The sequence below is a fragment of the Panthera onca genome, chromosome B2 (assembly GCF_046562875.1).
Source record: "Panthera onca isolate mPanOnc1 chromosome B2, mPanOnc1 haplotype 2, whole genome shotgun sequence".
NCBI lineage: Eukaryota > Metazoa > Chordata > Mammalia > Carnivora > Felidae > Panthera > Panthera onca.
Window position 1 is genome coordinate 141,484,075 of NC_138343.1, and position 118,245 is coordinate 141,602,319.

A 118,245-nucleotide genomic window follows, 5' to 3' on the forward strand; every position below is an offset into this window, starting at 1 on the left:
AAATTTACTCTTAAATTTTGCTTCATCCTACAGTTAGTTTTGAAAAGTCCAGTGAAATTTCGGATCATTACATGGTCATTCCTTTTTGGGTAAAATTAATTTAGTTAAATCTTGCAGTAATGGTGTATTGGGGCCAGTGTATCCGAGATACTTTGGAATGCTTCGGCTGGAAGCAACAGAAAACTCCACTATCAAAATCTGAAACAAGGACTCTCAAGGTAGGTCATCTAGAGCTGGGGGAACAGCTCAGATTCTTTCTGTACCATAATTCTTAGTGAGGTAGGGAGACTGGAGGGACCCCATTTTAGAAACACTCCATCTCTGTTTTCCTGCAAGGCCCTCATGATGTTCCCACTGTAAGAGGGAAGCAAGAAAGTTCATCGTTCTCTGAGTTTTCGTCCTAGGCTCCCAAACACCTGATCACATCTAGGAAGAGTCAGATCCCAAATGTGTTCCAGAACATTGGCTTCAAACAAACCTCGGCCTACCCTGGCATCAGCAGCCCCTACCTTCAATGATCCATTAAAAAACACCTATTATTCAGCCGCTCACCTTTGATCAGACCTTACCCTGGATCCCTGCAGGAACACATATCCTGGACTCCTCTTCCAATATGAACCCCTAGCTCCAAATGATGAAGACTCATTCGCCCTTCCCTTCGGAGTCTCCCAGACACTCCAGCTGCTCTTTACCTAGCACTTTCGCTATTCAGTAAACTCTGCTTTCACTTTCTCAGCTTGCATTTGATTTCTATCCTGCACAAAGCCGATTTGCCGGGCCCCTACTGTCCTTGGACTAACCTACCTGCAACATTAGCATGTTGACCTGTTGTCTCATGATCACAAAATGGCTGCTTTAGCTCCAGAAACATGTTTAATTCCACTACAGATTTATGTTTTGAAATTTTTCAAACGTGCAGAGAAACACAAGCATAAAGAATGTTTTTCCTCTCTCACACACCCACAGGAGGGGCCACTGCTCAGCCTCTACCTGTGTCCCTCCAGAGATGGGGAACTTACAAGGCAGTCTTTTCTTTTCTTTTTTTTTTTTTTAACTTTTAATTGCTAGAAAAATCTTTTGAACCTTGAACTAACACTTACCCCCTGTAATATTTTTCCCTGCTCTCTAGAGTGACAGTGTATAGGCCTTGTTATAAAAGCCCGAGGGGCATTTTCTCTATCTATGGATCTTGGAGCCCACTCAGAAGAGGGGTATTTCAGGGGAGGGTCACAGATAGAAAGGAAACAGGCCTGTCCATCTGCTGAAGTGCGAGCACATTCCAGAGGCCAGAGCCTCCTCTTGAGCAGGAATGTGGAGAGGAGGACTGGTGTGCCCTCCCCCCTTCCTCCCACCCACCATCTATTTGCCTGGCTGTCAGGCTGGGGCAGAGGAGGGGTACAGGACAGAGACTTCTGTGGTCAGAACTCCAGTCGACAATGACTGAGCAGTCAGAATCCAGTCCAGACAATCACTCTGCTACCGGTAGGTTCTCCCCGAGTGTGGCATTGAGCTGAAGAGTCCGCAAGCAGCTCCTAGCCGTTCTCGGCATCTGAAAGGCCCCACAGCCCGACCCGGGGCAGGTGTGCTTTGGGTTGTTTCTCCAGCTGTGATGATGCTGGGTTCAGGCCCAAGGCCCGACTGGCAGCTGGTACACCTGTGGGCGGAGCTTGGTCTCAGCCACAAGAGTGAAGAAATTTCCCCTGGTCCCCAGAGCCCATAGGTGCCCACACAAACAGTCTCTGTTTCGACCCATGTAAGCAGCAGGTATTGTTGTCTTACCGTAGTAGACCAGGAGGGAAGACGCCCAGGACCTGGGGGCGGAAAGGGCACAAACACGTGTGTCTCTGAATCACCGGGGCATCCGGTGATCTTGCTGAGCTCACCACCGCCTGCGATGGGGGGGTGGGGGCTGGCTGCCAGGCACGCTCTCCGGGAGAGGTTTAATTGTGGCTGGCGGGCTCTGGGATCATCCTCAGAGAGGCCGCAGCCCAGAGGTTCTGCTGCTGGAGGTGCGTTATGAAAAAAGTTAAGAAAGCTCATACCCAGTTACCTTGACCTGAGGTCATAAGCACAGTCACATGTGAGCATGTGTGTGTAGATAGATGTCGTGTCTCATATTCCTTTGTCACAGAAATAATAATGAAATGACCTTTCAACCGCCCTCCTGTTAAGGCTGCCCAACACGGAACCCACAGCGTAAAGGCCAAAGGAACCCGTCCAGCTCTCCCAGGCAGCTGAGCCACGGGACTTGAGAGCCCACCAGGGTCTCCCTAACCCCAGAGGGGTGGGAGTGGGGGATGGCGGCCAAGATCCACTGCTGTTTCTGCCACGAGCAACGGCAGAGAGCTAGACAGGAATTCACCTGATTTCCTCGCAGCTAGTAAATATCAGCTCAATCCGATGGGTTGCCCAGTTTTCCTGGGCTACGGGCAGGAATACAGAACCACCCTCCCACTGCTCCGATGACTGTGCCAACTCAATATTTCTCCCGTGCCTCCCGTGTTACCAGGACTTTGTGCATCAGTATTTCGATTCTGGACTCTGGGAATGAAAGATAAAGACAGGTGCCATCTGAGCTGCTCAGTGTCTACTTAGGAGGCTCAGTTTCCCAGCCAGTTCCAAGCAAGTGTTCGTGGGTCTTGCATTCCTTCATGCAACAGGGACTCCTTGAACACCAGGTTCCAGGTGTCCAACAGTAACCCTACAGACACAGCCTTGGCTCTGCAGAGCCAGCGGGACAGTGGGGGATGTGCATTGATGGCTAGCACCTCCCCAGCGTCCACTCTGGCCCAGCACTGTCCTTGCCCCCTACGTGCAGCTTCCTTCTCATGAATCCACACAAAAGATGAGGAATCTGAGGCACCAGGAGGTTAAGTAAATTACTCAAGATTGCCCATCGGGGAAAGGGTAGATCCAGGTTCCAAACCCACAGGAACAGGCTGCATAGTTCTTGCATTTGACTCCTATGTGATTCTGCCCATGTGAAGGCAACCCCGAAGACCACAGATGCATGAAGGATTCAGAGAGTGAATTGCCTCCAAGGGCAAGAGCAGGGACACGTGGTGGGGAAATGGCCTGGTCAGAGCTCTCTGAAGGGTCACGTGTAGGCTGAAGAAGGAGCGCCGGCCAAGGAGGGAACTTTTGGAGCATCGGTGAGGACAAAACCACAGTGGATGGGGACAAGGAAAGTGGAAAGACAAACTCACTGGTCACCACTGGAGGATGTTAATGGACCAATTCACTGAGTTCAAAATAAGTCTTTATTTTGAATGCTAGTAAATAAAGGAAAAGAATCCCATTCTGCTTGTTTTGTTTGTGTGGCCACGGGGTAAACATACAGTAGATGGGAATTTTCTGCTTACAGAAGAATTCTGGCTACAAACGAAGAAGCGATGAGAGAATAGAACATAACTGTTGGCAAGGATTGCAGCATCGGTGGTCAATAGTCGCTACATCACAAAGAGGAACAAGCAGACGTATGCTTCCTGATGGGAAGAGCACACCAGCCCCCCGAGACAGGATCTGCTCCATGTTCCCCATCCGCTACCCCCTGCCCCCCTTGAGCTACGGCTAATACAGAGGGCAAAGAGACCTGCTGAATGACGCCACAGGGCTACACTCAGCAAAGTCTGGTCTGTGGAGGACTGCTGGGCACGTGTCATGCATCCCAGTTTCTTCAACAAATAAACTGCAATGGGGAAAAAAAGAAATGGAAGGTAAACACGCATTAAAAGGGGATTTAAGGGGTGCCTGGGTGGCTCAGTCGGTTGAGCATCTGACTTCGGCTCAGGTCAGGATCTCGCAGTTTTGTGAGTTCGGGCCCCGCGTCGGGCTCTGTGCCGACAGCTCGGAGCCTGGAGCCTGTTTCAGATTCTGTGCCTCCCTCTCTCTGCCCTTTCCCCGCTCATGCTCTGTCTCTCTCTGTCTCTCAAAAAATGAATAAACGTTAAAAACAATTGTTTTTAAAAAAAAGGGGGATTTAAGGGACACATCAGTCACACCATGTAAGCATTATTTGTGTGATTCATACAAACGACCAGCAGCAACTGACAACATTCAGGAGACAACTGGAAAAATGGATACTGACTGTGTATCTAGGAACATTTAATATTGTTTGGAAAAAGGACACCAATCTGCAAGGTTATGCAATTTCTCCAGCCACTATGAAGGATTTAGAGTTAAGGGAGGGAATGTCTATTAAACAAGCTCCTGGCAGGTTGAGGATGGGCGAATGAATGAGTCGGCTCATCCATGAGTTGAGAATATTGGGGTTTTGCCTTAAATATTCACAGTATTGTTAAATATCTAATGAGATATTGTATATAAAAAAGTACTTCGAGGGGCGCCTGGGTGGCTCTGTCTGTTAAGCATCCAACTCTTGATTTTGGCTCAGGTCATGATCCCAGGGTCGTGGGATCCAGCCCCTCACTGGGCTCCATGCTGACATCTTGGAGCCTGCTTGGGATTCTCTCTCTCCCTCTCTCTCTGCTCCTCCCCTGCTTGCACGCACTCCCTCTCAGTCTCTCTCAAAACAAATCAATAAAAAAAAAAAGTACTTGAAAACTTTGAAGTTTGATTTAAGATTAGGGCTCGAAATCTTTGAAAGCCAGTCAGTGCATATAGAGTCTCAATAAATACATTCATTATTTGCCGATAGGTTGGTTTGTTTTTCCAGCATACTTACAGTGATCATAGTGTTCCGAACCCCAGAATGGGGCGTGTGGTCTGACAACAGGGTATTTTCTCATTTGTGAGTGTATTTAGATGAAAGCTCCTATTCAGGTGTAACATTTAAGTCATAATTAGTCGTATGTTTCATGAATCCCTTTTAGGGAAAGTACAAAGGTACACGAAATGGAAGGGAATCCAGAAAACCGTATGTGGCATCCCCTCAATTATGCCCCACACGAGTCAGAGCCTCGTCAGAGGACCGTGTCGGGCGTGTTCACCAGGCTTTCAGAAGTGGGGGAACTGGAAGACAGCCCGAGAAAGCGATGAGTATAACATGAGTGATGGAGACCAGGAGGCACAGGGAGCAGTCACGGGAGCCTAGAGTGTTTCACCAGGGAAATCGAGGGGGTTCAGAGTCACGGCCTCCAAGTTTACTGTGTGCCTTTAATCACCTGAAGTCGATAACTAGATCCGTGAGCATACACAGGGTGAAACCAGAAGAAACGCACCGTAAAAAAGAACCCGTGTGTCCCCACCCATCTTCTGCAAATGCTTCCATAGGGACAGCCGTGACCGGCACCTGGCCGAACCCCAGTGTTCGTCCTACCGGACCTGCCGCAGCCTTTGCCATCAGTTCCTTGAGAGGCTTCCTTCCCTTGGATTCCAGGACACCGAAACTGTCGGGTGTCCTACCTCACGAGCCTGCCCCCGCTCGGCCAAAAACATGGGGTCGTCCAGACTCCTGTGTCTTTCTCATATTCTTACCTGCTCTGACAGCACAGCTCACCGGCTCGCCCTTCAAAAGCCTACCCAGAGTAGGACCGTTTCTCTCCGTCCCCCTCCATCCTCCTTGTTGGCTGCCCGCAACCCCCCAGGGTGCGGCAATGGCCTCCCCTCTACCCTCCCGGCTCTCTCTCCCTCTGCCCTACCCTCAGGTTTCAACTCAGCAGTCAGGATGGTCTGATGAAACCAGCATCGGAGCATGTCACTGCTCTGCTCCCGTCTCTCAGAGCACAAGCCAGTGTCAGAGTGACCCACGTCCCCTCTGCCACCCCCTGTCCGGGCTCCTCCCTCCTCAAGGACTTGCACTGGCTCTTCCTGGTGCCAGGAATGCCCTTCTCTGCGATATCAATAGGGCTCATTCCCTCGATTACTTCAGTTCCTAACTCTGATGTCTTTTCTCAACAAAGCCCTCCGGGACCCCTGTTTAAAATTGCACCCCCCGCCCCCCCGCCCCAGCACTTTCTTGTCTCCACGGCACTATCGCCAGCTGGCATCTTATGCATTTTGTTCGTTTGATGTCCCCTGTGGGGCAAGGACTTTTCTCCGTTTTTTGTGGTGCTACCTCCTCAGCGTCTAGAACAATCCTTGGCACAGAGTAGGTGCTCGGTAAATACTTGTTCAATAAATTCATCAGTCAGGGTAAGAATCGCTGTCACGAAACAACCACAGAAGCTGCGAATCCTCACAAGACGAGGTGGTGCTAAGAGGGGCCTGGCCCCTCTGGATCCCTCTACCTATCGGGCACTGTCCTAGGACTGGGGATATGCCAGTGACACATCAGACGACACAAGAGCCTCCCTGCTCAGGGAGCTTGTGACATAGTGAGAGGAGGGTGACACACGATCAATAAGTAAACAAATAAACGATTTCTTATGTTAGAGAGTGATGCCTGCAAAGGAGAAAATTGAAGCAGGGAAGAAGATACAAAATTCAGAGTGTATCCGTCTGCTTGGCCACCTGAACAAAGTTCCACAGACCGTGGGCTTAAACAACAAAAGTTTATTTCTGTTCATCCCTGAGAAATCAGAGATCAGTGTTGGTAAGTGTGGGCCTTCTAAGGCCTCTCCCCTTGGTCTAGAGACGGCCATCTTCTCCCCGTGTCTTCTTACGGTCCTCCCTCTGTGTGTCTGTGTCCTAACCTAAGGACGTAGGCAGGTTGGATTTGGACCCCCTCATGTGACCTCGTTTTAGCCGAGGCGCTGTCTCCAAATACAGTCACATGCTGAACGTGAATTTGAAGCGACACAGTTCAGCCCATAACGGGGTTCGGTGGGTGGAGGAAATTTAGATGGCGCGCTCAGGAAGGCCCCGCTAAGAAGACAATCTTTTAGCAGATCTGAAAGAGGAAGGGCACCAGCCGCAGGGATATGTAGGGGAGCAGCATTCCAAGTGCAAAGGCCCGGCACATCTGAGGAAGAGCAGGAGAGCGAGGTTAGGTGTGTTGGCTGAACAAAGCGGAGCCCGGAGCAGATGGTCCGGGAGCGAAAAGGGTCCTGAGTCACAGGGGACGTGGGCTTCTGGGAACACGGCTGCTGATGGGGGCCAGCGGGGAGGGTGGTGAGTTCCAGGCTCATGATCCTGGGCCAGGAGGGGGCAGGGGTGATGCAGTGGAGGGACGCAGTCATTCTCCCAGTGCTGGAATGCTGTTCCTGGCTGGCAGGAGCCGCCTGGCCTTGGAGGCAAAGACTGGTCGATCAGGGGCCGCCCCACTCCGGAGGTCCCCAGGGGTCAGTGGGGCCCAGGGCAGTTCACCTTCATTTCCCCTTCCCTCAGCTCCTCCCCAGTTCACCTCTTGCTGGCAGATCCCCAGCTCAGAGTGTATGTCACAGGGAACCCAACTTGAATCGAGGGGGAGGCAAACAGTGGTCAGACCCTGTTTTTTTAAGGTAGAGCGGACAGAATTGAGACTTTCGCCTCCATTGGCCAAGAATCCTGGGGGATTCAGCTGAGGTTGTCCCCAGCTTTAGGGTCTCAGTATCTCCTCAGGCCCAAGGGATTTGGAACACACCTTCTGGATACCCTAAGCCACAGCAAATGTTCTGGGCCTTTCCCACTCTCCTCAGCTCCTATTCTCACCCCCTTTTTGCTTATTGGGGGTTCAGCCAGGGCCCGGCCTTTGGAAGGACGGTGCCTCCTATCCTTCTCCACCCTGCCCTCTCGCTGTCCTTTCCCTCCCTCCCTCCGGAGAGCCCATCCTTCCCTCTGCACGGAGGGCCTCCCTTCTTATGTCTAGAGGGGACGCGTCCTTTCCATGAAGTGTCTTTAACGCCCCCTCTCCCTCCCGTGCGGTCTCCCCTCTGACATGCCAAGGCCCAGCCCGTCTCAGGAAGCCTCTACCGTCCCCTCCGCCTGCATCGTATCTGTGTTCCTCCCACCCAGGCCCCTAGAGCCAGCAGACTACACTTGCTGCCTGCATTTCTTCCTCAATTCTTTGCAAGCTTTCTGCACAACCCTCTAATAAAACTAACCACTCAAAGGCCACCCAAACCAAGGGGCTCTTCTGAGTCCTCATTCTTACAGACCCTGCTGAGGTTGACAAACCACTGACCACTCCCTGCTTCCCGTGGCTTCTCTAATCTCTCAGGCTACTTCTTTCTGGTCTTTCCCCCCTGCCCCTCCGAGGCTCAGACGCCTGTCTCCAGGCCCCTGCAGACACAGCCTCCTCAGAGCCTCCACCATTCATCTCTGGCTTTTTCCACTGGATGACCCTCCTTATCTTAAACTCCGCTCAACCCCAACCACACCCACCAGCCTGCTCCCTACCTCTCCTGTCCCCGTCGATGGTGCCACACTGTCCCCTTCTCTGAACACTGGGCTCCTTTCTGACTCCTTGCTGTCCTTTTGGCCTCTCATGCAATCGGGCCCCAGACACAGCCTCTCATTTATGTCAAAGACCCTATTTCTCTCTCTTCTTTGATAGTGCTGGGCTCTAGGCTCCCCGGGGCCTGCCTGCCTCCCCACAGCGAAGCCAAGTTGAATTTCCCGCGGTGGCCTACTCCGGGGGCTGATGGAGGTGACTTTTCATTCCTTCCTTACCTCCTCCCCTTCCACTCATGGGACCTCCAGGAGCGCTACATCTCAGGACCCGAATACCCCCAAACTTTCCCCCTCGGATGGGCCCGGCCTCCTTGTCTTCCATGTTGCACTCACCACTTAGGTATCAGAGCCGAGCTTTTTCTTGAATGTCTCCAGCTCTGTTACTTTCTCTATCTGCTAAATGTGCCAGTGCCGGGGTGACCCTTGACCCATCAAGGCAGAGGGCATGTCAGGCCAGTGCTTTGCCCCCATGTTGACCGTTCACTCCAAACCAGAGGGCAGTGACCTGAAAACCCAGCAGGCTCTGGGATCATTCAGCCAATTATCAAAGAGAGGGGAGCAGCCACTATAGTTCACGGAGTCTAAGATGTACATCATACTATTGCTGAAATCAGGGTACGGCCAACGATCTAATTACACAGTTCAGCGGGCAGCATTTTTTCTTTCTCAGTGGTACACAAAAGAGTGGTTCATCTTCCAACTGGTTGTGTCTTAGATTCTATAAGCTGTAACGCTCAAGTGCTGGTCTTCGCTGTAGGGAAATTTCTACAATATACACAGCATGTACTAGGCAGAGCTTTCACTTATGTGATGCTACGGAAGGCACCAAAGAGGGAGAGAGTTAAAAAGTCTACGGCCCTCCCTGAGATCTTAGTCCTAATTTGGGAAACAGAGCTAAAAGAAAAGAAGTATAGAAACACTTCTCAAGCAACACGTGAGCAAATGAGAGCTGAAGTGTACCTCTGTGAATCTGAGTGCATACAAACGGTATCTCCTGGGACCTCGTTATTTCGGGAGGTCTTCCTGGAAGAAGTGAGCTTCAAGTCTAAAAGGAAAGGAGGGGCTCCTGGGTGGCTCAGTTGGTTAAGAGTCCGACTCTGGATTTCGGCTCAGGCCATGATCTCAAGGTTCATGGGTTCAAGCCCTGAGTGGGGCTCTGCAATGACAGAGCGGAGCCTACTGGGGATTCTCGCTTTCTCCCTCTCTCTCTGCCCCTCCCCCACTCATACTCTCCCTCTCCCTCTCTCGTGCAAAATGAATACACTTAAAAACATAAATAAAAGGAAAGAAAAAGTGGGCCAAAGGCTAGTCTGTGTCATTTCATGGGAACCCTGTTCTCAAGAGGATAAAAATTTCCATCTTATAGAGGATGAAAGTGTTTGGACAGCTTATGAGCATCATTCCTGGGATATCCACTGTTTTGTAAGTGAATTTGTGAGTAACAGGACAGAAGGCTGAGGAATGACTTGAATCTGTGCCACGTGTTCACATTTATTTTATTCCCCAAATCATCACCTGGGAGGTTGTCCACAGAGGATTGAATGTCTGTCGTTCCTGGTCATTCCCGAATTTCTGCAAGGGCACCACAGCGTCCTGCTTGGCACTGGGGGCTCTGTTCCTTCTGGAACATGCACCAGAGACAAACAGCTTGACCCACAGTGTGAGTAGGTTGGGGCGAGAGGGGCTCGGCTGTTTTGGGAGGAACACCCCGATGGAGAGATCTCTGGGGCTGTCCATACATACCCATCACAGCAGAGGGAGATAAAACCTCTAAACCCACCCCAAGAGCCATTTTAGGTAATCCCCTGCCCTTCTCTCCTCCCCTGAAGACAAGTCCTACATCTGGCTAGAACCCAGTGCCCAGAGGGACCCTGCCTTCCTGGACTGAGCTGGGAGGTCATACACCGAGAGGCAGCATACAATAATGGATGATGCACGGGTATGTGCAGGGGTCCATATGCTTCGAGTACAAACGGGCTGGTAACAGCCGGCCCTGAAGTCAAGGACTATACCCAACAGAGTGGGAGGAGGGACTGAACGATGGAGGGGGAAAGGCATCCGCAGGGAGAGGGAAGACACCCCTCTCTCCGCATCTCGCAGCTGCCCAGCTGGTTACTTCCTAAGCATTCGGTCCTGACCTCCTCTGACTCCGCACCCAACAGATTAGCCTTTGGACAGATACTGCCGCCATCCGACAGGCGAGGAAAGCGGACCCAGAGAAGTCAAAGTCACATAAGCGGCACGCCTAGAGATCACGGTCTCCGTTCTCTCTGAGCCCACACGCCTTTGATCTCCCCAAATTCTGCCTGGTGTGCCAGTGGACCACAATATCCTCACGTATAGAAAGCTACTAAAAGGCGACATTTGTTGAACACTCGGCACTCGCCGGGCACTCGCTCGGCCCCTTCTGGGAGTCAACCCTTACTCCTCACCCCAACCCCAAACCTGCTTTCCCCGCAGGGCAGCGGAGGCACCTAGCTCTGAAGTGACCGGCCCAGGGTCTCTCGGGCTGGGCCTGGCGAGGGCCGGCCTCCGCCCCGGACTCCAGCGTCGCGGCCCCGCGGGCCAGGCCCCGGGCTGCCCACAGAAGGCCGCGGCGTCCAGCGGCGTTTTCAGGCTCCCCGGGGCGCCCCGCGTCCTCCCGCGCGCCCAGGAACGTGTGGAATCTTCCTCTTCGGCCGCCGCCCACCGCAGGGAGGACGTCCCCTCCGGCCCCGGCCCCGGGATCAACCCCCAGAGCGAGGCCCGGGGGCGCGGGGAGCCGCCGCCAGGCCCGCCCGGCCGCCCGCGGCTGCCTCGCCGCTGGGGGGAGCGCGGCGCCCCGGCGGAGCGGGAGCCGGAGGCGGCCAGGCGGCCGGGCGCCCTCACCTGCCCCGGGCGGCGCGGCGAGGGCGGAGAGGGGGAAGGGGGCGGGAGAGAAGGCCGGGGAGGAGGCCGGGGAGGAGCCTGCGCGGGGCCGGGAGCCGGCGCAAAGTGAAACTCCCGGCACTTGCGGGAGCGCGGGGAGCGGAGACGGGCTGCGCGCCCTCGGGCCGGACGCGCCCCGGCGCCCATGGCGCTGAGCAAGGGGCTGCGGCTGCTCGGGCGGCTGGACCCCGCGGGGGAGAGCAGCGTCCTGCTGGAGGCGCGAGGCCGCGGGGACTGCCTGCTCTTCGAGGCCGGCACCGTGGCCACGCTCGGTGAGTGCGACCCCACGGCGCCCCCGGGGAGTGGCGCCCGAGGCGAGGGCGCCTGCCGTGCCGAGACTTCGAGAAACGGGCACCTCCCTTCCCCGAGGTGACCGTGGCCGGGAGGCGTGGAGACAGCCGGGGTGCGGGGTTGGGGGGGAGGGAGTTGCGCGAAGGCTGGGGGGCGCCCTTGTTGGAATGAGGCGACGCCGGGGACGCCCGAGTGCCCCTCTGGCGGGGCCCGGGACGCGGTGGCCCGCAGCACCTCCTGGGGGTCTGCCCTCACCGCGCCCGCCTGACGGTCGCGTTCTTGGAGAGCCGGTTGTGGCCTTTTATGCCCCGCGCTCCGCCGGGACATGTTACAGATTCAGAGAGATCCCAGGGGATTGACTTAGAAGCCGCCCCGCCCCTGTGCCTGGCGCTGGTTTTCTTTTGCACCTGTTGATGAAATCCGTGAGTGCCCGTTGGTGTGCGTGGGCTAGCCTCACTCCCGGAGGGGATGGGGACGCAAGCGCCGGTACACGGGCGCCGGAGAAACCCCTCTCTGATGGCACCTCTGCCCTACGTAAATACTTGGCCGAGAAGCATCAGTTCTGCAAAGTTGAGAAAGAACTTGGAAGCAGATGTACTGCTTGGTGACTCGACCTCTGTGCTTGGATGTATTTGAAGTTGGGTGCCCAGCCAGTGTATTTCATGTCTGTGCTTCAGGAAGTCTTGAGACCGGCACGGTGCCAAGGGCTTTAGTGATGATCTCATGTTAACTTTCACAATTCCACAAAAGAGCTACTATTATCCCCAGATTGTAGATGAGTAAACTGAGGCCTGAAGAGGCTATGAAACTTGCTTGCCTGAGGTGACACACCTCTACCTGAGTCCTGTGTGGCTGTGTTTATAACGTAATACAGCGCATGGTTTCCGGGTATCACCAGCCACCCCGTCTCTTGTTTGGTGGCCAACTTCATGAGGATGGCCAAAGCAAGCCAAACCAGGTAGGACTGTTAGAACTTTATGGACACTGGAGAGTAGCCTTCCTGTTGGTGTCCAGCTGGACCATATTACCTTGTTGGTAGCTAAACGCAGCTCAGAGGAAGGTCACTGTCCAGGTTGTGGACAACTGGTACACTCACTGGTGGAACAAACACTTTATCAATGTGTCTAGTCTTTTTTCCCTGCATTGTATGCGTGCATCCTTCAGTTAGGATATAGGGCTTGGAAGAATCATCTCTTCTATCTCAGTTTCCCTCAGCATGTCATTAGCCTATAGTCATCTGGCTTGTTTTCAGTCACTTGGTTACTGAAACAATGTCTCCAGTATTGTCAGTGTCATAGTGTGCATCGAATCGTCGGTGAAATTATTATCAGATTATTCCAGTTTGTGCTCTGTCCCCCCCCCCCCCCCCAATCCAAGTTTGGTCATTTGCTGAGGTCTTGGAAAGAAAAACCGCAGAAATTTCCATTCCATTTCAGATGTCTACTTCATACCACATTTATCAGAGCTGAGAGATTAATTTCATGGTGCAAAAATCCTACTTCATCAAAAAGATTGAAACGTCCTTCAGTTGGATTACAGCAGCGTTAAGCAAGGTTCATGCCTATTTAAGAGTTCCTTTGAAGCCACTTGGACAAAAAGGCTTTATTTTTTTTTCAAAAGCGAAGACTTTAAAAATGATTAATGAAAGTAGTATAATGCATATTTTCCATTTGGAAATGAAGTTTGGGCTGTGATGCATGTACATTACTTTCGGAATTACAGTATGCTGGATTCTAGTACAGAGGATGTAATGAAAGGAACTGGCATGTCCTGAAGTCCACATTTGTCACTTAACCTAGCGGTCATTTTTCAGTAGAACTTGGGTTGAGTACTTAATTTGTAAAGTCTGTTTTTCTTAAGTGAAACTATTTTTATTATTTTTTAAAATTTTTAATGTTTCTTTATTTTGAAGAGAGAGACAGAGTGCGAACGGGGAGGGGCAGAGAGAGAGGGAGACAGAATCAATCCGCAGCAGGCTCCAGGCTCCAAGCTGTCAGCACAGAGCCCGACGCGGGGCTTGAACTCGCGGACCGGGAGATCATGACCTCAACCCAAGTCGGACGCTAAGTGAAACTATTTTTAAAAAGCAGCTGTAGTGCTTGGTGGTATTGCTCGTCCAGAGGAGGATTCTGATAGCCTTCTGTTACTAGAAAGTTGTTGTTTCAAACTTTTCAAGTATCCTAAACGCGCCACAATTTGATAGAATGGCTCTGAACTTGAAATTCCCATCTGGATTTCAAAGGGCTAGCTTTTGCGCTTTCCTTTCCTTGAGGAGGAAAAGAGTACTTTCGTTTTTTCCCCAGAAGCTTTCAATGTCTGCTTTTGCGTGGGACCGTGCATCTGCGGAAGCCGGCATAGCTGGTGTTGGAATCCTGACCGGTTGCCCTTTCTAGGAGGTTCAAGGTTGTGGGCAGCTTCCTCTGAATTCAGCTGTGATTTCCTGTGATGGGTCTCCCCAGGGAGGAATCTGAGGCCAGGAAGATCTAAGCGAACGGTTTATTAGCATGTGGGTGGTGGTTTCTCCCCAGCCAGTGAGAGTTCCTAAATTCTGCCCAGCCCTGTGGCAGAGGCATGCTGCTTTTATAGGGAGCAGCTGGAGATCCCGCAGCTCTTCAAGGCACTTTTTATCCCATGAGGACCCACACTTGAAAAGGCGTTTCACCACCGGGTAGGGGCTCACAACTGCTTAGCATTTCCAGGCAGTGCTCAGGGGCTTGAACTGGGCCGTGAGTTTAGGAAAAAAGCTGATGATCTTCGGTTGGTCTGTTGCTGGGCAAAGTCCTTCTCTTCCACTGTGACTCTGCAGACGGTCCCCACGCCAGGCCATCTAGCCTGCTAGCAGGAAGGGTGCTGAGGGAATACTTCTAAATTCCTGCTTCTAAAAGAGTTAGGTTGAGAATCTAACTTAAATGTAGATCAGTGGGAACAGGAATTCGGAACCAGAAAAGCTAAACGGATGGCACCAATTTTCAAAGTTGTTACTAAGTTTTCTTGGTGAGCTGATTTAGTAGTGGGGGGCTTCTCAAGTATAGGTGAAAAGCCATAGCACGTAACAATTCCCTGTGGTCTGCAATCCAGAGTTAGCATGCACATGTTCCTTTGTTGGCACATTGGGACAAAAGGTAGTTGCCGTCTTTCCCTTTGTCTCTGTTAGACTTAGTGTGGACCACACAAAGGGGAGTGTGACTATTGTTCATAGATTTCATTGTCAGAATGAACACTGATACTCCAAAGGTCAGTGTTCTCCAAACAGCCCCTAGGAAGGGTGGCCTGTGAGTGTCGGTGTGTTTACACATGTGTTTGTGAGCCAGTGGGACTGGGTCTTCCCCGCCCCACCCCGCAGCCACGCCTACTGTTGAACAGTCAGCAGCAGGGATGGGGGTAGGAAGGAGGCCTGGGAGACTTAATTAAGTTAATTAGTAAGTGCCCCTAAATTACTTTGAGCTTCTGGGGGAAAAGTTTCTGTGTAAACACCAGGCCTGGGTTTTCCCAGCTGCTGTGTTTATATAGAGGCCACAATATCCTGCTTTGTTTGAATTGGTGAAATGGCAAGGCTTCTTCTGAACTGTTGCCTTGCCCACTTTCCCTGGCTTTGTGGCTTGGGGTTATAGGTCAGTGCCTTAAAGTCCGACCTGCTTAAGAGCACCTGAGAGAATCAGTAAGTGGCCATATCATCAGCACTCCGGGGTGAAGACTGAAGCGCGGGTAGGACCCGATGGGGGGCCCCAGGCTCCTAACTTGGGAAGCGCCCCACCCCCCCTCCCCACCCCCGCTGGGCCACATGGCCTGTTGGCCTCCAAGGCTCATGCCCGGGTCTTTTTTTCCTACTGGTAGGTCTGCTCAGCATAACATTTACAAATACACAAACTGGGTTAGTGTGTGCTTCTACCTGTCGTTTTCATAACTCACCCGTAGGAATGTGATTTCAGATCTTGCCAGCCTCCCTTTTAGGGCCATGTGGCTCAAAAACATTTCCCTTGACCTTTTTCTTTAAAAAAAAATTTTTTTAGGGGCACCTGGGTGGCTCAGTGGGTTAAGCGTCCGACTTCGGCTCAGGTCATGATCTCGCAGTCCGTGAGTTCGAGCCCCGCGTCGGGCTCTGTGCTGACAGCTCAGAGCCTGGAGCCTGTTTCAGATTCTGTGTCTCCCTCTCTCTCGGACCCTCCCCCGTTCATGCTCTGTCTCTCCCTGTCTCAAAAATAAATAAATGTTAAAAAAAAATTAAAAAAAATTTTTTTTAAATGTTTATTTTTTGAGAGAGAGAGAAAGAGAGAGAGAGAGAGAGAGAGAGAGAGAGAGAGACAGAGCATGAGCAGCTTAGGGGCAGAGAGAGGAAGACACAGAATCTCAAGCAGGCTCCAGGCTCTGAGCTGTTAGCCCAGAGCCCGACGTGGGGCTCAAACTCACGAACCTCGAGATCATGACCTGTGCCGAAGTCAGATGCTTAACCGACTGAGCCACCCAGGCGTCCCTCCCTTAACCTTTAATTGTGAACATTTGAAGTGAACAAATGTAGAAGGAAAAATGAATCCCCTGTACCTGTCACCCAGCATTGATATGTCAGTATATTTCAGTTCTGTGTCACACGTCCCTGTATTTTTTATGAAAAATGAATCTCCTAACATTTTATTGATTCGATTTCAAATAAGATTTTAATTTATTTGGCTTGGCTTTTCTTTTTTCTTGACTTGCATCCGTGTGTATCTGTGTAAGTTCAAAGTTTGCGGGACAGATTGAGATGTGGGCAAGAACAGAGATGGTGGTGTGAATTGATTCTGAGACTCTGGCCAGGATACATTTTGAAAAACCAAAGTGATCCCATGGGAAGAGTAAACCATCAGCTGGAAGAGCAGAGTGTCCCCACCCTGGGATGGCACTGATGGGCTCACAAGGACACCTTTGGGGGCTTGCCCTGTGCCTCTCACTGAAACGAGGAGTCGGGCCATTTGCACCCGCCTCCCTGGACCTCAGTCCAGATACATAGGACTCTGGAGGCTCCTACCCAGGTGGTGCCCAGTCTGTTTCCAACATGCTTGTGCCTTTTCCCGGGGTCGGTGACAGACTGCACAGTGCACGTGTCCACTCCAGACCCCAACGAAGGGAGTGTGGCAGGGGTGCCCGGAGGGGTGGAGGTGGACCCATGCCACCCTGGCTGGGGTGTCCTCAGGTGTGTGCATGAGGCCCCTGGTGGAGGGGTATGAAGCCCAGAAGCAGGAGTGGGGACGGTGTCAGTGGAAAGAGAAGGGGCTCAGGCTAGGGGCACCTGCCCCCACTGGCCACATGCTGAACCTGATCTTCCAGTTAGCAACAGGGGTGAACTTCTCAAGCTAAGAGGGTAGAACATATTTTGTTAAACAGAACTCTGGCAAGTGTTCTGGGTATCTGTGTAAGTCTGGGTATCACTTCTGGGATGTTCCTTGGGTACCCAGGTCCCACTGCGTGATTTTTGGCCGCTCAGCTTCTATTGTGGGACTGGGTCAGCCTTTCCACCTGCGATGAGGAATATGTTCTGTTGTTGTTGGGTTTTTTGTCCCCCCCCCCCCCACTTGAAGTGTCCTTAACACCTTGGGGAACTGCCCCAGGCTCAGACTTGGGAATAAGATGGGGGGGGGGGGGAGTCCCTAAGCATTTCCAGGCAGGGCTAGGTGGTGTGGTGGCCAGCTCACCTCAAGGAGAAAATCCGATCCAGCTTGCGAGGGTGTCTGCACCTGACCAAGCTGAGGGTTTGCAAGCAAAGCCCCCCCGAGCTGCACTAGCATTTCCAGGCAGCTTTTGCAGTGGCTGGTGCTTCTGTTGTCCACACTGGTGGCTGTTGTGCACACACTGGTAGGTGTCGTCCCCACACGGGTAGGCGTCATCTGCACTCTGGTAGACATTGCCCATGCACGGGTAGGTGTCGTCCATACACTGTTAGATAAGGGGCTGTCAGTGGGCACGCCAGGGTCTACCTTCAAGGTCAACACAAAAGAGCCGAGTTATGGGCACTTTCTGTTTCTAAGGAATGCTGGAAGGAGCCCTGGGGTACTGCTGTGTGAATGTGAGTCATTTTTGAGGACAATTTAATGAAAACCTTAAGAAATATGTATGACCTTGATCTAGTATCAAGGGTAGATACTATCCTGGTATCAATGGACAGATATTAATTTCGGGATATACTCATACATCATGAGCCCATTTTGCTTTAAGGATGTTCATTGCAAGCTGCTTTGAATTTTTAGCTGACAACATAAACTTTGGTCCAACTTGATAATAATAGCTAATATTTATGGAAAAAAATAGCTAACATTTGGGGCGCCTGGGTGGTTCAGTCAGTTGAGCGTCCGACTTCAGCTCAGATCATGATCTCGTGGTTTGTGAGTTCAAACCCTGCATCGGGCTCTGTGCCGATAGCACGGAGCCTGGAGCCTACTTTGGATTCTGTGTTTCCCTCTCTCTCTGCTCTCCACCCCCCCGCCAACTCTCTCAAAAAATAAATAAACATTAAAAAAATAGCTAACATTTATGGAGCACTTACTGTGTACCAGGTGCTATTCTAAGGGGTTGACATGTATTGATTTATTTAATCCTCACAATGAGGCAGGTACGAATTAGATTCCATTTAACACTTGGAGAAAGTGAGGCACAGACAAGCATAAGAACTCGTATGAGGTTCTACCTCTAGTTAGTGGTGGAGCCATGATTTGAACGACGCCCGGAGGCTCTAGAGAACAGCATGTTTAGTAAAAATCTCCTCCCTAGAAAAAAAGAAGATTCAATGTGTGTATGAAAAAGACTAGCTGCGTCCCATCGTCTGTGTGCTTATTTTGGGTTTCAAAACACACGTGTGGTCGGTGGAGATCAGGGGTGCTGGTGAGTGTAAGCATCAGTACAGCATCCCCGTCGTGACTGGAGCTTTGTCCGATGCTTGCGTAAACAGGAGTGTCCAGGCTTGGGGAAGCAGCTACCCACTGAGAGGTGCATGTGATCTCACAAAGGGGACATCTTCAAGACAAGTGTGTGGGCTTCAGTCCTGCCTTCCAGCAGGGCCGAGGCTTGCGCCTGGTATCCTTCCATATGGATGTCCCCAGCACCTAGAACAGAGCCTGATTAGGACTCGAAGCTCTGAAGAAAGTCCTAGGTTTCTTAGCCTGGAGGCTTCTAAACATGGCCAGGCTCCCCCAGGACATGCTTCCGAGTGTGAGGACCATCAAACAGATAACATGTCGGACTGGTGTCTTCCTGAAGAGCCCCTCAATTTGGAGTGGGGGGGAAATGCCTGAGGGAGTGAACGTATCTTCCTGCCCTACCTTTGCTTGTGTTGGAGAACTCGGGCGCTGTGCCGACTGGGGGGACAGAATTGTGGTTTGCACCCAAGGTGGGCACTGGGCGACTGTCGTGGGCACGGCGCTTGGCAAAGGGCCTGTCCCGGACAGCCGGATGCCTCTGGCCAGGTCCTGGGGCGGTGGCAGTCTGCACTCATGACACACGAAGCTGGAGGGTTGCCATTTGCTTGTAAAGCTTCCGGGTTCGGAAAAGGGCTCCAGGCGGGAGGGTTCACCTGGAGCATGGTAGCGAAGGAGGGCAGGCAGGGTAGCTCCTTCTGGAGAACCAATTCCTGGGAGCAGTTCCAAAGTATGAACGCGAAAGTCTGAGCTTAATCTTATGGCAGTTTTTGCAGGATAAGGAACTCTCCCGGAGAGCCTTTTGTAGTATCATGGGAGCTAGTATTGAATTCTGTTCCCGCATCGCTGTGCGTTTCTGCCCCACCTCCTCCCTTCTCTGAGGCCGAGCCCGATGGAGCCGACCCTCCCTGACCTCCTGGAGCCCCTGACCACAAGCTGCTGTGCTGCATTTGTCCACTCCCCCAGAACAGGCCTCATCTTTTTTTTTTTTTTTAATTTTTTTTAATGTTTATTTTTGAGAGAGAGAGAGAGAGAAAGACAGAGCCAGAGCATGACCGGGGGGAGGGGCAGAGAGAGAGGGAGACCCAGAATCCGAAGCGGGCTCCAGGCTCCGAGCTGTCAGCACAGAGCCTGACGCGGGCCTCGAACTCACAGAGCGCGAGATCATGATCTGAGCAGGAGCCGGACGCTCAACCGACTGAGCCCACTCAGGTGCCCCAACAGTCCTCATCTTCTGCCATTGCTGCCCCCTGACAAGATCTGAGGAGATGCTGAGGGCAAACCAGGTGCTAAGAAATGAAGAAGGACGTTCCTTTGTTCTTGAAAGCAGTGTGAGGTCCGAAGCAGAACTTGGCCACCGAAAACATTCCTAGTTTTGGAATTGATGTGGGATTGGGGGCTGTGGGGTGGGGAGAGGGCAGGGAGTTAACATCTGATGCTCAGACCCGGCATAGGACTCGGGTGGCCTGGACACCCATCAAGATCTTGGAAAATGGCCGATTTAAGGCGAACAGTGCGTGACGTACGGTTTCTTCTCTCTACTGGCCAGCTGCCTTTTTGTCTTCAACTTGTATTGACTTATTACCCATTGGTGGTGGTAATCTCTACTCAGAAAAAGCAAACTACTTCCCTTTCCTTGGGTCTGACTCTAGAATGTTCTGGTGAGGCCTACTGGTAGGAGAGGGAAGACCTGAATTCTATCTAGCCCTGGCTCCTTATCTGAGGGAATTGAGTTAATCCACATTTGAATCTTGGGAGAAATTATCTGGCCAGGTAAAATCTAAGGTGGTTCTGATCTAAGTCTGAGCTAAGAATGTATGCTATACATTTTGTATTAGAGACTTATGAATTAATTAAAATGCATGAGATGATCTCTCCTTGATTCTGCCCTTTTCCGATAACCAGCAGAAAAAATTTAAAAAGCAGTAACAATTTAGCTTAAATTAGGGCCACAGAGTAAGGTATTTATTAAAATAGCATAAAGTGTGCTAAAGTAAATAGCTCCTTTAGTTGGTCCTTATTAATTTCCATCAACGTTCTGAAAATCCTGTCCTTCAACATAAACATAGCTTTGTTTTTTTAACAGTCTGCTCTGGAGGGGGAGTTTGTGTGCCTGGGAATGTGTGGTCTAGTTCCAGCTGCTTCACTGACTGTGTGTTGCAGAAGTTAAGCTTCACCATGAATCTTATTCATGGCTGATAAATCCTTTATGTTGGAGAAACTCTTTAAGGAGAGGAGGCCGTTTTCGGCGGCTCCTGCTTCCCGATTAAGCAGAACTGAGGTCCGGAGCCAAGCTGGATCCCGCTGGCAGAAAGAGTGACTGATAGAATGCAGTCCGATCGATCAATGTGCTCTGGTTCAACAGAACTGTGACACTCGCATCACAGCCTGCTTCAATAATGGACTTGTTTTTATTTAAATGCTATGGGTAAAGAAAGGAATATTGGAAAACCTGGGCCGGAAATAACTTGCCACCAGCCCGGGCCTGAGCCAGGCCCTCGTGACAAGGTCCAACATAGTGGTATCTGCTTATCTTTTACGCAGACCACCAGGAGGGGAGAGGGGAGCAGGAGCCTTGGAGCAGAGGGGAGGAGCCTGTGGCTCAGGAGGGGAGGGGCCTGTGGCTCAAGAGGGGAGGGCCCTGTGGCTCTGGAAGGGAGGAGCCGTGGGGCAGAGGGGAAGAGAGAGCCAGTACTGTCCTCCATTTCCTCCACCACGTCCCTTGCTTTCCAAGCTGATCTGTCTAGAGGGGGCACTTTTCTCTAATTCACAGAAAGGCACCGTGTGGGCCGTAGGCCGCCTTGGAGAAGGTAGTCCTCTAAAGGCCTTTTTCGAACTTTTATGGCAGTGATAAAATTTGAATCCCACTGTGGAACTGGGATTTGTAGCTTACCCCTGCAACGTAGGGGCGCGCGTCACATAAGATCACACAGGCGAAGTGAGGCATTGTCATGACATGCCATTGCCTGCAGACCGATGGCTCCAGACTTGGGGGGTTTCAGGCATGTGTCCGACTTCAGCACTCTCGGCCTCAGGTTTCTGGTTTCGTTTGCTGTCAGGAAATTTATGTAGCTGAGAGCTTATTAGAATTTTGTCTTCAGGGGCGCCTGGGTGCTTCGGTCGGTTAAGTGTCCGACTTCGGCTCAGGTCATGATCGCGCGGTTCTTGAGTTCAAGCCCCGCGTCAGGCTCTGTGCTGACAGCTCGGAGCCTGGAGCCTGTTTCCGATTCTGTGTCTCCCTGTCTCTCTGTGACCCTCCCCCGTTCATGCTCTGTCTCTTTCTGTCTCAAAAATAAATAAACATTTAAAAAAAAAAAAAAGAATTTTGCCTTCAAAGAGAAAATGGACCCAGATGGAAGACTGGGCGTGTGATCCTGTAAGAAAAGTTTACAGGTTGAACTTTGTGACTCCAGTTAGCTCACTCACTGGCTTCCCCCTGGGCTTTCTAGGAGAAGCCTCAGCCCTGTGGCCTGTGTGTGCTCCCCTCCTGAGCACTGTCAACCCTTTTGGGTGCAGGTGATAAGACTGTGCACCTAGAACAGCCAGGAGACACATCCTGAAGTATCTGGCAGTGAAACGATATCAGGTCTGGGATTTGTTTGGCAATACTGTGGGAAGCAGATGGATGGACACATATGTATGCACACACACACGCACACACACACACACACACACACACACACACATGGCGGGGGGGGGGGGGAGGAAGCAAGTGAAATGAGCCTGGAGAAATGCTGATAACTCTTGGAGCCAGGTGACAGGTACGTGGCGGATTGTGAGACGTAGAGAATTAATAAGCTGGCTGCTTTTCAAGCTCAGCAGAGAAAAATTGATGACTTTCCAAGACACCATGATTAGTCAATTAGAAATTAGAGTATCAAATAGGAAAAAAAAAAAAAAAGATTCTACCCCCAGCGACAATAGTTTCCGAGAATAAACATAATAAAATATGTGAGGTCTAAAAGGAGAAGACTACAAAACTTCACTAAAGCATCAAATAATTGGAAAGGTATACTGTATCCTTTGATAGGAACACTGACAATGTGAAGATGTTCTTCTCCAGTTAATCTATAAATGCAAGTATCTATGTGTAAAATCCAATGAAATTCCAATAGCAGTGTGATATAAAACATAACGGGCCGACTGGAGTATGTCTGGGACCCCCCTGCCCCCTCCCCCCCCACACACTTAAACTAAATGGCAGCACCATATGGGTGGGGCAGAGACTCAGGACAAAAACGACTGAGTCATCCTGGTCCTACTGTTTTCCTCCACTCCACCCAATCCCCTGGCAAGTCCAGACTTCTCTACCTGCATATATACCTGGATGCCACCAGCGCCCCGCTGCGTAGGTACAGCACTAGTCCAGTCACTTGGACTGGCCTCCTAACTAGTGTTCCAGCCACCACTCCCAAGGCTTCCCCAGCCCCCATGCAGGGGCCTGCTCAAGCCTGCACCGCCTACGTCCTCTGCCCTGGCTCCTTCTCCAGTCTCCTCTCTTGCCATTTCCCGAGCTTAAGCCACTTGAGCAGCCCTGACTGGCTCCTGCCTCATCTTTGTATTTGCGGTGCCTCCTGCCTGCAGTGCTCTCCCCCCAGACCTCTGCTCGGCTGCGGCCTCCTCATTCAGGGCTAACTCGATGATTTGGGCAAGACTTTCCTGGGCACCCTCGCGCAACTAACCTGTGCACTCCACGCTCCCCACGCCCCCGTTGTCTCCCTTCTGTCACCTGCTTTCTTGTCTTCCTACCACTAGTCACCAAAAGCAACTTCTGTGTTTGCTTTTGCATACGTTACGTGACGTTGTTCACCATGAGAGTGCAGGCTCTATGGGAGCAGGGTGGTGCGGGTTGCGTTGTGTCCCCCAAAAAGATAATGTTCAAGTCCTAACCCACGGTGACTGAATGTGACCTTACCTGGAAATCAGGTCTTTGCAGCCATAATTAAGATGTAAATTCAGGTGAAGTCATACCGGCATAGGGTGGGCCCTTAATCCAGTAGGATTGGTGTCTTTATAAAAAAAAGGAGACACAGAAATAGACATACACAGAGGGAAGATGGTCATGCGACAGAGGCAGAGATTGGAGTGACATCTTGGCCACCAGCCTAGGACCACCCAGAGCCTCCAGAAGCCAGAAGAGCCGAGGAATGAGCCTCCTCTAGAGGCTTCAGAGGGAGCAGGGTCCTGCCAATACCTGATCTTGGACTTCTGGCCCCTAAAACCGTGAGAGCATAAACTGCAGTTAGTTTAAGTGCCCCAGTTTGTGCTACTTTGTTCCAGCAGCCCCAGGAAACCCCTACAAAGGGCATCGTCTGTTGTTCGGGACTGTCTTCTCAGCCCTGTCTGGTGCGCGGAGCAGCCCCAGAAACACTGCTGAGTGACGAAGGAATGACAAAAATAGCCAAGAAGAGTTTGAAAAAGATCAGTGAGGACGGATTTGATCCCCCAGATAGTAAAGCACACCACAAAACCAGAAGAACGGTATAATGGACAAGAATCAATAGAATAGAAGAGAGGGCTCACAGTCTTATGTAAATAGATTAGTTTATTATAACTTAGGTGATGATTTAATCAGCCAGGGAAAAGGTGGATATTCAACGAATGGTGTTGGTTGGTGTCGTCAACCAGTGCTGTGCCCCGTGGGGCTCTTCGTTTATTCAGCCAGATATTCAGATCGGGTTCCCCTTGGATTTTCTAGTCTGAAAGGAGGAGGGCAGAAACCTCGGCTTGCCCGCAGGACAGCGCTGGCTCTCCCTCTCCTGGGCAGTGAGTGGTCTCTCCGGGAGCTCCTGCAGGTGACTGCTTCACACAGCCATCCATCGGGTCACTAGCTCCTCCCATCATTAAGCCTTGCACCCTGTAGGAGCCATATCCTTTATAAAACCCCGACAGGTATAGATTCCAGGCTTCCCCCAAGCCCTGAGCCTGGTGTCCTCGTCGGCAGGTATAATTCATGTATGGCTCTTCCCTGTCCGGGAGCCATTGGCCGATTAAGGTCATTTTTACCAAAAGCAATGTTATCTAGTAACGTAGTTGATGGTTTACCTTTATGGGGTTCCTAGGTTTTGTTGAGCCTATGTGGATGTTAATTAAGTTAGAGCCCTATAGTATATCAGACTTTAAAAGAAATTACAGAGGTCATTAAGGTTAAATATAAAGAGGGGCACCTGGGTGGCTCAGTCAGTTGAGCATCCGACTTCGGCTCAGGTTATGATCTCATGGTTTGTGAGTGCGAGCCCCGTGTCGGGCTCTGGGTTGACAGCTCGGAGCCTGGAGCCTGCTTGGGATTCTGTGTCTCCCCCCTCTCTCTCTGCCCCTCCCTGCTCATGCTTTGTCTCTCAAAAATAAATAAACATTAAAAATTAAATATATATATATATATATATACATAAAGAGCTCAACTTTTAAAGTATTAAAAGAACTTATAGGAGGAGCATGCACAGTTTCATAGTGTGAAAGGCTTTCTAAACAAAGCATAACACTCAGAAGTCATAAAAGAAAAAAAAACCTGACAGATTTAAGAAATATATATAAATGAGCAAGTCCTAAGTGTACAGCTCCATGAATTTTCACCAAGTGAACTCACCCATATCACCAGGGTGAGATCTAGAAACAGAGCGTTGGGGGCACCCAAGGACCCCTGCTCAGGCTTCACCCTGTGTCAGACTGATAGACTGACTACATAAATATTTAAAACTCCAGGATATAAAAAGATACCATAAAGGTAGTTTAAAAACGAGCAGCAGCCTGGAAGGAAACTGTGTATAACTATTTGCAATATATAAAAGGGTCAAAGACTGATAATCATTGGATATAAAAGAGCTCCCGTAGATCACAAAGAACAGTTTACCAGAAAAGATGGCAAAGGATATCTAAGTCCTCCTCAAAAGGAAGAAGTCAAATGGCCCAAGGCATGGAGCCAGCACTGGCCACTCCGTCTTGGGCTGTCAGCAGTGCCCGACGAGGGAGTGCTGGTTCCGTTCTCCATTCTTCCATGGAGGCTCCTGTGACAGACACTGCATTCCACCCGGTGTCACCCCTCCCTCCTGGCCCTGCAGCTGTGCCCTCACACCTGTCTCTCCCCTTAGGCCTTTACCCCTCTCCCAGGAGACATTTGCTTCTCTCATGCACTGGCTCCCAGGTCATCCCCCACAGGCGTCTAGACAAGCCCAGATTTGACTTGTCCTCCAGGGGACACCCCTGCTCAGGTTCAGGCAAAGCTCAGCACGAGGAACATCAGGGCCGGGCTCAGGCGCTTGAGGCGCGAACAGCAGTTGTGGTATCACCGGGAGTGGCAGAAGGTAGAAAGGGGGCCACCATTGCCAGGGGTTGGGGCAGGCGGTAGGTGTGGCGTCCATTCAAAAAGGGGAGTTGAGGAGGACAAAGTAGGCCCCCAGAAAGGAGTGCGGGACAGGCAAAGTGTTCATTCTGTAAAGGCGAACTTCCCCAGAGAGAGGCTGCTGAACAGAAGGATTTCACAGGTAAATGACAGGGGGGTCCAGACATGGCTCCCACCCCCTGGAGATGTGCACTCAGGTTAGCATGGAAAAGATTGCCAGGCCGGGTGGTAAATCCGGCTGCTCAGCTAGCCCAGGGATTCCCAAGCACGTGTGACCTTCTGTTCACGGAGCACACGTAACATCTCAGGGCACGCCGGGGTCTCCTGGAGTGGCGTTGGGGAATGCTGTGCTGTGAAGTGGTTGAGATTGAAAGGTCGGGTTCTGACTCAGCCACAGACTTTTCTGTTACCAAGGCTGGGCGGAGCGAATTCCAGGTATAGAAAGCCTTTGGGGGGCGCCTGGGTGGCTCAGTTGGTTAAGCGGCCGACTTCGGCTCAGGTCACGATCTCGCGGTCCGTGAGTTCGAGCCCCACGTCCGGCTCTGTGCTGACAGCTCAGAGACTGGAGCCTGTTTCAGATTCTGTGTCTCCCTCTCTCTGACCCTCCCCTGTTCATGCTCTGTCTCTCCCTGTCTCAAAAATAAATAAAACGTTAAAAAAAAAATTAAAAAACAAAAAAAGAAAGCCTTTGGCCGGCTGGTAAATTAGAGGAGGCGGTTCCCAAATCAATGAAATGTGGTTAAGAGGGTCATTTGAGAAGGTGTCTTCTGCCTTTTTGTAAAAATAGCGTGACCGTCTTCCCCCGATGTTGTGAGGGGTCTCTGTGAAGGAGCAGGCATGTTTAATTAACAGACGCGTATGGAAGGAGAGGCCAAAGTAGTCGCAGTAGATGCCCCCAAATACTGTGTGTGGGGATGCGGATAACACAGCACAGTTAATGCGTCTGCTCACAGTTGAACTTGCTTCATGTTTCCTGGGTCTCTGTGCACAGTGTTTGCCCCCCGCGAGGCTGCAGCTCTGTGTCTTTGCGGTGCATCTAATCGAGGTAAGCGGACTGGTGTTCCAGTCACGTCTCTAATGCTAGTTTTCTCCTAAACAATAACAACAACAACAACAACAACAACAATTTTTTAAAAATCAGAGAAGCCTGAGAAATGAAATTATAGTCTGTTTTCTGGATTCTGGATTAAAACATAGAATAGGAATTGGCCTTTTGTAGACGGATGAAGCTTTCATCTTCCTGGAACTGTGACCTGTGCTCAACAGATCCTCACCCGCCAGCCTCTTGGAACACTGCCTCCACCTGCACGCACTCCCCCAGATGGAGCCTTGCTGGCGGCGGGCAGGCACCCTTGTCGCTTACTGCCACTCTCAGGCCAGGGTTCCTCCTCCTCCCCTAGAAAGACGGCTCTTGTGGACTCTTGTGGACGCACACGCCTCCTTATTGAGGTCTCCCTTCCTCCGGGCCACGCTGTCATTCGCAGAGGAGCTGGGCTCCTGGCTTCCTGGGTTCTCCCACCGCAACTCCTGTCCCCATCCCCGGTGAGCTCACGCCTCTTAGCATGATGCCCCTGCTTCTGGCCTCTCTCTGGCCTCACCTCCTCACGACCGAGCCCTCCCTTCCCCTCACTTCACACCGCTAGACCTTCCCGGCACCAAGTACCATGCCACCTGCAAGTTCAGCTTCAGGCATCCTTCTCTAAGACCCGCTGTCCGCCTCGCACCCCAGACAGTTCTGCAGCCGCCAGCCCTTAGTGTCCCGGCCCCGCAACCTTCCCACCGCCCTCCCCTCCCCTCCCCTCCCCCGCCCTTCTCTTGCTTACGGTGCGCCTCGTGGCCGTGACCACTCCTGCACGCACTCTCCGCTCTCTTGCACACACTCCTCCCTTGGGTGCGTGCGGAGCAGCCCCGCCCCGCAAGCCTGGGGTGAGGCCACGCCCCTTCCACCCCACGCATGCGCCCTTGTGGCTGAGCGTGGCTGGAGGAAACTACGACGGCGCCGGCTTGTCGCAGTTTCACATGGGGTCTTCGGCGCTGGTCAGTCATCTTACCGGATTTTCCTACCCAGGTTGCTCTTCCGTGCCGCACGATGGCTATTTCACATCTTCTCGAGCCTTCGACACCTTGGCCCTCTCAGCTAGTGTTTTGCTTCCTATATCACTGAGAAAATAAAAGGAATTAAGAGGAGAACTTTCGCAAGCCCCACCACTTAACGTGTTTGCTGGCACCCGCCACCTTCCCTCTGTTACAGCGCTGACCCCTGCCCCTGTTCTCTATCTTTCCGCCTCGTCCCCTACCCCCTTTAAACACTTTGTTTCCACTATTTCCCCCTTCCCTTCCTAGCCAGGTGATTTCCATCATTAAACCGACAGTCATATCCCAGGTCATATCCCAGGTTAATAAGCCTTCTCTTGGCCCCAACCCCCCACCCCCACCCCGGGTCCATTACCATTACCGCACATGAAGAGGTCGTCCTCCCTTGCTATCTCCACTCACCCCACATCCTCCTGTGACACACTTAAGCCCGGCTTTGGTACCTGCCACGCCTCTGAGCCTCCTTAAGATCCCCATGACTTCCACCTTATGGGTCTGCCCTCCAACCAGCGGCACCACCCAGGTGATCACGCCCCTTTTGTGAAGCAGTGCTCCTTCGAGTTCCTGCCTCGCTGCTGCTGCCATTCTCCCCGGTGCTCAGAGCAACATCTGGCACAGAGTGGGCATCTGGAGTCCTTGCTGAGTGACGGAAGGAAGGGGAAAGTCACACCTTCGTCCCCGCATGTCCTACAGCATAAGAAGGGGCATGCATGGAAATAGTGCTTCTCTGCAAGGGAGGAGGCTCTGAGGTGGGGTCTTAGCAGGGCTGGGAGGGTCTTTCAGATGAAGGGATAACTGGGGAAGGAAGAAGAGAGAGAGAGATGTCCCGAGGAACTGGTTTGGCTAGTCAGAGAGGAAACTGAAAAGATAGCTGTAAATAGAACCTCCAGTGCCAGGGGGCCGGTGGACCTAATTTGTTAGTCATAGGAAGCAAAGTGAAGGGCTTGTTATATGAGGGAGTGGTGACACATGAGGACTTGCTCCAGGAGGAGAGCCGGGGGCGGTGGGGCGTGGGTGGGGAATGAAGGCCCAGGAATGAGATCTGTGGTCAGGCGGTGAACACTGCCCCCAAGGATCTGGGCTACGGGATCAGCCCCTATGTACCCAGCAAACACGCACATGTTTCTAGAGAAACAGGTATTGTTATGCTGGCCTCCTCCTCTGGCCTGGTCACAGCCACAGCTGACCTCAGTGCAGGGAGGGGAGTGTGGAGGGGCCCACCCCTGTCACACAGATGTTTTCCCAGCTGTGGCTGCAGGCGATGATAAATTTCCCTTTTATTTTCTCTGGTTGGTTTATACAGGCGAACACAGCCTCGATGGGAGGCAGTACATTTGCTCATGTGTTTTTCAGTGCCCTCCCTCCTCCCCCTCCCCACCCTGGCTCTTTTGTGTGGCCTGGACTTTTTTGGTGAGAAAGAGAAGCAGTGGCCAGTACAGGAAAGTTTCTTATTGGGGCTGACGTGTGTCTCCCGGGTTGGCTTTCATCTTGGCTCTCAAGCTTCCAGTACAGACTGATGTTTTGATTTGCACTTTGCTTAGCAACCCTCCTGCGCCTCCATCCGCCCGCCTGAGAAAATCCATTGTCTTTCTGAAGAGCTGCTTTAGCTCTAAACTGATAACTCTGGAAGGAACAGTCACAAGCCAGTCTGAACTGAGCTCATGGAGGAGACACTGACCTTGATCTGGATGCTGCTATCCTCTTGGGACCCTGAAATACAAGAAGATGGTTTAAAATCATGCACAAGAATGCAGCCACAAATGGTACCTCGGTCTTGGGCTCTCGGCATTGTTAAATTGACCTACTTATTTTTGTGACATGTGGGCTGGGCTTCACTGGAGTTTCCTTATGGTGTGTTATCGTGGAATTTATTATGAAAGAAAGAAAACACGCGTGGCTGGTTTGATTATTGATCTGGACTGGCTATCTGCAGACCAGGAATATGGTCTGTGTGGCCCGGGTCTTAAGGAGCAGAGAACATTCTGGCTGCCTCAGTCACTCCTGCTCCTGGTGACACCAGCCCCAGCCTCGGGACATCAGGCCAAGTCTGTCTTGCTTTGGGGCAAGCCCACCCCTTCCCCGGTAGGCCTAGGTGGTGGCTGTTTCTCTTCTACTCCCTTGGCCCATTGGCCCCGGGGGTGCGATGTGTGCCCCCTAGTCCCCTCCTGCCACCTCCAGACACTCTGCTTCCCTCCTCCCTAAAAGCACTTAACTTGCAATCTCAATGTACAGTGCCTACTGGAGGACTTCCAAGCCTCGTCCAAACACCAAGTCTGTCAGGACCCCGCTGGGGATTTAGGACAGGAACCACACCTTGCTGGCAGGGCAGGGGGGCACGCTCCTTCTCTGGAGTATTCCTCCTAGTGACCCTGTACATTCACACGGCCATCCGGAGACCCTAGGCATACCTCACTCACTAGATGTGCGTGCCAGGGCTGTTTGCAGAGAAGTCTAACTCCCCACAGAGTCCAGTGTCGGGTGGCAGAGCTTCCAAGAACAGGCTCGTTCATTCCATGAGTGTCCACATGGCCCCATTACAGTTATGATGGGTCACCTGTGGTTCCTTTCAGCCCGGATGCCTTCTACCAGTCAGGACTATTTTCAGTCCTAAGCCATGCTGTCTAGTAACACAGATAACTTTTATCAGGTTACCAGGGAAACAGGACTAGAATGGTAATCTAAGGTCAGTTCTCTTGGAGGCTGTGTTAACCCTTTGCCACACACATCAAGGAACCCCATTGCCCATCGCCCTGCGTTGGAATTGCCTGCTTCCTGGGGATTTTACCCTGTTCTCTGTCGGTCTCTCTGAGGCTGAGTCTTGCCCTCATGTTTGGTACCTCTAGTCACCACGGGGATCCTTCTGAAGACCTTGGCCTTGGGCTCCCTGACCTCCCCCCACCACCAGTGTGTCCTCCACCCTGGCTCGGCCACTCTCTCCCACGGCCATGCTCTGGTGCCCCCACCATCTATGTCAGAACGTGCACTCTGCACCTACTGCCCCCATCTTTTCAACTCAGCCCTTAGTTCTCCAGCTCAGCGATTTTTGACCCTTGCTGGGATTGCGGTCCCAGACCTGCCACCCCGCCACAGTCCCGCGCCGGCCCCCTTTGGCTTCACGAGTCGCAGCCGCTAGCTCTGCCTTGCACATCCCCCCACCCCCCGCCCTGTGTGCCCTTGCCCCCCTCCCGCTTCATCCTGCTTAGTTGGTGATACCACCAGTGACATCCTCTTCCCCTCACCAGAAGCTGCCCATGTGTAGCTGCAAGTTTCTGGAGACCCACTACCCTGCAGACAGATGCCATTGCCACCTCACAGCTCCCCCTCTCCTACTACATCAGTTTTTACTGTCCCAGAGCATTTCCAGCAGTGCATGCACGCAGGCACACACATATGCTCACACACGCGTACCTATGTGCACGTAAATGCGTGTATACACACATGCACACACATGCATGCACGAGACACATATAGACACATACCCATACATGCACATACATGCATGCACATAAACATACATACACACACATAGACACATAGACCCATAGGCACGTGCACACACACACACACACACACACACACACACAGTTCCTCAAAGAATTGTCTCTACACACAACCTCCATTTCCCTCTCCCTCTCCATTTAGGTTCTTGCCCCTCAGCTCCCTGTACACTGCTATTTTCTGGCTCATCGGTGCCTAACTGGAAGGACGCTCTGTTGTCATGTTGTGGGACATAGAGCAGCATCTGAACTTGCTGACCACTCCTGTGTCCTTCAAACTCTTTCTTCTCTGACCTCCAGGACACCACGCACTTCCTGTTTCCTTAACATCTTTTTGGACATTTCTCTTGATTCTACTTGACTTTTGAACACACTGTTTCAGACACGCTCACTTCCCGGGTGATCCCCTCCAGTCTCTGGATTTTATTTATTTATTTATTTATTGTTTGTTTATTTATTTATTTATTTATTTATTTTTTGCATATATGTGATTGAGTTTATTATTATAAAAAAGGGGAGAAAAAGTGAGGTTTGAGATAGGAAGGAGACAGCTGGAGAGGGATTTTCATACTGGGCCTACAATCCACAGGCCTCAGCAGCCCTGCCATGGGTCTGCCCGATTCTTTCGCATCAAGAAGTTGATCTTGCGAGCCATTTCCATGTTGTAGATCCGCCGGCAGGTTTCATAGCTTTCCCTCTGTCGTCGGCGACAAGGCTTTTCATAGTACCGCCGTCGCTTAATGTCCTCAATGAGCCCATCCATGGTGAGAATTCTGTTTAGGGTCCTGTATGCACCTTCCACATTTCCTTCCTGTACCACCACAGTCCTGGCAATGAACTTCAGACGTTTTGCCATCACCTTGGGGTTTAAATCCTCACTCTGCAGGATCCCACGCCCTCCAGAACCAGCCTCCCCAGTCTCTGGATTTTAAAGACCTTCTCTTTGCTGGGGCTCCTGTTTGTATCTTCGGCTGGATTCCAGGCCGGTGCAGCTGTGCCCTCCATGTCTGTGCTGGGGCGCCTGGGGGCACAGCAGGCTGACCCATCTGACCTGAGCTCCCGATGTTCCATCCAGGCTTGTCCTGTCAGTCTCCGTCATCCCGGTGACGGCTGCTCCAGCCTTCCCGCTGTCCAGGAGAAAACTTTGGCATCATCGTTGGACCCTCTCTTTCTCTCATAGCCCACGTTCAGTCTGTCCACAAATCCTTTTGGTTCAACCTTCAAAATATATGCAGATATCTGATGATGTTAAGGAATTATGGGTAAAGTTTTTAGATGTGAGGATGGTATTGTGGTTGTGTTTTTAAAAGGAACCCTTATCTTTCAGAGATTCTTACTGAGGTATTTATAGCTGAAGTGACAGGAAGTTTGGGATTTGCTCAGAATAATCTAGGGCAATGATTTTTACCTGAAGGACTCATTAAAACAGATTACTGAGTGTCGAGGCCAGAGTTTCTGACTCTTTGGGGCTGCAGTGGGCCCAATAATTTGTATTTCTAATGCTGATTGATGCCTACTGTCTCAGGTCCACATTATAGGACCCACTGATCTAAGGTACAGGAGAGTGGGGGGGGGGGGTGGGTAGGAGTGAAACAGGGTTGGCCAAGAGCTGATGGCAGGGGAGGTGGTAGGATCATGGTAGTGTGGGTACATAGGGTTGTTACAGTGCTCTGTTTTCTTTGGAAGTGTCCAGAGTGAAAAAGCACGTGTTTGCGTATAGATGTGTGTGTGTGTGTGCGTGCATGTATACGTGCGTGTGTGTCCAGAATTGGGCTGTTTCTCAACACCTCCACTGCTACCACCCTGGTCCAAGCTAGCATCATCTCTTATCTGGATCATTGCAGTGCTTCCTAAGGGGTCTCCTTGCTTTTCCCCTTGCCCCTCTAGGATCTGTTCTCAGCAGAGCAGCCAGAGCAATCCTTCACCCTACAGTGAAACCCCAAGTCTTCTTTTGACCTACAGAGCTCTTTTACAATGGATCCCCAACTCCATTTCCTCTGTCAGACACTGAGCCCCTCGCTGGTCCTCGGATATGTCAGGAATTTGCTTCTGCCCCGGGACCTTTACACACCATCTCCTGGGCCTGTAGTGCCCACCCCCCACCTTCACTCCGCCATCCCTCTCATTCCCTTCGAGCCTGCATTTGAAAGTCACGCTTGCCACGAGGCCTTCTCAGACTACACCATATGAAATCATGCGCACACACACATTTTATGCCCTCTTCCCTGCTCACTTTTTCTCCTTAGCCCACGTCACTGTCTGTGTTGTGCTTACTGAGCCGGCCCGTTCTCCTTGGCAGGAGGCTTGCGCGGTACCTGGTGCCGAGGTGGCCTCGCCCGCCCCGCCTTTGCGGACGTGTGCCGTGGCAACCTGGCTCCCACCCCCTCCCGGGTTGGCCTCCATTGTCATCTCACACCCATTCATGACACACGTTCCTTCTCTGCAACACCGCCAGACGCCTGCCTTGGCCAGCCCTGCTGTAGATGGATTTTGCCCGTTTGGTTTGCTGCTGGATGTGTGTCTCAGCCAGTGCCAGCTGTGGCAGGCTCTCGGTACGCTGGGTGCACGGCTGAGGCCCAGGGGCAAGGGGTGGATGAGGAAGAGGGTGGGAGAGTCAATGAGAGGACTTTCTTTAAGGCCTGGAAATCCGTGGCCAGTGGGAGGGGAAGCAAATTGCATTCTAACGTGGAAAAACCTACGGGAAGTGCAACCAAAGTGTGAAAGACAGGAATAGACTATTTTCGAGACATTAAGAAAGGGAGAACAGGAGTTGCAAATGGGCAGGCCAAATACAGTCTGCAGAGGTGTGTGCGGCCCACACGATGCCTAAAATAAATGTGGATTGGTTGCCAGCATTGAAAAATCAGGAGTGTCCTATTTCTCTCAAAAAACTGGAAGCTCGCCGGCACAGGGCTGGCCTGGAACTGACCATCTGCCCCCTGTTACAGGGGCCGCGTGTCCCCTGGTCACCTGTGGTCCCTCCCACAGCTTCATTCACTCACTACCTGCCTCGTGCTTGTAGACATTGGAGCTGTGAGCTCCCTTTTGAAGAGCAAAATGGATAACGGAGTTCTTCTTCCTTCTAACCTGAGGAAGTATAGTTGTTTGGGACAAGGAGGGGTGTCGGGTGATTTGGGAACAGGCTGCCTGAGAGGCCAGGCCTCTAGGAGTGCTGGCGGGGGGGCATTGAAGGCAGGGCAGGGGTCTGCACTGTGGGAGCAGAACATATCCCCTCATACACGGTGAGGGTCAGAAGGAGCGTTGGAGAAGAAGAAATGAGAAAATACGCTTCCAGGAGAGACAGCCTGCAGGGGGTCTGGACTTTAAAAGGACTGGCTCAGGGGCGCCTGGGTGGCTCAGTCTGTTAAGCGTCTGACCTCAGCTCAGGTCATGATCTCGTAGTTTGTAGGTTTGAGCCCCATGTTGGGTTCTGTGCTGACAGCTTGGAGCCTGGAGCCCGCTTCGGATTCTGTGTCTCCCTCTCTCTCTCTCTCTCTCTCTGCCTCTCCCCTGCTTGGGCTCTGTCTCTTTCTCTCTCTCAAAAATAAATAAAACATTAAAAAATAAGTAATAAGTAAATATGAGGATGAAGAGTCTTTTTTAATTTGGATTAGTTTACTTTTCCTGGTGACGGGGGCTGTGACACACGTGCTTGTCACCTGTGGTCCAGCAGGGCAAGCGGTCAGTTTTATTCCCTCAGCCTGGCCTTGTGGGCGCATCCCCACCTCCGAAGTGTGAATTCGACCACCTCGCTTCGGGGAGCAGATCCCTGATGTTTTGTTTTCTTTGGTCAGGATTGTTTGCAGAGGTAATGCCCGCCATGCACAAAGTCCTCCTCGTTGCTGGTCAGCAAAATGAGAACGCGATGATAGTCAGGCTTAAGGATTCTGTTCGAAGGCTTTGTAAAGCTCTGAGGGTTGAAATGTATATATTTGTGTCCGAATTACTCTCCTGCTTTACCAGCGTGTGTACTGAGATGAGAGCCACGAGCTGCCTGGTTTACCTCTCCTGATTCTGCCCGCAGCACCCGTATGCGGAGTTTGGCCATGCCTGTGGCCCGCAGGAGGGACATTCGTGTCTTCCTGTGAGCCTGGGTTTTCACGGGGTTTACTTGTCCCAGAGCAGGGAGCAGGCCCATTTCAAGGAGGCCTCTGTAGGCACATGACACAGTACTTGGCCCTTAACAGTGGGCTTGTTGGGCGCCTGGGTGGCTCAGTCTGTTAAGCGTCTGACTTTGGCTCAGGTCATGATCTCATGGTCCATGAGTTCGAACCCCATGTCAGGCTCTGTGCTGACAACTCAGAGCCTGGAGCCTGCTTCAGATTCTGTGTCTCCCTCTCTCTCTGCCCCTCCCCTGCTCGTGTTCTGTCTCTCTCCCCCTTAAAAATAAATAAACATTAAAAAATTTTTTTAATAAATAAATAAATAAACTAACTTAAAAAAAAAAATCCAGTGGGCTTGTTGTCACCTCTGGGCAGAGGATGTTGTTCACGTCAGCCAGGAACAGATGCAGGGAGTGGAGAGAACACCTTGTCCCTCTCACCCATCATCCGTGTGGGAGCAGGAGGCCTGTGGCCTCCAGGAAATGGGCTGTGGCCATCTGTGGGCCCCTAAGATGTCAGCATCCTAGTCCTTAGTTCCTGTGCCTGTTACCTTGCATGGCAAAAGGGACTTTGCCGACTTGAGTATGTTAAGGAACTTGTCCTGGGTTACCTGGGTAACTCACAAGGGCCCTTAAAAGAAGGAGGGGGGTAGCAGGAGAGGGAGAGAGAACAAGAAGTAACAGTGGGAGCAGAGCCCCGAGCGATGTAGTCACTGGCTTTGAAGAAGGTGGGCAGGAGCCCAGGAAGGCACACGGCCTCTAGATGCTGGAAAATGCCAGGAAACAGGTTTTCCCCAGAGCTTCTAGGGGAATGCAGTCCTGCCGACACTGATTTTAACCCAGTAAAACCCATTTCAGAGACTTCTGACCTGCACAGGTGTCAACTCATGAATGTGTGTTATTTTGAGCCACTGGGTCTGGTCATTTGTCACCACAGCAGCAGCAGGAGAGTAGTGAATCACCTGCCTCCCGGCCGCCCCTTCTCTGAACCCAGCGGATGGAGGAGGTGGGACCGTGGCCCCCAGTCCTTCTCATAATTAGCTTTAGGTTACTCTCCCCTCCCCCCACCAAAAGCCTAATCAATCAGAAAAGTCCATGTGAATGTTGGGGGGAAATGTAATTGATTACACTGGTTCTTAACCTTTTCAGAGTCACTAAGTCCTTTGAGATTCTGACAAAAACTGTGCCTCCAGCCCCATAAAAATATATACCCAGGGAGCACCTGGGTGGCTCAGTTGGTTGAGTGTCTAACTCTTGATTTCTGCTCAGGTCATGATCTCACAGTTCGTGAGTTTGAGCCCTGCCTTGGGCTCCTCACTGACAGTGTGGAGCCTGCTTGGGATTCTCTCTCTCTCCCTCTCTCTCTGCCCCTGCCCCATGCTTGCTTGCTTGCTCTCTCTCAAAATAAATAAACAAACTTTAAAGAATATATATATGTATGTATGTGTGTGTGTGTGTGTGTGTATATATATATATATATATATATATATGTGCATCCAAATATTTTGCACACTGTTGTAGAGGTTACACAGATCCCGCCAGCGCTATCCTGCAAAGCTGCAGCATCTGCTGGGTTTTCGTCCGTCACCCCAGATTAAGAGTCTGTCTATCACAGTAATTCAGAGGCTGAGTGACTGCTCTCCTAGTAAATCTCCCTAATGGTGTTTGCCAGGCCCTTATTTGAGGATTCATCGAGGTTTTTTCCCCATTCTTTGCATGTGGAAACATTTTTCAGAGAAGGGGTCCAAGGGTCTGCCACTGTAAATGCCAGTGGGTCTGTGGGGCCCTTGTAGGTCGCGGGCTCCCTGCTCCCAATGGTCCTTCTGTCTGTCAGTCTGCTGTCTTGTCTTGCTTTCACCCTGGGCCGTGTCTTGTCCTGAGCACCGGTGGCCACTGCTGAAGACCGGGGGCTCTGCTCATGCGGCTCTCCTTGGGATCCCCTGGGCCCAGGCCTGGGGTGCCTGGGGGCACGTGGGTTTTCTGCTCAGCCTCCCCTGTGTTAGCAGGTCCCTGCAGGGAGGAGGGCGCTCACAGGACGAGCCTCCAGTGGCCAATATTTAGGAAGGAAGGTCCCCCTCATCAGGTAACAATGACTCATTCCTGTTTCAGAGCCTGTGGGCAGGGCTGGGCCTGAGGCACCTGCTCCTGGCTTGCACCCCAGCACCTCTGGCCAGCCGGGGACTCTCCTCACCCTCCCCAGGCCCCAGGGAGCTGTGGGCGCTTCCAGAGACCAAGCTTTTTGTGGGAAGGTCTAAATCTCTGCAGCTTGGTGATTCGCTGATCATAAAACCTCCACACACGTTACTTGAGGCCGAGCTATTGTCTCTGCGTTTTCTTTTTCGAGTGGGTGGGGAGCCAGATTGGAGAAGGCTGCAGTGAAGGAACTTCAACAGGAGACCCAGGCTGATGCTGTCTGTGATGTGTTTCTCCCCTAGCTCCGGAAGAGAAGGAGGTCATTAAAGGCCAGTATGGAAAGATCACCGACGCTTACGGCTGCCTGGGGGAGCTCAGGTTAAAATCTGGTAAGTCCCCGATCAGACAGAACAGCAGCTGTCAGAACGTCTGATGCTACACTTCTAGGGAGCCGGGCAGAGCTTCTCTCGTGCTCGTTTGGAAAGACTGCCGGGTTTAGGCATTTCATTTTAGCTGTTAGGATCTTTTAAAACGTTTCTTTATTTCGCTGCGCCTGTTCCTCCACGCTGGGGAGGAGGTCAAGGTGGATGCAGCCTGGCGCTCACCTGTCTGTGCCGCTGGAGGAGAAGAATTGTGTGCAAAGGAAGCTCACCTTCATTGTTTGCCCTCCAGGACCCGAGTTTTTCCAAAGTCAGGTCTGTGGGGTCTGCCCAGGGGACTGTTTGTCATTTACAAGGGATCTGTACTCGGGAAGGGGTGGATGCGGGACGTCAGAAGCCCCCTGGACTCACGGGGTATCTTGAAGAAGAGCCAGGACTGGGCGTGTTGACCAGGCAGAGGAGCCCAGAGCACCTGCCATGGGACGCCGAGGGTGGGGCGTGAGGGAGAGGAAAGGAAAGTACATGTGAAAAATGGGCCATGTCGTCTGATTTGGAAAAGGCGGAGAACTCACAGGGACAAGTGGGCATCTCAGCGTGAGACCCTTGGGGCTGAGCTGTCAGCTGGACAGCCTTTCCGTGGGGCCGCTGCATTGTCACCTCTGTGCTCCTGGACCTCATGGGAGCCCTGGTGCTCTTCTGGGTCTGCGGCCACCATTTCCTTTCTCCTCTCTCGGCCCCCTGACTTATGTTGGTCCCACCCAGCGTCTCCAGGGACATGTGGGGCCAAGACGAGAGCACAGGTGACATCCCCGATTCTCAGCGCTGCTTCTCAAAATGAGAATTGGCTGTGAGATGACCACATTCGGGCACATGGCTCTCCCTGAGCCGAGCATGTCACGGCTCCATGCCTCCCCCAGCAGCTGTGCTCAGAGGCTGAGGAGTTTCTAAGCCGTTACTTTTCTGGGTCTTTCTTTCATGGGATGGTTTCTCCCGAACTATGATGATTGCACTGATCATTTTTCAAATAGTGTGTAGGAAAAGCATTCAGCACGTCCACGACAAATGCGTTTATTAAATGTGTGTTTTGTGCCAAGGGCTAGAGATACATGAACTTATTTAATCCTAAAAGTAAGCCAATTTGATGTTGCATCTTTTCCGCTGTTTATAGTAACTGAAGCAGCCTCAGAGGGTTAACGTAATTGCTTAAGGTAAGGAGTGTAGTTAGGGTTCAAACGCAGATCTAACTGCCTCCAGACACTTGCTTTTTCCATGAAATGGGGCTGCCTGCCAGGATTTGTCCCCGCAGTGATTTTTCCAAGGTTACAAAAAATGCCTGTGGTCCTAGCCTCGGTGATGATGATGATGTGGGAATGACGGCTAACCTTCCCTTCTTACCCTGTGGTAGACACCGTTTTAAGTGTTTTCATGTATTAACCTGGTTCTCCCAACACCCTGTGAGGCAGGTGCCATTAATGTCCTGCTTTACAGGCAGAGAAAGAGAAGCCGAGAAAACTTAAGTGCTTTATTTTGTCTGTTCTGTGACAGATTTTTTTTTTTTTTTTTTTTTTTTTTTACATTGTAGCATCTTGGCTCTTAGGATGTGTTACAGTTGTTGGCATCTTGCAGTTATAATTGGCAGTGTTTTTCTCCTAAATAAATTAATGATCCACTTTGCACCTGACCGAGCCCCGGATTTAGCACAGTGCTGTCGCTCACCTAAGGTTGGGCAGTCCTCAGGTGGTGACCTGGGTTTTAAGCTTGTGCCTTCTGGTACCTGGGGCTGTTTTCAGCCACTGGGCTGTTCTGTCTTGAAGCTGGGCAGAAACTGGTCAGCTCCCAGAGAAGTATTTGTCAGAGGGGCCAGGGTGTCTGCAGGGTATCCAGCCCAAGGGTCACAGTAGGATGTCGTGGAACCATCCCAGGGCAGGACTCGGAGAGAGGTGACCAGCTCCAAGAGCTGCAAGACCCGCCTCCCTTCTCACAGCCACCCCCTGCCCTTCCCCTGAGGGGTGAGTGTGCACAGCCCCTGGGGGCCGGGCGAGAGCAGGGCCAAGCGCCTGGCACGGACACCTGTTAAGTCCCCAGCGCCCATTTCTTCTGTCCTCTGAATACTCCCAGCCCCACCTGCCAGAGTCACCCTCCGGGGGCTGGGGGGTTGGTGGTCGTGCTGCTAAAGCTGTCTGAGGTGGTGAGGATGCCAGAATTATTTGGCCTGTTTTCGACACGTTCCTGAAAGGGCCCTAGGATATCTGAGGGATGGAAGGATGGGGCCTTATAATCGAGTTTTTCAAATCTCCTTCGGTTCCATGAAGGAGTGCTTGGCTTTAACTTGGTTTTCTTTTCCTGCTGGAAGGCCCCAGCCCAGAACTATAATGTCTTCCTCTCACCTCTTGAGGGTGTTGGGCAGTGCAGAGAGAAATCCCAATTTTTGGTTGCCACAAAGGCAGCCAGCCCCAGTTGGGGACGGGCCTCCCTTTTGACTGTTTTAGGCTGAGGGTCTGTAGACAAAGAAAGACACTTCCCCTCAGGCTTGTGACTTGGGGCAAGTTGTTCAATTTCAGTCTGCCTAAGTAAAAATAGCTTTTTTATGTTAGAAATGAAGAAACATGCACAAAAATTACATAAAAGCTTTATCCCAGGTTCCTAGGTTTTCATGGAGAGCTTAAGTCTCTCCTTCCCTGAAATGCCAGCAGGAAGGGGGTGGAGCCTCCACAGTCAGCCAAAGAGTTGGCTTTCCTGATGCATCTGTAATACAAAGCATAGAAAGTGAGGGTATAGCAGTCAGAAGAATTTATCCCAATGATTACAGGGATTTAACTCCCTTTTAACCTCAGCCTCCTTGGCTCATAGCCTCAAGGGTTGAGTACGTTGAGGTCTGTAATGAATTGTGTCCTCTGGAGTTATGTAGTACCCAGCCTACAAGCCAGCCCTTCTCGACTCTCTTTCCAGCTTCACAACAGACTCACCTTCTGGATTTATTAATCTCCCTAGGGCTGTTTTCCCACCTGTAAAATCAGGAAAACTGCCTCATCTCTATATTACGTAATTCAAAAGAGATTTATAGGGGAGAATGAACATAGTCTGTACTGAGTGGGAGGCCTGGCCTGCAGAGGGGTCTCTCTGGGAGAACTAGGTGTGGGGTAAAGGTCAGGTCACTGACTCCCAGTGGGTGGTTAGTCTGCACACAGGCCAGTGTAGGGCTGATTTCTATGGGCAGTCAATGCAACCTGAAAAGTTGCAGGAACAGGAGATTTAAAAGTGTTCAGGTTTTTTTTTTTTTTAATTTTTTTAACGTTTATTTATTTTCAAGAGAAAGCGCAAGCAGAGGAGGGGCAGAGAGAGAGGGAGACACAGAATCCAAAGCAGGCTCCAGGTTCTGTGCTGTCAGCTCAGAGCCCGGTGCTGGGCTTGAACCCACAGACTATGAGATCATGACCTGAGCCGAAGCTGGAGGCTTAACGGACTGAGCCACCCAGGAGCCCCTGGTAGTCTTTAGTCTTGACATTCAGGGCCTGCAGTATTCTTCAGAAAGTCTTGCAATGGTCTGATGGCCTTCATCAGAGTTAGAATGACTTATTACCTATCTGCAGTGGGGTGCTGGTAAATATTTGACATCCAGCTCTCTGGGGGGAAAGCCCCGATGTGTAGTGTTTGCCAATCTCCACGGTGTAGATAACCCGCCCCTGGCTGATTTCAGGCTGCAGTGCAGAGCTGGGGAAAGATGTGCATGGCTGGCTCCCGTGAACTGGTGGAAGCTGCCAGCACAACGACATCTGCACCACTTTCGTGTTCTAGAAAGGGAAGGTGAAAGAGATCCTTGAAACTGTGCCATGTGGTTACAGGGTATTTAGAATTCTGAGCTTGTTGGCATGGGGGGGAGCCCTTGGGGACCCTTTGGCCAAAGCACCCCACTCCACGGGTGGGAAAGCCCAGAGCTCCTATTTTGTCTGCAGCTTTAAGTGGGAGAGTGTCCTGCACGAGCAGGATAGGTAAGGTGGTCTGTGGGAACCCCGGGCTTGAGACTGGCACGAACCTGGCTAGGGAGTGAGCTCCGAGGCTGAGCAAACAGAGAAATGCCAGCGCAGGGGAAGCCAGAGGCCCAGTGGCAAGAACACACCCAGCATTGTCCCTGCACAAACGGCATTGTGTCTGCGCGTGACTCATGGTGACTCCAGCGCCAGCCCTGCCCAGCCAGATGACAATGGCCACAGCTCGATAAGACACGGACCCCGTTACTTCAGGGGCCAGGGGGTTTGGGGCAGCGGTGCCTTGGCATTGGGTCTTGAAGGCAGCCCTCTCGAGGGAAAGAATTTCTAAAATCAACACTGAGGTCTCCATGGTTTTTTGTGTGTGTGGTAAAATATACAGAAGATGAAATTTCCCATTTGGACTAATCTCAAATGTACAGTCCAGTGGCATGAAGGACGCTCACAATGTTGTGCAGCCGTCACCACCATTTGTCTCTAGAACTTTCTTCGTCTTCCCACACGGAAACCCTGCCTCCCCTTAAACAATATATATTGGGGTCATTGCCTTCCATTTCTCCAGCCTGTTTGCTCAGGCTGTAGGAGTTGTCTGGACTGTGAGCCTGCTGCCCTCTGGAGGGGTGTGTGTGTCCCTGTGTGATCCTTTCTGCCTCGTGTGTCTGTTGGCCTGTGACCTCCCCTGACTGTGGCCAGCAAGCCCTGACCCAGGTGTGCTCTCCCTTTGGCCAGAGCCCTGGAACCAGAGTTCCTTGAGCTGGAAGGGACATAGAGGCCACCTGGTGCATCTGAGGGCCAGAGAGGGTAGGAGACCGGCCAGAGGCCCCACAGGCCAGTGGAGGCTTGCAGACTCGAGAGCCTCATCTTCTGACGCCAAAACAAGTTTGAGTTTTGTCTTTCCCCTGCTGTAAGATTCTTACTGGTTTCAAGCCCCTGAACTCAGCCTCCACTAAGGACTTTTGAGACCCTCCCCCACTCAGGCCTGCCCTGCTTCCTCCCTGGGAGAACACCGATCCTGCCTTACTAAAACAAAGCCTAGATCTTGTGCTCAAAGTGAGCACCCACGGGGACATCTCACACCTGGGGCAGGTGAGCGCCCTCCCCCCCCCCCCGCCCCGCCAGCCCCCCTTTTATCCCCTAGAGACAATACCACACTGACAGGCCGGGGGATAGTGACCCCCGGTAGTCTAGCGCTAGGCTCGAACCAGGACCCTTTCCTTGAAACCTATCATGTGTGGCACACACCCAAGGGTGCCAGACAAGATGGGGCCACCACTGAAGAAACAGGAAGCCACGTGCCAGGCTGAGTAGGGCCAGGTGCCCCTCCTGGAGAGGCTGTGGTCTAGTGCGGCTCCTCTGGGGTCACAGAGACTGTCCGACGGGCTTGGTCAGTGCTGAGGAAAACGGTTTCTAGGTCCTCACCTCCTTGGTTTGCCTAAGAACGTCCCTGCGATGAGGGACTGGTTTCTCAGTCTCTCTGCCCCACCCACAGCCACCCTTCTTCTATCTTACCTTCTTCTCCCTCTAGAATCTCACACAGTGTGTTGCTCTGGGAAGTAAATACCTGTGGATGGCTAACAAAGGGAGGGGTCACAATATTGTCAGCACTGTGGAGGAAGTAAGTCACCTCCGTGACTGGGGAACAGTTTGTTTACAAGTCAGGTGACAGCCAGTTGTTTGTTTTCTACAAAACTGAAGGAGAACCTAATTGGGGTATCGGCTGACAGCGTTAATAGTAATTTTCTAGATAGATTTTGCGATTTTTTTTTTTTTGGCAGATGACTCAGAAGGACTTTGAAGAATAATTGGGCAACATTTCATCGATCTATCAATGTGAACAAGGTTTCTTAGTGTTCACATATAAAAATGAAAAACAGAACTAGCATTGGTAGAGATCTAGTTTCATTCTGTTAATAAATAATATTTACCCATGGGTGTATGGACCAGAGGTCCCATCCACCTTCCCAACAAATCTTTATTTTTTATGTTAAATCAGTATTCAGCAGAGCGTTTTGTTTACATTGTTTGACTGATTTTGTACTAAAACATCATTGTAATGATAACTCAGGCCAAAGTGTTTTAAACACTTTCAGCATTAGGATCAAATTACTGCACAGTATGATCAATATGAGACACAGAAGCACAAAACATGTGATATTAGGATGAAATTCTGAGGGGGGTGGGAGTGGAATGGGAATTCAGAGGAAAATCCCATCTGTTGAAGAAGAACTTGTTCATGCATTGCTTTAAATAATATATAAGGATGACTGTCAAACCAGAGTCTAGGTCCCACTTGATAATGGTAAAGAGGCCTACAGAAGGTTTATTCTTACATGTCAATATTTAGCACGTGCCAGAAAAATACATTATTCACAATCATTTAAACTACTGATGAACACTTTCAGTGTCAATTTGGAAATGAGAAAGGGTACCTTAGCGATGCTTAGTGAGACAGTAAGCCATCGTGATCGGAAGCTGCCAGACCTTTGGGCTGGATGAACCCATGTTGGACCCATCTTGGGTCCAACACAGACTAGCCGTGCACTTGGGCAGATGGATGATTCAGCTCCCTCTGGGGGGATAGTCCCTCATGTGTGAAATGGCGGCATTGTTGGGCACGTTGGCGATCCTTCTGCAAGGATATAGGTAAGAGCAGTGTCTCTGGAACCAGACTTGACCTGAGTAACTTGCCCAGGTGGTATAGCCCGAAAGTGGATTCAAATCCCGGCTCCCCCACTGTGTGACCTTGGGCAGGCTTCTTAACCTCTTTGTGTCTCCATCTCCGTCCCTGTACAATGGGACTAAAAATGGTACCTCCCCCAGGGGGCTGTTGAGAGGGAGCTCATAGAACAGAGTTCATAAGCAGCCACCCTGAGAATCAGCTGTCATTAAAGTGCTTGGTTCCAATCCGCTCCCGCTCCCGGGGTGGTGTCTTTATTCACCTGTGCCTTCTCCCAAGCCCCTCAATCCCAGGACTCAGGAGCTCAGAGTCTCATTTATTTTAAGAGCCTTTTCATGCCTGCTGCAGCCGCCCATCCCAAGCCTCCTCCGGGCCACTGCCCTGCGCAGGAAATGCCTACTGTCTTCAAAGCAACCTGGGACTCTTGCCAAGGACTTGGTCCGCCCACGCAGAGGCTGTTGAGGAAGTAGTGCTAGAAATCCACTCCACAACTTGGGTGGAAGGACGTAAAGTTTTCCATGCCTCTCCTTGAACCCACTCCCTACAGAGTCCAGTCTCGGGCTCATCGCCTAGACCGCAGGGGCTGCCCTCCGGCCACTCCTCTGACTGTCCTTGAATCCTGCTTTCTCTACACTGAGCACATCGGAAGATGCAGATGGGATGCCTGGGCCTGGTTGTAGCACAGGCTGTGGGAATATTTGCATTTGTGAGTCTATACTTTGAGGACATCGACCCCACATAAACCTTACCTGTCTTCCAGAAATGACACTTGTCCTGCTTAAGAAACTCAGCCTCCTGATGCCTGTCACTGTCCGTAGCATAACTACCTAATTCTTAAGTTGCTTTAAAGGAGTTTCCTGATAATCTGCCTGGGGAGGTGGGATATGAGCCAATAGCGTCTCCCTGTTGGTCCTCCCTCCCAGTAGGCGTGGTGACCTAGTTACTGAACGAAGACGTCTTTTATTTTATTTAAATTTTTTTTAACGTTTATTTATTTTTGAGAGAAAGAGAGACAGAGCATGAGTGGGTGAGGGGTAGAGAGGTTGGGAGACACAGAATCCAAAGCAGGCTCCAGACTCTGAGCTGTCGGCACAGAGCCGGACAAGGGGCTCAAACTCGTGAACTGCAAAATTGTGACCTGAGCCGAAGTTGGACGCTTAACTGGCTGAGCCACCCTGGTGCCCCTATTTTATTTTATTTTTTGATGTTTGTTTATTTTTGAGAGAGAGAGTGCTAGGAGGGTGAGGCGGAGAGAGAGGGAGGTGGAGGGTCCAAAGCAGGCTCTGTGCTGAGAGCAGAGCCCAGTGTGGGCTCAAACTCAGGAGCCATGAGATCACGACCTGAGCTGATGTCGGATGCCCAACGGACTGTGACACCCAGGTGCCCTGAATGAAGACATTTAAAAACAACAACAACAACAACAACCCAGGGGTACCTGGGTGGCTCAGTCCGTTAAGCATCTGACTTTAGTTCAGGTCATGATCTCACAGTTCATGAGTTCGAGCCCCGCGTCGGGCTCTGTGCTGACAGCTCGGAGCCTGGAGCCTGCTTCGGATTCTGTGTCTTCCCCTCTCTCTACCTCTCCCCCACTTGTGCTCTATCTCTCTCTTAAAAATAAATACACATTAAACAAAAATATAAAAATAAAAAAACACCCAGATGTGTCCTGGCCCCAAGTAGCCCCCTTCTTCCTATCAAGTGTGAGGAGGGGGTGGGGGGAAATAGATGGTGAGCAGTGGGTCCTAAGGGGCTTTTATCAGAGTGTCCAGAGATCTAAACCGCTGGCCACCATGGCTGCAGATAATGACCACTGACCATGTGGAGGAGATCTTACTGGAAACAGGTCCTTTAAGCATCAGTGGGGTTGGGAAGAATATCTTTTGGACCAGAACCACGCCAGCCCCTGAAGGCCAGTTGGTCACCTGAGTTATCTCTGGGGCCCTCTCCTGAAATAAAGCAGGGGCGCCCTCCCTGATGTCCCCAGAGTAGAGCATTGCCACGCACCCCTGACCCACACAGCAGGTATCTGTCGGAACCTTTGTGTGCCCGCTATGCACTGGGGGGTACAGAACAGAAAGCAGCCGCAGATGGTTTGGTGGGGTCCCCGGAGGAGGGTGTCTCATTCTCCTGGCAGCCAGGTTGGCAGTGGCCTGGGTAATACTTCACGGGGATTGGGAAAGGCTTGAGCTGCTCTCGGCTTATTTAGGAAGTATTCATCAAAGACTTACCATGTGCAGTGCCCAGATATCATAATGAAACAGAGTCCTGTCCCTAAGAAACCCCCAATCTCCTGGGGACACAGATGGGATGGAGGTTGTTAGTTTTGCATACATGAGGGCTAACAGGGATGCTGTTGGCATGTAGAAGGGGCATGTAACAATGTCTCTGGGGAGCAGGGAAGGCTCCAGAAGGGTGGAGAGGAATTCTAGGAAAGAGGGGCTGAGCTAGGGTGGTCCTGGTGAACACTGGGAAGGCTCATGGCTGTTCTGGAGGGCGGAGGCGGGCAAGGTGGGTGGGGAAGGCCGTGATGGGCAGGCGGTGGTGGGGTATCCCAGGCAGAGGCAGCGGCCTGAGCAAAGGCCCGTGTGTATGAGGGCATATGGTGCATTTGAGGAACCACAGAGGACAGCCCCAGGGAGCTGCTGGACCCTAGGTGTCTGTATGTGGGGAGGGATGGGGGTGGTCGGCCTGCGAGGAGCTCCCATTTCAGTCCTGGGGGAGGTGGGGGTGGTGGGGGGGTTGAAGCAGAGAGGTAGGTCCTCCATCAGGCAGCTTTGAGAGGCGACTCTAGTGACTGAGCTTGCAGGACTGACCACACCTGGAGACCCTGAGCCAGGTGGCGCCTGAGGATTTGGGGAGGGGGCAGAATTGGGGAGAGACTGTGGGGCTGGGAAGGCCCCTGGCCAGTAACCCTCAGGCTGGCAGGCAGCAGAATGGCCTGGGCGCTTGTTAAAGCTCAGGTGGCTGTCCCCTCGCCCGGCTGTCTGGAGGGCCTGAGAATTCACATTTCCAGCAGGCTTCCAGGTGGTGGTGCTGCTGCTGGTCGGGGGCCAGCCTCCGAGCATCAGGCACCAGGCTTCAGGCTCAGGTGATGGAGATTCCTGATGCGGTCATGTGGTTCCAGCGGAAACGTGGGCCGTGAGCTGCTCCTCTGCCTGCTGACTGTGGTCCTGAGCCTTCTTGTCTGTTTCCCTTCCAGGTGGTGCTTCCCTGAGCTTCCTGGTTTTGGTGACAGGCTGCACGTCCGTGGGCAGAATTCCAGAGGCTGAAATCTACAAAATCACTGCCACCGACTTTTACCCTCTCCAGGAGGAGGCCAAGGAGGAGGACCGCCTCACAGCCTTGAGGAAAATCCTCAACTCGGGGTTCTTCTACTTCTCCTGGCCCAATGATGGGTCTAGCTTTGACCTCACCGTCCGGGCACAGAAGCAGGACCATGACAGCTACGAGTGGGGGAGCTCCTTCTTTTGGTGAGGGCCCTGGGTCGTCTTCTGCCCCCCCCTTCCCCCCCGGGACACATGGATGGTGGGCTCTGATTGAAACCTGTGTCCTTGTTCTCTGCTTTACATCGTCCCCAGGATCCTGGGGTACCTCTGCGAGCCCAGTCTCAGCGCAGTGAGAAGAACGCTAACACCCTCATCCCTCCCCCCTCCCCGCCCGGGGTCAGGGAAGGTGTTCAAAGTGGTCTAATGTAGATTTAGGAAAGAAACTCTCTGTAAGTCAAGACCATAAGAGCCCACATCCATCCTGTGCTTCCTAAGTGCCAGGCTGTGGTCAGTGCTCCTGCAGTCCTCTCAGTGATCCTGGTTACCCTCTGGCACACACACATTTACCACCGATGCTTATAAGGTGCTCACATTCCAGGCTGTTTAAGTTCTCTCCTGGTGGGCAGTAACTCAGAATCCTCATAGTAACTTATGAGGGGGGGGGGGGGGGGTCTGTCTGTTATTCCCATTTTATAGATAAGGAGACTGAGGCTTGAACAAGCCAGGCATTCTGGCTCCAGATCCCATACTGTTAATCACCAAGCCAGACCAGTTCCAACAATGGGGAAACTGAGTCCGCCTGCCAAGGTGATGTGCATTCATGTGATAAGACATGTCCTGAAGCCCAGACAAAGGTGCCTGGATTTCTGTATGTTTAGGGTCATCTGGGTGCTCTTTCACGGACCTAGCTAGGTGTGGATGACTGTATAAGTATGTAAATTATCTATGGCCCTTTCTGGGCCTTGGGGATCCTGACCTTGGCAGGTCTGGGGGAGGGGGGCACAGTGATTTACATAGACTGGTGCCAGGCCTAGGTTGTCAATGATGCCGTACCTCTCAGATGGACCAGGAGACGTGTGGGAAGTGAGTCAGAAGCCAACGTGATGAAAATCCTGCTGTAGAAATTGCTCCAATGTACTTTATACACTGGGTTGTTCTTAGAATCCCAGTCCTGGCCTTTTGGAGCTCGGCCCATTTTCCAGCCCTAAGACAGGGTCGGTGAGGCTTATTCACATCCTTTTTTTTTGTATCTGCCTCTCTCCCTTTGCCCGAACACAGAAAGTCGTAAGGATCACTGGATAAACATTTTCCCTTGGTGCTTCAGACCCTCACCCAGGCCCGACTTGTCTCTGGAGGAGGGGGCTTCACCATCTCCTTCCGTGGGCCCCAGCATTCTCTACCCTCAGATCCTCTTGGGCCTTCTGGTTTTGTTGAGTTTGCGGGGGCAGTAAGGTGCTCAAACGCTAAAACATCTGTGAATCTCCTGCTCTTCTTGTTAAAAGGCAGATTCTGATTCAGCGGGTCTGAGCTGGGGCCCAAGGCTCAGCGTCTCTAGCAAGATGATGATGTGGCTCCTGCGCTGCGGTTCGAGGACCAGTCTCTGAGTGACAGGTCCAGGAGACGGTGCTTCTGTGAATCACTAATTCCATTTTGCAGGCACCAGCTGGTGCACGTGCCCCTGAGGTCAGCTGAGCTCAGGGATACAAGGGCTGTGGATTACGAGAAGTATTTGTACTAAGGCCTCGGAGCCACTCTCAACGAAGACTTCCAGGCAAGGAGCGGAGCGAGGTGTCACAGGCTGTAACGTGCTTGGCAACATCGAAGGACCATAGGGGATGCCGGGGAAACGGGGTGGCCCCGGCACCTTTGTGACTGCCCCCGTCAGGCCTCCTTCCGCCAGCTCTGTGGCTGGAGACTTGAGGCCCACAGAAAGCAGTGAGAGTGGAGATCCACGAAGCGGAGGCCAAGAGGGACTTGGGAAGGGAGGACGCCCCACGTGGACGCCAGACTCCATCTTGAGTTGAGAGGGGGCGGCGGCTGTGGAGGGCGCCGGGCTGCCGGGCCGCGCCACCCTCCAGGGCGTGGTGTTTGGGCGGCGCCCACGGAACTGACCACAACTGAGTCAGCCTTGACTGAGTGGTCACGGGCTTGACTGCCTAAACCCACCATTTGGGGTGCTGTGTTCCAGGTCTGGACCCACATCTAGAGTCAGATGGGGTCAACGCTGAACGTGGCTGGTGAACGAGGGAACACGTTGGGCAGCGTGAAGTGGTTTTTCCTGGCTGGTAATTGACCCCACTGATAACTGCCTCCCAGAACAATGGAAGCCTGGGAGGAAACTCAAAGCACTTTTCCTTCACAGATCTGGGTCTCTCCCTCCGAGGAAAGGAGCCGTCCTCCTACAGAGCACCAGGCCAGTGTGACTACAAACAGGGATTCAGAGTTGACTATTTGGCAAAAGCCTCCTTTGCCTGACCTCTGGTGACTGACGGCTGCCATAGCTGTGGGGCCAGAAGACTGGAATGTTCTGGAGGCTTTGCCTTGATACCATATGCAGATTTAATTTGCTACTAAAGCGGGTTCATCGTCTGAATTTTAGAGAGTGATTCAGAGGAAAATGTATTTTGTAAAGGAGGTCTCGGTGATCGTCATCTTTCAGGCAGACCAGCACTGTGGCAGCGAGAGCTCAGAAGGGGACCCATGTGGCCACTCCCTGGGGGGGGGGGGGGGGGTCCGTGTCTCAGCGCCCAGGTGCAAGTGTTTGTGCTCACAGTGGGGGAGCCTGGCCTGAGACCTGGGGAGTCCCTGCTGCTGGGAGGAGCCACCAGAGACAAGGAGGAGCACAACACGCTTTGGAAGAAATGAGAGAAGGCTGCTCTCTTTGAGGAAGGCTCTAGGGCAGGAACAGTGCTGCCTTTTTTAAACAGATAGGGCATTGTGATCTAGATTTGCTTACTACCCCATGGGAGAGAGTCTTCTGTGAAGGCTCCTGCCTCCCTGGGAGGGTCTGAGAGGCATCTGAAGGTGCTGCTCTGTGCCCTGAGCACCTGGAATGGAGCTCAGCCGGCGGGGTCGGGGGTCCTGGCACCCCTCCGAGGCCTCATTTCTCAGAGAGGCCGCTTGAGCGGAGTAAGGTCGAGTGGGTGTGGGGAAGCTGAGACAGAGCAGAAGGCTGTGGCCAGCAGGGGTGTGGCTGTACGCGTGGGGCCTTCACTGGGAGAGGAGATAGGCCTGGGCCTGGCAGAGCAGTGAAGAGGGCAGGCTCCCAGCTGCTCGCTGCTGCTTGCTGGTTCTGTGACCTTGGGCAAGTCCTTCACTTCTCCGTGCCTCAGTTTCTCTATCTGTAAGATGGGCTGAATGGTAATAGCTTTCACATAGGGCCTATGGAGGATGAAGTGAGCCAATCCATCCCAAAGCACTTAGAATGGTGCTCAGTGCCCTTGGTAAATGTTGGCTTTTATCCCCCTCCTTATCACGGACACCAGGGGTCCCCAGAGGCCCAGAACAATCCACGGGTGTAGGGAGGAGGGCTGGAACTTTCCTTGTTTTATTTTTGTCTCCTTTTTTTATTTTGGATTGCTTCCTAGTGCTCTCGTTGGGACAGGATAGACCTCATGTGTTACGTATGTAATTTAAGCCAGCATACATGTATTTAATGATTATTTTTATCATTTATTATTTAAGGGCAAAACCTATGATTAATTTTTTTGACTGATGGGACTTCTGATTTAAAAGTGCAGAGGCCAGGGATCTAAAGGGAGGCTTCTCTGACAGTCCCTGGAAGGTGATGGTTGGCTCGCACTCCTGGCTCGGCTTCCGTTCGCCGATGCGGACTTCCGCAGCAGCTCCAGGCCGTCCCCGCTGCTGCTGCTGCTGCTGCTGTTGCTGTGTGGCTCCGCGGCCCGCTGCTTGCGGGGGTGGGGGTCTCGGAAGCATGTGAACCTCCGGGCCACGCGCCCGGAGCGCCAAGTTCATGGCGGCACCTGCACCCCATCCTGCGGGGGCCCCGCCCCACTTGCTTTGGGCGCAGTGTTTCCGGGAGCGTGTGTGCTGACCCGAGGCTCTGTGGGCTCCGCTTTGCAGGAACCAGCTGCTGCACGTGCCCCTGAGGCAGCACCAGGTGAGCTGCTGTGACTGGCTGCTGAAGGTCATCTGCGGGGTGGTGTCCATCCGTACCGTCTACGCCTCACACAAGCAGGCCAAGGCCTGCCTCATTTCCCGCATCAGCTGCGAGCGCGCCGGCGCTCGCTTCCACACCCGCGGCGTGAACGACGACGGCCACGTATCCAACTTCGTGGAGACAGAGCAGGTCAGTGGCGCCCAGTGGTGCGGCGGGGACGCAGCCGCGCACGTGCGTTTCCATTTGGGACAGAAGAGGGCCAGGCATGTTTGGAGGTCGTTTCTGGGGATCGTGGCTCCTTCCTCTGGAGAACAGAGTGAGTCACAGGGGCTCTGCCTGCAAGTGTGGCCTCCGGTTTGCCGGGGGCGGCTTTCTTGATCCGCTTCTGCTCACCCGAGGTACTTGCAGCTAAAAGGAAGCGGGCGTTTTTGCCGTGGTCATAAAGGGTGGCAGGCTGTTTAAGAGGGCAGGTGGTGGATGATCCAACAGGATCTTAAGGCAAAAAGTAGATCAATACGGCGAGGATGAGGGAACAAACAGGTTTTCATTCTAAATCAACCGGAGCACGTCTTAGCACCTGGGAGTTGTGAAATCTGAGCGTTAAGCGGCATTTGCTTTCAGCTTCCTTGAATATAACCATCTGCTTAGTCTCTCATTGATTTTTTTGCCCCTAAATTCTGTTCTCATTCCCAGAGATACTGTCTCACACTGGTTTTTTCCCCCCCTCTCTGGGTGGCAGATCTGTAGGATAATGCCACTTGGTGGACTAACAGGTAGAATAAATTGTAAGTAAGGTCAGCCCCCACGAAAGGCACAGGTGCAGTGTGGCTGTGGCTGTCAAGCTGCAAACAGCCTGTGTTTATTTAGTGGGGATGTGTCTCTGCAACCCCTCCTTCCTGCAGCTGGGAGAGGTGTTTCCTACCAGGACTTTACCCCGGGTCATTCACGGATTTGAGCACCTGTTTTCTTTCTTTCCTTCCCTTCCCCTTCCCCTTCCCCTTCCCCTTCCCCTTCCCCTTCCCCTTCCCCGTCCCCTTCCCCTTCATGAAATTTATTGTCAAATTGGTTTCCATACAACACCCAGTGCTCATCCCAACAGGGAGCACCTGCTTTCTGTGTGTCAGCAGCCGTCGGCTTGGGCTTCAGGGGAGGAGGTCCTCCTAGAGTCAGGTGCTGAGTGGGAGGACTTTGGAACGGGAGCTAACGATGAGCGCCAAGGGCAGTTTCTTGCCTATGACTTCTGTTCACTCTGCCTGCTCTCCTGGATGCAGATGAGGCCATAAGTAACATCTGGTTAAAAATGTCAGAGAAAACACGGGCCCTAAACGAAGGCCAGTTTCTTTTTTCTCGCTCGTGTGTACACGATGAAAACTACTTCCTTTTGTTCACATGCCCCACCTGCATTCCCGTTACCTGCATTTCCATCCCAATTTTTATCCTTGGGTTATGAGCCTTTGAATCATGCAGTTCGTTCAACAAATCTTTATTGTTTATCTCCCGCTATGGGCTGGGTGCAGTGCCGGGAACTGGGGGCAGGCCACTGCCTGTCTCTAAGTAAATAAATAAACTTAAAAAAAAAAAAGTCAAAATTTATGGCCAAAGAAACTCATTTAAAAAAAACAAATCGGGGTCTCGGGTCTCCTCTGTTGTATCTTACTCATCAGAAAAGCAGCTGTCCTCCCTTTCACCATCGTTCCTGAAAGATTAGGCACGTTAACACTGAAAATGTAAGTCAGTGGTAGGCGTTTCCTCAGGCTGCTGTAAGAAAGTGCCACAATCAGGGGGCTTAAGGAAACTAGAATTGATTGTCTCACGGTTCTGGAGCCCAAAGGCCCAAAATCCAGGGGCTGGCAAGACTGTGCTCCCTCTGAAAGTTCTAGAGGAGGATCCTTCCTGTCTCTTCCCTCTAGAGGAGGGCCCCGTGGTCGCAGCCCTCCGTCTCTGCCTCACCTCCACGTGCTGTCCTCTTCCGGAATGTCCCTTTGCCCTGTAACGAGGGGACCCACCCTATCTAGTGTGCCCTATCTTTACTAACCGCATCTGCAATGACTGCCTTCAAATAAGGTCACATTCCAAGGTGCTGGGATTAGGACTCCAACATGTCTATTTGGGGGACACAATTCAACCCATAACAAAGACATAATTCAATGTTAAAGAATTGTGCTCTAAACGCAGCACATTTAGCTTTATGAAAAAAATCTCAGTAGTGTCTGCTTTTCTCATTTTTCTATAGACTGGTTGGGGCTGGGGCCTTTGCTCTGGTTATTTCATCCAGAGATGGCAGGCAGCTGGGAATGCGGCCCCCATCCGGGACCAACATGTAGCTACTTGGCCCCACGGTGATGTCACTTTTACCAGACATGTAACAGGGCAAAGGGGTTGTGCTGGCCTCGCACCCAAAGCTGTTCTCTGTGGGGCTACTCCCGACAGACCACAGGCTCTCCGCTGTGGGAAGTAGGCGCCCAGGATGATTCGTGCCTTCAGAGAGCCCCAGACAGTGTGAACACCACGGTGCGGGTGGCGGCGGGGAGGACTCAGTGCCCAGAGGTGATTCCAGATGTGTCCTCATCGGCAACACGGGAGCCAACCCTGAGCCCCTCAGCTGATGTTGATGGTGAGCCTGCCCAGGCAGGGACGCAGCAGGAACAGGACAGGTGCCTTCAGCCTCCTGGGAGTGCCTCCCTCGGCTGGCACTCAGCTGCAGGGTCCTGCCTGCAGGGAGAAGGGAAAGCCAACAGACAAGTGAGGTTGGGGAGACATACACAAAGCACCGGGTAGGGAAGCCACCGGGGGAGAAGAGGACACAGATGAAACTGAGGAGAGTGGTGAAAGCGTGTGCTTCCCCCAGGAAAGCATCCTGCTGAGGGACACCCTGATGATACCCTGGGGACCCAGCATAGCCCCCCAGGGGGCGTGGTCACCAGCCGCTCCCCGAAGCCAGCTCCAGGCAGCGTCTGCTGTAGGTGCATCGTCCCCTTTTCTGAAATGTTCTCAGAGGCAGGATGAGCGTGGCTGAAGGAAGGCAGGTGCTCCCGGGAAGCAAGAGACTCAAGAGACTCGTGTTGCTCCCACTGGCACGAGAGAGCCCCTTGCTCTCTGTCCCTGCCATCAGGGAATGGTTTTGTTTGCGGCACTCTGTAGCAATAGAAGTACTTAGGGTTGATCTAAATTGTTTTTTTTATAACATAAAAATCTTTTCCTCAGTGAAATAATGTACTTAACCAGTGTTCCTGCCAAGCACAGTGCTGCCTTCCTCCCCTCCCCTACCTCCCGCTGGTGAAGGCACTTCTGAGCATCCTCCTGGGGAGGGAGCTCAGCCTGCGGCATCCACTTGGCTCAGCTTGGGGAGATGCACGTGACATGTGATGCACAGTAAGCGTCTGGGAAGCCTGTAACCCCGTTGAAGTTGGCCCATCCAGGGCTGCGGGGATCTGACGGGGGCCCTGCATGCTCTGCTCCCCCACATTTGCGGGCCAGAGACCGTGAGGTCTGGGTCCGCATGGTGTCCCGGGGCAGAGTGTACCTCCCTGCAGTCTTGGTGGCTTTGCTCCTGGTGACGGCAGATTGTGCACTGATCGCATCCTGCGGGCTTGGAATCAGACTGATGCAGTAGGCAGAGTGGGGGCCATTCTTCCAAGTAGCATGGTGTCGCCTGCTTTGTGACCTGACGTTTGAAGAAATGGCGGGCCTTGAAATGTGGGTTCGTCACCAGAGAGTGGTAGGCAGCATCTTGGAGGAGATTGGCATGGAGCCACAGCGGGAAGGAGCCCCAGCTGGGACTGCTTGCCCCCACCCCCACCCTCGGTGGCTGCCCGTAGGTCACGTCTGGCTGAGGACCCTGCTACAGAAGTGCGACTCTTCAGACCCAAGCTTGTGGCCACCTGGGAGTGGAAGTCCTTCAGTAAATGCATGAAGGCGGCTCATGAATTGCCACGCTGTGCTCCTTTGCAAATGGCAGGACAGAGCAGGCTGGTCCTGTGAGGCAGGGTCTCCCCTGAATTAAACACTCAGGGAGCCAGAAGAGAGGGGTGCTTTCAGTGCACCCACTCTGCCTTGCTTTAACATTTTTCCTAAGAGGAAGGAACAAGCTTTCTTCTCCAAGGCAGGCTGTATGTGTGTGCATGTTGGGGTGTGTGTGTGTGGGGGGTTGTGTGTGTGTGTACATTTGTGTGTGGTATGTGAGTGCGTGTTTGTGGGGGGAGTATTTCATGTGTGTGCATTTGTGTGTGGTGTGAGTGCGTGTTCGTGGGGGGTGTTTCGTGTGTGTGCATTTGTGTGTGTGGTGTGTGTACATGCGTGTGTGCAGGTGTGGACCACATCTCAGTCTCCCTGGGAAGAAACCTGGAGTCCTTTCAGCTCTGCCGTGAGTCATACCTGGTGGGATTGCTCTGCAGCTGTGACTCACCATGCAGAAAGACAAAACCAAAAAAGTCCCTTTGGTCTATCAAAAGTGAAAAAGATGAAAAATATTTGGCTATTGAAGATAAGGCCACTGATTAATCCAGGGAGGGCAGGATGACTGCGTGTCCTCCCAAGAATGCAGCAGACTTGGAAAGAATTGGCTTGTAAATGCCTCACCTGGAGGTACAAGTTCAGCAAACAGAAGACAAAAGTGTATCTGCTGGGTTGTGAGTCTTCCTGCATTATCCCTTTCTCTTCACGGTCGCTGGCTTTCTGCTCCCACCACTCTGTGAAAGGGGCTTCTCAGAGTTGCCAAGACAAGACCAGGGGGGTCCCAGGCCTGGCCTCACCACCACTTAGCCATGGTGGACTCCCTCCTTCCTGAAATGCCCTGTGGTCTCCCTCCCACCCCTTGTCTGACCCTACACTCCCTGTCCCCACAGCCTAAGCCCTGCTCCCCCAGTGCTCTGACCCTGCCCTGGTCAGTCGTCTGCAGGGGCCTCGTCCACACTCCTGGGCAGTGCTTCCCTGGCCTGAAGAGCCATGAGCCACTGCCCAGCACTGGGATCCCGTTCCCTTGATACTCATTTACTCCTCCCTGGGACCAGATGGCAGTAACTCCCTTGAGAGAGGGAAATCGAGGCCCAACGTGGTTAACATGCCCAGGGTCACCCTGCAGGGCACATGGAAGCTGGCAGGTGGAAGGTGCTGTCCCAGAGCCCACGTGCTGACCCACGTTCACACTCCACCCTCCTCTCCTTCCCCTGGGATCCAGATGCCCTCTGTGAGTTGAGGCATCAGTCTGCCACTAGTATTAAAACCTATGTTCTTTAGCTCAGAAAAGGAAAGCACCACAAATCCACTGCTGGTGTTTGATGGTCAGGTTTGTCTTACTACCTTGGGAACAAAGAAGGTGGCCCTGATGATGAACAGGACACAGAACTAGAAAGTCTTCGTGTGGGAGGGAGCAGTGGAGAAATCCAGAGGCATCTTTCCTTCCTCTCCCAGGAGTGGGGTCTAGGGTGTGGGGACTCTCGGCGGGTGTTTTCTGAAGCTGGTTCTGCCTGTGCAAGTTCTAGCTCAAGAGGAGCGTGGTCTAATGCTGGAAATAGCTGCATTAGCATGTGTTCGAGTGAAGGGTCATAGTTCCATAGCTTAAATCATGTCCTGGCACTGCTGAGGGCTATCTTTATAGAGAAATGTTGGCTAAATTGGTTTCTTTCTCAGCATTCTGGATCCGTATGTTCTTTCCTTATTTTTATTTTTTTAAGGTTTTTGAAAATGTTTATTTTTGAGAGAGCATGAGCAAGCGCACAAACGGGAGGGGCACAGAGAGAGGAAGACAGAGAATCCCAAGGCAGGTTCCGAGCTGTCAACGCAGAGCCTGACGTGGGGTCAAACTGTGAGATTATGATCTGAGCCAAAATCAAGAGTGGGGGACACTCAACCGACTGAGTCATCCGGGTGCCCCCGGACCCATGTGCTCTTTTATTTTTAATTTTTTTAAATATATTTTTAAAATGTTTATTTTTGAAGGAGAGAGAGGGAGAGTAATTGGGGGAGGGGCAGAAAAGAAGGAGACACAAAATCCAGAGCAGGCTCCAGGCTCTGAGCTGTCAACACAGAGTCCAACACGGGGCTCGAACTCATGTTGCTATGAGAACATGACCTGAGCCGAAGTCAGATGCTTAACTGACTGAGCCACCCAGGCGCCCCTAGACCCATATGCTCTTAATCTCAGGGTAGCCAGTGATGCCTACGGTAGTTTAAGCAATCTGCTACTTTCTCCTTTTTCTTTCTTTTTTTGTTTTTTGGTTTATTTTTAGTAAAATAGTAAGGGCTAGCAAATTTGCTGGTAGTCAGTATGTGGAAACAGAGAAGTTCTCAACCAGTGCTTTTCCCTTTGGAAATTAGGGGAGAGGAGTTTCGCTCAGCTCTGTGGCTGCCAGGCTCATCATTCCTGTTGTCTGGGGACCTGCAGGTCTGATGTTCAGGTCCTGCGCTGCAGAATTACTAATGCATGTGTGATCTGAGCGTGATCTAGAAGCATGGAAAGCTACCCTGTAAGGGAGCAGCCTGGTAAGAAATGGAAAGGATCGGCAGGGTTGGCCAGGCTGGCCCTGCCAGGCCAGGGTAGAATTACTCAGATAAAGGGCAGTGCATCTGATAACTGCCACAGTGTCCCCTCGTGATGCTCGGACCTGCACTTTTTGTCCCTTTAAAACTACCCAGCACTATGGTTTGAGGGGGCCCGTGGGCACATGAGGAGTTGGTACATTCTGCAGTAACCGTGTGTGTGGGGGGAGAGGAGGCGGTCTGTTCTTTGGCGTGTAAGTATCCTTTGCTTCCGTGCAGTGTATGTGGAGTTAGTGTCGGGTTGAGGAACACGGTGGCACAGGGCCAGGAGCACCTACAAGTTCAAGCCTGCCTTGTCATGTGCAGGGCTGACAAGTGTGGTCACCTAGGTCTTTTGGCTGTAGCTTGTTCATTTCATCCATCCTTTTCCAGTTGCCCGCTGCTACTTGGCTAGGTGACAAGGTGAAAATAGAAGGCTCTAAGGAAGGTCTCAGTTAAATTCCGGAGTACTTTTGCTTCTATTGCTGAAATGGGGTGTGGGGAGGCCTTGCTGGGCTTTCCAGGGAGCTGGGAAAGGCTGTGTTTATTCCCGGTTGGCTGCAGCCCTCCCCCGGAGGCCCCAGGCCCGCTCCAGGCTCCTCTGAGGCTGGTCGGCTGCCAGCACGCCCGTGAGCACACGGGGCCGGCCTGCGGGTCAGGGAACAGCAAGGCCACGCTGGCCAGAGGAGCAGAGGGCGCAGAAGTCCGCTGTCTGCCCTTCATTCTGGCCGGTGTCGGGTCTCAGGCGGCCGGATCCCGTTACCCGGCCCCAGGACATTCAGTTTCATTGAGGAATACTTTTCCTTTATGTTTCCTTGCGGTGCAGACGATTTACATGGATGATGGAGTGTCGTCTTTTGTCCAGATCAGGGGCTCCGTTCCGCTGTTTTGGGAGCAGCCGGGGCTTCAGGTAGGTAATGAAAAGAGTAAGTCCACCTTAAAGGAAAATAAAAAAAGTAAGTATTATTGTTCACCTGCCCTTCTCTTCCGAACAGCTGTGGTTTGTTTCTTTTCACCGAGTTTCCTTCACAGCGCGGTTTTGAGGCTTGTTCCTCAGCCCAATTGGATTGAACTGAGCTACCAAAGTGTGAATACCTGTGTGCACCTGTACACGCATGTGTGCGTCGTGTTTATATACAGAAACGTATACGTTGTATGTAATTTTCTGATCCTAAGCTTGCTGTTGATGCAGGTGAAGTGGGAAGGAAGGTCTTTGCTGATAAGCGAGCCGTATAACGTAATTGAGTAGAATTACTTTGTTAGTCCCCAGGTTGAGTGTATTGAGAACTTGGCCAAAGATGGTTTTTGAGAGCTGTGACCGTCATACAGGGCTTTAAAAGGTTTTCGGGCCCTAGTGGCCATGCAGCAGGTCTGATGTTTGGAGATGCTCGTTGTGGGGCCACGTGAGAATTGCACGGAACATTCCCATGATTTCTAAAAATACACCTTGTGGTCTAAAACAGGGCTGGGGTCAGTGCCAGGGGTATCTGGCATTCTGTCTCCTGGGAAGAGTGCAGGGTGTGGTGTTGCCACGTTCCAAGAACACGTTTGTCGTCAATGGAACTCTGCACTGCCTCATCCAGTGAGTTCCTTCCCAGGAGGGTCATGGACCAAGTGGACCTGAGGCTCCTCACCATCGACCCCAGATCTTTCTCCCTGGCCTGAGTGATCGTCTGTGCTCAGAAGACCTCTCTGCCCAGGTGTGGCTTCGGCTCCTCTTACCGAGGGCTCTGTGTGATGGCGGTTGGGTCGTCAGTGGTGCCTGAAAACGCTCAGGGCCATCTGCCAGGTTCTTGGGGGTGTTTGACACAGCTGGGTCTCTCCCGGACCTTGACTTGACCCCATGTCAGCAGAAGGCACTTTGTCCACATGGCTGTCATTGTGCAGTGAGGTGGAGGGATGAGTGTCATGTGGGGTGTGACCTCTGGGGAGGGGGAAGCTTTTTCAGCATCAGTCTTTCTATCCGAAAGGAACAGCGAAGACGTATGGGGATGGCTGGTGGCATTGAGTGGTGGCATAGAGAGGCACACGTGAGGATGATTGTCACATGGAGAATAGTTCATCCCAAAAGAGTTTTTTTTTAATGGCTTTATTGTGATACAGTTTACATGCCATAAACATCACCCATTTAAAGTGTACAATTCAGGGGCGCCTGGGTGGCTCAGTCGGTTGAGCACCCGACTTCAGCTCAGGTCATGATCTCGTGGTCTATGAGTTCGAGCCTCGTGTCGGGCTCTGTGCTGACAGCTCAGAGCCTGGAGCCTGCTTTGGATTCTGTGTGTCTCTCTCTGCACTTCCCCCACTCGCGCTCTGTCTCTTTCTCTTTAAAAAAATTTTGAAGTGTACAATTCAATGGTTCTTAGTGCATTTACACAGTCATATAACTATCATCATGGCCTAATTTTAGAGGACTTATCCCCACCAAAAGCCCTGTGCCTACTGGCCGTCACCTCGACCCCCACCACCCTCCTAGCTCTCCCCCAGGCCTAGGCAACTGCTAGTCTACTTTCTATCTCTATAGATTTGCCTGTTCCAGAACATTCCAAAAGGGTTTTTGAAACTTGACTTTCTTTAGATTCAGAGTTTTCCTTCTGAAACTCCTGGAACTCTGTATTTAGCAAATGTCAAATGATGGGTAAAAAGGAAGCAGGAGACCATGTTGTGTTTCCTGTGAAGATTTTAAGAAATCCAGAAATTGGGGGCAATCATGGTAGTCTTGGGATTTGGGAAGGAGCCTTTGAAATTCATCCCCTTCTTCCTCGCACCCAGTCGTGGGTCCTTATTCCAAGATCTCTGAGATGCTGAGTTCCTCCTTGCCTTGCACGCTCTGTGTCTGTCTGCAGGGCGTTGCAGGGGACACCCCAGAGTGAGTCTGCTGCCCCAGACCTTCGAGGAGGAGTCCCTTGTGTCTTGTCTGAGGCATTCCGGCTCTTTGGGATCTTCCATCCCGTTTTTCGGACTCTCCATGTTCTGGTCTCCCTCTTCCCAAAGCAAAGCAACACTGGTTTGTCAGTCCCCTAACTTTGGTCCCCGGCCTGACCCACTGGAGGCCCCAGATGCAGCCTGACCCTGCCATGAAGCAGCTGTCCCTCCATCTGACACGGGCAGTGTCCGTGGGGCTTGGCTGGCCCGCTTTTTGGCAATGATACCCCCTTTTAGACTCATAACACTTGTGCTTCTCCAGAGCCTCCGTGGTTTCTACAGAATAGGTTTCAAAAGGCTTTAGTGTCCATTAATCTTATTAAGGATTTTGCTAACCTTTGGGTCTGGCACCCGTGTTTATCCTCTAAATCCCGTCCACCATCAAAGAGAGATTAGATCATCTTCACAGGGGACCAGGGGGCAGCTTTCAGTGATGCTCTGCAGTGCCCCTCCCTGAACTCTCAATAGCTAAGCCTGAAGATTGATTCTGGTTGTTTTTCTCCATTTGGAACCCCCCACCCCCTTCTTAGGTGACTTGAAAGATGCAAAGATTTTTGGGTGAATGGTTCGTGTCTTAAATTGGCGGGTAGCACCCTCACGGGGCCGTCCCCGGGAACCAATGAGCCCTGCCGGGTTTAGGGCATAGGGTGGGGGCAGGCAGAGAAGACTCAGAGTGATGAGTCTGCATGGTTTCACGGCCACGGTGCCTTCCTTGTAAACTCCTGGATCTGGTGCCATTTCTGGCAACCGTGTACCTTTAACAATCTCATCTTTACCATGTAAATAGGTTTACAGTTTATAAATCACCACACTGAAATTTTACCCTTGAAGCTAATGGCTCTCTTGGTATGGTTAGATAGAGAGTATATTTTTTAAACTTTAAAAAAAATTTTTTTTTTAATTTTTAAAAATGTTTGTTTATTTTTTGAGAGAGGGAGAGACAGAACGTGAGCAGGGGAGACACAGAATCTGAAGCAGGCTCCAGGCTCTGAGCTGTCAGCACAGAGCCGGACATGGGACTTGAACCCATGAACTGCGAGATCCTGACCTGAGCCAAAGTCGAACACCTAACCGACTGAGTCACCCAGGCACCCCTGAGAGTATATTTGTAATATACTCTTAGTCCATTGAAGATTTTGCTCCCCATGTCACTTTAAGAATTTTTTTAAAGTTTATTTATTTATTTTTAGAGAGAGAGAGAAAGTGAGGAGGGGAGGGCAGAGAGAGAAAATCCTAAGCAGGCTCTGCACTGTCAGCACAGAGCCCGATGCAAGGGCTCAAACTCACAAACTGAGAGATCATGACCCGAGCCAAAATCCAGAGTCAGACATTTAACTGACTGAACCACCCAGGCATCTCCCCCCACCACCTCCCCCCGCCCCCCGCCAAGTGTCACTTTAGAATCTTCCTCCCCTGTAACATGTGTGCAGAAATGTCTCGCAAAGGTGAGTTAGGTCTCTGTTTTGAAGCTTCGTATGACATCACCAGCCGGAGGAGGATGTACAGTAGATTCGTCCCCTTTGTCCTTCCCACCTTGCCTGCATTCACTTCCTCCCTGTTAGACCCATTTACTAGGCTTCTGGAACATGGCACCGTGTGTGCTCATTTGTGTGGTTGTACTTCTTTTTTTCGTTTTTGGTCCCAAAAAGGATCTCTATAAGCCATCACAACAGTTTCTTTCTTTCTTTCTTTTTTTTTCAATATATGAAATTTATTGTCAAATTGGTTTCCATACAACACCCAGTGCTCATCCCAAAAGGTGCCCTCCTCAATACCCATTACCCACCCCCCCTCCCTCCCACCCCCCATCAACCCTCAGTTTGTTCTCAGTTTTTAAGAGTCTCTTATGCTTTGGCTCTCTCCCATTCTAACCTCTTTTTTTTTCTTCCCCTCCCCCATGGGTTTCTGTTAAGTTTCTCAGGATCCCCATAAGAGTGAAAACACGGTATCTGTCTTTGTCTGTATGGCTTATTTCACTTAGCATAACACCCTCCAGTTCCATCCACGTTGCTACAAAGGGCCATGTTTCATTCTTTCTCATTGCCACGAAGTACTCCATTGCCATCACAACAGTTTCAAAAACAATGGAGAGGTTGGGGTGAGGGAAAGATACTCGTAATGAAAAGGAACCGAACCCAGGATAGAGTTGCACGTGCACCGCGGCCCCCGGGTCTCATGTGATTGTATGCGGCTCCTTACCAGCAACCATCACCGAAAGAAACAAGATCGCAAGGTAGCTTCTCATGTGATTCCAAGCATAAACTTTACCAGTTATGGGACCTGGTTGCCATTCAAATTCTGGCTCCCCTTCTTAGGGACCGTATACTTTCAACAAGTTTTTATCTCAGGAAAAAAGTTCTTATCTCAAAAAAGAAAGCCCTGAGAAGTTCCTATTTTTGCTAAACCTTGGTTTACTCTTCTGGAAGCGGGGTTAACAATCGACCTCCTGGGGTTATGGAGCTATCATAGCACACAGTAGACTTCAGTGCAGTGTCCAGAACCCGGAGAGCACGTAAGTGGTAGCTGTTGGTATTGTTAACATAAAAAATAATATCCAGGAGAAGAGAACACAAGTTGCATTGGGAGACTGTGGCTCTTTGCACCCAGAGAGTGGTGTGAGAGCTTCCCCCGTCTCCATGAGGCCTGTGAGGTGGGGACAGTGTGCACGTACCTCTCTATCAAGACATGAGACCCAGTGACCAGGCTCACTGAGCGTCTGTGGGTACGTGGGGGCGCTTCACATCATAGCCCGAAGGGGACGGGTCATGATGGTGTTGTGTGAGTAGAGCCCATGAGAGAGGAAGGCCAGGATCCCTGGGGCCTCTCCGGGGAGAGCCAGCCCCCCACTCCCAAGCTGAGGGGGTGGGTGTCTGAGCCGACTCGGGAGGGATCAGACAAGGAAGGCAGCTTTGCAGAGCTGTCTACACGTGCGGGCGCTGCAGCCTGGGGGTCACGGTGTGTCCAGGGAGCAGCATGGCTTGCTGCCTGCAGCCCAAGGCAGGGGGGGCCACGACCAGAGGTCAGACTGGAAAGGCAGGCGAGGGCCAGATCAAGATGGGCTCTGCACGTTACGCTAAGGAGCTTACGTTTTACTCCAGGAGCTGCTGAAGGAAGGGTGCTCTGACGAGGCTGCACTTTAGACTCGCCCGGGTAGCTTACAAAACTCCTGATACCCAGGTTGCATTGCTAGCCCAATTCAATCACAACGTCTGGGGGTGGGAGCCGGGCATCAGTACTTTCTGAAGACCCTTAGATGACTCCAGTGTGTGGGAATGTTTGAGACCCACTCAGTGATTGGTTGATAAAGCAGATTTTTTAGTGCCAGGAGAGAGAAGCTTGGATTTGTAGCATTAGCCCACTTCTCTGATGTGAAACTCCTGTCTTGGCCAGTTTCAAGCCACCAGCTTGACATCATTGCACTTGACGCTGGGAAGTGTTGCACACGCGGTCTGCAGGTGAGGTGGAGGGAGCTGGCTGCAGCGCGCCGGACCATGGCGTGGACAGGTTCCGGGGGTGGGTGACCCGCCCCGACACAGGCGCAGGAGGTTTCAGTGTGGAGCGGGGAGACCAAAGGTAAAGACCCCCGGCGGGACCGTTGCGGCGGTCCAGAGGAGAGCATAACTACGGGAGGCCAGTGGCGCACGGGGACAGGTGCCGAGATGCCATTCGTGGTTACGGGACTTTCTCGGGTGCCGAGCAGACTCTGCTTTGACTCACGCAGCCACGCATCCTTGAGACTGGCTGTCCCTGCTGCCGACTCCCCTACCTCCTCCATCTGTGGTTTCTAGCGTGAACCAATGGCGTCAGGGACCAGCCAGGACCGATTGGCCAAGCGTGCACTTAACTGCAGAGACTCGGAGGATGGTGAGGAGAGAGAGGGGATCTTGAAAGCAGCAGTGGCCGTCAGTCCCAGTGCACCTATGCCAATGCTGATTTCATTCTAGCCCCCAACTGCAGCTCCCCTGTGTGTGTGTGTGTGTGTGTGTGTGTGAATCGTTTTATTATTTGAGTATACTTGACCTACAGGATTACGTTAGTTTCAGGAGTACAACCTAGTGATTCCCCATCTCTATATTCTGCTTTGCCGACCACAGATGTAGCCACCGTCTGTCCCCGTACCAGCTATTACGGTACCATTGACTGTATTCCCTATGCTGTGCCTTTTATTCCCATGCCTTACTCAGCCCATGGCTGGAAGCCTGCCCCCCCCCCTTGCCCCATTTGGCCCACCCCCTCCCTCCTGAGGCTCCTCCTCAAGGCTTCTGACACACAGTGGCCTCAGGACTGTGTGACAGCACAGAGGAGAGGTGCAGGTCAGTGTCAGCAGGACAGATGTGATGGCTGGATGTGAGGCCTAAGGCGACCAGACCAAAGGGGTGCTGGTGGAAGGGTGGTCTCCTGAGAGAATGTCCCAGGCTTGGCTTCTGCCTGGGGCCCTTCCGCTCCCGGAGGCCGTGATGCCCCAGGAAGCAGGGCGCCCGTGGCCGTGGCGGCTTGTTTCCTTGTTGGCTCACAGGCATCTGCACCCCGAGCAAGAAGGAGTCGAGGGAGATGAGTGGAAGCCAGAGCCTCCTAACCTGGAGCACACCTGCGTGCACCCGCGCATCCCCTGGAGGAATCGGGTGCACACACTCCGATTCCTTGCCCCACCCCCACAGATTTTCATTCAGTCTGAGAGTTTGCGTTTCTTTTCTTTTTTTTTTTTTTAAATGTTTATTTATTTTGAGAGAGGGGAGCAGACAGGGGGAGGGGCAGAGAGAGAGGGAGAGAGAATCCCAAGCAGGCTCCACATTGTTAGCACAGAGCCCAACATGGGGCTCGAACTCATGAACCGTGAGATCGTGACCAGAGCTGAAATCAAGGGTGGGATGCTTAACCCACGGAGCCACCCAGGAGCCCCGAGAATCTGCATTTCTAACAAGCTTCCCTGGGGGTACTGAAGCTGCTGGTCCAGGGACCACACTTTGAGAAACACTAGAGCCGGGGATCCATTCTGCCCATTCACTGCCCTGGTCCTTCATTGTGGGTGGTGCCCTTGATTTCTTAGTGTTCTCAGGAAAGTTTGTCGTCAGCAGTGACACTGCACTGACTGCTGTAGGGGACGGGAACATGCCTGTGGTGGTCCTGCCTGGCCCCATCAACATGGATGGTTGTCAAAGTCTGGAGTGACAGGGGCAGGCCAATGGCACAGAGGGACGTGCCATGGCCCAGGCGAGCTGTGCCCTCTCCACTCTGGGAGACTCCAGATTGCTTTCCGTCTGGTCCTCGCCTTCCCCAAACCCGCTGATGTGCTTGGGAACCTGCTACATCTCATCCTATTACTCTGCTTGTCCTCAGTAGCTGTGTAGGAGCACAGTGCCCATCAAATCACTTGGCACTTGTTACACAGACTTGTTAATAACCTTAAAGTGTGTTTCTGGCCTCTCTAGACCAGGGGCATTCAAGGACAGGGAATTCTGGGTCTCCCATCTCTCCATGGTACCCGGTGCCACATTGACTCCAGGTGGCAGGATGAGCTCACGAACTCCATTCTGGACTGAGTAATTGTTGTAATGGAGGAACGTAGAGCCCAGGGGTTGGACACTCTTGAGTCCAGTCATCTGTGGCTGAAATTCCTACCTGTGGGAAGAAGAAACTTTGGGGTATGATTCAGGGAGAGGCAGATGCATCCAGTAACAGAACTTGTCATGACTTAAAACCAGGCTTCTGAACCCTGAACCATTGTTTCTCTACTGTCCCCTTACTGTGTTCCTCTGGGAAGGGTTCTAAACACAGCCGCAGCTTATCCAGGGGAGACTTCTTGCCCTGATGGACAGGCTGACTCACAGCAGGCAGCCCCTTCTGTTGGGTTTCAGCCGTCAGGGAGCTCACGGATGGTGGCTGAGAGGAGCTTAGCCCTGCTTTCTGCAGGCGCCTGCCTTATAAGATCAGAAGAAAGACAGGAGCTGACTGGCCTTAGAGTGCGGGATGGAGTAGTCTTCTCAGAACTCGGGCTGTGGAAGTTTCTGGAATTATCACATTTTCTCAGCAAGGGATTGATGCCGTTGGGAAAAGGAGTGCAGAATAAACACAGTGGCAAAATGAAAGCAGTTGGTTTAGCCTTTCCTAAGAACTCCCAAGATTACTTAGGACCAAAAGCTACTTGGGACTTTATTTGTAGAATCGTTTAGACAGACACGCCTAATCTCAGTCATTTCTAAGTTATTCCAGTCACTTGGAGTGGCTCTTTCCTCAGGTATGAAGAGGGACAGATGTGTTACCTGTGACGGTAAAACTTGTCAATAACACTCCCCTCACATTCGGTGATGACTATGTCTGATGGTGCAGATGAATCCAGAGACAGTATGTTCGTAATGTTCAACAACAAGCAAAGCCCAACAATATACTTCAAGAAACTTTCTATCTTAAAATGATGCCAGGCCTGGGGCACCCGGGTGGTGCAGTTGGTTGAGCATCCGATTCCCACTCAAGTTGTGATCTCACGGTTCAGGGGTTTGAGCCCCACGTCAGGCTCTGTGCTGACAGCTCAGAGCCTGGAGCCTGCTTCAGATTCTTTGTCTCCCTCTCTCTCTGCTCCTCCCCTGCTTGTGCTCTGTCTGCCTCTTTCTTAAAAATAAAAATTTTTAAAAATTTAAAAATAATTTAAAAAAGATGATGCCAGACCTACAGAAAAGTTGTAGGAACAGGAGAGCGAACTCCCATGTGTCCTGTCCCCAGATTCTCTCTAGGTTAGCCTCTTGCCCCCCACACATGCTCTCCCTTATTTTCCGAACCACTGGAGAGCACGTTGCACACACATCATGTCTCCTTACTTAGTACGTCAGGACGTTTTTCCCAAGAGCAAATATGTTCTCTTGCATCACCGCAGGAGAGGCGCATGCTCAGCACGTGTACAGTGGCACAGTGCTCTAATCTAACGTCCAGTCCACGTTTCAGATTTATCAGTTGTTTCTGTAGTGTCTGCCGTGGCACTGTTACCCCTTCAGTCCGGGATCCAGGCCAGGACCCCGTCCTGCATGTAGCTGTCCCATCTCTAGTCTCCTTTGATCTGGATCAGTTCCTCTCCCTTCCTGTCTCCTGTGACATTGACATTTTTGGGGAACACATGTCTTCTTTTCCTTTAAGTTGGAAGTGCCTCAAGTGGGGGTTTCCAGGGGTTTCACTGTGATCAGGTTTAAGGTGTGGATCCCTGAGACCACATCCTTGTCAGGGTGTCCCATCTGGAAGCCCACGGTGTCCATGTGCCCCCTCGTTAGTGATGTTAATTCTGGTCACTCAGGCAAGGTGCTACTCCATTTCTTCACTTAATGTGTCATCTCTTTCAACTAATAAGCCTCCAGGAGAGACTCTGAGACCATGAAAACATCCTATTCCTCATCAGCCTCTCCCTTAACATTTATGATCAGTGGGTGGTTTTTGCTGAACCATCCTTTACTATGGCGGCTATAAAATGATTTTTTTCCCCCACCGCTCTCTCCACATTTATCAGTTGGTGTTCAGCTGTAAGGAAGAGCCCTCCCTTCTTCCCCATCCACCTGCCCACCTCTCTGTCCGCTCACTCATCCAGCCAGCCAGCTGGCTCTCATCCGTGTAGATTCATGGATTCCTATTTTATTATCAAATTATAATCCATTACTGTCCTTTCTAGTTCAGTGATCAAATTGTCCCAGATTTGTCCAGAGAGAGCCTTTCAAGCTGCCTCCAATAACAATATACAGTTGGTTTTTTTCATTTTGAGTGAGAGAGTGAGCATGAGTGGGGGAGGGGCAGAGAGAGGGAGAGAGAGAATCTCAAGCAGGCTCCACACTGCCAGCACAGAGCCCGATGCGGGCTGGAACCCACAAACTGTGAGATCATGACCTGAGCTGAAACTAAGAGTCAGACACTCAACCAACTGATCCACCCAAGTGCCCCATAACACTATATAGTTTTAAGTTTATTTTTTAAACTTTTGATGTTAAATAGGTAATTCTAAATAATAAGGCAAATTAGTTTGCAGGTATCCATAACTCAGGTTTTAGGGGGGGTTAGGGTCTCTGGAGTTGCAGAGGAGGTTGAGAAGTAGTTTCACGCTCCCTGATTGGCTTAGCCTCACCTCTGCTCTGCAGGTCTGACATGGGCCTCATGCACTGACCCTGAAGTATCTCTTCTGCCTTTGGAAGGGTTCCAGCCGGTATGGTCCATGCAGCGTTAGGACGGGGCTGCAGCACAGCCAGGCTCGGGCTTTGAGACCCAAGTTCAGCGCTGGTCTACCTGATCTGTGAATAGGTCATAGAGGGGCGAGAGGCTGCAGCCTGGCTGGCACTGGGGGCGACGTGGGAAGACCATCACTTCCTGGGTTCACGGAACAGGAGGAATCACTAATGTTATTTCTCTTTGCTTTAGGTTGGCTCTCATCATCTGAGACTCAATAGAGGCCTAGAAGCCAATGCCCCTGCTTTCGACAGGTAGGGTTGTCTGGGACCATCCTTGGGAGTTGTCCCCCTGCCCCATCAGACAGTGCCACAGGGACAGCAGGGGGAGGGGGCCGCCCCAAACCCCGGACCTGCATCTGCCTTTTACTTTGGTTCTTTGCGCAAGAAGGGAGTTTATAGAATGAGACATTTAGTGACTCTCAGAGTTCCCTGAAATTTCATTAATACTGAGGTTACACTTGGCAATTATTTTATCTGCCCAGTTCCTTCTTAATGAAGCTTTATTCCTTTGTCCTAGTTAACAAGGGATAATCTATAGGATATTTGTAGCTGCTTCTTTTTCTTTTAAAAGTAATATATTTCAGGGGTGCCTGGGTGGCTCAGTCGGTTGAGTGTCCGACTTTGGCTCAGGTCATGATGTCGCAGTCCATGAGTTCAAGCCCCGTGTTGGGCTCTGTGCTGACAGCTCAGAGCCTGGAGCCTGCTTCTGATTCTGTGTCTCCTTCTCTCTCTGCCCCTCCCCCCGCTCATGCTCTGCCTCTCTCATTCTCAAAAATTAATAAATGTTAAAAAATTTTTTTAAAGTAAATAAAAATATATTTCAAGATTTAAAAAGCTATAATATAGAAGGCATAAAGTAAGAAGTTAAAAAGTATTCTAACTTCCAATTCCTACTACTAAGGATTTCACTATTAGCTTTTTACATAGCATTCTAGAAGAACATTTGGCAGATAGAGATTTCATTTTCCTTTTTTTTTTTTTTTTTAATGTTTGTTTATTTTTGAGAGAGAGAGATAGCACAAGCAGGGGAGGGGCAGAGAGAGGGAGACAGAATCCCAAGCAGGCTCTGCGCGGTCAGCGCAGAGCCCAACACAGGGCTCGAATTCACAAACCGCAAGATCATGACCTGAGCTACAATCAAGAGTCAGATGCTTAACCGACTGAGCCACCCAGGTGCCCCTGGAGTTTGTTTTCTGAACCACAAACTGGACCGTTACACAACTTGCTTAAGAACAGCCATCGCTAACCTAAACCATAACTTGTATTTGAAATAGTTAATCGCTTCTTAAGATATTTGCAATTTTGATCTAAACGCTAATTTAAAAAATGAGTAAATGTCATAAAAATTCCAGGAGCGATTTTTTAAAGCATTTTAATCCTTCTGCCTGAATCTCCACCTGGACCTTCAGTCTGTGTGCACCCTTCTTGTGTTCTGCAGACGGGTAACAGCAGCCCGACCTTGACCCCTGATGGGTGCGTCACAACCAGCAGGCTTTCCCTCTGAGGACATGTGAAGTCTGCTAATGAAAATGCCGCTGCCTATGTTCAGAACACTGTTAACGTGTTCTGTGCACTGTGTGCATGGAGTTGTTTGAGGAGACACTGATCTGCATTCAGTGTTCTTCAGAAATGGAAAACATAATTGGAAATGTCCTTCCTTCCAAGCTGACCACAAGTAGAAAGGAAGACACCTGCATGCTGGGCTTGTTTCAAAAGCCTTGCGTTTATGAGCTTTTAAAAAATATGCATATATTTTAGGAACATTTACACCCAACTTCAGCATTTTTAAATCCTGCTAGTGTGTACACCCGAGAGGATAAGCCCCCTCTTTTCTCACAGGAGCCCCTTCAAGACCGCAAGCCCTTTGGGACACCTGGGTGGCTCAGTTGGTTGTGTCAGACTTCGACTCAGGTCATATAGTCACACGGTTTGTGGGTTCGAGCCCCCCGTCGGGCTCTGTGCTGACGGCTCAGAGCCTGGAGCCTGCTTCAGATTCCGTGTCTCCCTCTCTCTCTGCCCCTTCCCCGCTCGTGCTCTGTCTCTCTCAAAAATAAATATTAAAAAAAAAAAAAAAAAAAAAAAAAAAAAAAAAAAAAAAAAAAAAAAAAAAAGACTGTAGGCCCTTTGACCAGCAGCTGCCACTGAAAATGTGGCTGACTCCAGGCTTCCTTCCTAAAGCTTTCTGGCCAAGAGGCAGCTGAGACTGTGTGTTCTCACGGGCAGGGGCCGGGGCAGGAGCTGCCTGGCCTCACGCTGGGTGCTGCCCCGATGCGCTCATTTCAGTCTCACGTGGGAGCGCGGGCATCCGATTCTCTGGCAGACCCACCTCAGTGGGTGCTGGGGGTCCCCCCGAGGAGCTGGGCCACGGGTCCCTGGAGGTGCCCCCCATCTCTGGCACATCAGGGGGCTCTCAGGAGTTTCTCTGTTCTGTGATGTGCTTGGTCCAGAGTAAATCCCTTATGCCCCCACCTGCCCCCACACAAATCCCCTTTCCGTGGGTAGTTTGAGCCCCACAGAATACCTGTGGCCAGTGCCGTACCGTTCAGTAGGTTGTTCACTACTGCCTCTTGCCACCTGCCGTCTGCGGGAGGGAAGTGGGGTCTTTTGGCTGTGTGGGCCTGAAGGGGATCTTGTCTTGCTGGGAGAGTTTGGATGGAAGTATTAACCCTTTTCTGGGGGCGGTGCCTGGGTCTCACCTGATGGGACACTGGACCCCTGCTCCTTCCTCCCTGTCTTTGCTCGGAGCTGCCCGCATCTGCGGTTGTAGGTGGACATTGCCGTCCCCTCGCTTCTGCCCTCGATATGAGAAAGATGCTGTCCAACAGAAACCAACCTGCCTCCTCATTCCCCCCCCCACCCCAAGTTTTCCACAGAACTCCACTCAACGGTGAGATGGGCAGGCAGGGGAAGGACCCTGGGTGCACAGAGCAGGGAGGCCAGGCTGAGTGTCTTGCTGGCCTTAGTGTGGCTCCCCCCCCCCCCCTCTCCGGAGCCCTGAGGGGAGTCTTAGCTTCTCACCGATCAGTGTATTTTCCTGCTTCAAAATGAAAAGGAAGGAAAGAAAACCCAACTCCTATGTGCCAAGCGCTGTGCTTGTCACTTTTATTTGTTCTTTTAGTGCTCAAAACCATTTTTTGCAGGAGGAGGATTAGCTTTATGGTACAAAGGACTCGCTCAGAAGGGATGAATAATTTAATCAGTGGTGCTTGGGCTGTTGACATGAATGATGAGTGATATCGTTTCTCGTCCACCTCTGGGTTTGGAATCCTTTGAGACGCAGGTGCAGTCGTTGCGTGGGGCAACTCTGCGTGGGGGTGGGGGGGGCAGGGGTCACACGCCAGCCTGATCTCTGACAAGCTGCACTGTGGGAGGCAGCTTGCATGCGTGGCCACTGTGGGCTTCCGCACATTTCAGCCTTGAATCACCGGTGTTCATTCCGTGACCGGCCGAGCTGGGCAGCTCAGACTTGCCACCAGAGCAGAGGCCCCTCCCCGTTGGCTCCATGGGTCTGACCTCCGGCCGGGACACGGCTTCCCCAGACAGGCAGACTCGGGAGAGTCCAGAGGGGCTGAGCCACGCACATCCCGTTTCTTCTGGTACCTTCACCAGGGTTGCTGCCGTGTGGCACGCCCTGGGGACAGAGCCCAGGCTTGTGTGGTGGCCCTGACCGCGCCAATCTGATGGAGCCACACCTCTTCGGGTGGGTGGGAGTTGGGGGGGCAGTTGAGGATCGCAGGGAGGAAAGGGCTGCCAGGAGCATCCCTAGAGAATTCCCACACACACGGAGCTAGGAGCTCACCCTTAGCTAGTCAGCAGACGACCTAAATTCAAACTGCCCCGTTCAGGATCCATATTCTACTATACTGTGCTATCCCTCGAAGTTGGCACGAGAGGATTTTTTTCCTTTATTGGGCTGACATTGGTTCCTTTGTGCTAATCAACTTAAAATGGATTTATAAAAGAAACATACCCTAGAAATTCAGAAAATACAAGAATGTATAAGGAGGAAATGAATTTTAAGTCACGTAAAATTCCACCACTTTTAACGGTGTGGTGTGCCATCATCGTCTAGTCTTTTTTCCATATTTAGGCAAAAGACTGCACGAGGAAAATACAGTTTACATCTGCTTGTTGCATTGTCATCTCCCTGTGTTTTTTTTTAAATTATATTTAAGCATTCCTACCATGATTAAGATTATAAAGTTAACTTTTCAAAAGCTGGTAATAAAGGATAAATATTAGTCTCTCCCCAGTATTTCAACATTTGTATTTTTAAAAGTCCTTGATCTATGAATATTTTCCTAAAGCTTGAAATTTTACTGTGCCTTCTTGTTTGGGTTAAACATAATGAAATATAATGTGCTTAGATAAAAAACACTGAGGTTAACAGCTCTCCTACCAGCTTTTCTAGTTTAGAGAAAGAAGGTACCAAGTGAAATTAGAGATTAATTTCACAGACGTGCATGTTGCCCTTATGAAGCTGTGTTAGCTGTTCTAGATTTAACAGGGACTTTACAGGAAGTGCGGCATATCCTCTGTCTAGCGTTCTGCTTGTTTAGAAGTCTGATGTGCTGTAAGTTCTTCTTGGCCCGAGCCTTTCATGCAAACAGACTGTAGACCTGCTTGTCCCTGACAGTGGGGTTGGTGGCTGGGAGAGACTGGTTTTCTCCCCGCAACCCCCCCAACCCCACCCATTTTGTGTCCTGGAGAACAGCTCAGCCCGGACCTCTAGTGCCATGCAGGTCCCTCCTGTACCCTCTCCCCTCGAGGGTGGAGCCGTCAGCCTCTGTCCTGGTGATGTGGGCTCACGGTGCCGCCCTGCTCCGTTGTAGGCATATGGTGCTTCTGAAGGAGCAGTATGGGAAGCAAGTGGTCGTGAACCTGCTGGGGAGCAGAGGCGGAGAGGAGGTGCTCAACAGAGCCTTCAAGGTAAAGGCCCTGGGGGTGTTGGGTGAGGGGCCCCTGCTCAGAGGCAAGCTTCTGTGCTGGACTGGGAACAATAGCACTGCTCTTGCCGCGTCTGGGAGTTTTTCCCCATCAGCTCTATAGCCTTAGGTGATTTGGGCTCCTGATGTACGAAATTTAATGTTTATGAACTGATGGTTAGAGAATTTGCTCAAAGTCAAAACAAAGCATCTCCCTCCTCCAGCTGTGCTTCCTCCAGACTCACACTGGGGCTTTGAGGGCTCTGCATAGCCAGGCCCCTTTGCCTGGTTCTCTTGGACACACGTACATCCGCACACGTTTGGGCCTCGCCCCGCAATCCCTGACTGCTCAGGGCGCCTGAGCTCCCCTTCCCTTGCTTGGTCTGGCTCTGCTGCTGGTCAGCGCCTCCTGGCGAGCTCACCCAGACACCTGCGGGGCACTCGGTGGAGCTCTTAAGGGCTCCCGCTCAGTGTAAAGCAGGGAATCTTACATGATTTCCTCCTGCTTAACTTCGGCCTTCAAATCTCCCATCCCTGTCTGGGCCGCCCCAGAAAGCAGCTTCCTTTGCCTGGCTCCCCACGGGCTCCCTGAGGCTGTCTGGGCACTTTTGGGCCTGGTGTAAGGGGGAGGGGCCTACCCAGGGAAGGAAACGGGGCCTTCTGTTCCCAGAGCTCCTGTGTGTATTCAGTCTACTACGTGAAAAGTTCCAGAATGAGCTGTGGGCGACCTCCACACCCCTTTCTCAGTGGCCCATGTCCCTCACTTCACGGAGAGAAGCCCTCTGGTTGTTCCAAGGGCAGGGAAGCCACATATGGGGAGAGTGAAATCGGACCTCTCCTCCTGCGAAGCCTCATGGGAGGCGGTGTTTGCTGCCTTCCTGACCCCCAACCTCTGGCCGGTAGGAGCTGAACCCCAGCGGGTGCTCATTTCACTCTGCTTGGAAAAGCCATGTGCTCAGATCAGACTTTCTCGTGGCCAGTTTCATTTGGCCAGACCTGCTCTTCCTGTTTGGTGTGTAGCAAGCTTGCTGAGCTGTCCCCCCTCCCTACCCTCTTGGCAGCAACGTTGGCAGCTTACTTTAAGGAAAGGGAAAAAGGGAAAACCCAAGAATCTCTTTTCCCTTTATGCCGTGAGCTGTGGGGAGAGGACGTCCTCAGCATCCTCCCGTCAGCTGATGGAAGTGCCCCCTGCTGACAGGCTCCTCTGTCACTAGCGGGGCTGGAGGCAGCCGTGGTCCAGTGGCCCAGCAGGAGGAAGGTGGGCTGCTGGGCAGGTAGGAGGGAGGAGGTGGATGCCACCTGGAGGTGACCGGCCGGTGTCACGTAGAGCTGTGGCTCCCTCAGCCCCGAGGCCCGTGCACCGGCTGCCAGCTTGCAACCTGCAGTCCCTTAGGCCACAACTAACCAAGGTGCTCGCTCCAAAATGTAAAGTCGCTAAGAGGTACGCTAGTCAGCTCAGCTGACTTCTTTTTCATAGCCAGACTTGCCCGTCGCTCGCAGCCACGCACTGATTGGCATTCTGGCTCACAGTGGATGGGGACTTTGAGTTGGAGGGACCACAAGGCTTAAAGTCCTTCTAGTCTTTCAGAGTCATTAGACTCTCTGGACAAGCCTGACCCGAAACTACGCAGGAGGGCCTGGGGTGGGACAGACCAGGGACCAGGTGCTCTGGCAAGGCACCCGGTTCATCTTCTATCACGGGACTCTCGAGAGAGCCAAAGAGTGGCCAGGGAGGTTCCTCGTGTGGAAGAGAGGCCTCGGTCGGGAGTACCAAGCTGCCTGGAGCCCACCTGCTATGTGTCCCCATCTCTGGCCCCGCCTCCCTTCCAGGTCAGGTGCCAGCCTGGGCCCACTGGCCCTGGCCACCGGTCACCCCCATCCTGAAGTTTTACTGGGCTGTGCCTCAGGCATCTCCCTTCACGGGGATCCAGAGGACCTTGACGGGAGAACTGGACACCTCTGAGCCCACCCACCTGAGGCTTCACTTGTCAGTATGGGACCGGTTACCAGGGCAACAGGGAGCTGCATTATGAGCTCCACAGCCTGCTGGGCCTCCCTGCCCCTAATGGGCCCGTGGCGCTTGGGTGCCTGCAGAACAGAGTGGTCCTTCCATCATCAGCGCCCGCCCAAGAGTCCTGCGGGAGGGTGATGTCAGTACAGGGCTGTGAGCTGCCCCACGGAGCCAGACCTGCTCTGGCTGTGTTTTGCCCAGGGTGGACCTTCTCCCCTTCTGCAGGCAAGATGCTCTGTGTGGTATGGTCCTCCAAGTCTTTGTTCTTCTCTCTCAGGGTCAGGACCGATGAACAGCTTGGTCCACCATATGCCTTAAAGCTAAACCGTGTGCTCGAGCGAGTGCCTTGGGGAGCCACACGGCTCCAGCTGTGCTGTCACTGCGTTCCTTCCCTCCTTCCCCTGCCACCCTTTCCCTTTCCACTTTCAGAAGTTGCTCTGGGCTTCTTGCCACGCCGGCGACACGCCTATGATAAACTTTGACTTCCATCAACTTGCCAAAGGCGGGAAGCTAGAGAAGTTGGAGAACCTGTTGAGGCCCCAGTTGAAGCTCCACTGGGATGACTTTGGTGTGTTTACCAAGGGCGAGAATGTAAGTCCACGGTGAGTCTCCACCTGCGTCCTCATGCTCCCGCCTGGTGACTAGTGGAGCGGCCGGGGGCCTCCGGGGCTGGGCGCCCCCCTTGCTGCTCAGCTGCCCTTGCAGTTTCCTGGAGCACAGGCTCAGGGATGTGGGGGGGTCCCGGGTTCCAGCCTCGTCCTTCACCTTCCCACCTTCAGAACGTGCTCTTGAGGTTTGTGAGAAGATGGTGAAGCATGGTTTTCTGGCAAAATAAATTATTAATAAATGGACTAGGCTGAAACATAGAGTTATGGTGACCATAGACCGTATCATCGAGGGGCGCCTGGGGGGCTCAGTCGATTGAACGTCCACTTCTTGATTTCAGCTCAGCTCATGATCTCATGGTTTGTGAGTTCGAGTGCCACATCGGGCTCTACGCTGACAGGACGGAGACTGCTTGGGATTCTCTCTTACCCTCTCTCCCCCTCTCCCCCATGCTCACTCACTCTCTCAAATAAACATTAAAAAAAAAAAAAGAAAAAGAACTTATTGCCCAAACTGATGAAAGCCCACATGAGTGAAGGGGACAGTTGGCATGAGCCCCATTGCCCGAGGACACTGGGGTCTGGAGTTTCCTGCTCAGAGCTGAGCGGAAAAAGGAAGCCTGCTTTCCTCAAGTCACAATGCAGTCGATCCTCACTTTTCACAGATTCTGTATTTGCAGATTTGTCCACTTGCTAAAATTTATTTGTAACCCCCCAAATCCATCCTTATGGCCCCATCACGGTCGTCACAGACCTGCTCAGAACCGTGAAGAATTGCAGTCACTCAGGGTGTAAGGCGATGCTGTGCCTTCTGTTTCAGCACTTCTACTAGAAAGTGTCCTTTCTGTGGTCTGTTTAGTGCCACGCGGTCACATTTTTATGCATCTTATTGGTGATTTCACTGTTTAAAATGGCCCCCGAACATAGAGCTAAGCGCCGCCCGGTGTTCCCGAGCGCAGGAAGGCTGTGATGTGCCGAATGGGGGAAATACGTGTGATGGAGAAGCTGTGTTCGGGTGTGTTATGTGCTGTTGGCTGCGAGTTCAGGGTTAATGGATCGACGATCTGTATTAAGGTGGCTTTACACAGAAATACACATAAAACAAGGTTACATGTCGATCATCTGATGAAGATGTGTGAACAGAGACTCGGGGGAACCTCACCCCGCATTCTTCTAGAAGCAGTAGTTCAGCATTTGCTGATCTGCCAATGGTACAACGCACGAATTGTTCACGGCAGCTTTCTGGAACCTAACTATGGCAAATGATGAGAATTGGCGTATTTTATAATGACCCAGGTGTGCAGACTGCTGAGAAGGGTACGTGCCACTCCAGCGGTGCTGGGGTCCCTCAGGGTGTATGCCGGGGGTTCTGGGGGGCCACTAGAATAGGTGACTCCTGGTACATTTTGTTTGGGAGTCTACAGGCCATTGTTCTATGGCTGTCGTTCCCCTGACCACAACTTGTAACCATTTGCATTTCTCGTTTTCCTAAGTTTTCAGAAAGGCACGCTGCGGATGAACTGTCTCGATTGCCTGGACCGAACCAACACCGTGCAGAGCTTTATTGCACTCGAGGTCTGTCCCTGCGTCGTGAAGCCCCTCGGGCCACCCGGGCCGTGTCCCATGCCTTCCGTCAGCAAGATGAGGGTGACATCACTGGGCTAACTTTCTACCTGTGAGGAGGTGGGGCAGAGATGTGGCAGGCATCCGAGAGGTGCTCCTGGGCGGCTGGCTTGCCCATTCACAGCATGCCTTCATCCCGTTTGTAGGCACACTTTTGGGAATGCATCCCGGAGATGGTGGCACAGAGGACCAGGTGACACCTTGAGAAACAGTAGTTCTGTGTCACAATTACCATGAATACAGTTTGGCAGGGGCAGCGTGAGGCTGGCTGAGATGATCGGAAGCCTGGGAGGGAGACCAGAGCCTGTCCCATGGCCCGCTGGCCCAGTGCCTGGGCGACCTCTCCTGGCTCACTGCTGGGAGGAGGGGTGGAGTCACTGCTGCCTGCCAGCTCTCCCTGCTCACTCGCCACCCCTCTGCTGCTCAGGGGTGGGGCATCGGGAGGTGGTCCGGAATAAGGGAGCCAGAGGAGGGCTGGTGGAATGAAAGAGACAAAGTTGGACGAAATAGGGGTGAGTTGTGGTGGGAAGTCCTGTTCTTTGCTGTGAGCATTCCTCGGTCTCTAGAGGGGTACAGGGCGACCCAGAATCTGCCAAATAAGGAGCTCCCTGAGATAATGCCTGGTGAAAGTCACCCGAGGCAGCTGTGGCAGCCAGGAGCTTCCAGGTGAGCAGACAGTGACCCCTGTCCCTTTCTTGTCACCCAGGTTCTCCACCTGCAGCTCGAGAGCCTGGGGCTGAACTCCAAGCCCATTGCTGACCGCTTCGTGGAGTCCTTCAAAGCCATGTGGTCTCTGAATGGGCACAGCCTGAGCAAGATGTTCACGGGCAGCCGGGCCCTGGAAGGGAAGGCTAAGGTAGGGGCAGACCACAGGGGGCGAGGGAGGGCCTGCACGGGTCCCTCTCACAGCCTGTGGTCTGGCTCACGGCAGGTGGGGAAGCTGAAGGACGGGGCCCGGTCCGTGTCTCGCACTATCCAGTCCAACTTCTTTGACGGGGTGAAGCAGGAGGCCATCAAGCTGCTGCTCGTGGGGGATGTCTATACCGAGGAGTCTGCAGACAGAGGAAGGGTACTCCTGGACAACACGGCCCTGCTGGGTAAGAGGGTTCCCACTCCACTGTATGGAGGTGCCAGCTGCCCTGCTGCCCAGAGGGAGTATGTGTGTTGGGGGTGCTGGCCGGCCCTTCCCCCTCCTCCTCGTGCAATCTCAAATGGCAGGTAGTGACACTCCCCTGAGCTGAGCTTCTGTGCGTGCACTTCTGGCCCTGACCTCAGCCTCACTGCTTGCAGCTGTGTTTTGTATTCTTGTATGAGACGGTCAGTCATGTGCAGCCGCAAGAGGAGGCTCAGGAAAAAACAGAGTTTATTCCTCAGAAGTAGGGACCTGTAGACCGAAAATGAGATGATGGGAAAAGATGTTTTATGCAGATGAGAACAAGAAGAAAGCTGGTGTAGCTATGCTCCTAGCAGACGAGAGAGACTTTCAAACAAAGACTAATAATAGACAAAGAAGGGGTATTACATAATGATAAAGGGGTCCATTAAACAAAAAGATACATAACACGTATAAGTATATATACCAAACGTATGAGCTCTAAGATCTACAAATATTAACAGACCTAAAGGGGGGACTTGACAGCAGTACAGAAAGAGCAAGGGACTTTAATACCCCATTTACATCAATGGGTAAATCATCCAGACAGAAAATGAATAAGGAGACAATGGCCTTAACACATTAGACCAGATGGACTTAACAGGCATAAACAGAATATTCCACCCCAAAGCAACAGAGAACACATTCTTCTCAAGTATAGATGGAACATTCTTTGGGATGCATCATATGTTAGGCCACAAAACTAGTCTTAATAAATTCAAGAAGATTGAAATCATATCAAGCATCTTCTCTGATCACAATGGTATGAAACTAGAACTCAATTATGAGAAAACTGGGGAAAAAACACAAAAATGTGGAGATTAAACAACATGCTACTGAAAAACCAATGATGGGTCAGCAAAGGAAGGAAGGGAGAAATCAAAAGATACCTAGAGACCAAAATAAACAAACAAAACAAAAAACAAATACAACATACCCAAATCTTTGAGATACAGCAAAAGCACTTCTAAGGGGAAAGATCATAACACTACAGGTCTACCTCGGAAGCAAGAGAAAGCTCAAACAATCTATCTTTACAACTGAAGGAACTAGAAAAAGAAGAATAAATGAAGCCCAAAGTCAGTAGAAGGAAGTAAATGATAAAAGAGTGGAAATAAATGAAATAAGAGATTTAAAACCAGTAGAAAAGATATATAAAACTAAGGGTTGGTTCTTTGAAAAGATAAAACAAAATTGATAAACTTTTAGCTTAGACCATCCACGAAAAAGGTTGCTAATCAGAAATGAAAGAGAAGAAATTAGAGCTGACACCACAGAAATACAAAGGATCACAGGAGACTACTGCAAATAATTCTATGCCAACAAATCAGACAACCTAGAAGATATGGATAAATGCCCTTCTTCCAAGACTGAATCATGAAGAAATACGAAATCTGAATAGACTGATTACTAGTAAGGAGATTGAATCAATAATCAAAAACCTCCCAAAAGGGGCTCCTGGCTAGCTCAGTTGGTAGAACATACAACTGTTGATCTCAGGGTTGTGAGTTCAAGCCCCCTGTGGGGCATAGAGATTTGAAAAAATAAAATAGAGTGGCTGAAAATTAAAAACGAACAAATAAAAAAACCCTCCCAACAAACATAAGTCCATGACCTGAAGGCATCACTGGTGAATTCTACCAAGTGTTCAAAGATAAGACTTAATATCTATCCTTTTCAACTCTTCCAAAAAGTTGAAAAGGGGGGATACTTCCAAACTCCTCTTATGAGGCCATCATTATCCTGATACCAAAACCAGAGAAGGATGCCCCCCCCCCCCACACACACACAATTGCAGGCCAGTATCACTGATGAACACTGATGTAAAAAATTGCAATAAAATATCAGAGTAAATTCAACAACACATCAAAATGGTAATTTACCTTGATCAAGAGGGATTTATTCCTGTGATGCAGGGGTAGTTCAATATCCACAAATCAATCAACTGATAAACCACATTAACAGAATGAAGGATAAAAATCATGTTGATCATCTCAATAGATAAAGAAAAAGCATTTGACAAAATTCAACATCTATTCCTGATAAAAACTCTCAACAACATGGGTAAAGAGGAAATTTACCTAAACATAACGAAGCTTATGTATGACAAACCCACAGCTAACAACATACTCTTGTTCCTGAGAATGGGAACAAGACAAAGATGCCCACTCTTGCCACTTCTATTCAATGAATATTAGAAGTCTAACCCACAGCAATTAGGCAAGAAGAAGAAAAGGCATCCAAATTAGAAAGGAAGAATAAAACAGTTGCTATTTACAGATGACATACTATATATAGAAAACCCAAAAGACTCCACCAAAAACTGTTAGAACTAATAAACGAATTTAGTGAAGTACTAGGATACAAAATCGACATACAGAAGTCTGCAGGCTTTTATAAGCTAATAAATTATCAGACAAATTAAGAAAACAGCTCCGTTTATAATTGCATCAAAAAGAATACCTGCAATAAATTTAACCAAGGAGATGAAAGACCTATACTCTGAAAACTATTAAGACATTAATGAACAAAATTGAAAAAGAGGCAAATAAATGGGAAGATATTCTGTGCTCATGGATTGGAGGAATTCGTATCATTAAAATGTCCATACTACCCAAAGCAATCTACAGAGTCAGTGCAATCCCTATCACAATTCCAGTGGCATTTTTCGCAGAACTAGAACAAATAATTCTAAAAGACCTCAAATAGCCAAGGCAATCTTGAGAAAGAAGAACAAAGCTGGAGATCTCAAGATCCCTGATTTCAAACTAAAGTATAAAGTTATAGTGAAACAGCATAGTAGTGGCATAAAAATAGACACACAGAACAGTGGAACAGAATTGAAAGCCCGGATTGAAACCCATGCATATACAGACAGGAAATTTATGACAAAGGAGCCAAGAACATACGATGGAGAAAGGACATTCCCTTCAATAAATGGTGTTGGGAAAACTGGACAGCCACATGCAAAAGAATGAAACTAGACCACTGTCTTACACCATACACAAAAGTCAACTCAAAATGGATTAAAGACTTGAATATAAGACCTGAAACATAAAATTCCTAGAAGAAAACAGGTGGTAGGCTCTTCAGTGTGTGTGTGTGTGTGTGTGTGTGTGTGTGTGTGTGTGTGTATAGGATCTGATTCCAAAGGCAAGAGAAACAAAAGCACAAATAAACAGAAGGGATTACATCAAACTGAAAAGCTTCTGTACAGTGAAAGGAATTGTCATCAAAATGAAAATGCAGCCCTACTAAGTAGGAGAAGATTTTTGTAAATCCTATATTGGATAAGGGGTTAATATCTAAAATATGTAAAGAACTCCTACAACTCAACAACAAAAAACCAAACATGAAAGATGAAAGAAAATGGGCAGAGGATCTGAATAGACATACAGTATTTCTGAAGAGGGCATGTAGATGGCCAACCAGCTCATGAGAAGATGTTCAACATCACTCATTACTAGGGGATGCAAATCAAAACCAAAATAAGGTATAATCTCACACCGGTTGTACTATTATCAAAAAGGCAGCAAGTATTGGAGAGGTTGTAAAGATAAGGAAATCCTTGTATGCTGTTCGTGGTAATGTAAATTAGTGCAGCCACTATAGAAAGCAGTATGGAGATTCTTCAGAAAATTAAGAATTGAACTACCATGTGATCCAGCTGTTCCACTTCTGGGGATTTAGCTTAAGAATGTAAAAACATTGATTCAAAAAGATATATGCACCCCTATGTTTATTGCAGTATTATTTACAATAACCAAGATAACGGAACAAGCCAGTATCCATCAATAGATGGATAAAGTAGATGTGGTACACACACACACACACACACACACACACACACACACACACACACACACACTGGAATACTACTTGGCCACAGAAAGGAATGAAAGCTTGCCATTTGCAACAACATGGATGGACCTTGAAGATATTATGCTAAGTGAGATAAGCCAGATGGGGAAGGACAGATACCATGTGATTTCACTCACGTGGAATCTAAAATAAAAAACACAAACTTACAGAAACAGAGAACATATCAGTAGTTACCAGAGGGGGTGGGGGTAGGGGAATGGGTGAAGGAGGTCAAATGTATGGTGATGGTTGGTAATGAGACTTTTGGTGGTGGTCACTGTGTGGTGCATTCAGATGTAGAATTGTAATGTTTTACACCTGAGACTTATGTTATATACCAATTGTACCTCGGATTAAAAAAATGTTATTATACTCTCAGGTCCTAGATATGGAGAGCATACCATACAGAGGTTTATTGAGGGTTTCTTTATTGGGATTTCTGCAGGAAAGGCAGGAGGGTAAGTAGCTTAGAATTGGACAGTTTAAATAATTCTGGTGGGCTTTGGGTTATAAGCATGGACTCGAGTTGAATGGTACCTGGTCCTGGCATGACTGAGGCACAGGGATATACAAAATATGAATGCGATACCAGCTATCACCGTGTTTCCTGGGAGCCCGTTCTTTCCGGCCTTGAGTGGGAGCCCACTCCTGTACTTTCTTAGTTTAGACTATATTTCCGAGCCAAGAGGAAAGGAAAAATCGAGAAGATGCTGGAGGAGTCCGTGTTCTATTCTACAGGTGTCAGCTTCTTTGAGTGCTAACTCCTGCCAGAAACCCTTTCTCAGCCCCAGTGGATTCTTGGTCCCATCGCCAGGTATCATTTGTCCCAGGGAGTGTCCATTGAGGGGGGCCTCCTGCTTGTTACGGCCCCGGGACCCTGGAGAACTGATAGAGGGAGTAGTTGTCTCCAGGGATGAGGACACCTTCTCTCGGGGGCAACTCCGTCATGCTTCTATCAACAGCTAGAGGTTTCTATTTGTTAGTTGAACTACAGTTGACATATGGCATCATGTTTCATGTGTACAGCATAAGGATTTGCTATTTGTATACATGGTGAAATGATCACGGTAAGTCTAGTTAATATCCATCACTGCGCACAGTTACCAAAAAAATATTTTTTTCTTGCGATGAGACCCTTCAAGATCTATTCTCTTAGCAACCGCGAAACATGCAGCACAGTGTGAACTATGGTGGCCCTGCTGTGCATTATGTCTCAGGGCTTACTGATTTCATAACTGGAACTTTAGACTCCCTTCACCTTTCTCCCCCCCATCCCACTCAATCCCCAGTCTGTTCTCTGTGTCTGTCAGTTCATGGTTTTTAGGGTTTTTTGGTTGGTTTTTAGCTTCCACAAATGAATGAACCAGAGGTTTCTTAGGAAATTTTTAAAATAATTTTTAAATTTTATTTATTTTGAAAGAGAGAGTGTGCAAGCAGGGGAGGGACAGAGAGAGAGAGAGGGGGGGAGAGAGAATCCCAAGCAGACTCAGCACTGTTATCCATCATAGAGCCCGATGCAGGGCTCGAACCCACAAACCATGAAATCATGACCTCAGCTGAAATTAAGAGTCAGACGCTTAACTGACTGAGCCACCCAGGTGCCCCCCTTGGAAGAAATCTTAATGGTCTCTTATTCCCTGGACACTGTAAATGCTATGGAGCTAGTGGAGAAGAAGGGGAGAACCTAGCATTTTTCTTTAGAAAAACGTTTGTTTTGTTCTAGAAATTTTTGGAAAATTAATTTGCCCATGTTTAAAATGGTTTCAGAGCCCTTTGCTGCTTTCACGATTCCATAGGGGCACCCCCTTGACTCTAAATAGCCAAGGTGATATTTGTATCGACCTAGAAATAAGGTAAGCTCAGTCAAAGCTGAGAGAAGGTCTGAGTAGCACAGAGTCTTATTAAGTAGATAGGTAGGTATGACTTAAATTTGCTGTAAGTCACTAGTTTAAAAAATGGAATCTATTGTGGATATCCAGAGGGTGGATGTGGTTCAGAGTAATGCTTTTTTAAGGGTTTGAGGCCGAGGTAAACAAAACATCTCAGGCTTGAGGGCTGGAAGGTGGAAAAGGCAAAGATGGGCTAAGACATTCCAAGTTTAACACGTATGCATTTAAAGTATGGCAGGCTGGGGTGCCTGGTAGGTCAGGGCACCTGGGTGGCTCAGTCAGTTGAGCATCCGACTTCAGCTCAGGCCATAATCTCGCAGTTCATGGGTTCAAGCCTCACATTGGTCTCTGCTGTCAGCACAGAGCCCACTTCAGATCCTCTGTCCTCTTCTCTCTCTGCTCCTCCTCTGTGCTCTCTCTCTCAAACAATAAACATTAAAAAAATAACAACGTATGGCAGGTTGCAGTGTCCCCTTGCTTATGTCCCCACTGGCTTGTGGATGGAATGCTGAGGCTGAGATTTCCTGTGGTCTGATGCCCTAGCCTGTGGGGCTCTGGTTAAGTAAAGGTTATAGAGAAGGGAGTGTCTGATCTTGTGTTTTCATGCCATAGGGGAGGGCTGCCTGGGTGGCTCAGCCGGTTAACCATCTGACTCTTGGTTTCAGCTCAGGTCGTGATGTCACGGTTCGTGAGGTCAAGCCTCACGTCGGGCTCCACACTGAGTGTGGAGCCTGCTTGGGCTCCTCTCTCCCTCCCTCTCCCTCTGCGCTCCACCCCCCGCCCCCGCTTCTCTCTCTCAAAATGCAAAAACAAACTTTTAAAAGAAGCCATAGGGAAGTGCTGTGTCTCTGGTGGCCTTAGCCCCTCACCATCTTCTCGAGGAGCGCGCTTGGCCCGTATCTGTAGGACCTGCGGCCGTCTGTCCCGACAGGGAGCTCCTTCCAGGTTTCTGGAGGACACGTGTGGTTGTGCAATGCACACACCTGTGCCCTTTCGTGCCTCCTCACAGTGACCCCCAGGATCCTGAGAGCCATGGCAGAGCGCCAGTCGGAATTCACACATTTCAGACGGATCCGAATCGCCATGGGGACCTGGAACGTGAACGGAGGAAAGCAGTTCAGGAGCAACCTCCTCGGGACGGCAGAGCTGGCCGACTGGCTGCTGGACTCCCCCAAGCTCTCGGGCCTGGCAGGGTCCCCGGGTGAGTGCGTGCAGCTGTCGCGACCACGAGGGCCTCGGTTTGACCTTTTCCGCAGCCGGTGCCTCCTGAGAGTTGGTATTTGGTGCTCCCACTCCCGAGAAAGGTTAGAAAGTGCCGTGGTCTAACTTTCTAGGACACACCTGGCCAATTATTTGACGCCTTCCCTTTTCCGCACGTTTGGAAGGGCTGTCGAAGCGGGGAGTCTCTCTCTTCACATACAGAGATTTCGCAGTTGTGGGTCTCGCTCATTAGAACCTTCTTGTCGTGAGGAGGAGCACGTGGCTCCTGGAGCCACGTTGCCGTCGGAAGTTGGGCCAGAGCCAGGCGCACGGGTCGTGTTGCTGCTGACCAAGCACGTGTGTCACAGCCTTCTTCCTAGCCACCTGTGTCTGCATATCTGCTCTAAGCAGTTGCAAAAGAATTTGTGTGCCTTTTAGGAGTACAATAATCCCAAGTTGGGCGCCTCACCTTGTGTCTTACATCATGCAGGGGAGTATTGGATGGCCTCAGAATTGCAGGGTTGGGAGAATAAATGATTTTCTGCAGCCAGCATTTATGCGGAGGCCTGGCTCTTTCAGGCTTCCTTGGATTCTGCAAGAGATCCGTGATCCGGTTCTCTGTGGACGTGTAAGAGCCTCTCATTCTCCACAGCGGCCCTGAGAGGTGCCTGGAGCCCACCCCACCCCCCCACCATCACGTGCACGGTCGGCACCCCGCTTGCTGCCTCGAGGTGCAGGAGAGCTGGAGCGCACAGTTCGGGGGTCCTGGGATTCTTGTGTCGGTGGGGACCGTTCAGAATGCCCAGCGGAGCAGGCCCCATATGTGCTGCGGACGTTAGAGAGAACTTCCCTCCCCCTTTTCGAAAAATGGCTCTTTGTTTGCCAGCCGGCAGGGTGGGTGGGGACAGCAAGCTGTTGTCACTTTGCGGGGCATATTATTGGGACGCAGGCTCAGCAGCGCCCCCTAACCGGAAAAACTCACCGGGTTCAGGAGGGAGGAGGGGCTGTGGTGACTGTCGCCCGCAGATCAGAGGAATTGGGTAGTTTTTCTTTAAACAAAGAAGAGAAGCTCTAAGCCAGTCAAGCTTGAAGTTTCCAAGCTGCCCTGTGAGGCCAACAGGGAAAGAAGTGGACAGCCTGGCCTTTCCCGATGGCATCAGGGAGCACAGGGTGTCCCTTTGTGCAGTGCTTTGAACCACAGCCTGAAATGATGGCTCAGGAGCCGAGTGGCAGCAGGTGGCAGGGGGGCACTGGAGAGATGTGGCAGGGGTCGTGTTAAAGCCTCAGCTTCCCTGTTAACAGGGACCCAGAGAGAACGGATGAGCAGCACCTTGGCTGGCTGTGTGCCCTGTAGACTGCATTTCGGTAGCAGACCTCAGCTGTCACCACCTCGAGCTGGGCAGGGTTTTCCGTGCTCCGACCACCGAGATGACAGTCCCCTGGGGCAGGAAGGGCCACATCAGTCAGTCATAACCGGCAAGGCTGGGCCCAGCACTGTGAAAAGTACTGAGGGACACAGGCAAGTGTGAGACAGTGACGTCCCCACGTGCCTTTGGGCCTGATGCACGTGTTGGTCACCGGGAAGGAAGGGAGACCGACAGGATGGTGCCCTTACTACCTGCCAGGTGGAGTGGGTAGTTCATATGTGCCATCTGATGGATGCTTCACAACTCCTTGTGAGACGGTGGTTACTGTCCCTTCTGCAAAGAAAGGAACAGAGGTCTGGAGGGGTCAGTAACGTGCCCCAGGATGTAGACAGGGAAAGGCCACGTGCACAGCAGGACGCGAGGGAAGGTGGGGCTCCACACGAAGCTTCACTGAGTCATCGGGATGCGTGCACCCGGACCCGGGGCACACCTGGGCTCAAAGAGGCAAACGCGGTGCCCCGCGAGTTTGCTGACCCGCAAGTTTGCCTTGTTGCGTCTGATTGTCGTTCACCTCCGGCCTTTGCCCCCCCAGATGATGACAGCCCAGCTGACATATTTGCCGTGGGGTTTGAAGAGATGGTGGAACTGAGCGCAGGGAATATCGTCAATGCCAGGTGAGCATCCAGGCACGAGGGGTGCAGGCGGCACCCTGGAACTCACCCGAGGCTTTCCTGAGCCAGGGGCCTGGCTAGGAGCGGGGTTCTGGGCCATCCTGCTTTGGCGTCCGCTAACCTGGGACCCCGGATGTGTAGATACTTGGGATTGCGTTCCTTCTCCACACACAGATGTGTACCTCCGATTCCTCTTTCTTTGCAAATTAAGGAAATAGAAGGACGGCGTGGTATTGCTGTATATTCTCAGCCGTGTGTGGAGGCTGAGGCATGCTGTGAGCTGGCATGTGGGCACCTGGAAGGTGTGGGCTGAGGGCCAGGCTGGAAGGGTGCTGACTCACCTTTCCTGGGGTAGGTGAGAAGGGTAAGTGCAGGGAGACGGTGTTTCTGTTCCCTCCACCGGATGCAAAGGAAAGAAAACCACTGGATTAATGTTTTCTGTAAGGTCAACTGGAGCTTTTCTTTGTTGGTTTTATTTCAAGGACTTTTCTGAACAAATAATAAAACCTGGTCTGTGCAGCTCTAATGAGCGAGGTACTGCATTGGGTTTTAGGTGGAGGGGGTGGGGTGAGACGTGTGCTGTGATGTGTATGGTACAACCAGAAATACACAGATAGTCCATGGCAGGAGTTGAGGCAGGGAACTAACATGGGAGTGGGGACAGTGTGACACCAGTTGTACAAAAAGAATAAACTAAGGGCTGGAGGAGTTTGTGGGTAGGAGGGCCCATCTCCAGCAGACGGTAGAGCGTTTCTTTCTCTTCCAGTACCACCAACAGGAAGATGTGGGGTGAGCAGCTGCAGAAAGCCATCTCACGCTCTCATAGGTACATTCTCTTGACTTCGGCACAGCTGGTGGGCGTCTGTCTGTATATCTTTGTACGTCCATACCATGTCCCATTCATCAGGTAAGAACATTGAGTTAACGTCTGGGGGACACGGGGTTGTTGGTCTCGGTGTTTTGTTCGGACTTCCTCCCCCTCCCCCCTCCTGCACCAGGTTCGGGACTTGCCATTATTCTAAATCAATGTAGCAACCCCCCCAAGGAAAAACTGGGCTGAATAGAATATTGTCTGGTGACTAAAAAGCCACAGTGGGAACCTTCCAGGTCAGGAAGCTGAGCTCTTTCAGAAAGAGTGATTGTTGTCTCCCAAACTCAGTTTTGTGCAAGGAAAGGGATTTTTTGTTGAAGTTTTAGACAGGAAGCCTCTGACCAAGAGCTGAGTAACCCATCGGGAAATGCCAGCTCTTTAAAAGAGTTCTAAATAAGACATGTGGGCAGAAAGCCTCTCCCACTGTCACCCCATTGCAATGTCCCTAAAGTGACAGCTTTGTAAATGTCAGGAAGAGAACACTTAGGAAATGGGTGTCCTCTTAGGAAAGTGTGAGTGTGCGTGTGTGTGTATATGTGTGTGCACGCATGTATACATGTGTGGTGTGTGTGTGCATGCATGTGTACATGTATGCGTGTGTATTGTAAGGTTTGGGAGGAACTCACCTTTTCCCTCGATGACTCATAACCTCCCATTGCTACCGGGTCTCGCCCACGTCCATAGCATTCCCTCCAGTCTTTCTCACCGCCCCTGCCGGGCTGAACCTTTCCTGCTACCTGGGTGAACACCTCTGTGTAGTTAGAGGAGAGGAGAGGCGTGCCCGTGGCAGGGCTTGGAGAGCAAGACTGGGCTCTGTGCCCATAATCCCCTTCTATGATGCTCAGAAAATCTTTAAGTCCGTGTCCCCTGAGTGTTCATTCTGGCAGTCGGGCAGTGTCCAAAGTGAGTGGGTAAAAGTCAGTGAAGGTAAGGTCAGGGTAGAGGTTAGAGATGAACCACGAGAGAGGGCGGTGCTGGGGAGCTCCAGATTTCCCAGATGCCGCCCAGGGTCCCCAGCCTCTCCTTCAGCCTTAGCTCGTTTAGCTCCTATGCTTCTTGGCCACCTTGTCTGCTGACTGCTGGTCCCAGGGAGCAGGGGAGACCTCTGTGTGCCTCAGTCTACAGTCCCGTGGACCCTCACACTCACTCGTAGGAATTGCAGGCTGGCATTCGAGTGCGAGCTGGAGTCTGCATGGAAACCGCCTACCCAGCCGGGCACAAATAACTGGCTGTTTCCTGTCTCTTAACATGCGTGGATTACCTGACTGCAGCACCCGTGCTTTGCCGGAAGGCTGCGGGTGTGGGCCGGGGGTGGGGAAGCCGGTGCTGCTTCGCAGGCATAGAAGCAGAAAGCGGGGATGGAAGTGACAGCTTCATGAGTGGTTCTGCGAGCGCAGGGCGCTTGAGAGTTGGGGCTGTGGAGACGGTCCTCCAGGCCTCCCAGGAGGCAGCCGTCAGCAGGGAGAGGAGAGTGTGGCGCGCTGGGCACCACATGGCCTGGCCGCTGAAGATGTGATTAAACAGATTCTGAGCCACAAGCCCCAGGCTGCCGCCCAGCTCTTCTCTGGAGCAAAGCGGGTTTCCGCTTGTCCTTCTTGACCGCTAAGGAGCCGCCACCCGTGTGCATTCTGTGTTCCAGAGACGTGGCGATTGACACGGTGAAGACGGGCATGGGAGGAAAGGCGGGGAACAAGGGTGCCGTGGGCATCCGCTTCCAGTTCCACAGCACCAGCCTCTGCTTCGTGTGCAGCCACCTGACGGCCGGGCAGGCCCAGGTGAAGGAGAGGAACGACGACTACAGGGAGATCACCCAGAAGCTCAGTTTCCCGATGGTGAGCAACGTGCCGTGGGTGGACGGTGGCCCGGAATGTGACAGGGATGCGTGTGCTGGCTCCCTGCAGCACGCGTGGTTTTCTGAGCTGCCCGCGTAGGCCGGGCATCGGAGGTGCGACTGCTGGAGGGTCCCTGCCCTTGGGGGCTCAGCGCTGGGGGAGGGGAGATGAGCTGGGATGGCACAACAGAGGTGAGCCCAGGGGGTCTGGAGTGTTCTACGCCCCACGTCAAGTCCTTATGCACTTATACGTTTTCGTTGCATCCCTGTGTGTTTTCCGATTTTCTCACTTGTGGTCCGTGCTCTGTCCAAGTTGGTGGAGAACAACTGAATGCAGACAGTGTGCGACTTGGTTTTCTTTAGATCTGTGGTCTTCACATATGTATTCTGTTGCAGCTAAGAACGCCCGTTCTTTTACTTTTAATTTTTAAAAAATGTTTATTTATTTATTTTGAGAGAGAGAGACACTGTGTGAGAGCAGGAAAGGGGCAGAGAGAGAGTGAGAGAATCCCAAGCAGGGCCTGTGAGGTGAGCGCAGAGCCCCATGCGGGGCTTGATCCCACAGACTGTGAGATCATGACCTGAGCCAAAATCAAGTCGGACGCCCAACCCACTGAGCCACCCAGGTGCCCCAAACGCCCGGTTTTTGAATCTGTGCATTCCTGACTAAGGAGCCCTGGATCCTTCCACCTGGTCTCCAGGTTGCGGATAATATGCGCCATGCTGCCCTCTGGTGGTGGCAGGCGTTTCCATCCCAAAGCCAGCGGATCTTCTTTTCAAATTCAGATTTGAATGTTCTCTTTCCTGTATAAACATGACTGCCTGCACACCTTCAGCCTGGTGCAAACCACCGGTTTCCCAGCAGTGAGGGGAGGCCAACTCTTTTCACCACATGTTCTGCCAGTGTCTGTGACACCGTTGGCTGGGTCACAGAGCTCCAGAGTGTGAGACCAAATAGATCCCATAAAACTGACATCCTGTTTACTGGGCTGCATAGGCTCTCAAAGCAAAAACTCTTTTATTTTCATCAGCGAGTGCTGTAGTCTTTGCTGTAGTTTTTGTTTCTTGGACCAAAAAAGAAACAGAGCTGGGAAATTTACAACTTGTAGTCTTCTAATTTACGTAGGACATTATGCGTGTTTTCTCTGTGTGTCTCTTCGTTTAAAAAAAAAAAAAAAAAAAGTCCAACCAGGGGCGCCTGGGTGGCTCAGTCAGTTACGCATCTGACTTCAGCTCAGGTTGTGATCACATACTCCATGAGTTGGAGCCCCGCATCAGGCTCTGTGCTGACAGCTCAGAGCCTGGAGCCTGCTTCGGAGTCTGTCTCCCTCTCTCTCTGCTCCTCCCCTGCTCATGGTCTGTCTCTCTCTGTCTCTCTCTCTCAAAAATAAACATTAAAAAAAATAGTCCAACCCTTCTCACTTAAAGTGCTGTTTTGAAATAGTAAACTTTAGACATATTCAAAGTATTCAAAGGGCTCAAAACGAGCCTTTTTTTTCAACAACAGAAAATTGCGGATGCTGATCAGTTAATGCTCTACACCTGTGCTGCCCGGCGGACTAGGCTCTAGCCACAAGCAAGTATTTTAATTTAAATTAATTAAAATTAAATAAAACAAAAATCCCTTGGTTACACTGGCCACATTTCTTGATGGCCACTCACTGGCTGCTTGTGACTGGCTGCCTGTGGCCAGCTGCTCCCGTTCTGGACGGCACAGATGGAGAACATGTCCATCACTGCCGAAGTTCCGTTGGACGGCAGCGCTCTACACATTTATTTGGTTGTGATCGTTGTAATTCTCCGCCCAGATTACTGTCGTGGTTTGCAGGGAGCGGGGGTATAGCAGAAACAGATTCTGGAGTTAGGCAGATGTGAGTTCAAATGTTGCATTTATTGTGCATTAGTGGTGTAACTTCAAGCTTTTTGAACTTTCTTTTTTAATCTAAAAGAGAGCCCATAGTGCGTGCTGCCCAGGGTTGCCGTGAGGGCAGTGGGCCCCAGGACATAGCCCAGTGCTTATGGATGGGTGCTAGGGGCGATGCATAGTGGCCACCGTCATTGTCTTTGGTGACTCACGGCAGGGAGAGAGGACGAGGATCAGTGCTCTCCAGAGATGTGCTGGTGGACCCCGGGCTCAGGGTGGGCTGGACCGGGACGGGCCCGGGGGGAGGCGGGGGGCGCGGGGGGCGGGGGCTGAGAATGGAACAGAGGGTCACAGGATGAAAATGGACAAAATCCATGACGTTTTACAAAGTTGCACATTCTGAGCACTTTCACTTATTTTCTTATGCCTGATCCTCCTAACTCTGAATGGTTGGGGCCGCTCTTCTTCGGGTGTGTAGACGTAACGAAAGCAGGAGCACAGCCAGTCACGGAGCTGGGGTGGGCGCAGCGAAGGACGAAGTTATGCTTCCCCAGTTAGAGCTGAGCTTTCTTCAAACCGCTCAAAAACATCCTCATTTTAAGCAAAGTAAGCCACGTAGGGGCGCCTGGGTGGCTCAGTCTCTTGATATCAGCTCAGGTCACGATCTCACAGTTCATCAGGTTGAGCCCTGAGTTGGGCTCTGGGCTGACAGGCAGGATCCTGCTTGGGATTCTCTCCCTCGAGCTCTGCCCCTCCCCTGTGTTCGTTCTTGCTCACTCTCTCAAAATAAATAAATAAACTAAAAAAAAATAAAATAAGCTACGCAAAAGCCCCTCAGTAAGTGTATGGGATTAATGAAAGACGAGATGCTCTAGTACGAGACATTTTTTTTAAGTAACATTTTAAGAAACAGCGCATCTGCGTATTATCTGCATGGTGAATTTTTCTCCCGTCGCCCACCTTCTTTGCAAGATGGGCCAGGATGACTGTGATTTTGTTTACGACAGGGAAGAAACATCTTCTCTCACGATTACGTGTTTTGGTGCGGCGATTTCAACTACCGCATCGATCTCACTTACGAAGAGGTCTTCTATTTTGTCAAACGCCAAGACTGGAAGAAACTTCTGGAATTTGATCAGCTCCAGCTGCAGAAATCAAGCGGAAAAGTAAGTTGTGCTCTTAAAATATGCCTTAGCATATTTTACTATGGAGTAGCATCTAAGTGTCTACACCGGCGTGCGGTAAATTAAGCTCCATGAGTGGATTTAACAGTGATTCTGATGCTAAGATGTGTGGCGTGTGAAGTTAAACATGAGCGTCCGTTCACACCCACTGCCTGGTCCTCCTCCAATGGGCTGTGCTCAGGGTCTGTGTGTCCGCTCGGGGCGGGAGCAGCTGCCCCCCTGCGGGAGACTGGCGGGCACACAGGCCAGCCACAGGAGCAGTGGTGGCGGAAGCCCCTCCTCCGACACCAGAGCCCGTGCTCTGCGGTTAGAGGTGGGCTTGCTGTCCCTCGTCCTTCACACAAACTGAGCCCTCAGTCCTCCGTGTCCCCCCAGGGAGTAAGTGGTCGCGCTCGGCGGGAATCAGAACGGCTTCGAAGGGCCCCGTGTCAGCAGCAAGCACAGTGCTGGGTGGGGACGGAGAATGCTGATGTAGACAAGCCCACCCAGCTCGTACCCCACGCCAGCCTTGTAGGACCCACCGACAGATGCTCAAAGCGCTTTATTTTGATGATAGTTCTGTTTCTCATTGGTGAACACGCTAACAAATTATAACTGTATTTAATATACTTTATATACCAATTTGTGTGGGTAATCCTCAAGACCGTCCTATAAATTAGGTTATTATACCCATTTTATAGACAAGAAAACTGAGGCCAAGGTCAAATGAGTCCAAGGTCACACGGTCAGTACACAGAGCCATGATGCAGTCCAAGATTGTCAAACTACAGAGCTCATGTTTGTCCCCCCAAATGACCCGTGTGCAGTTTTTTAGTGACTCCTCAGGCAATGACACGATAGGAAAGATTCAGGTATAGGATCTGTCCTCAGTTCTTCCAGGTCGCACTGGCCGACTTCCCGATGACCCAGCTGACCTTCTCCAATGCAGACTGTTTGCTCATGTTGGTATCTGGTAGCTTTGTGGCAGGCTGGGCCGAGAGGGCAGGTGCACAGCCATATTCCATTTACGTTTTGAAAACGCAGCTGGTAAAATGTGTGGTGAGAGGGATTCAGGTGTCTCTTGCGGCAAGAGACAGGCATTTTTTGACGCTTTCTGTGCACTCCCCACTCAACCCTGCCAGGGCTGTGGATTGCTAAGGGAGGCCAGATGGAAAAGTAACCACGCCATACATCTCTGCAACAGTTTCTTCTCTCTGCCTCCTACCAGTGTTGTCCACACCCTTCCACAGATGCACTGAGCGAATTAGTACAGGCCGTTCTAGGGTCTTCTCACGGCGCTGCGGCTGGATCCGGAGCTAAACCGAAAGAGAGTTCAGTCTCAGTTCTGTGCTTCTATTGACCCGGTTCATTTAGTTAGCAAATATCGATGAAGACCTTGATAGCAATGGCCAGGCATCGTACTAGGTCTGGGACTGTGCGGATGGGGCACCTGTGAGCCTCGCTGCCTGCCTTCCGCGGTCTCCCCGGGAACTGGCAAGCGGACAGTGGTACATCGGGTACTTGAGGTGGGTGGGAGATCCTGTGTGGTGTGTAAGTCAGTACAATGAGTAATCATCACTGTATTGCTAATTAAATAGCACCCATACGTTTCGGTTGGAAACATATTTGCAAATACAGTGTAGATCCTGGGTCTTTTAAGGAAGAGAGCCCTTTGGTATGTGCTTTTTTATTTTTTTTGTTTTTACATACGACACACAGAATCTAGGAGAACGAAGGTGGTCTTGGTCTTTTCTCCCAATAGATTTTTAAAGACTTTCATGAAGGCACCATTAATTTTGGACCTACTTACAAGTATGACGTTGGCTCGGCCGCCTACGACACAAGTGACAAATGCCGCACCCCTGCCTGGACAGACAGGGTCCTGTGGTGGAGGAAGAGGCACCCTTTTGACAGAACAGGTGCGTGGGACGTGTGCACCTTCAGAGCTGGTAGAGGGGGAATGGTCGATGACCACAGAGGGCAAGTCAGTCACAGTGATGCAGCACAGCGTTCTTTGCTATAAACAGCAACTTTCTTGGTAACCCGAAGCTACAGGAGATTCATTCCAGTTGTTGGCCCCTAAGCTTTGGAAGTTGTGCTTTGGGGAGCTCCCCTTTGGCTCTCCCCATCCCTGCATCACGGCTGTCCCCACACACCACCCCGTCTGCCTTCTGTCCTGGGGGGACGAACAGGAGAGAAGTCAGTGTCCGGTGTCTGTGCCCTCACCCACAACATGCAGTACATCCGGCCCCTTTTGTTCAACCAAACTCTTACCTGCTTAAAGCTCCAATTCCAAATAGGACATGAGCCCGACACAGGGAAGGAGGGTTTTTTCCTCAATTAGTTTTCCAGTATGTTTAGAACTATTAGCAATGGCCAGCTGGGAAGGGCGGCTCATTTAGAACACCTATACCTAAAACAGCTCGGCGTTTCTGGCAAGATGGATGCAGAGATTTCAAAGCCAGGAAATCACACTGTTCAGATCGCTCTGTGGGTATCTGTGACCTCCCCAGGGTACTGAGAGGCAGGGACCCCGTCATGGTCTTAGTCTCTGCTTCTCCTACTGTACGAAGGGCTGCAGACGCCCTGTGTTCCTGTGGCCTCTGGGGTGGAAAGCCCACAGCCACCACCCGCATTCCCACTGAGTGTGTCCACTGGGGAGGAAGTAGGCAGCACTGGATGACCTACGTGGATTACCTGCCCCAGACCCCAGAGCCTCCTTGGCATGGTTTCCGGCCCAGTGGGTTAGAAGGAACGAGTCTGAGACAGGGTGGTCTGTGACATAGACCCCCGTGGCCCAGGCTTCTCAGTCGGCTTTTCCGTATGTTGATACAATTGTGTGTTGTGTGTGGGTCTCTTGATCGTAATCCCTGTGAGTAGCCGGAGATCTCAACCTGCTAGACAGCGACATAGACGCGGACAGCACGGTCAGACATTCCTGGTCTCCTGGAGCCCTCAAGTATTACGGCCGAGCGGAACTGCAAGCATCCGATCACAGGTACGGTCCTGGAGGCCGCAGGGACTTTTGTGCTGGCAAAAGCAGCGTCCGCTGCTCCCCGCGGACAACGGGTGTGCTGTCCCCTTCAGAATGCGGGTGTGCAGGCATGTGGAATTCCGTAAACAACAAAGAAGAGTGTGACAGATAGCTGTGTACCCACCATCAAGAATTAATCACTGTTATTAGTATTTTGTCGTTGCTCACATCACAACTGATGTCATTTATGAAAATTTCAAAGATGCAGCCTATGGTACTTTGTCGTTTAAATTCCCATAAATGATGTCATTGTGCAACTTGCTTTTTTGGTCACTTAATGTCTTTGAGATACAGTCAGGTTGCTGTTGCAGATCTGGCTCATTCACTTGTAATTGCCGTCCAGTGTTCCACTAAATATATCCGTGGAAGTTACCCATTCACCTACTGGGGACGTGTTTTTCCTAATATCATTACAAATGGCCTTAGGGCTGGGTTTTTTTTTTTTAATTTTTTTTTTTAATGTCCGTTTATTTCTGAGAGAGCACAAGCTGGGGAGGGGCAGAGAGAGGGGGAGACAGAAGATTCAAAGCAGGCTTTGTGCTGAGAGCGCAGAACCCGATGCGGGACTCGAACCCACGAACTGTGAGATCCCAACCTGAGCCGGAGTCGGATGCTCGACAGACTGAACCACCCAGGCGCCCCATGCCGTAGGGTTTCTAAGTGTTGGATTCTGAGTTCTTAAATGCTCTGAGCACTTGGTTTGGCCATTAAGGGTGGAACACAGCAGCCGGGTCGGTCAGCTCGGTGTGCCCCGAGACCAGTCTCCTAGAACGTCTGTAAAGAGACAGAGGATGGCATTTGAGGGTGTGAATAGGAAGGGTTTGATCGTCCCACAGCTGCTACCAAACTTGCCTGTCAGTTTCGGCTTCCACAAGGAAGGAAATTAGGAGACAGAGTTGCTGGTGAAGTCAGTCAGCCGTTAAGTCTAAATCTTTAGTTATTCTAAATTCTCGAGAAACCTGTGGTTGCAAATACGTGCCCAGAAATGAGCCCCGGGAAATCTCCAGATATGGGACTTCCAGGTGTGCTAGTTCAGTGAGTGTCTTTAGAAGCAGTTCATTGAACTATATTTGCTGAGCAGGGCCCTGTATGCTAGGCCCTGTTCCTGGCACTGAGGATTAGCCGTGAACAAAACAGACAAGACCACGTTCTCATGGAATTGTCTAGTGAGGACAGACAGCTGGTAAACAAGTGTAAGTGCTGTGAAAGGAAAAATAGTAATGGCAAGAGTCAGACAAGGGGTTGGTGCTCTTTTAAACCCAGTGTTCAGGGAAGGCCTTTCAGATATGACGACCATGGAGCCAAGGCCTGAAAGACGTGAGAGTGTGAGCCATGGGGGTGTCGGGGGGAGAGCATTCCAGGGTGAGGAGCAAGGCAGCGAACGTTCAGGAATCCAGAGAATAGAGGTGGCGTAGAAAGAGTGGAGGAGGTCCTAGGAGATGGGCAAGAAACGTAGACCACGTGGAACCCCACGGGCCGCAAAAAGACGTTGGGTTTTACTCGAGCTGAGGAGTGGAGTCATCTGACGAGGTGTTGACGGGATCAGCTGAAGAGAGTCCAGTGGGGCCAGGGAAGAAGCTAATGCAGCAAGCAGGGGAAGAAACAGTGCCAGTCTTGGACCAGGTGGTCATGGGTCCCCGTGGCAAGATGTGTTTGGGTTCTAGATGGATTTGAAAGTGGCACCCACGGAGTTGGGTGGCATGTATGCGCATGGGGGACGATTTGAGGAGGACCCCAGGGTTTGGCCTGAGCAACCACAAGGATGGAGTAGCCTCCACTCAGCCGGGATGCTGGGAGGTACAGATCTGGACATAATGGTTTCAGATGCGTCTTAGGCTTTTATTGATTTTTCTAATTATAAGAGCAGAGCCTCTCCCTTATTGACAGTTAGGGGGAAACCTACATAAACAAGCAAAGCCTCCATAGTTCTGTGTCTGCAGTGGTTTGTCATGTGTTGGCTGCGTTTTCCAGGCATGTTAGAAGATTTTACACCAAAATGTTCACCTGTGTGGGGTGTATGTTCACGTGTAGACGTGCTTTTAAGTATTTAAATGCGTATAAGAACATTGGGATTATGTTAGGCAGACTTACCATTTTGCTTTCTAACTTATTACATTAATATTTTTTAATTAAACTTTTTCGCTTGAGGGCACCTGGGTGGCTCAGTTGGTTAAGTGTCCAACTTTGATTTTAGCTCAGCTCATGATCTCGCCATTGTGAGATCCAGCCCCAGGGTCAGGCTCTGCACTGACAGTGTGGAGTCTGCTTGGGATTCTCTCTCTCCCTCTCTCTCTGCCCGTTCCCCCCAACTCGTGCACTCACTCGCACTCTCTCTCGAAATAATAAACGTTGAAAAGAATATTAGGAAAAATGTAATTAAAAAAATAAACCTTTTATTTTGAGGTAACTATAGATTATAATTCCTCTGTAAGGAATAATACAGAGACCCCATGTACCCTCCTCCCAGTGCCCGCGGTGAGAAGATACTGTCGCTCTGGAGCACGGTGTCATGACCAGGATGGTGACACTGACACGGTCCAGATACAGAATGTCTCCATCACCACAGGGATGCCTCATGGCGCCTTTTTACAGACGCGCTTGTCTCCCCTGCTTGGCCCCTGTCCACCGCTGCCCTTTTTCCTCCCTTTCCATAATTTTGTTATTCCAAGTAGGTTACATAGATGGAATCAGAACAGGGAGACTGGCCTTTTCCCGCCAGCAGCGTTCTCTACAGATTCCTGCAGGCGTCCTCCTGTCAGCAGCCCCTTCACATTATCACTGGGTGCTGCCCACACTGTACCGGCACCTGCTTTCCTCAGTGATGCTTCGCTTACTGTTCATGCAGCTTCTCTGAAGAGGTCCTCTGCCTGTTTGTTTGTTTGAAGTTGTATTTATTTTGGGAGAGGAAGGAGAGAGCAGGAGAGGGGCAGAGGGAGGGAATCCCAAGCAGCCTCCACGCTGTCAGTGCGGAGCCCGACGCGGGGTTCCATCTCATGGTGGCGGGATCATGACTTGAGCCGAAATCGAGAGTCGGATACTTAACTGCCTGAGCCACCCACTTTTAGAAAACACTCACTTTGTGCATATTCCTGCGTCAGATTCTTCTCAGTCTTCTTTTTTGTTCCAAAAGCAAAAAAAAAAAAAGTCTAACAATGGTGCTGTAAATCTCGGGGATCATACTGATTATATGTCACTTTTGCAGTGTTCCCTGGTTTTAAAGGTCACCACCATATGATCTACGATTTTGTCTTATGTTTTGTTTCCTCTCGATGCTGTATTATATATATATATTTTTTTAGTAAAGTTTATTTTGAGAGAGAGTGTGCATGCGTGCATGCCAGCAGGGGAGGGGCAGTGAGAAAGGGGAGAGAGAGGATCCCAGACAGGCTCCACACTGTCAGCCCAGAGCCAGACTCAAGGCTCAAACTCACGAACCATGAGTCGATGCCATATTATAAATGTCTTCAATAAGGTTGCATGATCTTCATACCAGAGGATTTTCTACATTTTTGTGAAGAGAGTAAACCCATCCTCCATCACAATTACAATAACAGTTGCTTTGGGGCACCTGGGTGGCTCCGTCGGTTAAGCATCCGACTTCGGCTCTGGTCATGATCTCACAGTCTGTGAGTTCGAGCCCCATGTCAGGCTCTGCACTGACAGCTCAGAGCCTGGAGCCTTCTTTGGATTCTGTGTCTCCCTCTCTCTCTGCCCCTCCCCTGCTCACGCTCTCTTTCTCTCAAAAATAAACATTAAAAATAAATCTTTAAAAAACCCTAATTTTTCAAAAAGATTAATAATAACAATTACATTATTTCCTGCCAATCTGTTTTCTTGTGTGTGTCCACTAGACTTCTCCAACATCATTCTTACTAGTTGTATAAGATATTATCATACGGCTGCACCATAACCTGTTTCGCCGTCACGGAACAGTTAGATTATTTCCCCTTTTCCTTTTCCCTCCCATCAACAGTCATGATCAACCTTGTATATAAATCTTTGTCTGAATCCCTGGTCATTTTCTTAGAACAGAGTCCTAGAATTGAAATTAGTAGGTCAAAAGAGATGAACATTTTTGAGATTCTTCACATCAGTTGCCAAGTCGCCCTCCAAAAAGCTTGAATCCCTAGCAAAGGGAGAATTCTCACCTCCCACCGTCCTCGGCAGTATTGGTGAAAACCATGTAAAAAATCTTTGCTAGTGGCTGGTGCTGTTTTCTCTAAATCGCCCACAGGTAAAAATGCCAAGACAACGCTAGGATTGGGCAGAGATAGAGTCTGAAACCCTAGGACAGCACAGTGCTGTGCTGGGGCCACACTCACGGGGTGTCGATGTTCCCTGTTGACAGTGGAGCTGTGGGGACGGGAGCTGCTCAGCTCGCTAACCGGTACCTATCTTCCCTTCACGTCTAACGCAGACCCGTCCTGGCGATCGTGGAGGTGGAAGTGCAAGAAGTCGATGTGGGTGCTCGGGAAAGGGTGTTCCAGGAAGTGTCCTCTTTCCAGGGCCCCCTGGATGCTACCGTCATAGTCAACCTTCAGTCACCAACCGTAGAAGAGAAAAACGAGTTTCCTGAGGATGTGCGCACAGAACTCATGCAGACATTGGGCAATTATGGGACCATTGTTCTTGTCCGGTAAGTACTACCCTGGCTGGCACGGGGTCCCACGTGCACGTCACGTACATGCCAGCCCCGTCGAGCCGCCGCGTTGCACTTGGCATTGACTTGGCTCAACTCATTTATTCCAGGGTCAACCAAGGGCAGATGCTGGTGACTTTTGCAGACAGTCACTCAGCTCTCAGCGTCCTGGACGTGGACGGTATAAAGGTGAGTCGTGCGTGGTCAGCTGTGCCGCGGGGGCTGCTTACTCCCCAGGGTTTTCTTGTGCTTTTGCGTGGCCATGGCATCTCCTCACCGTGTCTCTAGATGTGGGCGCTGCATGAGCTAGTACTCTTCCTTCCAGTATCTATTTCTGGTGAGGGATCTGATGTCCATCCCTGGCCACTTGCAGAATTGGGGAGAAAGAGCAAGTTCTCGAGGACAGATCCCGCTGAGTCACCGGGTCTGTCTTGGCTCACACCTGCACGTGGGAGAGCATTGCAATCCTTCTCTCCACGTATTTCGGAATATGCCGTGTACAGGTGGTTTCCATTTTGGTAATATCCTGGTTTGACGTTCACATGGAATGAAAAGCCAAAGATGATAATTCCACTTTTATTTAGACCATATGTGAGCTGTGCTGATCTTCCCTGAGGTCTAGACCCTTGATTTTTCTTGGTAAAACAGGAAGGTCGGCCTGCTCCTGATGCCCGAGTTTGAGCAAGGAAAAGTTTGAAAGGAAAGAGAGTTCTGACATCTCCGTTCACTCTCGGCTGGTCGCCCTGTCCTCACAGGTGAAGGGCAGAGCAGTGAAGATCAGACCAAAGACCAAGGACTGGCTGAAGGGCTGGCAGGAGGAGATCATCCGAAAGCGGGATAGCATGGCCTCCGTGTCTCCAACCGCCAATTCCTGTTTGCTGGAGGAGAACTTTGACTTCACAAGCTTGGACTATGAGTCAGAGGGTGAGTATAGTCCCTACAAGACTTCTTTGGTGACTGTGGCGAGGCGGGCAGGCCAGACGTTCCGGCAGCCAGCATGAGATTTTCAAGACCCCCTTCTAACCCCCTGTCCGTAAAGGTTACCGAGGGTCCTTGAAGTGCAAGCGTGCTCGCCCACGTGGCAAGCTGGGCAGTGTGCGTGTCTAGGGGTGATGTGGGAACTGGTAGCTGAGACCCGCGGCCATCCCGAATTACACTGAAAACAGTGGCTTTGAGGCTGTCAGCGCCGTGGCCTCGGTCCCGTGTCCCGGTGTGAATGGAATCGGGGTCCCGTACCTGCTGACCCGGGCCTGGGGCGGGCGTCCTGATGCTGAGCCACAAGCCCGGATGTTGAAACAGACCCACTGCCGAGAGACTGTGCCAGTCACCCTAATTGTGTGCTGTGACGTTTCCTTCCCCAAGGGGACATTCTCGAAGATGACGAAGACTACTTGGTGGATGAGCTAAGTCAGCCTGTGGTCTCAGACGGCGAGACGGCAGGGGACTACCTTTCCGAAGCCCCCAGCTGCACAGCAGCGGTGCCTGCCGACACGTCGCCTGCACTCACTAAAAAGACGCGGCACCCGACCTACAAAGGTAGCTTGGCCCTGGCATTGAGTTCGTTCTTTCCCTCAGCAGCAGGGCATTGAACGATGCCACCAATCAAGTGCCCACACCCACGAAAGGGCTAAAACAAACAAACAGGTCATAGCAAGTGGTGGAAACTGGGCCCTGGGCCTGTATCCAGCTACCACCACACTGATTTTCTCTAGTGCTTTTTATTTTTATTTTATTTTATTTTATTTTATTTTATTTTATTTTATTTTATTTTATTTTACTTTACTTTTACTTTTACTTTATTTTACTTTTTACTTTACTTTATTTTACTTTACGTTACTTTATTTTATTTTACTTTACTTTATTTTACTTTATTTTATTTTACTTTATTTTATTTTATTTTACTTTACTTTATTTTACTTTACTTTATTTTACTTTACTTTATTTTACTTTACTTTATTTTACTTTATTTTATTTTACTTTATTTTATTTTACTTTATTTTATTTTATTTTACTTTACTTTTACTTTTACTTTACTTTACTTTTACTTTATTTTACTTTATTTTATTTTACTTTATTTTATTTTACTTTATTTTATTTTATTTTACTTTACTTTTACTTTTACTTTACTTTACTTTACTTTTACTTTATTTTATTTTACTTTATTTTATTTTACTTTATTTTATTTTATTTTACTTTATTTTATTTTATTTTACTTTATTTTATTTTATTTTACTTTACTTTATTTTACTTTATTTTATTTTATTTTACTTTATTTTATTTTACTTTATTTTACTTTACTTTACTTTACTTTACTTTACTTTACTTTATTATTTTTTTACAACTGGTACCCTTATAACACACCAGATTCATGTTAATTCCCGTTTCCTCTGTATGTTTAAATGGCCACAGCTCTGAACTGGTTTTACATTTGTAATTTCGTTTCTCCTCTCCAAAACTTTTCTGTTTCAATCCCGTAAGAGACATAGGCATTTCTTTTTACTGAAGTACAACTGACCGCAAAGAAAGTATAGTTGACAGATGACGTTATATTCGTTTCGGGCGAACAACATGGTGACTCAGTAATTCCGTACATTACGCAGTAGTTGCCACAGTGAGTGCAGTTACCGTCTGTCACTGTGTGTTAAAGCAATGTTATTGACTATATTCCCTATGCTATGCTTCTCATCTCTGTGACTGACTTATTTTATAAGCGGAAGTTTGTACCTCTTAATCCCCTTCACCTATTTCGCCCGTTCCCCACCCCCCACCCCCACCGCCGAGTCAATCACTGGTTTCGTAGATGTATGAGTCAGTTTCTGGGGGGTTTTCTTTTGCTGTTGTTTGTCTGTTTTGTCTTTTAGGTTCCACATATAAGTGAAATCATATGGTATTTGTCTTTCTATGTGTGATTTATTTCACTTAGCGAGATGCTCTCTAAGTCCATACGGTATCTAGGTCCTGAGTGCTGGTGTATGGTTACACTTATACAATATGTTATTGCACACTAACACGATAATTAGCATCATTCTGTCATTTTAGACTGAAGCAGAGAGGGACTGGAAGTCCTCCAGATTGAACTGCAAAGCCCTAGGTTATATAGTATAATGGCCCTTTTGAGTAAGTTTAAAAACCCTCTGGTGTTACGTGAGCTGGGAAGTAGGGTAGTTCATGCTCCAGCCTCAGACTGTCAGGAGTATCACCCACGGCCACAAGTGCCTTCTAGCTCTCGGTCACTGTACCTCCCGCACTGGAGGACCACTGTGCCCGGCGGGTCCAGGACCCTAGCAGGTGTCAGGACCCTGTAAGCTGGGACTGAGAATACAGAACGGGGTGAAAGTGAATTGAGATGCCTCCCAGGGAAGATAATTTGCCAAGAGAGGTGCAGACACCCCAAAGCCCCTTTGATTGTGCAGTAGCCCCAAAGTTGGTTAGGAGCCTGCCTGCATTGAACCATCAGAAGCTTTTAAACTTCCAGGCTGCTGAGCCCCATCAAGGAGCTGTGGCTTTGGCAGGGGTGGGCTGGGACCCTGGAAATCTGGCATCTCATCAAGCTCCCCGGGTGACTGAGCACACAGCTGGGTTTGGGGTCTGCTGCCCAATACGGAGGCAGCAGACTTTGTCCATGCATCGAGGTGGTTCTATGCACCCCACATCCGGAGGGCTCCTGCCCTGGAGCCAAAGTGGCTGAAGGGATGTGCTCTTCAGACAGGAAATGGTCCCTTTCTTCAGGGGTGGCCGTCATTTAGGAAGCCTCCCAAGGGGAGGGCATGTATGAGCATAAAGGCTTCTTTGAATGAAAAATTAGCAGAGCAGGGGAGCCTGGGTGGCTCAGTCAGTTAAGCGTCCAACTTCAGCTCAGGTCGTGATTCCACAGTTCGTGAATTCAAGCCTCGCGTTGGGCTCTGTGCTGACAGCTCAGAGCCTGGAGCCTCCTTTGGATTTTGTGTCTCCCTCTCTCTCGGCCCCTCTCCTGCTCATGCTCTGTCTCTGTCTCTCAAAAATAAACAAACATTTAAAAAATTAAAAAAAAAATTAGAGCAGCATGGCGCCTTGTGGGCATCGAGAAGGCATGTCCTCAACGCTGTGGGTGATCAGACATTCCCATTAGAAGGAGAAACCCTGCTTCTCCCCAGCACCAACCTCAAACAGCCATGAGTTTGAGCTGTTGGAAATGTGAGGGGTGGAATGTCTAGGCCAAAATGAAGTTAACTGGGCTGTGTTGTAGTGTGGGAAAAAAGATCTGAAAGTGTCCTGAACTTATGTGTAATAAATATATATGTAATGAAACCAAAGCAGTCACCTCCTCACGCCCCTCCTAGTCTTCAAAGGTTATTTGCAGGACAAGCCAGGAGGGTGAACGCCTGTGAGGTAGCTGGCGGCGGGCTATGGGACTTGGAACATGAGGGGTGAGCGGGGATTCTCCGTACGAGGAGCTTGTCACGGGATGGCAGAGAGCGTGGTCAGCTTCCCAAACAGCTGTCCTGTGTTCGAGTGAGGAATTAAAACCGAGGGGCTCTGGTCTTCCGATGGTCTCGTCTACTCTGTGTGAGAGCCTCCTTTGTTTTTTCAGAAGGAAACACACCTACACTTGGAAATATTTCCGTGTCCCTCACGTCTGGACGAGAAGTCTTGTCCACGGTTCCTATCTCATGTTCCACGCAGGCATTGGGTGGCCCTCCCTCCCCCGCCCCTCGCGCCAGCAGAGAGGGGTCCCCTGTCCTCGGGAGGCCCTCCTGCACAATCAGCTCGGCACAGACCCGAGTCTGAGCCCCGACTCCCCTCACCCGCATTCCGCCGTGTCCTCCAGATGATGCTGACCTGGCGGAGCTCACGCAGGAGCTGGAAGCAGTCGGGGATTTCCGCCACCGTTCTCCAAGCAGGTCTCTGTCAGTTCCCACTAGGCCTCGGCCACCTCACCCACCGCAGAGACCCCCCCCTCCAAGTAAGACTTTGCTGCTTTCGGCTTACACCGTGCCTGCTGGGAATAACCGCCTGTGGCCTGCTACTCAGCACCTCCCTCTGAGTCCGCTGCTGCCTCACCCGGGTCCCCAGCGCCTTCCCCGCCTCAGGCTCCTCTCTGTCTTCGTATCAGAGATGGTCGTGTTTCTCGTGGGAAACTATGTGAAGCTTTGACAAAGCTGTTCACTCTCCCGTAGCTGCGGTTCGCTTTAAGGCGCTTTCTGTTTGAGACAGTAGAGAATGGAAAGTTGAGGCGACCGCTGAGCGAGGACCTTCCAGCACCTTCCTCCCCACTCCTGCAGAAGCGGCCTTCTGTCCGTGCCTGCTGCCCGCCCTCTCCCTGCTTCCCAGGGTTCCAGTAAGCCCAGACGCCCAACACTCCAGGCGACCTCAGGGCCGCCTCAAACCGGGCGTCCTGTCTTCTGCAGGCCAAGGCCTGTGGCCTCCAGCATCCGGCCACCTGAGGACAGGCCCTTCCCCGTGAGCCCGAGGAAAGTGCCCCTCTTCCTGCTCCCCCAGAACCAGTGCTTGGCCCTCAAGCTTTTCCTCAACAACCTGCAAAGATATTTGTGGTGTGCTTTTGAGCACCTTCTGTTTTACCTCTACTGTTTACTTCTCTCCTCACCCCAAACGTGTCACAGTCAGACACAGGGATTTTCCTCAGGCTTTACTTCCCATTTAGGTTTACCTTGGCTTACGTCACAAGAGTAATGGATGGTGAGCCAGAAGCACATGACTTTTTATGTGTATTCTTTACTTTTCTGAGTTAACACTCAGAGAATAAAATACTAAATAAATAAAATTTAGGTCATATTGTGGAAATTTTACCAAAATAGATAAATACAGAACTTTTAAAAATTCACTTGGCTGTCTACAGATAACAATTGTTAATCACAACATTTCCATTTTTTTTCCTAAATATATGTATCTACACCTACATACAGTTATTTATTTTTTACAAAATTGGCGGCCATTTTTTTGTCTTTCGTCTAATGTCTATGTCATTGAACATTCTAAAACATGATTTCTGAATGACCATAAGTGTAATTTAATGCATTTATTCCTCTGCTTTGGTTTTTTGTTTTTGGTTTTTAGATTTTTGTCCACAAACCACTTTTAAAACTGAGTCCTAATAACTGCAGTGTGTTTTAAACCACTTAAAAATGAATTGGCTTTTATATCAGATTTGAATCCCCCCCCCCCCAGGATGTTAGATTAAAATTTGTGTTCAAATAATATTTCTCCAGAGAATAGTCACAAACTGCTTGAGAATCAAAGGAGAAAGTTAGTATCGACTCTGCGAATGCCCACCAGCCCCCCGGGCTCGGACCCTACGAACGTGTGTGGTTGGCCCGGCTCCCAGCTAGCTGGGACATGGCTCCAAAGCAGCCAGTGACCTCACTGAGATGGGGACTCTGCCTTGTTGGTTTTCACAGCTGGTTTGATGGTGAAAAAGTCGGCTTCGGACGTGTCCATCTCCTCTGGCACCCACGGGCAGTACTCGATTTTGCAGACGGCAAAACTTCTGCCAGGAGCGCCCCAGCACGCAGTGAGTTCTTTCAGGTTCTGCTCAAAGCAAAGTGGGCCAGCGTTCCAAACCCCAGGGGTCTGCCCCGTGGCTCGCCTCCAGCCCCTGAGATCAGGCAGGATCACCTCTTCAGTGAATATATAGACTAATATCTCTTTACCCTCTGCCTGACAGCTCTTTCCCAAACCCATAGTTTAGGTCTTTTATAGGGTTTTCATATGGTTGTAAGAGGGTTAGAGAGAAAATCACGTTTGACGAAAAAAAAAATCCCACGTGTCCCTGTGTGGTGGGACTGTTTCCAGACCCCTCTGCTTCTCTCCCTTCCGAGGCTTGACTTGGACCTTGGTGTGTGTAGACAAGTGCTTGATGGAAGGCAAAATAGGAGAAATTCTGATCAGTTGTCTTGAGAGAAGAGGTAATGGGGCCTCAATTTCGCAGTAAGGGAATGCTAGTGATAACAACAGGGAGGATTGTAGAGGTAGAAAGTTCCAGAAGATGGCAGTGAGCTGCGTAGGAAGACAGTAGGTGGAGGTCAGAGGAATAGAGCACGGGAGGTGAAGCCGGGGTGCCGGGTGGAGGCAGGCTGTCCCAGGGGGGTGCGGCGGCTGGGCCAGATGTCCCGTGTGACGGCAGGGGAGGGAACGAACAGCTAGGCCTCAGCAGTTGATGGTAGTGAAGGCAGGCCATCAGTGGCAACCCAGAGGTTTGGGTGAAGAGGCAGAAAGGGCACTTTTGAGAAAACGTGGAAGGTGTGTCAAGAATTGTGCTGAGCTGCCAAAAAAGTGGCCTCTGATGATGCTTTCTGGCTTTTACCTGGTTAACAAAGCAGACGGTGGTTAGGCCGCATTGCCAAGACCTGTAACCATCCGGCTGGGGACAGGAGGTCAGGTCTCAGTATTACTGCATTCGTCTCAGAGTACTCCGGGGGGACAGAGGCTTGAGGGATGCGGTCTGGATCGGAGTTTGCGTCTTAACCACCATCTGACGGAGCCCCTTGCATCACACGCTTGTGAACAGATCAGCAGGCAGGGATCAGACCAGGTGAGTCTGTTTGCCTGCCTGTGTTAACATTGCTTTTCTTCTTGACTCTGTCCTGAAGCCCAAAGCCAGGACGGGGATAAGTAAACCCTACAATGTCAAGCAGATCAAAACTACCAATGCCCAGGAGGCAGAAGCAGCCATCCGATGTCTCCTGGAAGCGAGAGGGGGTGAGTGGTCCGCTGGGGTTCTGCTTCTGGTCTTTTCTTTGCCTCTTCCTACTAGAAGGGACCTAGAAGAGAAAGTAACTTTCTTCTTTCTGGAGGCAGTATTAAATGGAAACACCCTTTAGCAACATTTGATAAAACTGAACTGCTAAATTTTACTATTCGTTTAAAATTACCTATTTATTTACTTTGGGAAAGAGAGCACACGTGTGTGGGAGGGGCAGAGGGAGAGAGGAAGAGAGAGAATCCCAAGCAAGCTCCGTGCTATCAGCACGGAGCCCGATGCAGGGCTCAAACCCACGAACCGTGAGATCGTGACCTGAGCTGAAATCAAGAGTCAGACCCTTAACTAACTGAGCTCTCAGTTGCCCCTAAAAATAGATACTTAAAATTCAGTAAGTATATAGAAATAAGCCCAGGATTATTAAGAAGCACTTTAAAGGAGAGACTGAAATAAACAAAGAATTTTAAAAAAGGATAATGCTCCAGGCACTAATTCATTCCACTGGCTCCATAAAAAAAGGATAGTTAGGGACACGTCCCTATTTCAGGCCTAAAACCTACTTTTCAAATCACTAGCGAGTATAGATTATTTACTGTCTGGCAGGGACCTTTTCGCCAAACTGCCTGTTAATTTTTTGGTGCTGTTATTTCCCTTGAAGCCCATGTTAATCATATTTTAACTTGGGATCCCCACCATGCATTCAAAATTGCTGGTACTAACATTTTTTGTTTTGGGGAGGGGAGATCATGCCCTCTGGAAAGCGGTACCCAGTCTAGCTGTCTGTTTGCTTTTAGTCAGGATATGTACCTTACTTGGAATCCCAAGTAACATTTAAGGGGGCATGAATTAAGAGGTCAAGAAACGTTGTAGAATAACTATCATGAGTGGTTTCTTTTTTGTGAAAAAAAAAAAAAAAGGAATAAAATTATGGGGCACCTGGTGGCTCAGTCAGTTGCATGTCCCTCTTGGTTTCGGCTCAGGTCATGATCCCAGGGTCATGGGATCGGGCCCATGTCAGGCTCTGCACTGAGCATGGAGGCTGCTTGGGATTGTCTCTGTCTCCTTCTGCCCTCTCCCCTGCTGGTGTTTTCTCTCTCTCTCTCAAGTAACAATAATAATAATAAATAATTGTACAGATGTAGCCAACCACCCACATGACCATCAACTGATGAGTGGGTAAGATGTAGTGTAACCATATAGTGGAATATTATTCAGCCTTAAAAAGCACTCATACAGGGGTGCCTGGGTGGCTCAGTCGGTTGGGTGGCCGACCAGCTCAGGTCATGATCTTGCAGTCTGTGGGTTCGAGCCGCGCGTCGGGCTCCACGCTGACAGCTTGGAGCCTGGAGCCTGCTTCGAATTCTGTGTCTCCCTCTCTCTCTGCCCCTTCCCCATTCGCACTCTGTCTCTCTCTTTCTTTCAAAAATGAATAAATGTTAAAAAAAATTGTAGAAAAAAGCACTCATATATATGCTTTATCATGGGTACATCTTAACAATATTATGCTGAGGGAAAGAAGCTAAACACAAAAGGCTTTATATTGTATGAATCCATTTATACAAAGTGTCCAGAATAGGCAAATCTACTCAGACAGAAACATACTAGTTGTTTCCAGGGGCTGGGAGGGGAGAATGGGGGTGGGGGGTAACTGCTAATGGGGACAGGGTTCCTTTTTGCGGTAATGAGAATGTTCTGGAAAGATAGTGGTGGTAGTTGTACAATTCTAGGAATATACTTAAAAAACCACTAAACTGTGTTCTTAAAAAGGATGAATTTCATGGCATGTGAATTATATCTCAGTAAAGCTACTTTTTTTTAATATTTTTTTGTTTTTTTGTTTTGTTTTGAGAGAGAGGAAGGGGCAGAGAGAGAGGGAGACAGAGGATCCGAAGTAGGCTCTGTGCTGAGAGCAGAGCCCAGTGCAGGGCTCGAACCCACGAACTGTGAGATCATGACCTGAGCTGAAGTTGGATGCTTAACTGACCGAGCCACCTGGGCACCCCAATAAAGCTTTTTAAAGAAGTTTTATGAATGTGGCGGTTAGGAGAGGTTTGAGGCTCGAAATCTACCCAGGAGCCCAACTTGACATTTCCTTGGTCGTGGGCCCTGCAGAGATTTTGAGAAGTTTCAGATTACCTCCCCTGAGAGAAACACACGTACACATAAAACTTTGTGTATAATGCCTGGGCCTCACTGATCCCCCCCATGAAGACCAATCCGTGTCGAGAAGGTGAACATGAGAAGCTGGGGGCTAAACCTAGCTGGTTGGTCCTGACGTCCCCCCAAAGATTTTGCCGTGGTTGTTTTTAGAACAAAAAGGAAAGACATCACCTGAGTAAATTAGCATTAGCGTGTAGCAGACCGTCTGACTATTAAATCATGCCGCGCACTGCCCTGTCCTGCCCACGTCACCATCCATACGACCGTATGTTTCAGGCATCCCAGGAGAAGCCGTAAATGCCACAGCCCTGAGGAACCAAGGGACTTCCAAACCAGAGCCCCCAGTAGCGGTGGCCCCGCTCCTGCCCCGTCGGCCTGCACCCAGGGTTCCTGCCATCAAGAAGCCAACCTTGAGGAGGACCGGAAAGGTAAGCACCCGGAGCGAAGTCCCTTACTCCCGCGTAGCTCCAGCGTCTGCTTAGAGGATTCCCAGACACGGCCGCGTCCGTGAGAAACTGCTTGGCCGTCGCTTCCTCCTTCATATCCCCGCCGCGTCGTTGGCCCTAACTGAGCCGAAAAGCCAGGAATCTGTCACTGCCATGGAGCAGCTTGGAGGTGTCGCGCTTCCCAAACGTTCCGTCTGAGCCCCCAGATGGAGCCGCCGTGGGATGCGCTTCTCCACGCGCTGCTGTGTTTCCCGCTCGTGTATATCTGGTCGCACACGTACACACGTGATTTGCGCCAGAAAACCGACAGCGGGTTCCTGGATTAGCGGTGTCGACGAGCTCGTGGGCGGCTCGGACGCCGGGGCTTCGACGGCTTCTCTTGCCACTTTTCTTGCAGATTGTTTTTTGCTCTCGCTCTCAAGCTTCTCAGCCTCGCTTGCTGCTTCAAAGACATGAGTTTGTCAGGACAGTCGCAGCCCAAAGACTGGCACCCGTAGAGACATCTGGATCTTCCGTTTGATCCCAGTGTTCTAGTAACGGGACCCTCGGTAATCCCTTGGCCGGTCATTACAGGGTGACCGCTGCTTTTCCACCTGTGGAAAGTGTGCGTTGTGGCTTTGACGCCTGCTCTGTGTGTCCAGCATCTGTCTGCCTCTCCATTTGCGAGTCACACGTGTCCATCTGACGGGCCTCCTTAGGGAGCAGACCTCTTTCCTCCTCCTCCTTTCCCCTGTCCCTGTTCTGTCTTGTCTCTGGGGAGCCAGGGCAGAAATGGATTCATTTTCTCAGGCCACTGCACAGGGCTTACAGTAAAAGGCTGGTGGAGAAGGGGTGGTTTTTGCAGTTTGTTTTCTAGAGAGCCAGAGGACGTGCTGATGCTGACGGTACAAACGGCCCCCCAGCAGTACGGAAGCTTCCTTTGGCTGCGTGCGGTTCTGCGATCGTTTTGAATTGGGGCCAAGGAAGTGACACTCCCGTGCGAAAATTGCCATCTTCCGTATTTAAAAATCAAAGGCTTGGGGCGCCTGGGTGGCTCAGTCGGTTAAGCGTCCGACTTCGGCTCAGGTCATGATCTCACGGCTCATGAGTTCGAGCCCCGCGTCGGGCTCTGTCCTGACAGCTCAGACCCTGGAGCCGGTTTCAGATTCTGTGTCTGCCTCTCTCTCTCTGACCCTCCCCCGTTCATGCTCTGTCTCTCTCTGTCGCAAAAATAAATAAACGTTAAAAAAAAAAAATTTAAAAATCAAAGGCTTAAGGAGCAAGCCGATCCATTAGCCTTTCGGTGAGCTGCACACTATAAGGGAGGTTCCTTCAGCCTAGCATGGTACACACTGAATTTTCAAAGCCGTGGCCTCAGAAAAGATCGGGTTTTTTTTTTGTTTTTTGGGTTTTTTTTTTTGGAGGTTTGCTTTTAATCAAGGAAGAGCATAACCCCGTTTCTAAAGTAACAGGAAAAAAAACCCAAAAAACTTGTGTCAAAATAGTCACCGTGTGGCCCTGGTGTTAAAGCTTCCACTCCTATTTTGTTGGACCTCCTGGTACTTCATACGTGTTTCTCCTGTGCCATTTTGTATCTGGTTACATTTGCGCATCCCGGACATTCTCAAATCTTGAATTTGCTGGAATGTCATCTCGGCCCCATCCCTGCTCCCCTGCAGACAGCGTCTGGGTGCTGATGCCTGCTCCCCCAGCATGGCCTCTCACTGACTTATACTCTCTGTCCTGCCTTTTCTCAGCCTGAGTCACCGGAAGAACAGTGTGGGCAACAGTCTGTCCATTTCACAATCGGGCCCCCAGAGACCAGCCTTGAAACCCCTCCTCTAGCAGCCGTCCCTCCTGTTCCCAAACCGAGAACACTTCAGCCCAGGAAGGGGACTGACAGGAAGGCAAGTGGGGGGAAGCCGGTGCCCAACGACGCCCCTCCTGCGGCCGGAGCCACCCCGCCACCCCCTCTGGAGGTGCTGTCCCCCGCGCCGCAGGCGCCCCCGAGGAGGAAGAAGTCCGCCCCCGCAGCCTTCCACCTGCAGGTGCTGCAGAGCAACAGCCAGCTTCTCCAGAGCCTCACCTGTAGCAGCAGCGACTGTCCCCCCGCGCCCCGGCCTGACCAGGGCGTGCTCTTTCCACAACCGGCTCGTCCTGGCCCCTTGTCTGCTGCTGGTGCCCAAGCGGATGGTACCAAGGAGACACGGCCAGAGGCGGCCTCCCTTCTTGGTGATTACCAGGATCCTTTCTGGAACCTGCTCCACGACACTCACCTGTTGAAGAATGCCTGGCTTTCCAAGAACTCGGACCCACTGGACCCCGGGACTGGGAGCCTTGGAAGAGCACACACAGCCTCGCTGCAAATCAGCGCCTCAGCGGCCGACGACCTGCCACCGGAGCACGGGCCGAACGACTTGGGTCACTGGATGACAATCAGTGACAAGGACAAGAGGACCGTGCTGCAGGTGTTTGACCCGCTGGCAGAAACATGAGCAGGAGGCATGGACCACAGCTCTTTCCGAGAACGTGTGCCTTCTTCCCTCTGGCATCTCTTTCCAGGGCACAGCCCCCCACCTTGGCCTCACCCTCCCGGGTCAAAAGAGACCTCTATTTAAAGGCACACTGACAACACGGTTGTCCTTCTGTCACTCTCGTGTCTCTTATTCAATAAGATAATTATTCAGCCACCAAGATACGTTTTATTCCAGACGTGTGCATTTTAGTTTCCTAGAATCTGGTTAGAGTCAGCGTGTAGACTTGAGGAAAGAGAATCTAGCTGATAATGTCCGAGAGTCTCTCTCTCATTGGATTTTAAATGGTTTTTCAATTTATGTGTGTATGTGGGTTTTTTAAATTTTTGTTTGTATCTTACAGATATTGGGAATAACTTTACGGTGAACCACCTGAAGGTTGATCCATAAAACTAAAAGGTGTCTGGGACCATTAAGAGCTATATACCTGGCCTGCTGATACGAGGTTACAAAAAATAGTAAAAGTTGGAAGCCCCCAATAGAGCAACCAAATGAGTATACATTCCTGTGAGCCCTTGTGTTTACTTATATACGTGTAGACTGACCCTGATCACGTGAGAAATGGTGTCCCACACGGTTTTGGGTCTGAAGTATATCCCATTTGCTGAACCTGAGCTGAAGCCGGCTGCAGACTCCTTCCCGCATCATGTCTTGGATAGTGCCTGCCCCATAAAGTGCTACAGTCTTGAGCCCACGTGTACTAAACTGGTTTTTATACACTGACTCTTCCCTATGAGAGAAAACCTCGCGGCCTCTTTCTCCTCTTACATTCCATACCAAGTAAAAGCACAAACCGTGAAAACCCATACCGGCACATGACATTGGTCCTCATTGTTGTATTATGAAGAATATTTATTTTAGCCTGTGCCTCCCTATATAAGAAACCCCAGGGCAGCATTTTTGGGTTTGCTTAGCTATCTGTTTATTAGGCTTATTGTTTTTGTCTATACATTTTTCTATACATTTGCAACACCACTTCTTGCCCTAGTCCATCATTTAGAAAGGTATCACCTAAATATTAGTTTACATTTTAAGAATAAGGTTATAAGGTGTAGAATCCGTTTGGAGAGGATACCGTATTTTCGGTAACAAGAAATTCACTGGTGAAATCTTACTGTGCCACATACCGTATTTAGGAGTTTTTAAGGCCCTAGAGTCCTACAGCAGTGATTCTGTGTTATCCCTAACGTGACCGGAGAATTCCTGCACTAAATGCTAACGGTTAGGATGGTGATAATCATCCTGCCTGGGGGGTAACCACTCTGTTTTTACCTCTAGGGTTTCAGAATTATTTCTCATTGCCACTATCCGGATACACTGCAGGTTATTTAAATTTGGCGCTCAAAACAAAAAGAAAACCACCACATTCATCGCATTTCATCTGAAAACCGATTAGAGAAAAAGGTATTAGTGACCCACAGAGATAAACTGAGAGTCTATGTGATTGACCAGTGGTAAAAGATGATGTTTCTGGCCTTAGCTGACGAGGACGTTTTCTGTAGTAAGTACTTCATATCCCGTTACGTCTCGTAAACACAAGTAAACAACATCATTCTTGAAGAGTTAGGGGGAGAAGGAACACAAGATCGGTAAGCGTCCCGGAGAAGTGAAACGATTTGCCGGGATCCACTTTGCTACTGAGGGTACGATTGGGAACGGAATCAAAGATTTCTTAATTCAAATGTTCTTTCCTCTGTCGCCTCTTTTTCCCATCAAAAAGGAGGTGAATTTGAAAGCAGGTATGTGTATCACAGCAGTGACTTGCAGTGATGGAAATAGGCCTAATTTTAAGGTTTCTTCTTCTAGAGGCAAGTAGCCATAAGTGGGACAGAGAACAGAATTTTAATTAAGAAAGGTGCTCATCACGCTGGTGGCTCGTAAGAGTCTGACATTAACTAGTAACACAGAATTATGTTGACCTCAGGAGGCGCAGGTCACAAGAAAAATTATCAGTAGTTTAACATAAAGAATTGAACAAACATTATGTGGTAAGAGGTGTTCAAATTTGGTGAACAACGTAGACTGAATTTTGAGGTGATCATATAGGTAAGGTTCACACACCAATGTTCTCTTTAAAAAAAGGACAATTGGAATTGCCTTATTTATTTTTTAAATCAGTGCTTTGATAGTTTGTAGGTTCCCTAGGCTCACAGCAGAGTTGGTTGAATAATCTGGACAATGAGCAGCTGCCATCCTGGGGATTTCATCCTGTGGGTTTTTTATTTTTGGTCTTTCTCTGCTCCCATACAGGCCGTGCAGTTTCTTTCATTACTACTCTGTAAGACGGTCCAGTTCACTGCAGAGGATTTGAAGCACAGAACTTTATAATTCAATATTGTCTCTGTGACCCCAACATTATATTCCCTTTTCTAATGTAATTTTCTCCAACATCTTGCCTGATTTTAAAGTTTGTTCCAGTAAGTGACTGAAATTAGGACATCTGCCCAAGCAATTCCTGTAAAAGTTTAAAGTTGTTGAAATTCAAGATACAATAAAATTTTCCTGATACGTAGAAGTACAAACAAAGTAATGCATTAAAACATTCACTTTGTAATGAAGCAATTTTCTCAGAAAGCTGCAAAAATTATTTATTGGGTGACTAGTGATTAATAAAAACCCTGTAATGTTTATTTGAAGTGATAATTTGTACTGCAATTGTAAAAATGCCTATTAAATATTTTGTTTTGTTTTTTAATTTGGCTTGTTTCTTTGCAGGTGTGGAGAGAACTATGGGATATTTTCTTTGGCTAGCCTTCTATTCTGGATGAAATGTGATTACTGGTTATTCTTCTGAGTTTGGGTCTTGGTGCCTTTTTCAACCATCACATTACGTTGAAAAAACCTCAAATTCATAATATGGTTAAGAATTTATGACTTGAATGTTGCCAGCAGGGACCACTGCAATAATATATGTAATAACCTCATGCTACATTATCTGTAAGACTTGAGAGATACAAGAATTCTCTTCTTATAGGATTTCATAACAGCTTCCAAAACCTTAGACTGCTAGGTTGATGTGAGTACATTATTGTGTGGAAGCAGGAAAAAGGGAGCAAACTATGTTCTGTCCAGGTTTGTTCTTAGCTAATTACCATACTAAACATAAATGTTTTCAGATGATTGTCATGAACAGAAAAATACTGACC

The 118,245-nt window shown here is 50.6% G+C and overlaps 1 protein-coding gene and 1 pseudogene across 5 annotated transcripts; one reads left to right on the forward strand and one right to left on the reverse strand.

Annotated features, from left to right (window-relative positions):
- Positions 1 to 11,229: 11,229 nt before the first annotated feature.
- On the forward strand, positions 11,230 to 117,794 carry SYNJ2 (synaptojanin 2). 5 transcript variants are annotated; one of them, XM_060617002.3, is made up of 28 exons: positions 11,231 to 11,450; positions 37,818 to 37,904; positions 47,758 to 48,028; positions 51,908 to 52,133; positions 59,287 to 59,370; positions 69,768 to 69,829; positions 74,410 to 74,506; positions 76,943 to 77,115; positions 78,612 to 78,693; positions 79,448 to 79,597; positions 79,673 to 79,838; positions 86,654 to 86,845; positions 88,804 to 88,885; positions 89,649 to 89,789; positions 91,393 to 91,585; positions 94,456 to 94,614; positions 96,374 to 96,530; positions 97,492 to 97,609; positions 102,063 to 102,281; positions 102,395 to 102,473; positions 103,040 to 103,208; positions 103,647 to 103,820; positions 107,092 to 107,226; positions 108,680 to 108,792; positions 109,871 to 109,979; positions 112,417 to 112,568; positions 112,984 to 113,134; positions 114,323 to 114,436. In XM_060617002.3, the coding sequence occupies exons 1-27, from the start codon at positions 11,324 to 11,326 to the stop codon at positions 113,104 to 113,106; spliced, it is 3,840 nt and encodes a 1,279-aa protein (XP_060472985.3). In that variant the 5' UTR covers positions 11,231 to 11,323; the 3' UTR covers positions 113,107 to 113,134; positions 114,323 to 114,436. The 5 variants fall into 5 exon arrangements, with proteins under 5 accessions (XP_078303640.2, XP_060472985.3, XP_060472982.3 ...); XM_078447514.2 differs by lacking the exon at positions 107,092 to 107,226 and having other exon boundaries at positions 11,230 to 11,450; XM_060616999.3 differs by lacking the exon at positions 112,984 to 113,134 and having other exon boundaries at positions 11,233 to 11,450; positions 114,323 to 117,794.
- On the reverse strand, positions 31,756 to 32,199 carry LOC144616282 (small ribosomal subunit protein bS21m pseudogene; annotated as a pseudogene).
- Positions 117,795 to 118,245: the final 451 nt, after the last annotated feature.

Excerpts from the sequence above, each read along its gene's own strand:
- SYNJ2 (XM_060616999.3), top strand. The coding sequence starts at position 11,324 with ATGGCGCTGAGCAAGGGGCTGCGGCTGCTCGGGCGGCTGGACCCCGCG. Across the intron at positions 69,830-74,409 it reads AATGCCCCTGCTTTCGACAG|GCATATGGTGCTTCTGAAGG; the intron begins GTAGGGTTGTCT and ends GCTCCGTTGTAG. Across the intron at positions 89,790-91,392 it reads TACCATGTCCCATTCATCAG|AGACGTGGCGATTGACACGG; the intron begins GTAAGAACATTG and ends TCTGTGTTCCAG.